Source organism: Astatotilapia calliptera, chromosome 16, assembly GCF_964374335.1.
Source record: "Astatotilapia calliptera chromosome 16, fAstCal68.1, whole genome shotgun sequence".
NCBI classification, from domain to species: domain Eukaryota; kingdom Metazoa; phylum Chordata; class Actinopteri; order Cichliformes; family Cichlidae; genus Astatotilapia; species Astatotilapia calliptera.
In genome coordinates this window covers 11,146,714-11,276,100 of record NC_137437.1, presented here as the reverse complement: position 1 = coordinate 11,276,100, position 129,387 = coordinate 11,146,714, and the positions used below count along the sequence as shown (strand labels likewise).

The following is a 129,387-nucleotide window of genomic DNA, read 5'->3' as shown; positions in this document are numbered from 1 at the left end:
CATCACCGTGAAGGTTGGTTTCAGAGATTTCCTCCTGCTGGAGAAAACCTCATTTACTCGTCCAATGAACATTTACTGTCTGATTTTTGAGGACAGCTTGTAAATGTTTGGTTCAATTTGCCAGGATGGGAAGACTCTGCATGATGAGCTGGAGATCATTGAGGGTATGAAGTTTGACCGTGGGTACATCTCCCCTTACTTCATCAACACTGCCAAAGGTAAGGCTGCTGAACAGGTTTCAGCTGTGCATTACTACTCGCTAAAAGTTTTAACTGATAAACCGGTGCTGTGCACTCATTATAAAATGACCAGTTAGTGTGAAAGGCTTGTAAGAGTCCCACTGTCCTCCTACAGGAGCACAACAAACAAACCGTATCTAAACTATTTATCCTCTTTAGTTGTTGCCATTTATCTCTTTGTAGCTGCCTGACTAGAATGTCCAGCATAACATGTTAGTTTCTTAAATTTTTATTTTATAGGTTTTGTCTGAATCTGTGTTAGACACTTTGTAAATGTGTTATTTCATGTAATATTGGTTTGCACCACCAGGTGGGGCAGTGAGCCCAGACAAGGCATTTGTATTCAGTGGTGACTTGGAAAATAGGCAAAGTCCATTGAGGTAATGGGGTCTAAAGTTCAACAGCAGTGTGCTTCCAAAAACATCTCAACACACTGACTTGTTAAGTGCTGCCCCCTGCTGGAGAAAGTGTATGCTTTGCAGAAGGTATTTGGAAATAACGCATTGATAATCAGGGAAACCCCAGAAGATCATCTGACAGTGTTTTAAACACAAGTCATTATCTGTGACTAGGGATGGGTATCGTTTAGGTTTTATCTGATACCGGTGCCAAACCGGTACTTTTGAAACGGTGCCAGTGCTTAACCGGTGCTTAAAGAATGGAGAACACAAAATTGGTCCAAAAACCTCTCATGTTCAGCTGTTTGTTTGTTTTTTTTTTTTGTAAAAAGATAACAATGTTAGCCTTTTCTGCAGCTATGGGGCATATATGGTATCACTCTTGGCTGGAAGCAGTGCTTAAACAATGGAAAAAAAACACAAACTTTGTCCAAAAACCTCTCATGTTTAACTGTTTTCCACAAGAAGACAGCATCATGTAGCTATGATGATGTTTGCTAGTTCACCTTACATGCATTCATGTAATAACGTGGTTAGCCTACTCAACGTAAACTGCACACGAACAACATTAAGCTACTCACGCAGAGAAGAACGGCTGCTGCTGCATCATCATCCGTCATCATTTCTGCTACACTGGCAGGGCTAGGGGCCAGGACTCTCCTCTTCGTGTTTTTGGGGGATGTTGCTAACTCCGGGTCCGATAACTGGCAACCCACCCGCAGTAGATGCGCTCGGTGTGAGGTCTCACAGCAAGCTATCAAATACGGCGCATTTTTTCGGCTTTTAAAAAAAACCGCTATGCGTTGCCAGGTGTTTCATCGGATTCTTGGTGTTACCTCCTTTGACAGTATCAGCTTAAAGCACTTGTTGCAGGCTGCTGAGTTTGCATATTTTGCTGTGAAGTACAGCCAGACTTCTGACCGCTTCAGCTTGGGCATTTTTAATCTGTAGCTCTGCTCTAAAAGAACGTACGTACCTGGCCCCGCCTACTATCCTCGGAAACGTAAAATGATTGGCTAGAATCTAAAGTGTATCACAGCTCAGGAAAATAAAGCACCGAAATGTGCGCTGCTTTTCGGTCTGGTTACTACCGTTTATGTCAGAACGGTACCCATCCCTATCTGTGACAGTGTTGAAACGGTTTGCTTTATTGAATTGTTAGTGTTTTCACTTGCATCAAAATATAATCTTTACAGACAAATTTGAAGTGTAAAAAAAAAAAAAAAAAAAAAGACAGAAGCATGCTTTCAAACTTATCCGTCTAACATCGATACTGTGTGCTGACTGGATTTAACAGTAAAACATGCAGGTTTTGTAACCATTAAACTGTGAATGGTTTTCATGTGCCAAGTCTTGTTTCTTCCTGTTTCTACCAGGCCAGAAGTGTGAGTTCCAGGATGCCTACCTGCTGCTGAGTGAGAAGAAGATCTCCAGTGTCCAGAGCATTGTGCCAGCTCTGGAAATTGCCAACCAGCACCGTAAACCTCTGGTTATCGTGGCAGAGGACGTGGATGGAGAAGCTCTGAGCACCTTGGTTCTCAACAGGTACATTGTTGTTGTGAAGTCGGGGACTGAGATGCATGTTAACTGCTTAAGGAAAAAAGAGAAAACTACACTGAGGGAACTTTGAATGTGTAGTAGCTATTTATTTATTTATTTATTTTCAGGCTGAAGGTTGGGCTTCAGGTGGTAGCAGTTAAAGCCCCAGGCTTTGGCGACAACAGGAAGAACCAGTTGAAGGATATGGCCATCGCCACCGGGGGGACTGTAGGTTCTCATCAGTCTTAAGTGTGGCAACTCTTTATAAATCTGAACTGCCATCTGATGGTATATCGTTCTTTGTGTATCTGTAGGTGTTTGGGGATGAGGCTCTGGGCCTGGCTCTTGAGGACATCCAGGCTCATGACTTCGGCAAGGTCGGCGAGGTGCAGATCACTAAAGACGACACCCTGCTGCTGAGGGGAGGAGGCAGCTCGGCTGAGATTGAGAAACGGGCGGCAGAGATCGCCGAGCAGCTGGAAAGCACCACCAGTGACTACGAGAAGGAGAAGCTCAACGAGAGGCTGGCAAAGCTTTCGGATGGAGTCGCCGTGCTCAAGGTTGGATTCGGCACCATTTGTGGATGAGTGGTTTTTCCTGTGGAGAGGCAAAGCTGTGACACCTTTGCTCTATTTCAGGTGGGAGGAACAAGTGATGTGGAGGTGAATGAGAAGAAGGACCGCGTGACAGATGCTCTGAATGCCACCAGGGCAGCTGTTGAGGAGGGCATTGTTCCTGGAGGAGGTTGTGCCCTGCTGCGCTGCATCCCCGCCCTCGACGCCCTCAAAACTGCCAACTCTGACCAGAAGATCGGTAAGATTGTGCTTTAGCCTCTTCTCGGTAACACCCATACTCCTAGGGTTACATACGAGCTTCGGTTTTAACCAGCGCCTCGATCTAAACAGGTGTGGACATCATCAGACGGGCGCTTCGTATTCCTGCCATGACCATTGCCAAAAACGCAGGCGTGGAGGGTTCACTCGTTGTGGAAAAGATCCTGCTGGGATCCCCTGGGACGGGCTACGATGCCATGCAGGGAGAGTACGTCAATATGGTGGAGAAGGGCATCATTGACCCCACAAAGGTACAGCTCAGCCAATCACATTCACTCGCAAGATGGATGCTATATAGCTTTTTGTTTTGGGTTTTTTTTCATGGCAGATTATGGAGGAGCTTTAACTTTTTATTTCCTCCTCTTACAGGTGGTGAGGACAGCACTGATGGATGCTGCAGGAGTAGCATCTCTGCTCTCCACTGCTGAGGCTGTCGTCACAGAGCTCCCCAAGGAGGAGAAGGAAATGCCAGGGGGCATGGGAGGCATGGGCGGCATGGGCGGTATGGGGGGTGGAATGGGTTTCTGAACCACTCCTCCTGATCTTTGTGTACAGACTCAATCAGGAGCTTAGTGGAGCTGGAGAACTGCCCCCACTGAGCTCTGCCCACAGTGATGGACGGACTGACGACGAATATGTCAGAGATGCAAATGTTTGGTAAATGCTCAAAAGACTTGAGCCCACGAGTCCACCTGCTACACTAGAGTCCTCCTCAAACCTTTTCCATTAGCACTTAACTCCTCGTCAAATGCTCAACAGACTTAAACTAATACCAGTGAAGAAGGAAATTCAGCAGTGTTCATATTTGAGGATGGTTCCAGTTTATTTCTACCTGATGTATTTCCCGTGTGGGTCTTTAGATCATAAACTTTGTACTCACTACATCTGTTGTAGGGAAACAAGGAGTAAAACTTCTAAACTCCAGAACATCTGGGTCTCCGTCCTCTTGTGTCTCTTCATCGGCTGTCTCTGAGTGAGAGCGGCCTTCTTCACGCCTTTGCTTTCCAGTGACCCAGCTGTACTCAGAAGCACAGCTCTCACCTGCTCATCGGGAGGCTGTGTTTCAGGTTTCATGTTGGGTTCACGTGGGATTGCTTTCCATAAATGGAGGGTATGGGTTTTGCACAAGTCCAATGTTCTTTGAAAGGTAGACGGCCTGAATTTTTGCCCAGATTTAGTTTAGTGTTGCAACTCCTTGTTACCCTGAACCTCTACAACACAATCCAAAATGAGTTTGACAATGAGCTACAAAAGGGAAATAAGCAGGGTGGAATAAACTGTAACTATCCTTAAATGGACCACAGAGCCTCAGCATCTGTCCTTCACTCTTGTCTTTTTTCTTTTCTTTTTTTTTTAATTATTTGTATGTGTTGTCTGTGATTGACTTGAATTCATCTGTGATTGAATTAAAGCAGTTTTCGTACATACACGGAGCCTTTCTCCATCTTGTCTTGTTACAACTGGACAAAGAGTGCCTAAGTGACCAGAAGTGGAGCGTCGTCAGGAGCCCGTGTAGTCTGAATGTTTACCGAGTCGCGTTTCTGCATCGGAGTGTACAGCTGATTGTATGTGAGGGGCTCGGGATCCTTTGCTATGGAGTAGATGTGAAATCCTCGTTTCCTCCATCGTGGCACAGCACTCACAGAAAGCAACCGGAGAGTGATCTTTGTCTTGCTACTTTATTCCAAACAGCAGTGATGGTTCCACTACTCTTTCGTGTAGATGTTAATTGTGGTTTCTTTTTTTAATTTTCATTAATAAACTCTTATTCTGATGTGCAGATTCATGTTTGTTTCTGCTATGTAGTCTCCACAAATCAGTCTGCTTCCTTTAGTAAAGCAGGTTGGGGTTAAGTTTGTCTTCTCAACCAAAGCTCACCTTTTGTTCAACCATCCAGGCAGAAGCTGAAGATGTCTTGCTAGTACAACCATGAAAACGATACAGATGAAACTTGTGCATAAACATTAGCAGATGGAGGATTAAGTACAGATTTCTGCATATACACAGTTTGTCCAGTCGCTCCCACCTGTTTCTAAACCATTCAGGCCTTATTGTTGCAGAGAGGTCACTGTACCCAGAGTGTTTTGCTACAGTAGTTCCTGTCAAAGTTGGCTTTAATGTTTAACCTCAGTAAACGGCTAATAATCGTCACACTAAATCAGGAATGGCTCTATAACTTTGGGACCAAAGTGAGCACACTTTGCCTCTATGAAGCTGTTAGGACCATTTAGAAACCCAGTATGTCCCCATCACCAGGCCAGAGGACCTCAGAATACACTACAGGGCTTTTTTTTTTTTTTTTTTTTTGGTCAGCTACTTATGCTTTGGCAAAATGACTCCGACCCACCGATGGCATTATGTACAGCAGGGGTGGGGAACTCCAGGCCTCGAGGGCCGGTGTCCTGCAGGTCTTAGATGTGTCCTTGATCCAACACAGCTGATTTAGATGGCTAAATGACCTCCTCAACATGTCTTGAAGTTCTCCAGAGGCCTGGTAATGAACTAATCATTTGATTCAGGTTTGTTGACCCAGGGTGAGATCTAAAACCTGCAGGACACCGGCCCTCGAGGCCTGGAATTGCCCACCCCTGAGGCACAGCTAGACTGGAGCTGTGTCACCCACATGTGATTAAAAGGTGTACTAGTTCAGCGGTCCCCGGGCCTCGGACCGGTACCGGGGCGCGAGAGTTGAGGCTCGGGTGTGAAATGTATGGTTTTCAGGGTTTTTATCGGTTTTCAGAGTTATTTTGTTATCGTTTTTATCGTTAACTCTGTTTTCCTGGGTCTTTTCACGTGTGTTATGAATAAATCTTATTTTTTTCAGTACCGGTACTAGTTTTATTTTGTTGTATTTACCCGCGACACCTTAAAGGTCGGTCCGTGAAAATATTGTCGGGCATAAACCGGTCCGTGGCGCAAAAAAAGTTGGAGACTGCTGTCCTAGTTTATGGCTGAACCATTTATTGTGTTAAAAACTCAGTTCATTGAATGTATAAGGATGAATATTCTTCCACGCCTATTATTCCTATTTCAGCACCTACTCATTTTGATCCCACAGTCTGCATTCAAATTATTAGAACGCATTACATCCAAATTTATCTGGCAGAATAAACGACCAAGGGTCAGACTCAAAATGTTAATGTCTGGAAAGGAAAAAAACTTCAGAATGTACTACTGGGCAGCTCAATTAAAATCAATGGCTGCCTGGATTATTCATGATTCAGAAATGCAGTGGGTATCTATGGAAGAGTATTCCTTACCAGGTATCTCCCTTCGGAGTCTCCCATTTCTCAACCCCCAATCACGGAAAAAGATTAAAATAACTAACCCATGGGTCAAGCACACTGTAAATATTTGGAACCAAGTGTTAAAAATGCTAAAAGGGAATTTGACCATGTCTCGAGCTGTTCCCATAAATGGAAATGTTGAGTTCCTTCCATCGTTGTCAGATCGGAGTTTTGAAAGGTGAGTGGAGAAAGGATTGATTACAGTCAATCAGCTGTTTGAAAAGAATACTCTTAAAAGTTTTGCCCAGCTAAGGGCTAAATATGCTTTATCCCCAGGGACCACTATAGATACTTACAGTTAAGGGACTACATTACAAAGCATAAGAATTGGGACAATATTAGAAGAGAACCAATCGGGTTGGAAAACCATTTTATAAAACTGCTTGAAAAGACGGGTACATTGAAAAACCAAGTGTCTTTGATTTACCAGAAGCTGCTGATTGACATGTCTGATAATACCTATCATATAAAACAACAATAGGAAATGGAGCTCAATATAATGTTGGATGATGTCACATGGGAGAGTGTCTGTTGTGGCTGCCATAGAGGGGTGGGTAGTCAGATGTGGAAGGAATTTGACTGGAAGGTTAAATTAAGATTTTTTAGAACTCCACTGAAAACCTTTCTATCTAAAAGTAGTGTCAGTGATAAGTGTTGGAGAGGGTGTGGGTTTGTGGGGGACCAGACGCATATTTTTTGGGACTCTGTTTACATACAACAGTACTGGATGTATGTCAAGAACATTATACAAAACATATTGTCAGTCAACCTCCCAATGGATCCCCTGATCTTTTTGTTGGATATCTTTCGTGATGGTTTCTCCTATGAGCAGCACTTTCTCCTGCATCTCCTCCTTATGACTGCAAGAAAAATGATAACAATTCACTGGCTCAAACCAGAAACACCCACGGTTGCCCAGTGGCTTCTGAAAACTAGACATGTCTATACGATGGAACAGATAACAGCTCAACTACAACTAAAAGTGCCAACCTTTGAGAAAAAATGGAGACTAATTATAAAATATCTTGAAAGGACACTCAAGCCTTAACATTGTTAAATCTGTGCTTAGGTATTGGTATGTATGTATATGTATATGTGTATATATGTTTTTTCTTTTAAGTTTTTGAATAACCCCCACCATTATATGCAGCAGATTTGGTCTCAGGTCATGTTGTTGATGTGAATTGCCTTGTTATTTTTGGCAATAAAAGTAAAAAACAAAACAAAAACAAAACTCAGTTCAATTCAAGCTTTTCTTTATATAACATTTGTATAGCACCAAATCACAACAACAGTTGCCTCAATGTGCTTTATATTGTAAGGTAAAGACCCTACAATAATACAGAGATATTTCCCAACAATTGGATGACTTCCTATGAGTAAGCACATGGCGACAGAGGGAAAGAAAAACTCACATTTAACAGGAAGAAACGTTTGTCAGAACCAGGCTCAGGGAGGGACGTCCGTCTGCCGTGATGGCTGAGAAGACACAAGTTAGGCTTTAAACAATTGTTATGTTTCAATTTAGCATTTTTTGCCTTTAAAACAAAACTACAAACCTAAAGCTATATTACCATCACTTTATTAAGCGAATGAGATGTTTTATTTTTTTTAGAATCTCATCATAGTACAACACTTTGCAAAAGTTTTGAGTTACCCCTCATTTCAGTGATTTACTCGAGTGTGCAAACCTACATGGAAATGCAGTTTCTAAGGCAACAACAATCCTAAAAAGACCATCTCGGTATGGCCACCTTTATTTAGGAATAATCCTCTGGGTTTCTTTCAGGGCCTTCCAAAGTTCTGTAGATGCTGGCTACACACTATTTCAGAAATGGTCTAAGCGAAGCTCTCAATTTACCGGTCAGTCTACGTCCCTACCCTCACCTGTGGTCATGAGCTGTGGGTAGTGACTGAAAGAATGAGATCGCGGATACAAGCAGCAGAAATGGGCTTCCTCCTCCGAGTGGCTGGCCTCTCGCTTAGAGATAGGATAAGATCAGCCATCTGAGAGGGGCTCAGAGTAGAGCCGCTGCCCCTCCACATCGAAAGGAACCAGTTGAAGTGGTTTGGGCATCTGACAAGGATGCATCCTGGGTGAGTCTGGGCATGTCCCACCACTAGAGGAGGCCCCGGGGCAGACCCAGGACATGGGCCTGGGAACACCTTTGTGTTCCCCCAGACAAGTTGGCCGAGGTGGCTGGGGACAGGGAGGTCTGGGCTTATCTGCTTAGATTTAGGCTGCTGCCCCCGCGGCCCTGGATGGGTGGATGGATGGAATGGACTGGTAATTATATAGCACCTGTCTGCTAAAGTTGAGCACTCAAAACACTTCCTCCTACAAGTTCACCCAAACACACACTGAGACTTATTTATTATTCAGTTAATTTATTATTCATTTATTCAGTATCTAAGGATACTTTGACGTGCAGACTGGAGGAGCCACAGATCAGTTCACCAACCTTCCAACTGGTAGATGAGCATGATGTCACGAGAGGGGGCGTGGCCAGGATTTCTGGTTGAGGCGCCATCTTCCTGGGCCAAACTAAGCTCAAGTGAAAGCACCCACATCAGCCATGGTTTGTACTTGCTGTGCGGTCGGTTGTAATGTTAGATCGCACAACAGGTGTTGTGCCAAAAAGTGATTGTCTGCCAAAAACTGATTGTTCGTATTTAAACTGCTATAAGTAAGTTTTGTCCTATAATATGTGAAACATATGTCAAATGCATCCCTTATGGATGACATAAAGTCATCTTGAGCCACAAACAACATTTGTGTAACAAGGTAGAAGCCGCAATCAGTTTTTGGCAGAATTGGTGATTGAGTACCAGTGAGTGCTGGTACTCAATCACCTGCCTGACAGCCAACGGTTTGGGGCAAACCAATGTGACAGGTTAGGGGAGTTTCATCAAAGTACTTCTAGTCCAAATGATTAATGAATTATTTCTAGGAAATTGTATGTAAATATTTATTCTGTAGCTATGTCACAGATACTCACCTGGGTCAGACTGTAGTGCATGAAAGGAGCTCCTTTCACTGACATGTGCTTTAATAGGAGTCTTAGTCCAAATAGATGACACGGTGATACAGACGGGGGTCTCTCACTCTGAATGTCCCTGTTGGACATTCAGAGTGAGAGACTTCATTTCTAAAAGCACTACTTGTACTATTGTATTACTTTTTGTTAAAGTTCCTGCACTATAAACTGTAGACTCATTAAAAGCCCTCTATCACTTCCCTAGACAGAAAACATTTCATTTCTTAATAATGCTTCTATTATGAAACATCTGCAGGAGCTAGAGCTGGGCGATAGAACGATAACGATATGTATCGCGATATAACTTTTACTCGATAGAGAAATTAAACTATCGCGATAGACTTCGCTGCTCTTGTCCTCTTAATAAAAAAAAAAAAAAAAAAAAAAAGGTCAGCCAATCCAAATTAAGTAGCGCAGAGCCGAACCAATCACAGCCGCAGCGTCACGTCACGTGACTTGTTACGTACAGCACAAGTGCCAAGCCGCACGTGTGTTTGTTTGGGAAGCAGCCAGCGCGTAATGGAGGAAATGAGTGTGCCGACTAGAAAAATCAACCGAGCGTGACCAAAGAGAAAACAGATGATGGTTCCAATGCCGGAGAGATTGTCGAACGGAAGAGCCATAGAAGTTCCGTAGTGTGAAGGTATTTCGGCTATTTCAAGTCTGACAAAAAACAGAGTAGCGTGCACTGTAAATTGTGCCGAAAGCAAGTCTGGAAATACAATAAACTGGAGCATGCGTCACACTGTGCACCACGTTATTGTTTCGGTGAAATGAATTTCTACAATACTGTTAATTCTACTCTCTGCAGTGTTTAAATGCTTACATATACACACAGTTACTGTCCCTCCACACATACGACTCTGTTCTGCTTCTATTCCCCAGCTTAGTTTACTTTTTCCCACCGAGGCTTCTAGACTTCTGATTGGCCAACATTTCTGCACGGTTAGGAATCTAGCGCCACCTGCTGCTTTGGCATGTTCATAGCAGCGTTTTCCTTCATTTCTGCCTTTATGTGTGGACGGGATTATTTTTTAAAACGAAAACGGAAAATCTCCGTTTTCAAAAATACCCGTGTACGTGTGGACGTAGCCTCAGTCTCTGACTGGAAGCGCTAATTCGTCATTCGGCTTTTGTCAGACTAAAGTAACTGTTAAAACTGTTTGAAAAGCTCAGCTATACAACAAGGAGAGATTGAGAATTTCCTTTTAGTTCTCAGTTTATTTGATATTGACAAAAGTTAGTCAGTTTTGTCTGTTCTTCTGTAAAACAAACTAAGATTTATTTTTAGAATTAATATTTTGTTTCTAAGTGGAATTGACAATTTAGTCTGTTTCGTTTGTTCTATTTTGAAACTTAAACGCTTTAGCGGCTGCCTTTTGTGTAGTTTGCAATATTTGCCTTTATCTGAAAAAGTCTCATGTTCCTTAAGTACATCTACCCTGTTGAACTTATTATGGGAAATAAATATTTAAATAAAAACAAGCTGCTGATTATTTCACATTTTACTTGTGAGCAACGGCACATTTAAATCTTACAAATATAGTTATTTGGCTTATATCGTGATAGATATCGTTATCGCCTGAAATGAAAAAAACATATCGTGATATGAAAAAATCTCATATCGCCCAGCTCTAGCAGGAGCTTATTGTTTATTAGCCAAATAGGGTTTTGTTTTGTTTACCAATTATGCAAAGCAGGAAACAAACACCTTTGGGTGGATCTCTCCTCTTACTGGTTACAAAATCATTATGTAACACAATTAGGGAGACGAAGATGAGGCTGTCCATAACCCTGATGTAACATTTGATTATGTACTCAGTTGCAGCCGGTATTGCAAGTAATCTTGTAACGTTGCACAGCCTTCCACTAAAGCTACAACGCTACTGAGCATGGCTGTGTGGGCATATATGGTGTCCTCAGCACCTATACGTGGCAGAGGCCTCAGCGCATCACTGATTAGCTGCTGCCTGTGACAAAGTGGGTGAGCAGTTAGAAATCTTTAATACTCACCACTTGTCTAAAATATTAACTTTTTACACCAAAGCAGTTTATTCTCTACATGTGCTGTTTTGCCCGTGAATCTCTTCGGGTCAGCTTCTGTTGGTTAAATGTGCTTTAGGCTATAAATAAGACGTGACACACTACACATGAAAAGGTTCAGATATTTTTCACAGTGCATGTTTGAGCTGTTTTGCAAAAAAATAATAATTTTACACAATTCAGTGAGCTACATGCTGAACTTAGGAGATGTGAGCTGTGTGGGGTGTTTTTACGAGTTAATCTGGGGAGTTTTTGGTTTCAGTTTCACATGTCACAGTCATCATTGTGAATGAACTACACACGCTGTCCCCAGTTTTCAAATCTCTGGCTTTTGTTCACGAGGAGCCACCTTTTAAAATGTCCTGTAACTGTACGAGTAGGTCAACTACCAATCAAGTGATGTCACAGTAATAATTGTGAGTCTGCTTTCAGATGTTCCCAGTGATCCGTGTTAGCTTTGAAAGGGCAGAGGGAAATTTCAGATTCTACTTTGGCCTTTGCCTGCAGTGACATTTCCAAAGCTCATGACAGACTGTTCAGACGCTTCACTTGCAGCAGGTCTATTCTCAATGCTCACATGATGACCCTATTTCTGTCTGGTCCCAGCCCAGAGGGAGGAAACACACCAGAGAACCCAGGTTTGTTTTTTAGAAAAAATACTTTATAAATCATGCAGTCGGTCCATGTTTTTCAACACAAACAAAACGTCCTTTCCACATTGCATGAAACAAGCTGACACAAATCCATAATCATACTCTTTAACAGCAGTGTGTAGCTCTAATGTGATCTTAAAACTAGTATTCACACACTTACACTTCACATGAAGCCACCTTAGTTAGCATTCACAAGCAGTAGAGCGGTTATAGTAAGCAGAGAAAAGGCAAATGCAGAGCAGTGTATAAACATGACGATACTGATACAGCAACACTGATGGAGGAGTTCCCCCAGTGCTGTAAAACGACATTGTATTAGGAATACTGCTTCTAAATGCTAACATTGGCTCCCAGAGTGAAGTGCTTGCATTTACACCTAAACTAAGTAATAAATATGATAAAATGAGTCTATTGTTCCTTTACAAATGAAGATAAATATGTTGCCAGCAGGTCTGGAGGCACTCTGTGGGTGCTGTGTGTCGGACAGGTGGAAGGTTTCAGGTCAGCGGACTCATCACGGAAACATCCTGATCTGAGCCCCATTTTATCAAACCGCTACAGGTAACATGCTGGTTGTGTGATGGTAAAAGCCATTTCTGACTGAACAATGAGCTGTTTGCTAATAATAATGATCACAGTGCACTCTCTGAATCAATGTGTTGCATTTAAACATTCAATTTCTCTTCCTTAGGTTAGCATTTATCAGGGTTAGTATCATTTTCTCACGGTTTTGTTTCATGATCAACAGAAAGTCTTGCCGCACAGTTGTATTCCCTTGCAGCCAATTCCCTTTTTATTGATTTGTATTTGCCTACAAAACATATCACCGCTAATTCAGCACAAACTAAGTTACCTTTAAATAATCCTTACATGCACACAAACACGTGATCCTGCAGAACCAGACACCACTGAATAAACTATTAAGAAGTCAAGGCTTCGCTTTTCCAATTGGCTGGTGGGACGCGGTTGACATTCATAATTAACTGAAAGGTGCCAGTGTGAAGCAAAGCAACAGTAGGGGTGACTGAGCCAGCATGTGCAGGGCTACGCCCCTTTACATTCTCCATAGAGCTCGCTTAGCTCTTAGTTTATTTTTACTGGGCTGTGAGGGGTCAACACTGAAGGAGAACCACTCTGACATCAGTCAGAGGTCAAACATGAAGCACATTTATGACCATATATGGAGGCTGCTAATAACATGGTGGGAGATGATGAATGAAGCCAAAGCTGAATTGCCTAACAGTGCATTTTCTGTAGTGGCCACTTAAAGCTGGCCCCAGAAGTGAGCCAATCCTCGTGGACTTCCATGTTAAAAATGCTAAAAACAAACTTTACAGCAGGACAAAAATATGTTTACAGCCTGGTACAAAAAAAGAGACACACTTTAAATGAGTGTATGACTTGTTCACTTAGAGAGTGGCTACTTTGAAAGAAGTTGTGGTCAGTCAGGGTCCACTACATCTCATTGAAAGGGACTTCCTCTTACCAAAACATCAGAGTAGTTTTGATTAGTCACAGAGTGTTACTGAGCACTAATGTAGCTTGCTCACTAAACCAGCTCTTCCTCAAACATGGTAACATCTTGCTCCAAAAACAAATAAACAGAACTGTGACTGAAGATGGAGCCACTTCAGCACGTAATGTAAAGCTTTTCTTTAAATCTAAAAAAAATCCCCAGTTTCAAACTAGCTAATCTGCATACAGCAGGAGTTAAATCAAAAACAACACTACAACCAAAAATAATTCTCATTAGTTTGATAAAATGAGCTCCTGCCTAGCAGCTGCTTTGGGCCCTGACATCAGCAGTGGGTTTTACATGCTTGCTCGGCTGCATTCAGCATGACTACAACACACCGCTGCTATTGCACACTTAAGCCCAAATATCTCCACCCACTGCTGTTGAAATTGAAAAACCATTTAAGTAATGATAGAAGTCCAGTGTCCATCCACACTGAAAATAAAGCAGCTAAATAACAGGAGCTTAGTCTGTCAGCAGTTAGACATCCAGCGAGTGTCTAATCTGCTGGCCATGATACAACATGTTGGTTTGTTTTCAGAATTTCTGTTAAAACAGGGGATTCATAACAGTCTCTGTGCCCCAACATGGGCACATGGCAGGACTCTGCTCTACCTTTGGTACAAAGATATGGGATTTCAGTGGTGTTGGTTCTGACTTCCATCACTCATTATGGAGTTTGCCACAAAAGAAAAAAGATTTAATATAAATGCCAAAATACCAGGATGTTCTACAGTATCCAGAGGGGGTACGGAGTATGTGTGTGCGCTTTTCTGGCCATTCTGACCTACAATCCCATGCCAGATACAGCGAGAGGGTCAGAGTTCAATGGCACAGTATGTCCCAGCTGTGTGCACACTACGTGCAACACTATGTACTTCAGTAAAGTGCATTTTGGAAGGCAGGAAAGCGTTCCGGCATTTGGGCATTATTAGTAACTTTGTGCTTCCCTGAAACTGCGTCACTTTGTTTTGGCGTCACTACATCCTGTATTGTCTCTCACTGGGACCTTTTTTCTTCTTTCTTTGTCTTTCATTTTTTAAATTTTATACTTTACATGTCACGTTGCTGTACATTCAGTGAATTTCTTCTGCTTTTATTGTGATGTTGGTCTAATGCTCTTTGCCTCTGTGTTTGGAATATAAATTAAGCTGCCTTTCCATTTCCATTGCACGGGGTGAGAAATGTTCAAGTGGTGCTCATCAGCAGACTAGGCTAGCCACAATAAATGTTTGCTTTCACAATCCTCAATTTCTGTCAGTAAATACTGAGAAAAGCCCTGCGTGTTTTGACACAGTGCACTGCAATGTCTTCAAATGTGCGACCAACAGTCCAAGACCAAAAAAATCTTCAGTTTCACAATCATTTTGACAAAACACAACACAACACACACTCAAGCAGCTGGAGCCTGTGTTTTTTTTTTCTTTCTAAAGCTGCTTTTCCATTCAGTGTCCAGAGTTCCAGGAACTAAACTGTTCCTTCATACAGATTAGCAGCAAATTAGTCCATTTATAAATAGGTGACAGCTGGTTTAGCATTAGACTGTACACAAAAAAAAGTCCAGTAGTTGGTGGTAATTCAGTACTCCAGAGTACGCCACCAATCACACGCCACACTCCCCTCTGACGTTCCTGTACTTTTGAGAAGTGTAAGCAGAAACGTTTTCCTCTGGAACTTAACCTACACTCTGGTCCATCTGATGGAAACACAGCTTACTTAAAAAAAAAGGTTTAAATTATTCAGCAGCTTCCAGAATAATTTCAGTCATTGTCTGGCTCCAGCTGAACTCTTTGCTTTCCTGTGTCATGTGTGAAACTGAATATCTTCATGTCTTAGGCTGTTAGGTGCAGGTAAATGTAACGTTAGAGAATCTGTGTGCAAAAGTAAATATCTAAAATATCTGAATAAACTCTGCATGTTGCAGCTCATCATTGCTTTGTCTCCGTTTTCAGTTGTGTGCCTGCAGCCCTATAGCTAATGTGTACAGAAGTGATGACGCACTGGCCTGACGCACCGTGGGGCCTCCATTTGACCTGCGGGCTCAGTTTCACCACCAGATCAAGGTCTGATACAGGAACCTGCATTAGCACCAAGGTGAAAATCAGCTGGAGGATCCACACCAGCTTTAAAATCTGACACAGGAAATGGTTTCATTGTTGTGAGAAAGGCACTTTCAGTTGGAACACAGTCTCTTTTCGGGCTCTCTGACGTTGTTGTTTGTGGGTTCGTGTTTGTGCAGCAGAGGGAGGTTGTCGCTACGTGTGGTGGACCTCGTGGAACATGAGCTCGCGCGGGATGGGCGTCTCGGCTCCGTAAACACTGGAGGCACGCCGCTCGAACGCAGAAACCATCTGCTTCACCACCTCATCGAAGAACACGTGAGCGAGCTGGGAGTGGATGAGGGAGCGAAATTCAAAGGAGATCTGAGGAGGAGGAGACGGTAAAGTTAGCAGCTGAGTCTCTAACTTTGTGACTGTATGAAACACATGATCACAGAGCACATTCTCACATAGTGGACATTTTCCAGTATGTTGCCCTGCAACAAGCCGTTTGTACTTACAGCAAAATCCACAGTGCAGGTCCGGGGGTACCCAGGGAGGCCAGGGCTGAAACGCCACATCGTCTCCAAGTGGTTGAACAGTTTACCCTCTGAGCACGATGCCTGAAAAGCAACATGTACAGGTTTTCTGCGGTCAGTCAGCAACAGGAGAGACATTGCATTTGTGAATTGCTTAGAGCAACAACTGTAACTTTACAGCCTCAGAAAACACTGCAAACACCCTCTGAGCAGCCAAACAAAGGAAAAAGAATTTCCAGCTGAACTTTGCACCTAATCCCAGCTTCAAAGACGGCCTGTTTTGACTAGGGTGATATTTACAGTTTACACTCTCATACCCAAAATGTGTGGAGTGCTTCTCACTCCAGCCTGAATGATTTTCAGTCAGTGTGATAGTTCACCAATCAGGGCAGTCTGTTCTATTTACATTTTACAGACATTGAATTTAAGGCTGATAACCCTGCCTTGATCTGCCTGAAAAGAGCAGATAGTGTTGCAAACGTCTCTCGCACCTTTCACACCTCAGAGAGGTGCCGTCTGAGTGTTATCTTCTAATGATATTCACACTCACCTCAGCCTTTGTTTGTTCAGCTTTGCTGAGGTGAGACAGGGGCAGGTATTGTCTCCTCTTTTTTCAATTGTTATTCAGCTATTTGTGCCAGCCTTCACGTCTCTGTGACAGCCAGCTTTTTACACCCCCTTCTTGTGTGGCCAACTTTCCATCACATGTTGTGTAATGACAACAGGGATAAATAACGAACGAGAGAAAAATATACAACGTTGCAGGAAGACGTTAATCAGGACTTAACACAGACAGCCCTTTTCCACTAGTACCCACTTGTCTCGAAACGACAGGGTTTTTAGGATTCTCCATTAGGTGATAGTACCTGGTACAGGGCAGTTTAAGTATCAACTTGGTTGGGCTTTCAAGCAATCTGAGGCGATCCAAAAAGGTGACAATGACTGACTGTGTGCCACGCATTGGCCAGTCAATGGCGTCATTCACTGAATCATTAGAGCACTTCTTTCACAAAAATCAATACCACCATTAATGAGGAAAAACAGCTGCAAAAAAACAAAGCAACACAGTGGTCCCCGAGTCTGACAAAAAGCAATAGATCAAATCAAATTAAATCAAATCACTTTTATTGTCACATCACATGTGCAGGTACATTGGTGCAGCACATGTGAGTGAAATTCTTGTGTGCGAGCTTCACAAGCAACAGAGTTGTGCAAAATACAAGAATGGCTACATCTGAAACTAATAAATATATGTACAATATATAATAGTATATGCATTTCTGGATGTGTATACTAAATATTTTTCTACGTGTGTGTGTGTGTGTGTGTGATCAACCATCATCCTGTGATGTCAGACTTTCTGCCATGTTTCTATAATGCTCCCATACACATTAGGTGGTACTCCACTGAAATGGAAAACGACGGTAACCTAGTAGAGTCCAGCTGAATAGGCACCAAGAGTGTCTCCCCAGCACAGACCGCGGGCCTGTGTTGACTAGCTGCAGACCTTTTTCTTTTTCTTAACACTTTAAAGCCTGAACCATGAAATAACTGCCAGAAAACTCAAAATATTGTAAAATGGAGTGTTTATTGAATAGGCTGACGACTTCATACAGCTACTATGAAGGTTACTAAATGGGAGCTCATGCTTTGTCGTGCCAATCTTCATTCAAAAACCGTATCCTGACTTTGACTTGAAACCAGCTTAATCTGTGACGTCCATCTAAATGAATTTTTCATTCTTACCGTTTTAGTCTGTTTCTTTTAGATTGAGTGTTTTCCTTTACCTACTCTGTGTTTTCCTAATAATGTCACAGTACTAACATCAACAGTGGATGTTTTTTAACCATGAGCTTGAAGCAGTATCTTACCTTGACCAGGTGAGGGCGTACTGTAGTGACGAGGGAGGTGTAGTTCTCCACTACAGGGGGGAAGCCCACGGTTAATTTGGCCTTGCAGAAGCCGGATCTCTTGAAGACCACCTCAGACTTCTTGCACCAGGGAACAAAGAGGCGGTAGTTTTCCACCTCAGCCACCACTTCATAGATCTCCTGCATGGAATACCTGCAGGGACACGGAAACAGAGAGAGCGAATATGTTAACGCAAGGCTGCACATCACCAAGGAGATGAAGGTCAGCAACTGTGTGACAAGACACCAACCATAATACAACAGCGTTGACCCAGAAAAGGCTCAAATAGGTCAGTAGGGGGATGTTGGAATAAGGGAAAAAGAAGAGCAGTAAAGCACACAAAACAAAAGTCGGAGGTGTTGAATGACAGACACGTACAGACACTGTGTTACATAACTCCAGACGTCCAGCTGAGGGAAAATAGCTGCCAGTGCCCATGTCTATTTATACAAGCAGATTTAGTGATTATGACCTCTCTGAGGAGCACAGGAGGACATTTAGTGCGTCACACACACACGTAAGGTACAGATACAGAGACCAGACTCCCAACACTCACTGGTACACAGGGCATTTCAGAGCAGCTGAGCGCACCGCATGTTGCTAATACTGGAGATCACTGACATTGGTGCATTATATCATATTTTGGACCTTCAATTTCAGCCCTTGTAGCCGTGTGGTTTGGTTACATTTCATCTCTTCTGCAATGGACATAAAAGCTCAGCAGCAGGACAACCCAGACGTAAAGTCTGATTAGATATCACAGAAAGACACCGAGAAGTAATTATGGATATTGATTAAGATTTTCTCTTTGTTGGTGGCATTATTGATTGTGCTCATAGGTCCAGTTCTTTATCCGTGCCATTACTGATTTCTGATCATTTTGCTGTGTGTGTGTGTAAACATGTTTTTCAGCTGTTTTTTTATCTGTGAGTCAGAGGACAGGATAGAAATAGAAGTCAAAGGGCTTGCGTGTGACTCAGGCATTCTACAAATCATGACGTCATTGTTTAACAATGTGCTACCGCCAAAAACCGATGCCAGTTATGAGAGGAATTAGAAAGCTTGGAGCCATTCTGATGGATGAATGTTTTTCCATCCTTTTTCAAAAGCTGCCTGTGAAACTATTTTTAAGTTTTCAGGAGGGTCAGAGTATTTCAGTCAAACAAACACAAACAGGAGCTAAAGATATATTTTAAGGACTTTAAGTGGTTAAATACAAGCTGGGGAAAAAAAACACTCGCAGGAGAGAGCTGAAAAAACTGTTTCTATACAAAATACAAGTTTTTGCCCGCAGACACTGTCTCCTCCTGAGATAAAAATCCTGTCCAAACGTGTCTTGAGGCAAAAAATAAATTAATTTAAAAATAAAAATGACAAAAACACTGTAAGTGGATCCAGACTAACCCAATGATGCGTCTCTCTGAGTACTCCTTCTTCTTGGAGAAGGAATCTGCGAGGTTGAAGAAGCTGCGTGAAGGCAGTGTAATGGGGCGCCCTGGCACGGCTGCACTCAGCAGTGGGTGCGCACGCATCATCAGGATCCCGCATGATGAAAGGTATCTGATGACCAAACAAAAAACAACAAGTCACCAACAACGCAATAAGCTCTCAGAAAGCAGAGGAGACCAGGGCGCATCGATCTGTTGTTCTCAGTTTGGAAAGTTTGTGTGATTTGACCCCAGTCTAACAGCAGAGATCAGAGAATGGCCAGCACAAGCAAGTTTTGACACAACATTGACATTTCATTATTCTTTAAATTCCTTTTGACACAACAAACAGGGTGTGACTGTGTTTGGTCTGTGCTTCCTGCAGTGGGAAATACTGGACTGTTAAGTACCCACAGCTCATGCCTCTCACTGTGGGTTCTTCTTCATCTTTACTCTTGCTCAGGCTAAAGCACACAGTGAAGCACATGTCATGCTCCTGCACCAGACTGTGGCCTCCCTCGTAAAACGATATAAAGAATGTTAGGCACCCAGAAACATTAAGAAAAACCTTTCTTTAATTCCCCTCCTGGCCTCAAAAGCCAGACTGAGAGACAACTGTTTCCTCCTCTCCATTTTGTACTGTGAAAATGTTCCAGTAGCTGCTATTATGACATCAAGAATGTTTTTAACTCCTTTCTGGATCAACATTCTGCCAGCTACTCAAAAAACTGCAGTTTCTCATCCAAAAAGGTCTAGTTTTTACCCAAACAATCTGAGGCCACAGAAAGCTGCTTAATGACAGCGAGTAGCCTCTGAGTTTTATAAAACACCCCAAATTCTCTTTTTCTGTCAACACCCAGGAAACAGCCATTCTGTTTAAATAACTCAACTGTCAGGGGATAAAGACTGCAGGAACTCGGTGCTTCCATTCTCATGATGGCCAGTTGACTGACCCGTGCAGTGTCCGAGGTTCTAGTTGAAAGAGAGCTCATTTAAACAGGGAGGGTAGTATATAACTATCACACTGTCTGCAATACAAAAGCTTCCAGGTGGAACTCGCATCCTGGAGTTTCTGTTCCTGGAGGCTTCAGCATAAATAGATCTCTGACAGGAACTGTCTGGGTCACAGGAAGGAGTCAGTTGAAAAGCCGTTTTAATGTTTGTGCCTCCACTCTTGAATGTGTTTTGTCCTCAGGGTGCACAGCTGTAATATTTTTCATAATCAAGCTAAGCGGGACAGGAAGTCCTGATCTATACCAGCATATAACCAGCTGATTATCCTGCAGTACCTGTAAACATAGCCCAGCCCCAGCCTGGGGAGAGGAAACTCGCCACGCCTGCCAAGCATTTGTCACTCAAATAAAACAAGTCACACAAATACAGATGGCAGTAACGTAACAAGGTCAAGGACACTGATTTTACTTTAAGCTTTGGAGGGGAGGGTCTGTGCAGACACCTTTGTGACCAACTATCCATGTAACCCAGGTGGGAGACGGCAAGCAGACTTCAAAGAGATAGAACAGGAATGACTACTCAGCCATTCGATCTCCAGGTCTCTGTGTCTGCATCTTACAATAATCAAGATCTTAGATTAGAATATTTTCTCACTCGTTCAAGATTTCCTCACTGTGAAAGTTAATCTACAACTATTTGAATGAGTGATCTTTAAAGTCTCTTTTGAGACCTAAAAAATTTCTTTGTTTGATTTTTCTGTGGTGGTTTTTTTTTGGTTTGTTTTAGCAGTAAATTAAACATGATTAGCAGTTCTAGGCAGCTGATCACACAAAAAAAAAAAAATCATTAACTAGTAAAATCAGTTAAGTCTTTACATACACTTCCCTCCTTTTCTCATTTCTCAACATTTTTTTCCAGGCTATTTTCTTAGACTGTTAAGACTGTCTTACACCTCACTGACAGAAAGGCTCGACTTGTTCCAACTTGTCATAAATATCTGTGAAACAATTCATGATGTTAACTGAGGAAAAATAAAAAGGGTTGCTATATGGTGATAAGAAAAAAATGTGATAATTAGTTCATACTTAAAGTGGACCTACATTTTCAGCTTCAATTTTTTGTTCTTAAACAACTGAATAGATCACAATTATCCCTGTACATCTTTCACAGGTACAGTTACACATGTAGTTCATCCTCTGTCTCACACAAGCCTTTTAGTTGAGTTGGTTTAGTTTAGCTCTTTTCTTATGATTGGTTGCACCCTCATAAATATTTTAACAGTAAATGTTTTAGAGTGGTCTCTTTTTGTTAAGAGTGAGCACCTGTAAATTAATGACCATATTTAAGATAGATACATAAGATGGAAAATAAAGAAGAAAAAAATGCTATGTACCCTTTAAAATAATCGCCCTACATTGTTCGGTGATTCATTACTTGTACGCTATAAAGCTCTTAACATCACATCAGCATTTGTTTCCAGCTTCTACAATGTGATGATTAGGTTATATTTATAATGTTATATTGATATAAGTAAAATATATGTGGACTGTGGACAACCACAATCCACATATATTTTCTACTTTAATCAACTCTACAATTAATCAAGTATGTGATCCTTCCTCAAGGCAACATGTAGCAGTAGCTCCAGAGAAGGTTGGATCAGGTGAAAAGCCCTGCCCCAGCTCTCCCATGACACCATGAATGGGACAACTTAAACTGGCTCATAACCTTCACCACAGCAACTTAACTAGAGATCCTGTTACTCAGGCATAAGCAGCCTGTAGGTGCATTTTCATTGGCCACTCCTTAGGAGTGTGTCTAAGAGGGGTTTTTTTGTCCATTGTGGCTGACTGTAGCTCTGTGTTCCAGAGTACCCCTGCCACAGCATGACGGGAAGCAATTCAATAACACATCGATAATTACAATAAATTTAATGCTTTTTCAAACATTTTGGTGTGACAATATAACAAGTTAAATATGTGACAGCAACAGGCTGTGAAATAAGAAGCATAAAGGCCTGTTTGTGGCACAGGTGTGCAACAAGACTGACTCACAACTGTCAGAAAAAAATATGCCAGCAATTATAAGCATTCAGTGAGCTTAGAGGAATATAATTCCCACAGGTATGGAGTTTTGTAACCTGTTCCCAAATGAATCAGGTTTTCCATTCCCATAGTAACTCATCCCCCACTGCATCAAATTCCAATGTACCCACTGCCCTTAAACAGGAGCCTATTCACTCCTGTTTTACTACCTGAAATATGATACACCTGACCTCTAAACGTATCCTGGGTACAGGCTGAGAATGGCCCAGAGCAAAAGGTGAATGAGACACCTCAAACTCCACAAAGGTGCAAAGCAGAATTAAACCCAAACAACAGACGAGCTGGACAATGAGTTCATGGAAGTATACAAATACACTGAGAAACTAATTAAAGTAGCACACTTTGGATTTGTTTAACACTTCTTTAGGAAAATGTAGATAAAAGCATTATCTTGTTTAATTTTAAGGGAGCAGATAATGTGCTCTTGTTTAGGCTAAGGTAACAAGTAATGTTACCTTGTGATGAGTAAATATATAGACCACATACAGTAGCAGATGCTCATACTAAAAATGACCGAATTTTCAAATAATGAGGTCGGTGTATGTATAAGTACACCGTGTGACCGAAAACCTAAGACTTCAGACTGCTCTAAACTTAGAATTTCATATAGCCTTACTATGGTCATCTCAGGCACACAGCTCTGGCTGTGAGCAGAGACACCCCACCCACCCGCTGTTCAATCAGAGGAAAGATGACTTAAGGGAGGGGGGTGGGAGATAAAATGGCTGAGAGAATGGACTGGGGACTGGATTAAGACCAATATAAGAGATAACTAGCTGAAATAGAAAAAGGAACCTAGACTAATCATCTGAAACACTGTCTGCTTAGTGACAATACGGAGTATTAAACATATCTGCATGGTTTATAATATACTCTTTCGCAGTCAGCTTTTGATGTTAAAGAGAGGCTGTTGTATAAACAGATAATGACTGACAAACAGTAAACTTAATATAATATATGCATCACATGTGAGACAATAATTGGTGAAAAGCTGCTACAGGTTCTGGTGATGGTTTCATTTACCAAATGGGACTTAACGGTTTTAGGAATATTTTCAGACTGTACCTGCATGTCGTTTTTACTACACTGTTTTGCAAATCACAGATAATCGATGCTAATCGTTACGATGCTTCTAAATTTTTTATCGTGGGGATTTAAATATGTAAAGTCTTCAACTTGGCTGTGCTATCAGCAGTGGTGGGACGTAAAAGAAAAAAAAACCCACTACGCAGACATAGTAATAATTAATGAGCCTGGTTTATAATCAATACATAAATTATCGCGCATTTCTGTAGTTTACGCTAAGACTGCTGCTCCCCACAGGAGAATGCATATAGTCCAGTAAAAGAAACTGAAATCAGCTTTACTTTTCTATGCGTGAAAGTGAAAGAGCGACAATTTAATGTTTCAGTGAATATAAATTATTATGTAATGTGCTATGCGGCTTATCACTGCAACATCGTGGCTGTACTACATTTGCTATAAGATAGACCAATACTGCTTTTACTCGACCCTCATTTCACTACTTTCTATCATCTACAGAGATGTAGTTAACTAATTCAACGAGATTCTTGACTCAAATAGGGCCGTGAATCGTACACCGCGGCAGTGTTTAGCTACCCCGTACCAGAAGTTTAACTTTGGTATAAATGCTCGTTTTAGAGCTATGTCTTCATATTTTACACCGTCTCGTTTCAGACAACAACTTGAAAAAGTCAAACACTTTACCTAACGTTGCTTCTGTTCTGGATATCCCGGTTGGCTGTGGACGGTAACTGTTTTATGCACTCAGCTACTTTCCTCAAGTTCCGACCGCATCTCGCCATCTTCTCTTCTTCTTTAACGGCTTTGTTCACTCCCTCGCTATCAACCAGTTGACAAGGAGCTCAACGCGCAGTTTGGCCCGACCCTCAACTGGCCTAACCCGCTTGCCATTGGACGACCTGAGGCCACCGAATGTTTTTATTGGGCGGTCCCGCCGTTTGTCACGGCAACGTATTCAGGTCCGTGTGCACGAGCTCGCACGCGCATAGAGTCACGAGTTGTTGGCTCGGGTTGCACTACTGAGAAAACCGGGTGAAACCTGTTTGTCTTTGTATATCAAAACTATCAATAGGTCAACGTATTGACCTGTCGGCTACACTACACCTTCTTTGATGTCATTTATTCCTGCTCTGTTGGGCAAATTTGTTAGAATACAGTTTCTACTATTTTTGAATAACAAAGTGAAAGAAATATTTAAATTTATTTGCAGTAAGGAAGACATTGAAAGTGAAAGTGAACAGGTTTCTGTCTGTGTGCTTTTTTAAAAATCTTTTTAAAAATGAAAGGGGAGCTGTTTACTTATACATCAATTCAGGGGTAAATTATGAAAGTTTCTTTGCTTATCGTGATACATTATATTTGTTTTACTAACATGTAAGGTGCATTTATTATATATATGAATAAATATTGAAGGAAATGATATATCCTTATCAGCACTGGTGTTCTTATCCAAAATATATGTTATAACATACACTTTAGTAAAGTTCATGAAAGTTTAAAAAAAAAAAAAAGGTTCAGTGTGGTTTCAGGTTAAACACAGAAACTGTCAATTGTATAAACATTTCTCCCCAGTCAGGGTTGTTTGTGGACACTTTGGCGGCATCATTATTATCCAAACTTTGCCTTCTGTGTCAAGTACCTCACAGCTGGTGGTACAAGTTTTTCCTGCAAGGACATGCATCTTCTGGCATCTTTCTGCTGAGCCACCAGGTAAAACTCAACTGTTTTCAATCTAATCAGTCACTTTCCCCACAGCTATATTCCTCATCCTTCTGTCATGTAGCTTCCTTTTCTAATAACCAAAATGCACGGCTAGTTCCTTAAATTTAATTTTCTGTGAAAAGGAAAAAGCTTCACAATTAGCTCCACAAGTATTGTCTGTAGTAGATGGATATAGCTTTTCTACTCTGCTGGAGCACTCAAACTCAAAGCACTTTATACAGCATGTGCCATTCATACAAGCACTTTTTTCTGTTTTCCAACATTCACACAGATTCATACTCCTATGCATCTGAGAGAAACTCTGTATTCAGTATTTTGCCCAAGGATATTTCATGTAGCCAGGGATCTAGCCACCAGCCTTTGTGGATGACCTGCTATACCTTGTGAGCTACAGCCTCCCATGCAGTGTTTCAGATATAGGTCCTCTAGCCAATAGGGGCACAAGAAAATCTAAGAAATAACACCTGGGCATTTATGAGAAAAGGACATAAACTATAATCACAGGTGTTTTGTGCAGACATTTGGGGAAGAAACTTTACCAACCATACATCTCTTTCAAAGAAGCTAGTTTCACGTGAAATACTAGGTAAACACAGATGTTAGTAATGCGAGAGGTTAAATGCCTTAAGTTGAAGTTACAATTCTGAACCAGGTGTTAGAAAAGTCTTATGTTTACCTACTGCTGCATGCCAGAATAGCCCCTGTGAAAAACAAGTCTTCTAATCAACCAAACCTGTCTTATTATCCCTTTCACTTCTGTGGCATACACAGTGAAATTACAGGCTTTTTGGTATACGTTTTTACAAAGTAGACCAATTATTTAATGTAGGCTACTCCAGGAGACAAAGAAGGAGCTGTGCAAGGAGATATTACTCAGGTGATTTCTGTCAGCAGACATTCTCCATTTCAGTTGATAAACGTCTGTCCTTAAAGGATCAGAGTGCTGCTTCTAGCAGTCTTAAAAAACACCTGGGAAATCTGAATAAAATGAGGAAGGACAATTGGAGGGCTGCGTCAATTAAGACTTTTTAATGGGGTTTTAAAAAAAATTAGGCTAGTGGACATTACACATCAAACATGGACGGAAAGTTACATACTAATTGCTTCAATGTATCTACAACTTTTATAAGTATGTCAATATACTACGTCTAATACTTATGCTACTACTAGCAATATAACTACTGAGCGATTGGAAACTGGTCTGAGAACAGCTGGAAAGACACGGAACTCTGAATTAAGTCACATCCGCTTTCAGTCTCGAACAACCGCCACCAAAATGGCGAAGATCGCCAAAACGCACGAAGGTAAATTACTGCTAAAACCTCCATAAATATGTTCTGTTTTACCATGTATTTTACTTTATGGTGTCAGTAAATATTGCGGTGAATTTTCTGGTATTTCTGTTGACGGTAATGCTCCTGTTTATTTGCGAAAAAGGCGATAAGCACCAGGCCTTATACGACGCAACGCGGAGCTTTAGATAATGGCGCTGGTGGTTAGTGCTTAGCTTTCTTGTTAGCTGGAGTGGACTATTTTTCTCAGCTTATTGCACAGTTGCATGCAATAGTAGGCGCCATTTGGGCTTTTTGTCTTGGTCAGATACGCCTTTAAGCTAGTATTACTTGTTGTTGTTACTGTGTAATCCAAGGGATGGTAATTCTTTAACGTCTCAGTGATTCTCGTGGCTAACCGAGTTAGCATTAGCAACCTCTAACAAGCGTTTACCATGCCTACAGCAATTGGTGTTCGGCAGCAGACCCTGATATTAGCTTCAAAGTCGGTGTTCTGTAGCAAGTATTGGTAATAGTTAACCCTTTTCTGTAAAATATTCTAATGCACTTTTTGGACATGACTTGACTGAGAGTTACATGACCCAGTTTTTGTTTGTGAAAGCAGAAATTATGTCAGTAACGTTTATTTTTAAAGCGCTGTTCACAGGCGTGCATTCATAAAGCCCTGTACTGCAAAATAGAATAAAATAAATGCATAAGATTAAAGCAACCTCACAGTAAAGTAAATAAACAGAGTGAGCCAAACTTAATTGTAGTGCGGGACTGTTCCAATGTCTTGGAACAGATCATGGTTACATCAAAAACTACAGTCATATACGGTGATATTAACAGGCAGAGTGTAAGGAAGTATTTGAGCTTGATTTAAGGTGTGAAAGTGCAAATAAAGGCCCGTTTGCTAGTCTTTGCCAATCAGTCCAATTCTCTGTGTGGGGTTAAAGCATTTTTTAACGACTAAATCTCTTTGAGAGCATCGTTTGCAAGTACAATACCCCATCTGTTTTTTCTCTTTGCTAAGAAACACTGGAGATCCTTCTAATTAAATGTACAAAAATTCCACGATGAAGAGCTAAAGGCTTTTTTTCTTTTTTCCTTTTATGAAGCATTCCTTTGTTTCCCTGTGCCAAGGGATGAACTAAATTTAAAAAAAAATATATGGGCATGTTATCAAATTTTACAGTACGCTCTATCACACTGGTTTTACATCCTTATCCAGCACAAACTGAAGTCATGCCTCAGATAAATTTCAGTAAATATAATATTTATAGATTCCATTCACCACTGCTGATATCGGGGTGTATGTCAGTCATCCATGCTTACCTATACAGGTAGTTTTTCACCATGTTTCCTTGTGCCCCTACAGATATCGAGGCCCAGATCCTGGAGATCCAGGGGATGAAGGCCTCCCTGCTGGAGGATGGAGAGCAGGGAGTGGGCCTGATCTCCACTGGCGTTTTTGACCCAGAGATCTATGAAGGCAGCGACAGTCGCTTTGCAGGATACGTTACTTCCATTGCTGCCAATGAGCAAGAGGAGGCAAGTATTTGGTTTTTTGTTTTTTTTTTTTCCTTTTCCAAATCAAACAAAGTAGCTTCTTCCAAGAATGCTGTTTTGTGAGCCACAGGTTGTCCTTTGTCAGTTTTGTAAGGAGCTTGACTGCTCCCCTCTGCTTGCTTTGGGGATTTGAGGAGAACCTTGCCAGTTTGGCAAAATTTGAATAGACTCATTTATTCTCTTTCTTACCTCAGGACGATGAAGATGATACGTCAACAAGCTTGTTGGGACAAAAGAAGCCAGGGTACCACGCGCCAGTGGCAATACTTAATGCCATTCCACAGTCAGATGAACAGGTATGTTCATTCACTGTTTGGGCTAAATTCCAGTTAAAATGGGATCTAATTTTTTAAATGAAAAAACAGGCTTGTACAAAATCCTATTTTACTAATCATCGCATGTTTTGTGCTTAATCTTTGCAGTACGACCCATTTGCAGAGCATCGTCCACAGAAGATTGCAGAGCGGGAGGATGAATACAAGGCTCGGCGCAGACAGATGATCATCTCTCCTGAGCGTCTCGACCCCTTTGCAGATGGTAAATTTTGTTCTTTTGTGACCTTTTTACATCTTCCCAAGTTCCTTGCCTCCTCCCCCTTTTTTCTTTTTCTTTTTTTTCTGTTTTTTGCACCAATAGTTTTTACTGTTCAACCCTTCGACCACAATGCAATAGCTTGCCTCCCAGACTCAATGCCTTCCCTGTGGTCAATCCTTTCCTCATGTACATTTTGTGTCGCTGTTTTTCTCCCACTATAAATTTCCAACTGTTTCCAACAAATGTCAGTGTGGGCTCACAATTCATTTCCATAATTGCAGTTTGGGACAGTGTTGTTGGGATTTTAATTTGGTGCATGCATTAAAGGTATTATAGGGTTACCATGCTTTTCAGGGGGAGAGGTGGTTAGGTGTTTATTGCCTAACAAACATGGGTTGCAGATGGGTTGTGTGTGGGTCGAAGGGTTAACAACCCAATGTGATTTATGATGGGAAAGTGCAGTGTCCGCTTGTCACAGAAGTTGAGGATGAAGGTTAGCTCATTTAGCTGCCCACGTCCTGTGCTTTACCACACTGGGCACAGCTTTATAGGTGAATATAAAATATATAAGGGGAATATCATTAATATGCTCTGGTGGTAGTTGAACCAGAAGCATAATTTTATTTTCTTTAAGAGTTAACAGAGAAACTTGAGAGACTTGTCAAACTGCAAATTGTCTTGGGCCTCAGCGTAAAGCGCTGCCTAACAAGTAGGGCTGTCCCGAATATCATATTTTTGAGCTACAGCAATTCAGAGTTGATCAAACTTTGTGTTTTTCAGATTTTATGAGTGTTAAACATAATCGGTCAGAAATTTGAGTGAAGCGTAGTACAGCAAGAACGTTCATATTCATCCTCCTAAGACACAAACTCTTCCATGGCATGCATTTTTAATTTCTCTTTGCTGTTTGGGCTGATTGGGACCTGACGAATGTAAAAACAAACAATTACATGGATTTTTTATTTATTTATTTATTTATTTTTACCTGATTTTTGTTTCTGAAAAAAATTAGATCCATATATGAGCACATTGGCTTTAAATTTTGATAGAACAGTGGCAGTATACTGTCCTCGTAAGTGGATATCAGGCCCTTGTAGAGCAAAATTTAGTATTTTGGTCTAGACAACCCAAAATGTGATGTCCACATATGTGGACGCCAGGAGGCTAAAAATGTTAAATGGTATGAATTTGAAATGGTTAAGTAAGCTAAGCAAGATCATCACTGCTGTGAGTGAGAGGGATGTCGGGTAGATGAGCTGAGATGGTACAGTTCTCCCCACATAATAAACATCCAGTGATTGTCTTGAGGAAGGAAGCATGGAGAATCGGCTTATTGTACCCTTCTGCTGCAAAAGACTCATGGGGTATTGTTGTCACCCTACAGGGTGGGTGGGCGGGCAGCGTGGGAACCACGAAGTTTCTGATTGCAATAACCTGAGAATGCAAACATGGGATTTGTACATTTATACCAAAGGTGCATCTACTAGGTGGATGAGAGGTAGCACTGGAAGCTGCCAGTATTTTTATTACTGTGGCAAAGTCAGACAAAATCACCACACGCATGTAAGGATAATGGCTGTGCTGGGATTGTGGTAGTATGTAAAAGGGTCATTGTAATTAAGTCAGAAGTTTAGGCTCCGTGGGTGCAGCTACCACAGGACAGCAAGGTGCTTTGCCATAGAGCAGTACTGTCCATTGACTTTCTGCATGTTGTGGCAGTTGCTTATTTATAACAGTGAGGTGAGATGATCATTGTTGCAGTGTAGATTATTGTCACATTCGTATAAATCCATGTTGGTAAACTGAATACACACACAGTTCATACATTTCCAAATAGTGGAATATTCGGGTACAGCCCTAATGACAAGTTATTCTTTCCAATGTGGCCAGCTTTCCTTCACATTTTTCTCATCTTTTAGGCTGAGCCTGTGTAGCTTATCATGACGACTAGTGCTCGGACTGAAAACCAGAAACTGTAGCTGTGAGCCAGCTATCTTACCTCTTTCCATATTTATTGCATCTTCACTTCCCCTGACACTGTGAGCTTAAATGGCCTGAATGTCTCAGGTTTGGTCTAGGTATATTCAACCTGCATGTAGAGAGGGCTCTTTGTACAAAGTTGTTGTTTCAGTAGAGTTTTATTTTACAACTCTCTCTGTAAAATAGAAATATGTTATCAAGAAAATTGTGTACCAAAATACCACAGGCCCATACTAACTGTCCTTAATTTCTCTCCTACAGCAGTACTGCTTTGCCAGTCCTGTACTGCACTCTGTTAAGGGTGCAGCAACTCATCCTGTGTAGGTTATGGGGAACACTGAGAACGGTGCACTTGTCAGTTTGGTCAGGGTCCATTGGCTGCTTGTTTTGGTGGGAGGCTGTGAGGGGAATCAGATGCAACCCAGCTACAACAAACCTCAGCTCTCCCAGCAGCCTCTTTTGAATTTGGCTTATCGGATTCCAACAAGTTGACATAAAATATTCCCGTAATGGAAGCAGACTGCCCAAATATTTGATTACATAAATTTATCTCTGTCCCAAAAAGGAAGTCAAGATCTTGATGTATGATGTTTAAATAATGAGTCCATGTGACTCTGGTATTATCAATATTTTTTTTCTAGTTTTGAATGCAAACACTCACATTTGATTTTATTGTGCTAATGTCCTTCTTAGGCATAGCCTCAAAGTCTTGACTTCATATTTATCTGCTACTGTAAATACCTGGGAAACTGGACCAAAATATCATGGGATTTTTTTCTAGATTGTGCTAATACCCCAAGAAGATGCTTTATTTTTTTTTGCCTTAAATCAATGCATCACAATGGTATACTGTTGTGTGTGAGTTCAAACCCTTTTCCAAAGTGTTACTAATGGTAAAGAGAAATTTTCTAGGCTTCTTTTCTGCCGGTTGAAGTCTGACTGCAGATGGACCCTTGGCACTGAAAGTGTACGTATTCTGAAGAGCACAGCCCAGGACCCCTGCATCAGTGATGGCTATACTTCTTAATCCACTTAAAGAAAACACCACAACCTCAGCTCTTCTTTCTATGTATCTTCTTGTTTTTCATTAGAATGCTATGACTGTATGTAAGAAAGCCAAATGTACATTTGTATGTAATTTATTAGGACTGTCAGTCAGCTGTTTATCAGAGCAGGAACATAAGTTAAACTGTTGGTAACAAGAGTCAGGGCTAGCTGGCTGTGTTTGTGCTTGCTGTGTTTGGAATAACTCGGGGTTGTGGAGCGTACGCTGATGAGTATCCTATGTTCTTGTTCATGCTCTTTCGCGCAGGGGGCAAAACACCGGATCCCAAGCTGCAGGTTAGGTCGTATGTGGACGTCATGTTGGAGCAGAACCTGTCCAAAGAGGAGGTAAGATGCTGTTTATCTACACATTATTATCATCAGATATCAGAAACGGTCAGATGACAGTCCTTTAAGTCTAATTTAAACCTAAATGAGAAACCGCAAACCAAAACTGAACCTGGAAAAATAAACACTCCTTGTAAATCCTTCTTTCCTGCTTGATGTGTTTATATGGTTGGCAAACCAACACAGTGTCTGTAGAAATATCAGATCACTGCCACAAAGATGATCTGGTATAGTGAAGACTCATCTCCACTGTTGTAAACTGCACTTGCAGTGGTCCCCTTTCTTCTCTTGAAGCGCTTCTTCCATTAATACCTACTCTGATCTGATCGGCTCGACTTGTTTTTCAGTATAATCGAGTACCGCATAATGTGTGTGGGGTTGTTATAGCAACGTGGCTGTACGTCCCATGATGTTATTTGTATGCGAAATGAACACCACAACAAAAGTGAACGTCAAGACGACGGCATACCTGCTGCTCGGTCTGTGGCTTTCCATCAGACTCATCATCAGGGACCGCGGTGTTGTTTCTGTGCAGCCGATTCCCTCGTTCCTGGATTTCAAAAATGGCAGGAGACACTCATGACTCATCGAGTGATGCCACTGCAGTGTGACGGCGCCACATTTTAGTACCCGCTCCGATCACTTGGACACCCTGCCAAGCAGGTACTAAAAAATGGTACAGGCACTAAGGTTTAATTGAAAACTGTGGCAAACTGTGACGAGTCGATCCGAGTAGGAACTAATGGAAAAGGGGCTATAACTGCAACCTGCAACAGATGGAGGACTTCATTTACTGCTACCCTCAAACTCAGTACGGCTGCAGAACAAGGACTACTGTTACCAGCTGAAGTTCAGTGAATCCAAAGTTAATCCACAGAATGTGAGACTCCCTGTTGGAGAAGGTGCTTATGTCGCCAAGTTATTAGTCATAAAGTAATTGACAAAAAAATATTTTCAGCTGAGAAAAATTTAAATTAAATTATTTCATCATTAATTTTAACAAAGTGTGTGCCATTCATATCCACACACATGTGCACATGCAAACAACACCGCAGCACAAATCAAATTAAGCTTTTTGAGACTTGCTGTCATCTGTATGAAATGATCCATAGGTGTTCAGTAGAGTTGAGCTCTTGGGTGTGAGGCTGTAACAGGATTCATAGAAATTTCATCATTTTCAAATGAGTTCTTTAAGCCTTTATGCCCTTGGCTGAACTGTCGACCCGTCTCTGTTTAGATAAAATGAACAGACACAGTCACCAGATATCTTTATAGTCTTTCATATCCATGAACTCTGTATTTATCCTGACATTTGTGCATCTGTTCATGTAGAGAGAGATTCGTCAGCAGCTGGCAGAGAAGGCCAAATCAGGGGACCTGAAAGCTGTTAATGGGTCTGCTGCTGCCCAAGCTGTCCCTAAACGTAAGCGTCGCTGGGACCAGACAGCTGACCAAACCCCCTCCAATGCTACACCCAAAAAGATGTCCAGCTGGGACCAAGCTGATGCCAGTGCTGAAGTAAGCTTAAAGAATATCACCCAGTAATAAAACATAAATCTGTCTTGCATATCAGTTTTCTCACTGATGTTTCTGGTCCCTTGCAGACTCCTGGACATACCCCTGCACACACACCTTCAAACAGCCGATGGGATGAAACCCCCGGCCGCCCTAAAGGCAGTGAAACCCCAGGGGCCACTCCCAGTTCCCGAATGTGGGACCCGACTCCTAGCCACACGCCTGCCGGTGCTGCCACACCAGGGAGAGACACGCCTGGCCATGCCACACCTGGTCACGGGGGAGCCACAGGAAGCGTTCGCAAAAATCGCTGGGACGAGACTCCAAAGACTGAGAGGGAGACCCCAGGACATGGGAGCGGCTGGGCTGAGACCCCAAGAACAGATAGAGGAGAAGAGTCAGTGGGCGAAACTCCGACTCCAGGAGCCAGTAAGAGGAAGTCTCGGTGGGATGAAACCCCTGCCAGTCAGATGGGCTCCTCAACACCACTTTTTACCCCAGGAAAAACTCCCATAGGCACACCAGCTATGGAATTGCAAACCCCAACTACAGGTAAACAGCCTTACTCTTTGTTTTTATTATTATTAGTCTTTCTTCTACTTGATTATAAACAATTAATCTTCTGTTTTCTTCAGCACACATGACTCCAGAGCAGCTGCAGGCATGGAGGTGGGAGAGAGAAATTGATGAGAGGAACCGACCTCTAACAGACGAGGAGCTGGATGCCATGTTCCCAGAGGGCTACAAGGTCCACGTCTATTTGATGCATTTCATTTTCCAGCAACAAGCATTAGTGAAGGTCATTTATTAGACTGCAGTGCTGACAGGTGTTTTTCTTCACAGGTGTTGCCGCCTCCTGCAGGCTACGTGCCTATCCGTACCCCGGCCCGTAAGCTGGCAGCCACGCCCACACCTATTGGAGGCATGACGGGCTTCCATATGCAGGCAGAGGATCGCACCACAAAACAGATGAACGACCAGCCCTCAGGAAATCTCCCTTTCCTCAAACCTGATGACATCCAGTACTTTGACAAACTGCTGGTGAGCATCAGCAGGGATAAAATAATGGCACAGTCAGTGTGAGCCAGGTGTTTGTTGTGTCTGAGGTTCATGGTTTTTGTCTTGGTGCTAGGTGGAGGTGGATGAGTCCACTCTGAGCCCCGAGGAGCAGAAAGAAAGGAAGATTATGAAGCTGCTGCTGAAGATTAAAAATGGAACTCCTCCCATGAGAAAGGTTGGGTTTTAATACTTTGATTAATCATTCTTGCTTGTGGCCAAACTTGAGCTTTGGAACAGCATTAAAGTTTCCAGTTACAAGATCAACACCCAGCACCGAGGTTTTGTGGCTACAGGGTGAATATTTGCTCGCTACACAACGTTCTCTCTGAGGAGCTGCTGCTTACAGCAGAGGTCACAGTGTAGACCTTCATGCTCTGCTGTGAGCTGCACACAGAAACCACCCGGTCTCATCTTATCATGACAAGTACCAGGTTCCTCTAGAGTTTTAATCACTGTTCACAGCGGAATAAAACCCCAGCTTCAAATCTGACTTTTAAAAAGGTTTTGCTGATTTTGCCCCAAAATAAGATTTTAAAAAGCTTTTCCTGTCTGCAAGTCTGTCACCATCTTTGTAGAGTTCTCATACAGGTTTTGTTTCAGGTTTCTTTGAGTATGAAGTCTCTCCTGTGTTGTTTAGTAACAGATTTGCCAAATATACTTCAGAATTTGACCATTATCGGACTGGCTGACCTTCTCTTTCCTCTTAGGCTGCTCTGCGTCAGATCACAGATAAAGCTCGCGAATTCGGAGCAGGTCCCCTGTTCAACCAGATCCTGCCCCTGCTCATGTCCCCCACCCTGGAGGATCAGGAGCGCCATCTTTTGGTTAAAGTCATTGACCGCATTCTCTACAAACTGGATGACCTGGTCCGACCATATGTTCACAAGGTGGGCTCAATGTGAACGATCATCTGTGACAGCTCAGTTTAAATGTTCAGTGGTTTCTCAGTGTCTTTGACAATCTAAATGTCCTTTTTCTGCATGCAGATCCTGGTGGTTATTGAGCCGCTGCTCATCGATGAAGACTATTATGCCAGAGTGGAAGGCAGAGAGATCATCTCTAACTTGGCAAAGGTAACATGGAGCACCTTATTCTTTTTGTCTTTTTATCCCATAAACTATATGGACTGTGGTTTGTGCGAACCATTCTCGCCTGTTCAGCCAGTCCGTGGTCAGATCAGGGCTAGTCGTTCGCTAGATTAATACCAGCATGAGAGCTAGCAGACGGGACGTTTATGCCTCGTCTGTTCTCAACCTGCACCCGCTGGTTACAATCCGCCATCATTAGCTGTTTATGTTCTGTCACCATGTCTGCTCAGCATATCTCTGATCTGTAGCAGCATTTAAACTTGGCTCGAGACATGTTTGTGAGGTTAAATGATTGAAAGCTTGGTGTCTTTCCTCTGTGTGTCTCAGGCTGCTGGTTTAGCTACTATGATCTCCACGATGCGACCTGATATTGACAACATGGACGAGTATGTCAGAAACACCACCGCCCGAGCCTTTGCTGTTGTAGCCTCCGCCCTCGGGATCCCCTCTCTCCTCCCTTTCCTGAAAGCTGTGTGTAAAAGCAAGAAGTCCTGGCAAGCTCGGCACACAGGCATCAAGATTGTGCAGCAAATCGCCATCCTCATGGGCTGCGCCATTCTGCCTCACCTTCGCAGTTTGGTCGAGATTATTGAACATGGTAAGTGAACTTAAACTGTTCGTAGCGTTAAATAGTACAGAGTTCAAAGCACTGGCATCCACAGGCTTATTATGTGGATGAGTACGTTCTCAGTTTGTGAATTTGAGCAGAATGCAGGTGTACACCTTTAACTATTCTAACTAGTAAATGCGTAACTGCTAATTTGCCCAATTTTTCATTCACATGACGTGTTTTGTTTTGAGTATACGTGGTTTGCTGTTGTTGTTAAAATGCATTGGAGCTCTGACCATCGACTATTCGACTCTGCAGGGCTTGTGGATGAGCAGCAGAAGGTGAGGACCATCAGTGCCCTGGCTATAGCTGCCCTGGCTGAAGCTGCCACACCATACGGTATCGAGTCCTTTGACTCTGTGCTGAAGCCACTGTGGAAAGGCATCAGGCAACACAGAGGAAAGGTGAGCAGGAAATTTGGAAAAAGCATTCACAGCATTGAGCGCAAGATCAGCACCCAGCACTAAGCCTGCCTGTGGCTGCAGTGTGAATACTTGCTTGCTATAGAGTCTCCTCAAAGGAGCTGCTGCTGTCAGCAGAGGTCTAATGAGAGACCATTAATATGCTGCTGGAAGCGTCGGACATTACCAGTTATTGTAAAGGGAAAATATGTGAAACATGTCTGCGATTGTGTCTTATGTTATCCCCTTTGGTCACCAGGGTCTGGCTGCTTTCCTCAAAGCTATTGGTTACCTCATCCCACTGATGGATGCTGAGTATGCAAACTACTACACCAGAGAGGTGATGCTGATCCTCATCAGAGAGTTTCAGTCCCCTGACGAGGAGATGAAAAAGATTGTGCTCAAGGTAAGGAGACTGTCTGTGAGGAAGCACCTCCAAACTGTCAACTAACTTCCTGTAACTCGTTCTCACCTCTTCAGCCACATAGGTGATGAACATTGTTTGCTACATGAGCACCAGGATTGCCAGAGCAGCTGCTAGCATGTCCCCTCTGCTGTCTTTCTGCACCCATTGGTTACATTAAGGTATCTTTCTGGATGTCACAAGAAACTCATCAGTTTCCCTTCTGTCTTGCCTCATAGGTAGTGAAGCAGTGCTGTGGCACAGATGGTGTCGAGGCCAACTACATCAAGACTGAAATCCTGCCCCCCTTCTTCAAGCATTTCTGGCAGCACAGGATGGCTCTGGACAGACGCAACTACAGACAGGTTCGCGAAACATATTCTTTAGCTTAAAATATATTTGAAAATCTAATATTGTCAAAATAGCTTAGAAAAGGAAATGTGTGGTTGGCTCTTTTTCCTAAAACTGCTGATCTTAGCCCGTTTGTGGGTTTTTTGTGTTTTTGATGTATGAGATTAGGGCTGCCACAAACTATCATTTTGATAGTCGCCTAGTCACTGATTATTTTTGCGTTTAGTCGACTAATCAGATCATGTCCATTGGACGTAAAACGTACAGCTTATTGCACCAGCATGCATCTGCTCTTATATAACTATCATTAGCTTACAGCTAGAAGTGTTTAAGGTATGTGCTAACTAAAAATAAAGACAAGATGATAGTTTATTAAAATTTTAATGAAATTTGCAGATTGTTTCGGTGGAGTTTAATAAACTCAGCCGTCTGCTCCTTGCTATCTAAAATATAACAGGACCGGAGTATATTGAGCATCTCACACTTCTGATAATCAGTTGTCTGCTTGATGTTTATTCAGCTGTGTAAAAACTATAACTTTAATCTCAGCCAAACCGATTTACTCAGAAACAAATAAAATACTGAAAAAAGCCAAACAATAACATTTTTAAGTTATCTAAGTCAGCGGTCTCAGACCTTTTTTGCGCCACGGACCGGTTTGTGCCCGACAATATTTTCACGGACCGGCCTTTAAGGTGTCGCGGATAAATACAACAAAATAAAACTAGTACCGGTACCGAAAAAAAGATTTATTCATAACACACGTGAAAAGACCCAGGAAAACCGAGTTAACGGTACAAACGATAACAAAATAACTCTGAAAACCGATTTAAAAACCCTGAAAACCATACATTTCACACCTGAGCTTCAACTCTCGCGGCCTGGTACCAAACGACTCACGGATCTGTACCGGTCCGAGGCCCGGGGGTTGGGACCGCTGATCTAAGTGACTTATGTATCATGTTAACCTGAGTAGGGAAAGACGGCGTTGGGTTTGAAAACGATTTGCTGGGAGTCCGGTGTTCTCACAGGCTCTAGTGAGCCTTGCCCCCAGCTGGTGGGTAACAGATGTCTCCGAAAACGTCAGAGCACTTTTGAAAATATGCGGTGTCTTGATAAACCGAGCAGATATTTGAGGTTTACACAGCTACATTCCCGCCTGAAAATATGTTAAACGTTTATTTTGTGCCCAGAAAGAATAATAAGAGTTATATTAAAACTAACTAGCTGTCGCCATTGTTGGAAACTGAGCAGGTATACACCCGACCCGTCCTTCAAATCTGGGGAAATGAAGGGCGCATTTGTCGGAGTCTTCGAATTTGGGCGGTCTTCGTCGTGTCGCTGTAACGTAATCGGCCTACAAATGCGGGTACTGGAGGATGCGGTTCCTGAATTTGGACACAGCTACGATACCGGGCACAGCTTCTTCTTCGGGGTTTCCTGTATTTGCTTCAATCGACTCTGTCGTCTGCCTGTCATGTGACTCTACTAGTGGAAAATAATGGTGTGCACAAAATAGACCAACAGATCTGATCACACAACTCAAATAGACATTTAGATTATAATCTAGTCGGCAGTTAAACACACCGTGTCCTTAGAGTTGTCTGAAGCTTTGCACACTCGTCTCAAGTTATTATCTCTTTGTCCAGCTGGTGGACACCACAGTGGAGTTGGCTAACAAAGTGGGAGCAGCAGAGATCATCTCACGTATCGTTGATGACCTGAAAGACGAGGCAGAACAGTACAGGAAGATGGTGATGGAGACCATTGAAAAAATCATGGGCAACTTGGGCGCAGCTGACATCGACCACAAGCTGGAGGAGCAGCTGATCGACGGTATTCTGTATGCCTTTCAGGAGCAGACGACAGAGGTGAGAGGGAGTTATAGAGAAGTGGGGGTTTTTTCACAATATTTTGTTTCTTGTTTTGTTTCATACTCCATGCTCTTTGGTCTGCAGGATTCTGTCATGCTGAATGGTTTCGGTACAGTGGTGAATGCTCTTGGGAAGCGCGTGAAACCCTACCTGCCACAGATCTGTGGTACGGTACTGTGGCGTCTCAACAACAAGTCGGCCAAGGTCCGTCAGCAAGCTGCTGACCTGATCTCCCGCACGGCCGTGGTCATGAAGACGTGCCAGGAGGTACATTCAGCCTATACAGCATCCGAGACAAATATGTAACAGAGTCCACACACTGACCTCTTCTGCTTGTCCCTGTCCCTGCAGGAGAAGCTGATGGGTCATTTGGGAGTCGTGCTGTACGAGTATCTGGGAGAGGAGTACCCTGAGGTGCTGGGCAGCATCCTTGGAGCGCTGAAGGCCATTGTGAACGTCATTGGTATGTAACCTTCACCGATCACAGGTGTATTTTATTGATAGGATGTAAATAAACGTCTTCACATTTGGTTTCATCTTGGTTCCTGAACTTCGCAGTTGTTAGTTTTGACTGCTTCCGTCTTCCTTTTGGAGCCAAAAGTGATCATGGTTACACAAGAGGGTGGAGTGCTAAGCTATCAGCTAACACTAGCAAGCAGCATTCATAAAGTGGACAGCGGTCTCACACAGATGCACATACCTGCTAATTTGTATTAGAACACTCACCACAACTGAAACAGAGCTGAAGGCCTAGCAAGCAGTTACAGCCGCGACCCTCCTAATTCTTGTATCTCGGTGGATGAGTTATAAAAAAATAATTTGTAGAGCCCCTAGGCTCTGTACTAGGCTTTGGTACAGAGTTTGACTGTCATTGAAGCTCGATAGCAATCAGTGCACCTTTGAGAGTTTGATAATAAAAATGTAGCAACAGCTACAGTAACATCTTCCCACCTCTTGTTCTGTTCTAAGTAACAAAGTTTACCTGCACCTCAGTCCCATCTCAGGGTGTGGAAAAGGACCCGTGCTGATATCTGACCTCATTTTTAGGCATGCACAAGATGACCCCACCAATCAAAGACCTGCTTCCTCGTTTGACTCCCATCCTGAAGAACAGACATGAGAAAGTCCAGGAGAACTGCATCGACCTGGTGGGCAGGATCGCTGACAGGTCAGTGGTGACAAGCCTCAACCTCAAGGTTTGTGGATATGATTGTGTCCTTTTCTAACTTTTATGTGTATTTTTAGGGGTGCTGAGTACGTGTCTGCCAGGGAGTGGATGAGGATCTGTTTCGAGTTGCTAGAGTTGCTCAAGGCACACAAAAAGGCAATCCGCAGAGCCACCGTCAACACGTTTGGTTATATCGCCAAAGCCATCGGGTGAGTACCTTCTGTCACGTACACACCTTTTACATGTAAGGTTTCATCTTCGTTTTGTCTCGGCTGTACGCATTAAAGTGGATCTAAAATGTTTTTCTCTCTGACCTTCCTCCCTGCAGTCCTCACGATGTCTTGGCCACTCTGCTCAATAACCTTAAAGTCCAGGAGCGACAGAACAGGGTCTGCACGACCGTAGCCATCGCCATCGTTGCTGAGACCTGTTCACCCTTCACGGTGCTGCCGGCCCTAATGAACGAATACCGCGTGCCTGAGCTCAACGTGCAAAACGGTGTACTGAAGTCCCTCTCCTTCCTGTTCGAGTACATTGGAGAGATGGGCAAAGACTACATCTATGCCGTCACGCCGCTGCTGGAGGATGCTCTCATGGACAGGTATCAGCATGGTTTGATTTGACTGATTAGTTTTGATAAAAACTGTGGCAGGGGAAGTATTCATATCTTTTCAAACTCTTTACCCACACGTGAGGGTTAAAGACATCAGTGAATCCTGCACCTTATGTGTTTCTGTGTTCTGCCCCCCCCCCCCCCCTGCAGAGACCTGGTCCATAGACAGACAGCCAGCGCTGTGGTTCAGCACATGTCCCTCGGTGTCTACGGTTTTGGCTGCGAGGACTCCCTCAACCACTTGTTGAACTACGTGTGGCCCAACGTATTTGAGACGTCACCTCACGTCATCCAGGCTGTGATGGGCGCTTTGGAGGGGCTGAGGGTCGCTCTCGGGCCCTGCCGCATGCTGCAGTACTGCTTACAGGTCAGGACCAGAAATTGGAATTATGAAAAAAAAAAAAAAAGATGTGTGTCAGGATTTTTGTCTGCACACTAGTGCTGTCAGCTAAAAGATTATTCATACAGAAAAGTCACACAGATTCAAACATGCACATGCTACAACCACAAGAGAGCAGACCGGGACAAGAAATGGAGTTACTCGTACAGCTGCATTTTAATATAAACACGTCTCTTAAGAGCTACACAGTAAAGTTATAGAGGGAGGATATTTGATAGAGCTCTGCTGTGGAAACATGGAGAAGTGTTCTTCTTTTACTCAGCACTATCAGGAGTCAAACATCACAAAGCTTAGCTCCATAAAGACCTTTTCATGAACCTATTCAGCTTTCATACAGCAGTAACACTTCCACATATTTCTACAAACTAACAAAATGCAAGTATTTTCCAATGTTGACAGAAGGTTCGAACCTTCTGTCAACATTGTAGATGCTGTTTACCTCGACCTCTTAATCTGAATTCACACTTTGTGTGTTACTACATGTGGCTAAATCATTTACTGGTTATACTCTACTCATCACCTGCAGTATAGAGTGTGTGAAGTGTAAAGCAATGAGAGCTGCATCTTGTATGCATGACAGAAGATTAGAGCTTCTTTATGCCCTCAGCAGTGCTGGGATTTACAGCTGTTCCAGTGGAAATCCAGCTTTGCTCTCTGTGCTGCTTTTCACGAGTGAATATTTAATTCTTTCTTTAGAGAGAGATAAACAGAGACAAAGAGTCAGAAGCAGTTTTGACTAAGTTCTGGTCACCTGGGGGTTAAAATGGGCCTAACTTTAAAAGTTTGAATCATTGTGTTTGTATAAAGCGTAAACTCAAAAACTGTCTGGCGTTCTGCAGGGTCTGTTCCATCCAGCCAGGAAAGTGAGGGACGTCTACTGGAAGATCTACAACTCCATCTACATCGGCTCTCAGGACGCCCTGATTGCTCACTACCCACAGGTCTACAACGACGACAAAAATGTCTACGTCCGCTACGAGCTCGAATACACCTTGTAAATAAAAATTTAAAAAAATTCTCTCCCCCCCCAAAAAAAGAATACAAAAAAAAAATCACACACTCATACACATACATACTTTTCTCCATCATTTATTTAGCAGCTGTGTTTGTCACATTCAGCTTCTCCTGTTCACTCTGAACTGGACATGAAAAGTAATCTTGTAGAGTCTGTATGTGTGGGGTTTTTGTTGTTGTGTGTCCCCCCCCCCCCTTTCGTTTCTTTCTTCTTTTTTTTAGTGTGCTGTAAGAAACAGCTGAAGTCAGACAAGCTATGTTTTTTTTTTTTTTTTAAAATGCAGAGCAGTCTTTACAATGTTTTAAATCTGGGTTTGTTTCTCTTTGTGTCTTGATAATTGATAGGACTCAGTACCAGCCACACTTTTTCCATGTTTCACACCACCTCTGTTCTTATTAGATCCATGCTTTATTTAACTGAATAAAATGTTTGTGTATAAAAATCAGTTTCTGCCTTTCAGTGAGATTTTTTCATTTATATAATTTAAATGCAGAATATGGAGATTAATACAGACATGGTCAGCGATAAGCAGCGGTGGTAGTCTGACCATGTTTGACAGCATAACTGAGGTTTCCGGGTCCTGACCTGTAAGCAGTACTGCAGCATGAGTCTCCAGCTCATCGGCTCTCCATATCAATTAGAAGTCTCCCAGCACCTGACGACCTGTCCCATCTTCCTTGCCTCTCTATTATATATCATTAATAAAATCCATTAAAAATAAAAGAGTTGAAAACGTAACCTCCCTGCACACATGCATGAACACTCAGCCTCTCAATTTAAAACACCTCCCCCTCCTTGTAGGTACTCTATTCACTCACTGCTGCTACTCATCCAGACTGTTTGACCCAGATTCCTCCACAAAGAGTGAAGCTCTGCTGAGCTGAGGAGGATGTACTGAGTTCTTATCTGTTCACTGGAATTCATCTATTCTGCTTTAGTTTGAATTTTATAATGTATCAAAAGCAAAACATATTTTTTATAAGCAGCATCGTATAAGACATCTGCTCCCGTATCATAAATGTGGTGCTTTAAAAGTCGAGTACTTGAGGAAATGTACTGGTATGTATGTATGTATGTGTGTGTATATATATATATATATATATATATATATATATAAAAAACAAATGCAATGCTCACATTAAAGGTGTTTGAAATAATGAGGCCAGTGTAAATACAAGTAATCCTTGTGAGACAAATTAAAGGCTTCAGACTGCTTTAAACACTGTTTCAGCCAGTGGTTTTCTGCTCTTGCCTCTAGATCAGGGGTAGGTAACTCCAGGCCTCGATTGCTGGTGTCCTGCAGGTTTTAGATGTGTCCTTGATCCAACACAGCCGATTCAAATGGCTAAATTACCTCCTCAACATGTCTTGAAGTTCTCCAGAGGCCTGGGAATGAACTAATGATTTGATTCAGATGTGTTGACACAGGGTGAGATCTAAAACCTGCAGGACACCGGCCCTCGAGGCCTGGAGTTCCCTAACCCTGCTCTAGATGATGCCACTAAGTGTGGATGTCCCTCTTGTGGTAAATAGCCACACACCATCCCACATGTCATCAAAACCAGGGGCTACAGCACCCAATCGGAACAGCTGTGTCAAGACCCAGGGTAAGATAAAAATTATTTTTATCTGTGGATGAAAAGCAACGCTACTGCAGAGCAGAGTAAATCAAGCAAAACTTCTGTTTGTTTTTAAGGAAAACATTGACGAGGTATAGTAAGTGCCAACATGCTGGTAGCATTGCTTGAGTGAAAAGGAGCATCTTAGAGAGGCATCGTTTCTCAGAAGTAACAGTGGACAGATCTTCCCCAATCTGCAAAACACTGCCTATTAATTATGGAACAGTTTCACAGTGATGCTCCTCCTCCTCATGTACAGTACAAAAGAGTCAGAGAATCTGGAGAAATCTCACAACGGTCAAGCCATAAAATCAATATTGGATGCCCATGACCTCCAAGCACTCAGACGGCATGATTATGTTAAGGTAATCACTGCATGGACTCAGGAATCAGGAATCCCGAAACACCTGGGTGAAAGCTTATTGAAAATCCACTAAGGTAAAGCGGAACACTCTTCTGTGTTCAGATAAATGGTAAAAAATGGTAAATGGCCTGTATTTGTATAGCACTTTACTTAGTCCCTAAGGACCCCAAAGCACTTTACACTACATTCAGTCATCCACCCATTCACACACTGGTGATGGCAAGCTACATTGTAGCCACAGCCACCCTGGGGCGCACTGACAGAGGCGAGGCTGCCGGACACTGGCGCCACCGGGCCCTCTGACCACCATCAGTAGGCAACGGGTGAAGTGTCTTGCCCAAGGACACAACGACCGAGACTGTCGGAGCCGGGGCTCGAACCGGCAACTTTACAATTACAAGACGAACTGCCAACTCGAGCCACGATCGCCCCACGATAAACTGAACTTTGAAATTCGTTTCTGGAAATCATGAACCGGGCATCCTCCAGACTAAAGAATAGACTGACCACCTGGCTTGTTATCATTGCTCAGTTCCATCTGGAAACTTAGGGGATGTCTGTAATGCTAAAAGGTATATACTGGTTTTAGAGAAAGATATAATCCCATCCATATCACATACTTTTCATTGAAGGCCTCACATATTTCAGAAAGACAATGCTAAACTGCATACTTCAGCTTTTCCAATGACTTTATAGCAGAAGAGTCAGGACTGTTGAGCAGCCACAATCTAATATGAGACAAGAATCGGACTGCTGTTAAACAAAGAGGGGTTGCTACACAGTGATCCCCCCCCGCCCCCCCTCCAATTAAACATCCAACATATCTTCTCTGTTCTTTTGTGAAAAAATATGGTTTTATGAGATTTGCAAATCATTGCTGCATGTATGTAAACTTACATGTTATATTCTACCTAAAAAAATATTACATTTGGCTAAAATTAGAATAATATAGGCTTGATTTTTGTGTTGTCTCATGCAACAGTTATGGAAGTGACTGGTATGATCACATATTTTGCTGTATCAGCTTCTGAATGTCAGGATTTGCTAACACATTTGTTCATAAATTAAAGGTCTCAGTTTGGCTAAATTTTTCATTGGACTACAAAAAGACTTGTGTCGTTATTATTTACCCTACGAGAACCATCCAGAGTCTATTGAGACATTTCTCTGTGAGTAAAAGTTCAAGAGACAGCACAGCACCGTACTTCCTTCAGTTTCCTTCCGTTATAACCTTTAGAACGCACAACTAACAGAAATGCATGAAAACCACACAGACTGTGTACTTGTACTGTGGCTTCTTAACTTCCTTACTGGGACAAAAAAGTCAGTCCCCAAAAGGTAGATGGTTATATTTTAGGGGGAATATTTACCTTAAGTTTAGGTTTGGAAATATTCAGGATAACAATGTAAGTCATAAGTTAAGTATTGCCCTCTAAAACTTCCTTGTAGGGACAAAAAAAAATCTACATGAGTTAAATCACAATGTTTTAGGGTAAAGATGTGGTCTAAAGTTTAGTCTAACCCAGCCATGGCTGGGCCACAAGCCAGTGTACTCACTGTTCATAAACTATGTTTGTTGCAGACAATGGAAGAAGAAGAAAGGGGAAAGGCATCTTCAGAGACGAGAGAGAAGGAAAGGCAGGAGTTTGGGGTTGAGAGTTGGGTCTTTAAATGTAGGGACTGTGATCGGCAAAGGAAGAGAGCTGGATAACACGATGGAAAGAAGGAAAGATAGATATATGACTTGCACAGACCAGGTGTAAGAGAAGCAAAGCCAGGAGCAGTGGGGGTCAGTGCACTAAAGGTTGGGTTTCAGGTAGAAAAGAAAGGAAATCTGGAGTAAGTTGGATGATCTATAAGAAAGTAGGAAGGTGCACACAGGTGGAGTACTTCTACTACAGAAAGTGCAATCCGAAAAACATATGAGACTGCAAGGTGGTGTCGGGGGAGAATGTAGGCAGGAAGTGAGATGAGTTAGTTACTTAGGGATGCAGACTTGAGACTGGAGCAGCCAGGATCGGACCACCAAGGTCCCTGTACACCAGGAGTGTGTAAAATGTTCACCACAACTGTAGAGCAGAAGAGAGGTGATGAACAGTGAGCAGCAGAATGGCTTTGTGCTAAGAAAGTGCACTACAGATGTGATGTTTGCTTTGAGGGTGTTAATAGAGAAGTGTAGAGGTCGGGAGTTGCACTGTGACTGTCAATTCTTTGTGGATCTTGAGAAAGAGGAACTGTAGAAATGCACGAGGAAGTCAGGACAGCAAGACAGTGGTGAGATGTCTGGAAGGAGTGCCGGAGGTGTTCAAAGTGGGGGTGGGATTACATCAGGGATTGGCTCTGAGCCCCTTCTTGTTCACAGCGGCAATGGACAGGTTGATGATGATGGCAGCCAGGATGTTTGCAGAGTAGGAAGCAGGTGGAGGAGAGTATGGAGAGGTGGAGGTATGCACTGGAGAGAAAAGGAATGAAAGTTAGTAAAAGCAAGACAGAACACATATGTGTGAATGAGAGATAGACCAGTGAAAAGATGAACATGCAAGGACTACAGAGAGTGAAGGTAAATGAGTTTAAATACCCGGTTTCAACCATCAGAAGCACAAAGCACAAAGATCTGGGTCAGGGCAGATAGCTGCCGCTCCCTGTGCCTGGTTCTGCCGGAGCTTTCTTCCTGTTAAAAACTTTTCCTTCCCACTGTCGCCAAGTGCTTCTCAAAGGAGGAATTTGATTGCTGGGGTTTTCTCAGTATTATTGTAGGGTCTTTGCCTTAAAGACCACAGCTTTTTGAGGTGGCTTCTGTTGCGATTTTGGTGCTCTACAAATAAAAGTGAAATGAAGTGTATAGAAGAGAGTGCAAACAAAGTGGAGTGGGTGAAGATGAATGTGAAAGGGAAGGTTTACAAGATGGTAGTGAGACCTGCTGCCATGTAGTGTGTTTTGGAGACTGTAGCACTAACAAAAAGATGGGAAGTCAAGCTGGACGTGGCAGAGCTGAAGACGTTAAAGTTTTCATCTCAGTATGACCAGGATTAGAAATTAGTACATCGGAGGGACAGTTTAGATTGAGCATTTTGGAGACAGCGTTAGAGGCAAGCCTGAGATGGTATGAACATGTGCAGAGGATGGATAGCAGATGTGGAATATGGAGCTCCCAGGCAGGATGGATGGATTAAACTGGTTTTAGTCCACAAAGAACAATCTGCTCTGTCTACATGGTGCTTGATGTCTGCCCATCTTATCAGAAATTACATTTGTCACTTGAAGTGGGACTAATTCATGAACAAATATCTGGAATGAAAATTACACTACGTCTTTATATAACCTACATCACTGCAGTCATCACAGCCATCTCTCTTTACACGCATTCATTTTTCATGCTTTGTGTTACTTATTTTTGGATCGTGTAACTGCGTTTCGGCCTCTCTCTGTATCCAGTGGATGGCAGCAGCGAGGGGTATTCTGCTTGTTGTTGATGCTGAGGAAGCTTCTCCTCCACTTCTGCATCTAAAGAGACAAGCACGAACTTCCTGTGTGATCTCCGTTCAGCTGACTTCACCCTGGCTGCCTCTCTGGGAGGCTTACAGGCTGTGCAGTCTGGGGGATAGAGAGCCTTCTGTGGGCGGTGTACAGCTCGCAGAGACGCTTGGAATATTCTTGCAGAAGCATCAACAGAAGATCAGCAGCAGCAGCCATAAATGTGGATTGTTTACACCGGTCGGTCGAGCCGTTCCTGCTTCCCCGCCTCCCAGCGACTCCGAGCGGCCGACTGTGCTCAGCAGCGTAGCCGCAGATAGCGTCAGTGGAACGGGGCTGATGGCCCTGGTGCTCGGCCCGGCCTCCATCACCCTCAGCGTCTGCCCGTGAGACTCCTAGAGAGCTACAAAGCCACACCGCTACACCTAGTCGCCTCAAGTCCCGTGGGAAGAGCGGAGAAAGGAGAGGCGGAGCGGGGCTCAGCATCGCACCGTGCATGGTGCTGCGGTGTCGGAGGGAGTGGATGTGCAGCCAGAGCTGACCCAGAGATGGCTGTTCTCAAACTGGCCGACCAGGTAGGACCAGCTAGCCAGTTAGCTTAGCTTCCAGACCTGCAGAAGCACAGTATTTCTCCTCCTGTGTGGTAGGAAAGTGTTTCAGTAGCACATGTTGTGCTATTTAGTTTTATACAGCCTAGAAAATAATAAAATAGATTCCTTCCCTACAGATTGGGCACAGGACTCTATCAATAAATTAGCACAACACTAAAAAAAGAAAATGGCCTTATTATTTGTTGTAAATGTCGTTAAAATGGTGACAGCTCATCTGTCTCACATTTCCTGTTCTGTTTCCTCCTGTAAGCTGTTAATGTCTTCAGTAACTACTGTGTTGAAGTCAAAGTACCCGAGTATGTCCCAGGGAAGGCCCCTAAGTTTGAAAACAATACTTTCAAGCTTTGTATTCTTGGACTTTGCTAAAATAGACTCGCACAGTTCACAGTTGTAAGTATGGATCACTGACTCTTTATGCATCCTCTCAGTGCAACCTGTCTGAATCAGGCTGCTTCCTCTTTAAGGTCCCCTCCCTAAAAGTCCGCCTTCAAACCCATTGGCCAGTTTCTGAAAGCCTGCAGAGTAGTAACACTCAGCCCATGTAAATTGTATTGCTTCTACTTCTGGGCCATCTTTTGCCCATGAGATGATTTATCATCATTTCATTTAAAATCTTTTAAAAACACTCATATAAAATGTGCATTTTGGTGCACACAGTATAGTGTAATTAATCTGTAACTGACTTATTAAACTTGCTTCTTGGTAAAAATGAACAAAAGCCAAGTATGTCTTTTGTTCTTATAGATCCTGCTTTTCTTCTTATATAGTGCTTTTCTAATCTGTTCAGTGGTAAACTGTGAATTAATGAACTAGCTGATAATCAGAAGCTATTGTGCTCTGTAATTAAACCGCAAAATTTAAAGTTGTCTTTGAAAAAGCTAAAATCTTCGTTCAGTGGGTATTGTTTTAAAATTTTTCTTAAAGAAATTCTTTTTCTGTTTATTGACTGATTGTTTCACCTTGAACATGTCGAAGAGGAGCTTAGAGAATATTTTACTTTGAAGGCGATTTAATCAGACAATTTTTATGTAGAATTCTGGCTGAAATATTTACTTGATGAATTATTCAGTATAATATTAAAATGATTTTAACCTGTCCATTTTTTTGAAACTCAATTTTTCAACCACAGTGTTTCTTTTTTTTTCTTTTTTCTTTGAATTTAAAGTACACAGACTAAATTTGAGGTTTGAATTATTAGTTGAAGTCATTCACAGCTATCAGTTTGGCTCTTGTTAATTTCAAGATATCAACAAATCGAGCAAATTCTTTTAGTCTTAAATTAAACAAACAACATATGAAACAAAAATAAAGCAAAACAAAACAAACATACATAAATCAAAAACAAGAAATAAGCAAACCCCACCACAGTATAGTTTCTTTCATATGAAAAATACAGAATGTGTAACTTTGCAGATTCACAAGTTATGGAAAAACAAACAAACAAACAAAAAAACCCCAAAAAGAACTGAAACAGCATTTCCAGCAACATTACCGTCCTGGGTTAACCCCGTTTTCCTCATTCTTATACTTATTTAAAATTAGGTTTTTATATTTTAATTTAAACTGTTTTATGTTTTTACTTTCTTTTCTGTTAGACTGTTCCATAATTTAACTCCTGCAATTGAGATAGATGTAGTTTTTAAAGTTGTTCTAGCACTTTGTATTTTTAAATTCCATTTCCCTCTTAAGTTATACCCACTTTCTCTTTCTATGAACAATTTACAGATTTCTTTTGGAAGCAATTTATTTCTTACTTTATACATTATTTGCACTGTTTTAAGCTGCACCAAGCCTTGGAATTTAATAGCTTGCATTTTGACAAAGAGTGCATTTGTATGGTCCCTGTACCTGTGCCCCACAATGAAAATGTTAGAAATGCTTACTGGCTGTATGTCAGCAGTGCTGTAATGTTTCAGATTCCTTGTGAAGGACCTCCAAAATGACCTCCAACTCCAAAAATTTAAATTGTCCCAAGGAGACATACTTGACATGATGTGTACAGTACTCTTCAGCAGAGGTTGAAAAATAAGAATTTTTATTTAAACAAGTCATAAACAAGCAGCCCTAAAGGTGTTCAGAGAAATATAAATTTGAACATTTACATTTAAAACTCGGGCACAGTCTGCGACTGTTATGTTACTTTACAGTCACACACTGGTTAAAAAGTACAATTAGACAAACTGCTACAAAAAGAATCACAAACGTGACAAAGAAACATTTAAAGGCTACAAAGAAACTTGTAACAGCTACAGGACACAATATTGCTACAAAGAGACACTTACTGGCTACAAAGAGATAGTTGTTGATAACAAAGACACACAACAGCTACAAATAGACAAATGATGGCTGCACATAGACAACCAGCTACATATGGGCAGAAAATGAAGAGATACACAGTGACTACAAAGATCTCTCTGTGGGCAGCAGCACAGATACACACCTCTCTGAGCAGATGTGAGCATGGAAGTGTAAAAGTACGTGATTTTGTAAATAAAAATTCAAAAGCAACACCACCTATTAAAACAGGACTTTGAGAATCACGACCCTCAGAGGTCCTTCATAATCTCACATTAAGATTTTTTTTCAACGTTAACTGACTCAGCATCTCTCTGCAGAGCTCTCATGTGGCCATGTGAGATATGTCTTGAGGGAAGCAAGAGCTGCTGTCAGAGTGTGTGTGTGTGTGTGTGTGTGTGTGTCTGTGTGTATGACCTAGAAGTGTAGCACTTCCTGTTATTTTCAGATATGCTGATGATGCCTGATAACTGGATGCCTCAAACTTTTTTCTTTTCATCCCGGGCTTATCAACAGCGGGTACCATAACAATCCCACTGCTGTAACGTCTCTTTTAACTTGTCATCTGCTGAATTGATTCCGAGGTTGACGTCATGTCTAAAATTCCTCGGATGTGTTTGTGAATAAACATCAACTTTTTTTCTCTCTCGTTTTTTGTGCGTGCGTGGAAATGAAAGACTCTGTGGGGTAAAAAAAAACCTCATCGCAGAACACAAAGGAAGTACAGGAAGTCGTTGACTTCTGACTTTGTGCCAAAGCACAGTAATGTGTCTGTTGTAGATGTGCACACGATTTGAAGCAGGTGAAACATTGAGACCTCTTTAAAAATGACTGCAAACAGAAGTAAATGGGAACGATTTTGTCCTTTTCAAATACGTAATTGTTCGTGTTAAACTCAACTTTCAAAACGTTCTCAACTTTCTTTATAATTAGCCCCAAACCATAGGATTGTCTTTACAAAGCTGAATAGTGGATCGTGTTCAGGAAATTACAAGGAACGTTTCCAGGTAATTACAAGGACAAAACGAAACTTCTTACGCTTTCACTGTTTGAGGAAGTCTGAAGTGTGCCACTGAGCCTGAGGAGAAGAGACTGAGCCAGTATGAGGCCTGTTACCTCAGGCATCAGCGGAAATTAAGGCATTGTTGCAGAGCACATATATTTCAGATTAGCCTGCTAGTGTGTTTGGAGGATGCCAGTGGAATGAAAACATTGGTAATCAGATGCAGGATGTTTGTGCAGTATAAGGTGGAGAGAGGATTGTCCTGCACCGGCCCAGAACCTCAGGTTCTAATAGCTGGTTCCACTCGGTTCTTGTTCACGATTAGTAAAATCAGTGTTCAGAAATTCCCCCAAAAAACACATGTACTGAATGCTAATGACCCAGCTTGCTTTTAGAAGCAGCACTCCATTAGCTTAAACAGGATAGCACAAGCCAAAACATGTTAATGGTAGCTGATTGATGAATCTAAACTGGACAACATTAGTCGTCTTGCAACCACGTCTTTGGCCTTCACGTGGAATTTAGGTTTAAGGAACTTTCATCTTGGCTTCATTTTTGCACCAACAAATAAAGCTCAGTGAATTTCCACGTCTTCTGCTGTTTGTGGCCCAAACAGGGTTCTATTAATTACTGATTTAGACCAAAGAAAAATAAGGTCAGGTGCTTTCATAAATGTTAAGCTAACATTAGCCTTTGGAAGCATTGCTACTCCACAAACAACAATGGCTCCTGACTAGTAACTAGTGTTAAAAACATCTCCCGCATCCCTATAACCTGTTGTTAAATCCAGGCTTTGTAGAGGATTACACCAGGTGTAGATGTCATAAAACAGTAACATTTAAAGAGATCAACATTGTCTTTTGTTTTTAATTTTAGTGAATGGAGAACCTTTAAAGTATTTATTACAGAGTCATATGTGTTCTGCAGTCTCATTGGTTGCACACCTCAAAGTTGAGATAGGTGGGACATGCCTACTTCAAGGCACTAGTAGTTTTGTTTTTTTGCCAGTAGTCACTTGAAACTGCTGAACGTCACTGACTTTCTTTGGTCTGTAGTCACCACCAAAAAAGTAGTAAAAATATTCATCAGCTTTCAGAGTTACTGCAAAAATTTTCTTCTAGTAGCTCTTGTGTGAGCACGTGTTCGATTTCTCTGATTTATAGAGTTTGGGCCTTTTAAACAGTTGACATACTTGAACTTGAGAATAGAAGAAGTGTGACTTTTTATTTAAAATATATAATTATTAGATCCTTAACACAAAAAGGCATATGTTATGGCCAAATATGTTTGGCTGTTACCGGCAGGCTGACACTGCACGTTGAAGAGCATTTTCTCATTGTTATTGGTTACTAACGGGATGTTGGTCACATTGGTTCTGCCTTAAGGCTAATGGGAAGTGTGTGTGTGTGTGTGTTTGTGTTTGCGTGCGTGTATGTGTGCAAGCTGCAATAATGAGCTCCTGTGTTTGAAATAGCCTGTGGGGATGATATACCAGGAAGACTAGTGCAGAAAGCCAAGTCCTGATGTCATTTCCTGTCTAAACCTGTCTTCCTCAAGCTTCACTGCATTTCTCACTTAGCATTTCTCTGAGTTATTGGATTTATTTACTAGAGTTCCCAACAGAGGACACTAGCTTTTCTACTAAGGTATTCCCCTGACACATCCTATGAATCGTTGCCTTCTTGTGGCAGTACCAGCCAACTCCTGAGAGATGCCAGCTGAGTGTTTTTGTTACAGCCACTAAGCATCGAGCTAAATATGCCTATAATCCTGACTCCATCACTGCAACTTTGTGAGTGTGGGAACGAGCATAGATGAGCTCATTTGCATTATTGTGTGACTCTGTCAGTGTTACACATTAGATCTGATCTGAACTAGCAGCTTTAAACATTAGTGTGGTAGAAAAGCAACTCCTGTGTACTGCAAGTAAAAGTAACAGCTACAGTCCTGCGACATGCTGTGCACACGTGTCTGCCTTCACTCTCAGCAGTGAGTGAGATGATGGATGCTGCAGCAAAATTACATTCAGGGGAATGAAACAGTCAGATGAGGAAGAAGTGTTGTGGCGTGCTGTATTTTTTAAAGCAGAAGTGAAAAACTTCTCTGTGGTTGGTTCCTCTCTCAGGTTTCTGAGAAGGAGAGACTGTGTAACAGGAAGTGAGGCAGGAGTAGCAGAAACGCACAGGAAGTGAAGTGAGGCCTCCCTCTGCTCAGCCTGGTTCATAAATAACACAATGAGCACAATCTACACATCATCTACATTTCGGTTTCAATCTTGCAAAATTTTAAATTGAGACATTTTGACTATATTTGTAATTGTGTTTTTAGTATTTTTTTAAGTAAAGGAGCTATATCTGTTTGTTTTTCACGTTTTCAAATGGGAGCATTTGCTGTTGTCTTTAAAAAAATCATTTTCTAAAAACTGGTAGTCCTTAGCATCCTGTTACTCTTGTTCCCCAATACAAATTTGCCGCCTTCAGAATATTAATAATTTATAAAAATAACAATAAAGAAACATATTTAGATATTAATGCTTAAAATTTTTTGTAATGATATTAACCTGCTACTGATGTTGCTATGACAATGATATCATAGCAACATAACATACTAGCCTAAAAAAAAGAATAGTTAGCTCCTTTGCTAGCCTGAACAAGCTAACATCACCTGCTATTTTAGCCCAAATAGTATAACACCAGTGATAATGACTTTATTTTGTTTAGGTTATTGTACATTAGATACAATAACCTAAACAAAATAAAGCTAGCTGATAATTTAATAGATTAAGCAGAATGAGATAAACTGAACCTAAACTGGGTACATTACCTGCAATCCTCATAGGCTAAAGTAGAAAAAAGAGGTACAGTTTTAAAAAGTCATGAGTTTATATAATGTCAGTGCATAGATCATGATTGTGTTTCAGAATTTAATCCATGCTTGTTTCAAAACAGGTTAATCGTTAACAGAAATGTAATCAGGAAAAATGATATTCCCATACTTTGCTTCCAAAGAACCAGAACTTGTTCTAATTTGTCAGAATCTTCCTTTTCAGGGTTTGCCTTTGGACATTGGCTGCTGTTTCACTCGTGACAATTTTGATTGTTAAATTTATTTATTTATTTAATACAAACATTTAAAGAACATATTTGGCTTTAATACTGTTTAGCAAAACCTGCATGAACCTGAACCTAAAAACTGGCCTTTAAGTCCGCCACACGTTGTCCCAGTTTTCTGTGTTTTTGCATTCCTCAAAAGCCTCTGATATCTGCTGTTTGGGCCTGTATTTACCTCACCTCTCTCATCCTGAAAAGAATAATAGGGGCATCGGAGACACTGAGCCCTTTTTTATTTTTGTGATGTGTATCTACCAAAAATTTTCCACAGTAGTTTCTCTGTCTCACAGAGAAACGGGAGATATAAGAAGTAAGGGAAGGCTTGCATTTCTTTTGTGTACAGTCTGCAGTTTTTGTACACGCTGCAGCTTTAAGTACTGCACACATAGGCAGCACTTCATACCGTGGGAAGGATCATAGCCTTTTGTAACGGCCGTAGTGGTCACGTGACTGTTCTTTCTCGTCCCCACAGCCTCCTCTCATCCAGGCAATCTTCAGTGGAGATTCTGAAGAGATCCGTATGCTCATATACAAGTCTGAAGACATCAACGCTCTGGTATGGTCACATGTACACCAAACAGGCATTCTGTCTCTGTGCATGTGAAACACTCACCTATTCATATTTTCCACAGAGCAGATGGTTTGTATTCACAAATAAACTGTATGCAGGTATTTACCTCACTGGCTGCTGCTGTGAAGTGGAGGAAGAGTGAGCTCTTTTTTTTTTAGCTCTTGGTTTCTACATTTATAAACATGACAGATGTGTATAAGTGACACATGATAAAAAGTTCACCCTGCATGTGCTGAATTTATAAAGAATATCAATCTAATTTAAGTGGTTTCACCATAACTCTGTTCATCCAGGACACAAATATTCACACAAAGCACTTGTGTTCTCGCCATCGTCTGTAAGCGTGCATGTTTTAGTGCAGAAAAAGTTTCCTTTGCCCAAAGTCAGCTTTTAGGGAAATAAAACTGGACTCGGTGGCAACCACCTTTTTCTTCGTTCCAACCCCCACTTCCTGTTTTAGAATGAGGGAATTAGGGCTCCGAGTTAAGAATCAGTAAAACCAGAGTTCAGGGTGAGTGTTTATTTACACATCTGCTCATATGGGTATAAATACACAACACATGTCGGGGCTGTCCTCTCTGCTTATGTCAGCCCACTCAGCCAGTGTGATGGGCATTTATTCAATGAGATGCTCTGAGCACGAGGTCACTGATCCTCTACTCATCTGTGACCTCATACCAGCTGCATGAATGGAAATAGCACTGGATTTAAATACTTATAGATTTCGTTATCAGATCCATCTGTTGATGGTACGCTGTATGTTTGGTAAATGTAAACAGAGGCTTTTGTGTTTACAGGAAAACTCCACAGAGCGCTCTAAATGTTGCTGTGCAGACTGGCTTTGCCTTCGAGAAAAATGCAGAACAACTGCAAGCATGTACAAAAGAGCCACACATAGACAAAAAACACCCCCAAAGAAACATAAAGACACATATAACTGCCACACAGAGACACAGAAACGACCACAAAGGGGCAAACCCCCCCACGACAACAACCACAGAGACTCGATCAAACAGCCGCAAAGTCATACAAGCAGATAACAGAAACCATCACAGAGGGAAAATTGCCAGAAGACAATTAGGACTGTAACTGTGTGACATGTGCTCATATGTGGGAGGGTCACTTGTCTCATAACGCACCACTGTTCCTCCATCAGGATGCAGAGAAGCGCACTCCGCTGCATGCAGCAGCCTTCCTGGGCGATGGCGAGATCACCGAACTCCTCATCCTCTCGGGTAAAACACGCCACGTCTTTCTTGCAGATTTCAGCTGTTTTTGTTGTTGTTTTTTATTGAATGAGTGTAGATGTGGAGCTTTATGACATTTAAAGCATCCCAGATAAAATACAGTTAGCTCGTGTCCAATTTAAAAACAAACACACAAACAAACCCCTACATTGTTTTGATAATATTAAATTGGCTAAAACTTTACGTAGCCCGGCCACTAGCGTCCTGACTGTCGCCCTCAATATGCTTCATCATTTTCTGGTGAAAGTAATCACCGTATGGATGCATCTAAGGCTCATGTTAGTTGATGGAAGTGGAAGGCTGGTGTTTCCTGGAGCTGTGAGGAAATTTCCAGAGTGCTTTGTAAACGTGAAGTTACATCTTTTCCGTGTTTGCCATGCTGTGTTTCTGCTCTGCAGGGGCACGTGTCAACGCCAAAGATAACATGTGGCTGACCCCTCTCCATCGCGCTGTTGCATCTCGGAGTGAGGTGAAAACACACACACACACACAGGCAGTGCAGTCAGGGAACCTCGGTGTGTTTTACATGAAAGCAGACAGATGACTTTTCTTTTCAGGTCTCAACCAGAACTCACGCTGTTCTCCATCTTAAGGAATCTGGGTTACAGCAGTTCATTGGCTGCATAACTCCCAGTATCCATACTGGTAATTCATCATAGCAGGACTAGCTGAAGGATCCACTGGCTGTGTGCCCATTTATAGATACCAAGTATCATGGGTTTATATGTACACGTTAAGAGTGGTTAGAGTTTTAGCAAGCTCTTGCTTATTAGACTGTATGTATTTATGTGACAGATTAACTTTATTTTCAAATTCTGATCACTGTCTTTACATTTAAGTGCAAGATATTCCAACTGTTCAGAAGTCTTGATCCACCCCTCATTTCTTTGCCAGGGAAATGGGAAGTTGAAACATGACCAAACAACCAGGGAAATATAGTTTGTAAGGATAAAGCAGAGTTTGTACAATTCTTACAAGGCTGAAAGTCAATGTCTGGAATGAACATCCTAATTCACCAACATAGCCTGAGCTCTCTTTGGCAAGCTTCTGGGGTTGGCTGTAGCTCAGGTGGTAGAGCAGGTCAGGGGTTCGATCTCAGTCTGCTCCAGTCTGCATGCCAAATATCCCTGAGCAAGATGCTAACGCCGATGCATCCATGGGAGTATGAATGCATATGAATGTTAGATAGTAAGCACAGGAATGACAATGACGAGGGCCGGTATCCTGAAGTGTTTCCATGTGTCCCTGCTGCAACACACCTGACACCTAACCCTACTCAAGTATATTTAAATAAAAGTGCAAGTTTTAAAGAAAAAATGTATTTCTAAAAGTACTTTTATTGCACCTTATTCATTCACTCAGGAGCTGCTGTGACATGAATCAAATGGCTGAATTGCCACCTGCAGTCCAGTTCTATACAGTCTTTCTAATGACCAACTAATATTATTTAGCTGTGTTGCAGCAGGGACACATGGAAAAGTTACAGGACGCCGGCCCTCGAGGAGTTCGACACCAAAAGTACTCAAGTGAATGTACAAGTTGTGTAAAGTGCTTTGAGTACTCAGAGTAGAATAGAATAATCCTTTAATTGTCCCACAAGGGGAAATTTGGTTGTAACAGCAGCCAGAAAGACACATATACAAACAAACAGTACACAGGACACAGAACAGAAACATACGCAATTTTTCTTACATATTTAGATTAAGGATAATGGTTACTATAAACAGAGTACTGTACTATTATTAAGTGAAATAAAAATAACTACAGATAAGAGGCAAAGCAGGTTGTAGTGCGAATTGGTTGATTAAATTATTGCAGTTACAGCGCAGATGTAAACATCTGTTTGTTGGGAGCAGTTCTGATTGTACAGTCTGACAGCTGCAGGGAGGAAGGACCTGCGGAAACGCTCCTTCATGCATCGAGGATGCAGCGGTCTGTCACTGAAGGAGCTCTGCAGTTCAGCAACATTTACATGCATGGGGTGGGAGACTCTGTCCATCAGAGATGTTATTTTGGCCAGAGTCCTTCTGTCTCCCACCACCTGCACTGGGTCCAGGGTGCATCCCAGAACAGAGCTGGCCTTCCTGATGAGTTTATCCAACCTCTTCCTCTCAGCTGCCGATAAACTGCTGCTCCAACATACAACACTGTAAAAAATGACAGATGCCACCACAGAGTCATAGAAGGTCTTTAAAAGCGCTCCCTGGACTCCAAATGACCTCAGCCGCCTCAGCAGGTGGAGTCTGCTCTGACCCTTCCTGTAAAGAGCATCAGTGTTGTGGCTCCAGTCCAGTTTATTATTCAGGTGAACACCCAGGTACCTATAAGAGTCCACTATCTCAATGTCCACTCCCTGGATGTTCACCGGTGTCAGTGTGGTGGGTCTGCGTCTCCAGTAGTCCACCACCAACTCCTTGGTTTTCCCAGCGTTGATCAGCAGGTGGTTCTGCTGACACCAGTCCACAAAGTCCAGAGTCCACTGTCTGTACTCTGAGTCGTCCTCACCTGTGATGAGGCCGACTATGGCAGAGTCATCAGAGAACTTCTGTAGGTGGCAGCGTGGGGAGTTGATGGAGAAGTCTGCAGTGTACAGGGTGAAGAGGAACGGTGCCAGCACAGTTCCCTGTGGGGCCCCCGTACTGCAGACCAATAGAGTAGAAAAGCGCTATGTAAGAATCGGTCCATTTATCATGTACTTTCTTCTAATTCGATTAAGTAGTCCAAGTCTGGTTCCCTGAAAGCAAAATATAAGGAAATAAGTTGTGGTTCAAGACTTTTGCACAGCTGTATATACAGAAAATATGTTGCTCAGTTAATGTTAAACAGTCCTAGGACGTGTTACAGGTTTAACTGTGTTCTCACTGATGTGCTGATTACTGAGAATAAATACTGTTATAGGAACAACAGCATGAAGTATGAGGAAATCCCTAAATGAGGTGAATATACTAAAAAGATTAGAATAAATAATATCTGATAATTTTAATATTAATTAGAACATTAAGGCTAATTGTAAAATCATTGATGCCTATGCGGAGCTTCATGTGACATCTCAGTGGGAGTGTCTTCCGTTAAAAAACCTATAAACTCACATCATTACAAGAAAACTCTTTATTTATTTGTTTCAAAGCCACTTTAAAAAAATTCCTCCCATTTCAAAGATTAGCACCACTTAGATAGCGCTAGCTAAAGAAAAGAGCTGAAGTAAAAACTGTCTCAGTACGTTAGTCAGGAGGGGATTTACAAAGAGGAAGCTTACCCTGTTTTAATGGCATTACTTTCATTAGTTAAATAATGTTCTGAGATATCAGTTGACTGATCAGTTTATCTGCAGGCTTGGACTGCATTTATTCAGGTGTCACATGATTCAGGTATGTGCAAAATTCCAAATTCTTCCTCAGGAGGCTGTTCGAGTCTTGATCCGCCACTCTGCTGACGTGAACGCGCGGGACAAGAACTGGCAGACGCCGCTGCATGTCGCAGCAGCGAATAACGCGCTGCGATGCGCTGAGATCATCATCCCACTGCTGAGCAGCGTCAACGTGTCAGATCGTGGTGGACGCACTGCTCTCCACCACGCTGCCCTCAACGGCCACACTGAGGTAAAGCAGCCTGGAGCCGTCTTTTTAAGCACTGGAAGTAAATGATCAGCACGTAAGCTGCAGAGTGGGGCCGCATTCGGTTGCACTTCACACTGCAGTTCACAAATAAACAGGCTGTGACGTAACCGTCCTTTGTGCTGTTCTGGTTGAATAGCTTGGTTGAAGGAAACAGGTGGGCGAGTGCAGCTGTGTCACTGGGATTATTAAGTGGGCTGTGCATTTTGAAGCACTCCTCATCATAGACAGAATCATTCACCAGCGTGCCAGATCTAAAATTAACAATGAGAGGCGGCAGATTTGTGGAGCGGAGCTGAATGGACGGTGCCTTCATTTCTGCTCGATAGGCCCTCCGGTGTGTTTATGCGGCGACTGGGCTGAGAGATGAGATGGATTTACAATGCTGTTATAAAAAGACCCGCCCGCTCACACATCCTGTTGCGCACACCTCCCTCTAATATTTCCTTCTCATGTCCTTTCTGTTTATTTGTTAGATGGTAAACCTTCTCCTCACTAAAGGAGCCAACATCAATGCCTTTGATAAAAAGGATGGCCGAGCTCTGCACTGGGCAGCTTTCATGGGTAAGAGACAGAAGTGAAGGTTGTTAAGCACATGTCACAGAGATAAAGGAAATGGAAAACCAGTCCAAACATAACAAAAACCTACCAACAAAAACATAACAACAACCTCTAAGGTCTACAAAGACATCAGCGGTTCATCGGAGCAGTGCTTCGGTGAAAAGGACGACCAATCAGCTGAGTGTCAGTGTTTCTTATAATCCCCCTTCAGGTCACTTGGATGTGGTGTGCCTGCTGGTAAACAAAGGCGCAGAGATCAGCTGCAAAGACAAACGAGGATACACTCCGCTTCACACGGCAGCCTCCAGTGGACAGATTGCCGTCGTCAAACACCTGCTCAACCTGTCTGTTGAGGTCAGGACACATACACCCACGTAAACACACGCTTTTGTCCCTAATTTTCAAACAGTCCACATTGCAAACAAAAATACATTCAGAAGTTTACTTTCACTCCGAGTGCTTCGAGTGATCCCTCACAGTAGAGAGGATGTTGTGGAGAGTAGTTAGATCCCACTCCAGCTTTTCAAAATGCCATCACTGTACCTCTGCTGTTTCAATGTGAAAACTACCACTAACTAAATAAAAGAGGGAAAAAAAGGATACATAGAGTCAGATTTTCCTTGAATCTAAAAAGAAATCCTCAAAACATTCCTTCTGCGTGTCACTCATACGCCTGCTTGTTTACTTCAGAATGCCCTACAGAGATAGACAGACAGTCCCTTCTTGAGTGAACAGACCAATCCTAACATGACCAGCATTCATTGCATCGTTCACAAGTTAGAGCCAGCTCATTCTTATATACCTCAGAAATATGCTGCTGACCTCAGTAAGTGAACCATTTCGTTCACTTCTTTTAGCTAGCATATAGCATAAGCATACAGTCTATTACTTTTATCTAAACATAAACTATTATCTAACCCAAATATGCCCTAAATATTTTTACTAGCTTTATTGCTTTTTAATGGAGTTATAACTGATTTGACAAGTACTAGTCACGTTGAGCTGATTGTGCCGTTTTCCCTTTGCACCTTGAAAGAGTTTACCTAGTCTTTATATGTTTCTGTTTTCTCTGACCACAGATAGATGAGCCCAATGCATTTGGAAACACGCCTCTCCACGTGGCCTGTTTCAATGGTCAGGACGCTGTTGTCAGTGAGCTGATTGATTATGGGGCCAATGTCAGCCAGGCCAACAACAAAGGCTTCACCCCGCTGCACTTTGCTGCTGCCTCCACACACGGAGCGCTCTGCCTGGAGTTCCTGGTCAACAATGGGGCCGAAGTCAATGTACAGGTACAGAGAAATATAGTTACTGGCAAGACTGGAGCCCAGCTATTATTGTATATCGAGGGTAATGGTGATGTTTATTTTTATTTTTATGGAACAAAAAAATACAGACTTAAGTTTAGACACATTAAGAGGTGTTTTAGTATTCTGTGGTAAACGAGTGCTGCTGCAATTGAACCTGAAGTGTCTGTGTCGACAGTTCGAGTAGTTCAGCTCAGTTCAATTTCATTTTATCTATACAGCGCCAAATCACAGCGACAGTCGCCTCAAGGCGCTTTATATTGTAAGGTAGACCCTACAATAATACGTACAGAGAAAAACCCAACAATCATATGACCCCCTGTGAGCAAGCACTTTGGCGAAAGTGGGAAGGAAAAACTCCCTTTTAACAGGAAGAAACCTCCGGCAGAACCAGGCTCAGGGAGGGGCGGGGCCATCTGCTGCAACCGGTTGGGGTGAGAGCAGGAAGACAGGATAAAGACATGCTGTGGACATGCTAGTTGGTACAACATGCTAAATGCTAAAGCTAAAAACTTTTTTAGTCAATATTTTGGGCTTTCTTGAAAATGATTTTAAAGTGTTTAAATAAATGAACTGTGGCTATTTGCTGATTAATTAAATTTTGCAAAGTAAAGCAGAGACAGGAGAAATACCCTTCAGTTATCTTATGAGTGCTGATGTTGCATAATTTGTCCACCAAAGGCAACAGGGAAGTTGCAGAATGTTAAATGATAAATATTACCAGGATTCTAGAATGTTGAATGAGAGGATTACGAAATGTAAAAATATTCTAGAAAATACTGAATGTGACCCAAAGAACACCGTCCCCAGAGTCGAGCACAGAAGTGGCAACATTACGCTTTGGGGGTGTTCTTCTGCTAAGGGTGCTCATTAAAAACACTGAAGTCTGAAGTCCGTGTTTCATTCGAAAGCTTTTTTTCTTCTCTGTCCACGTTAGAGTCGGGATGGAAAGAGTCCTCTCCACATGACTGCGGTTCACGGACGGTTCACTCGCTCCCAGACCCTCATCCAGAACGGTGAGACTTCTTTATGCTTGTGTTTGTCTCGCGGTGTCTTAAAGCTGCCTTAACTCCACTGGGTCATTATTTTTTTCGCGTTTTGTTTCAGGCGGAGAGATCGACAGTGTGGACAAGGATGGCAACACTCCCCTTCACATTGCTGCTCGCTATGGCCACGAGCTCCTCATCAACACGCTTATCACCAGCGGAGCCGACTGCACCAGGTTTGTTTGTTTATTTGTTGACTTGTTGAGAATTTTATTGGTTACAATGACGTGTTATGCAGATAAAGAGATACCCATGTCTTTCTCCAAAGGCGAGGAGTCCACGGGATGTTTCCTCTTCACCTGGCTGCCTTGAATGCGCACTCTGACTGCTGCCGGAAGCTGCTGTCGTCAGGTAGCTAACTGGGAAATGGTGCATGATGGATTTAGTTAAACTTAGCTTTGCCTTATTTTCTGCCCTGTGGTGCTACAGTTTCAAAGTTAGTCAAAGCTTGAAATAAAGTAAATGTTTGTAAATGCGAAAAGTTGAGAATGAGGCAATGTAGAAGCTCAAATTGATACCATAAGTGTGTCTAATAATAATCTCGGACGAGTTTGACCTCAATGTCAGAGGTCATGTTTTCTGAACATTTTCTGAATGCAATAACACAAGAAGGAAGTCAGCTAGTATTCTGAAATTGATACCTGAGTGGTGACCTTGGTGATTGCCAGTATTTTCTAACATTAGTAACAAAATTAGCTGATTTAAAATTCAAAATTCAGATATATTGTCCTATGATGTTTCCCGTCTTATTGAGACGTACAAAACATAAAAAGATCTCTCTAATATTTGTCTGCCTGACCTGATACGATCAGCTGGCTGTTGTGTTTGTGGGACTTCAAACAGGTGTGGGCAACATGTGGCACATCCTCTGGTGGACAAACTATCCAACTTCAACACTCATAAGTTCCCTGAAGAAGGTTTCTCCCATCTCTTATTTATTAAAAAAAATAAATGCAGACATTGATAGACTGGCATATAGATAACATCAGCTGATACATTGGTTGGTCTTTAGCCTGCACTACATGGTCCTTTTTTTCCTGGTGTCACAGGAAGCATTCTTTATATGTACTCGTCAGCTACATCACAGCGTGTCCACAGAGAACAGGAAGTCGAGTTCACGAGCACAGAGTGTAGCTGCCTAACAAGCGCCTACAGAGCAGAGGAGGGTGAACTGGTTGTTTCTGAAAAAAAAAAAAAAACTAGCTAGCAACAGCTGATGAAAAATGCATGAACGGATGCTATTTTCATTAACAGCATTTTGAGTCAATCAAACACAAACAGTGTTTTATGTGCTTTTGTCTAAAAAAGTGAAATTATTTGCTATTGTTTGTTGTTCCAAGAACGCCGAGTCAGCATTTCTACGTATGTGCACGTTGCCCTCAGTGTGCTGACTGAGGACTTCTGTTGTCTTAATTTCATCTTGGAGTGTAACTTCAGTGAGCGTTGAGTCCAGCTGTTGTTCTGCACAGGCACGTTCAGCTCCAGCCAAATTCAGGTCACAATGCTCCTGAAAAGACAAGGCCTCAGTCTCATTACTCATTTTCCCTCCGGACACAGTGCATCCCTGTGAATTCTCCTCTATCAGCAGTTATCTTGTTTACATCAGAAAGTTTCCGTGTTGCTTTATATCTATATGTCTATAGATGAACAATCAGAGTAATCTGCTGGTTGTGCTGTAAAATAATTTTCTTCTCATATCATCTGCTAAACTTTTATTTCTGAAAACAGACGAAGAAACTTTGCATTAAACAAAAGTTGAGAAAAGACCCGACTTCTTCGTGCTTCCAGTTAACTTGATGATTTAACAAGGCGCCAGCGCTTGTGTGTGGATGAAACTGGGCTCCTCACATGGCTCTGCTGAGCTGCTGCAGCGAACAACAAAGAAGTCATTTACATGTGTTTGTGTGTTGTGCAGCTGCAGTACTGGGTTTGGTCAGGAATGCTGTGTTTGCTGCACCCACAGCTAAATCTTGGATTTCAAAATCCTTCATAACGTGGATCTCAAGAGTGATTTCCTGTCAGCTATGCAATTGTAGGTCTAACTCTGATAATCATGTGGATGTGAAAGAAAGCGTACACGTGTACGTGCAGCCTGTGCCAATCTGAGCCTGGACTCGGTAAGACTTATAATTCAGTGCTATAGAAACAGCCCGTTACAAGTTTCAAATATTCTTTAAAGGCCTTTTTGTTCATTTCCACAATTTCTTTCAAATTATGACTTTGCATGGCTTGTTTTGTCTAAAGAATAACATTAAAATGAGCAGTTCGGAGGAGAAACTGAAAATGATCATATTTAAGAAGCTAAACTGAGTAAATGTTTCAGGATGGAAAGAAATGTGCACGACTTTAGCACGAGTCCACCAGTTTTAGAGAAAATGCCTTCTCGGAAATGCATCCAAAAATTTACTAGTAATTTCTCCTCCAGGAATAATAACTAGGTTACTCCAAAAAACGTAGTTGTGAGCAGTTTCATGGTGGACGCCATCTTTACTGGGTGACTTTGGTGTTTTCATGGTGCCGTGGTGACTTTAGCACGGGGTGGTGTGCCAAAAGAAATCCCAGTTCCTACATGAAACTACTAAGTAATCACAATGTTTCAAAAAAGAAATGACTGTTGAGTTTTGTTCAGTTTTTGTGGTGCTTACTTCATTCCATTATATTTAATGCAAAGGCAGAATATGTCTATAGATGAACAATCAGAGTAATCTGCTGGATTATTAGCAGACAAAAGGTGAACCCTATAAATGTAAACGAGCTTTACCTCTAAATAAATGTACGTTTCCTCTGATTAAAACGTCCCATGTAAACATTGCAGAACCATAATAATGGATTAATTTGATGATGACTTTATTTATCTGCGTATCTGTAAAAATCCTAATCACCCTACAGTGTCAAACGTCCATTTAATTCAAGCTGTGTTGCGTTGCGCCGTTTGTCTTGTTGCACTTTATCCTGTGAGGCTGTCTGAATGTGTCTCTGACCTGAAGATAAGATGTGTGGCTCTCTCTGTGTGTAACCTGTCCTTGTATTTTCCTCTATGTGCATGATCGTCTGTGTAACCCTCGTTTCCCCACCTGTCACACTAACCCCTGTCTCCCTCTCCGCCTCCTTCTCTTCCTCTCTCTCTGTGATTGCTGCTGCTGTCTTGTCTGGCCCTCCTTCGTTTCCCTGCGCTGCTCCCATCAGGTCGGAGGTTTAGCATAATGTGTAACGACTCGGTCCTGTCTGCAGGCTTTCAGATAGACACTCCAGATACGCTGGGGAGGACCTGCCTCCACGCTGCTGCTGCCGGAGGGTGAGTCCATTACTTTCCAGATATGAGAATATAGTCAGTGCAGCAAAGGTCTGAGGAGAAATTGCCAGGTGGAACAAATATGATAAAATCTTCCAGAAATGGAAAATCATTTGTGTTCTGACATCAGCCAGGACATGATAACATTAGCTGCTGTGGTAACGGAATAAAACCAGTGCCTGTGTTAGCCTCGGCATGATGGTCTAAATATGAGAACAAGTCATGGTGTTAATGGCATTAATTTGATTATGTTTTATTTATTGATTATGTTAAGACCTTACAACAATCACATGGCCCCCTATGGGCAGGAGCCTCTGCCAGAACCTGGCTCAGCAGTTCAGTGTTATGCTGCATGTTTTTCAGTAACCAAACATTTTCCTTTTGCCTAAGGATCATAAATCCTTCACCTGTAAGCGTCATTTTGAGTAATAACTGCCGTCTCTGTGTTTTTGTGCAGTAATGTGGATTGTGTCAAGTTGCTCCTGAGCAGTGGAGGAGACCACAACAGGAGAGATAAGTGTGGCAGGTACTTCATGTTGCTGTGTGGAGAACAGCTTTCTAAACTTTTTAAGAAACGTCAAAATAAAAAGGAAAGAAAAAAAGCAGGTCTTCAAATTCTTGTGTATGGTATATTTTGTTCTATTTTATTCTACTGTATATAGTATTTTATTCTATTCTGTACAGTTGTGTACTTTATTTATTCTGATTATATTCTAATTTTTGATACATAACTTTTGCACTGTCCACTTCCTGCTGTGACAAAACAAATTTCCCACGTGTGGGACTAATAAAGGTTATCTTATCTTATCTTATCTTATCTTATCTTATCTTATCTTATCTTATCTTATCTTATCTTATCTTATCTTATCTGTTTCCCTTTGATTGCATTTTGAATGAAGTTACTTTTGTTGTCTTCATTTGAATTTCTCTCACTTCCAGGACTCCTCTTCACTATGCGGCTGCCAGCCGTCACTATCAGTGTCTGGAGACTCTGTTGGCATGTGGCACTGCCATAAATGCCACAGACCAGTGGGGGCGCTCCGCCCTGCACTATGCTGCTGCCTCAGATCTGGATAGAAGGTGAGCAAGCATTCAAAAACTTTACATAAAGCTGCAGTCACTTCTTTCTTTTTTCTTCTTATATGCTGAACTTGGTCAAGTTGTTGGCATTTTCAATCCAAAGTTATCTAATTATATTTATATTCATATTATTTTTTTATTTCGGTTTGATTTTGAGTTTAAGTCTAAAATGCTGTGTTGTAGACAGTTCCTTGGGGGACTATGTGACTCTCTTGTTGCTTCACTCTGTTTATTAGCTGCTCTGATCTTTGTACTGAGCACACTGTGGCTTTTAAAACAGCAGAATGCTCCTTTGAGAGCCTGAGTTTGCAGCTGGATGTACTGCTAAAATAAAGCTTCAGGCAATGATCCTTTTTTCACATTGTATTCACACATTTCTTTAAAGTATTGCATTGACATTAAACCATCTTCACTACATCTGGTTTAAAAGTTAATTTAACATTTAAAGGAGAAGGCCAACTAGTTTAAAATGAGCACATTGGCTAATACTGTCACGGTAACGCTGAAGAAATAAATGCACCAATACAAGCATTCAAAGACGCTGCATGCATTTGTGTAGAAACAGTATACGTCTGGTTACTATATTACAATGATAAATACTAATGCTGATCAGTGTATAAGCAGCATTTCACTGTTGGGTTTCCACAAGGTGGAAGAAGTTATCAGTGCATCTCAGTAGATGTGTTGAGCAGAGTCCTCCACGTTTACCTCAGTCACAAAAATGAGTGGAGACAGACGTTAACAGGTTATCCAGCGCCTGGCTGGGAGCTGAGCTGAGCTCTTCACACCCCCTCCATGGTGCATCACAAATCTGGCTAGCTGTCCTATGTTACCACATAAAGAAACCTGCTGAGCCATACCTACTGTTTCCATGGTAACCAGAGGTGATGCTGTCACTGAGTCATGCATGGTCTGCAGGTTTACGTTCAGTATTAGTTCAGTTAGCGTGTTAGCACATAGTTAGGCTGTTTTGTTTTTGTTTTGTTAATGCGTGTTGTATGTATGTAGTATATTGATACTTCATGTCATCCTATCTCTGCGCCCATCTGATTTTTACCCTGATCCTCTGTTTGTCTCCTCCCTCATAGACGTCGTGTTGCTCTGGAGCCAGAGAGTGAAGGCGTTCAGGCAGAAAGGGAGAAGGAGGCAGCACTGTGAGTGGGAACAAAATCTACTGAAATTTGACCAAAGCTATGCACAAATCTACAATACATGCCAAAAACTGAAAGGTAGAACCGCATCTGTTTAAATGAAATTGTAAACAACAAAAACGACATTTTTGAGACATCTCCAAAAAGAGATGAAATAGACTGAATACTTAGATTAAAAAAAAAACTGATTCACTGAAGGTAATGAATAAATGATTAGCATATAGTAGTATAGAAAATTAATAAATTCTATTACTATGTAGCCAAATGTGATTAGCTTAAAGAAATAAATCTATCAAAATATATCAAAGTAAATAGTAATGTTAAAAAATGGAACAGGAAATATAACAGGTGATTTTCACAGTTTTCTCAAAGTTTATTAATGAAAAAAAGAAACAAAAAAGTAAAAAAAAGAAAACAAAATTGGATAAATAAAAAGAACAAATGGCGATAAAAGACTATCATTAAACACAAAATCTATAGCATACATGTGTGATGTGTAACTGACATTTAGCTCCAGTCAAGACTCACCACTATACATTTAAAACACATAAAACATTTAAAACGGTGTTATCTTGATGTCATAAGCTTGTGTGCTTTAAGCATGTTCTCTGTGGTTCGAGCTGCCTTCTGAAATGACATGTTTGTGTTGCAGATGTTTGGAGTTCCTGCTTCAGAGCGGTGCTACGGCCTCACTGAAAGACAAACAGGGTTACAACCCTGTCCACTACGCCGCAGCCTATGGACACAGGCACTGTCTAGAACTGGTCAGTTTACACAAACGTGTGACACATAGCACACCTTAGCCCCTTACCCCAGTGTGCCCCAACCAGGGCTATTAATGGGGAAAGAGTAGCATCAGCTAGGGATAGACCGGTGGTCACCGTAGCCTCTGAGAGTCACTGAAAATTTGCTTTATATTGTCCCCGCTCTCTGCCCCCCTTTCCTAGCTCTCTCAGTCAGTCAAATCTAATAAAAACCAAAGAGCCCCGAAACAAATCTGACATAGTATTAGCTAGCTGACAGTAACAGGTAAGCTAACAGCTAGCTAAATGTAAGTTAGCTTGTTACAATTTGCCAACAAACTAATTGTCTTTGAAAAAGTAGCAGGCTAAAAACAACAAATTTACTGATTAGTTAATATAATTTGCTAAAAACAGCTGACTAAAAACAATGGTTTAAATGGGTAGCAAAAGTATAAAAAGGTAATGGTCAGTAATGAAGTCATTTCGATTGGACCCTATTTCTGAACCCTGACTGAATCAAACTGCCTTCACTCTGCACAAACAGGATGTCTCCAGACTAAAGTCCTCACACAGATGCTCACACTCCTGTCACATGTTGTTGAATATGGTTGAAGCCTTACTGAGGAAATGCTTGTACTGTTGGGGAGTGTCTGGAGGGAGTTTCTTTCTCTGCTGGCCTATCATGGCCTATCACTTTTTCACCACATGCCAGAAATCTGGGTGTTTTAAGTTAGAGCATCAAGTCTTTTATGTAACAAACAAACAAAAAAGAGCTCTGAGTAAATCCCTGAAAAACAGAGCTACTTAAATTTGATAAAGCACATGAACAGACTGTGACTGTGTTCACGTTGTTTTTGTTTTGACCTCCAGCTGCTGGACAGAGATGGCGGTCACCAAGATGACTCTGAATCTCCACATGCCAGGAGCCCGCTGCACCTCGCTGTCAGTATTAAACGGATAAAAGGATTTGTAGTAGGTTATCCTATTTTATTTTTTTAATTTACATTTTTAAACAGTAATTTCTCTCTTCAGGCGTACCATGGCCATGCTCAGGCCCTGGAGGTGCTGCTGCAGGGGGAGAGAGAGGTAGACCAAGGGGACGAGATGGGGAGGACAGCTCTGGCGCTGGCTGCTCTCCGTGGTCACTCTGACTGCGTTCACACCCTCCTCAGCCAGGGAGCATCGCCACGCACTACTGATAAGCAGTATGGACGCACCCCGGTGCACCTTGCAGGTGAGCTTAGAAACATGGAAGCATGCAATTTGGCAATTTGTAGAAAAACAGGAATAGAAATAAGATAGCTGGTCTGGGAGACTGAATTTTCAAAACAAGAGCAAGGATGTTGTTATTTTGTTCCAAAAGATAAAAAAATGAATCAAAAATATAATTTCTATATGTGAAAATTTGTAGTGAAATCAGCATATGGTCGGTGTATATAACACTTTAATCCCTCTGCCAAAGCTTTTTTAAACACATGTGGACTGTGAAACTACAAACAGCTGATTACCAAACCCTGGGATGGTTGTTTATTTAGATGGAAATCCAAGTATAAGATGTGTTATTTATGTGGAAAAGCTTTATTGGGTCTCTTATGTCTGAAATTGCTTTGGCCTCTTCCTCCAGCCTTAACTCATTACTTCAGAATCATAGGAAACACTTGTTTTTCGTGCACCTCTGGGCAGGATTCTTTAGTGTATCAAAGGTCATCTTAGTTATTGTGTCCTCTTATTCCAGCAATGTGAGCATCATTTGAACATACTTGAGATGCCTAACCTTTGGACTGAATGTAGCTCTCTGTAGCTTCAGATATCTGCAGTCTTAGAATGGAAGAGTCCTTATTGTTCATTTGAAGCACATGTATGTGCCGCTCACGAGCCTGGGTTGCCTATAACTACAGTTCAGATGAACTAAATTTAGAGTTTGTTCCCCATGTGGCTGAAAAAACAGGTGGTTAAATACTTTTTTTTCTACTGTGGTGACAGAAGTCATCACAACCTTTGTGTCACAGAGCTGATTTGTACGTTTGTGACACCTTGTGTTTTGTTCTCTTTGCAGTGATGAATGGTCATACTACGTGTGTGCGCCTCCTGCTGGATGAATCGGATAATTCAGACCTCGTGGATGTTGCTGACTCTCAGGGACAGTGAGTGACCCTCGCTCCCGCCCCCACACATCCTGTTTGCTTCGTGCGATTTGTCCCTTTCCGTTTTCCCTCTTAAATATGTTGTCCTCGTCTGCAGGACTCCTCTAATGCTCGCGGTGGCCGGAGGTCACGTCGACGCCGTGTCACTGCTGCTGGAAAGGGAAGCCAATGTCAATGTGGCCGATAACCACGGCCTCACAGCGCTGCACCTTGGGGTGAGCGCGGAACTTGTGTTTGTGTGGATTTAGTGCAGTCTCTATTTATAATTTCTTTCATTTGTGACAAGAAAGAAGCAATAAGTTTTATATTAGGGCCTATTAGACTCCCATTAACATTTTTAGGAGGGACCTTCTTGGAAATGTGCTTTATTCATTAGAAGACTTGTAAAAAGAGACAAACAGGAAATGTTCTTTCAGATTTGTATTATAGATTCTTATATAGCTTCTGCTCTGTTGTCTCAGCTGCTGTGTGGTCAGGAGGAGTGCATCCAGTGTCTGCTGGAGCAGGAGGCTTCGGTTTTGCTCGGCGACTCGCGCGGTCGTACAGCCATCCACTTGGCCTCTGCCCGAGGCCACGCTTCCTGGCTGAGTGAGCTGTTGAGCATCGCCTGCTCTGAGGCGCCATCCTTGCCCCCGCTGAGAGACCACAGCGGGTACACACCGCTGCACTGGGCCTGTTATTATGGTTAGTGGCACCTGCAGACACGTTTTTAAATTAAAAAAAAAAAAGTAAATTCAGTTCAAAACAGACAATCCTTTGTGAGCAGCACTTGGTGATAGTGGGGAGGAAGAACTCCCATTTAACAGGACGAGACCTCCAGTTAGGAAACTTTTCCCTAAAGTGTGTGTTTGTGTGTAGGTCATGAAGGGTGTGTGGAGGTCCTGCTAGAACAGAAAGGCTGCCGCTGTATTGATGGGAACCCCTTCACCCCTCTGCACTGCGCTGTGTAAGTCACACTGATATCCCGGAGTCGTCTTTTTTGCTACTGGAATAGTGTTTTTCCTGCTTTTCAGAGGCCGATTTCAGTCGCTGAACTCCTGTTTGTGTTTTGTCTTTCAGAACCAATGATCACGAGCCATGTGCATCGCTGTTGCTGGAGGCGATGGGTTCAGACATTGCTGGCTGCTGCGATGCTAAGAGCAGGTAAGAAGCGAGTGTGGACATGTCCTCCCACGCTGCCGAGCACCATATGTTCTCATTCCATCCTCTCTCTTTCAGGACTCCTCTTCATGCTGCAGCATTTGCCGGTCATGTCGATTGTGTCCAGTTGCTCCTTTCCCACGATGCACCTGTGGACGTCGCAGAACAGTCGGGTCGCACTGCGCTGATGATGGCGGCTCAGAGGGGCAGGGTCGGGGCTCTTGGTACGGGGTTGTTTTACATGTGTTTATGTTCACAAAATGAGCAGTGATTTTGTTTTTTATACGTGCTCTGTATTCTGTCTCGTACAGAGGTGCTGTTGACCAGCGCCAGTGCCAACCTCAGTCTGACTGACAAGGACGGCAACACCGCCCTGCACCTGGCTTGCAGTAATGTACGTCTACAAGGGGGCACCACGCTCCAGCATTAGTGTTTGGCCCAGTTTTGTGGGACCTTTGTTTACCTGTTTTACTGAAAGGAAGGCTCACAGATGAGACCTCAGTGCTGTTTACTTATGCAGAACTCTGGAGGACTTTTTAACTTGAGTCCTTCTTCTTCCAGGGGAAGGAAGACTGTGTGTTGCTGATCCTCGAGAAGCTGTCTGACACTGCGCTCATTAATGCCACGAATGCAGCGCTGCAAACGTGAGTGTGAAAATACTTTGGCCCTCATGTCTGTACATATAGGAAACACATGTGTCACTGTAAACAAGAGCTTTTGAAATGATGTATGTAAAGATTTGGTCCAGGATCAGTCCAAGTAAAATAAATAAAATTAGTTTTTCAGATACTGTGAACATTTTATTAAACAAATTTGAAAACCTGTTTCACTAGAGGTGATGTAGTTCAGTTAAACAAGAGTACTTGTGTAACCATGAGTGACATTATGTGTAACTTTCTGTCAGTCCTCTGCACCTGGCGGCTCGTAGCGGTCTTAAGCAGGTGGTCCAGGAGCTGCTGTCCAGAGGAGCCAACGTTCAGACGGTGGATGAGAACGGTACGGTAAACTCAGTACTTATCAGGGCCTGACTGCACACCTGCATGAATGTCTTCCTTCTCTCAGCATGGACTCAGCTTGTCTACTGAAAAGCTTTAATGCTGTTTTCCACGTTTGCTGCAGACAAAACAGTTTTTAAAAGGGTTACCACTCGTTGTAGAGTTAGGTGAGTTTTATAGAGTGCAGGAAGGGTTTTCAAGTGAATTTGGGGTTTGTTACATAGCAACAGACAGACAGGATGGGTATAGAAAGCAGGCCTGTTACTGTTCGAGGTCGGCACAATAACTAGTCCACCCATATCTAGGAAAACGTAATGATCAAAGTAAATCTTTGATGGAGTGATATTTTTTGGCTTTTATTTGATGGCAGGAAATGAAAGAAGAGCATGAATTGACATAAGATTTAGAAATTGATACTTCAGGTGTATCTACTAAAAATCACAAGTTCAAATCTGAGCTCTACGGGAAGGTCAGAGGCCAGGAAAATCATGTGAATGCGATACATAGGACTGTGATACCACAGGTGTTTGATACCAGGCGACTGGGGGCCAGTAGTTTTTATATGAAGCTGTGGAAACCCGGATTAAAGCTGTTCATGTGTTTTTTGTGAGCTTTCTTTGTTCTTTGTTCTTTGTTTTGTTGGCTATAGATCAATTTAAACCTGAAAGTCCATAATTGATTAGCTTAGATCAGCAATACTGGATGAAGTACTTTTGTATATATTCAGTTACTGGAGTTTTAGATTAAGTTGTAACCCCATTTCTTTTCACTACTATGGCCTAAGGATTTGTTTTATTAAGGGTAATTGTAAGAACAAAAATAGTTAAGCTATAAAAACAAAAGATTCATTTTCACTGAATATAATAATACACGCTGTTCGTAGAGCTACACGTGGACAGCTTTTTGCTAATGTCACTGAAAAAATAGTGTCTCCATACCCTGAATGAATAAAATTGTATTTATATTAGGGCTGTGCGATATGACTAAAATCTCATATCCCAATATGAGACATCTATCGTCCCGATAACGATATAAATCACAAAATTGAACATTTTCTGTAAATTCTGTGAATCTCGGGCAGCTCGACTTGCGTGAAGTGTTTCCAGCTGGGCGTCGCGTACCTGGAGTCGAGTGTTTTAACCGATGCATGAAACGATACATTTTTAGACATAAGTTGAAATGGCCGCCATTTTCTTTGTATTTATTACACGGCGTGCTGCGGGGAAAAGCCTGTTCTAACGTTTGAGTCTAAGGTTTATTTTTTAGCACCTGACGGCTCTTTTTTGCTTCTCATCCGTAAATACTCTGCATACTCTTTCACGTGATTCAGTTTATTTTGAAAAGTCTCAACAGGATCTTGAGCTTTATTGTGAAAGGTTTATGTGGAAAATAAACAATGGTTTTACCATCGTTGTTGCTAATGACAACGCATAAAAACAGGCGCTTGTCCGTCCGTAGTGTGGTTATATAAAATATAAGAGAAAGAGAGAACTTTAACAAATTAATATAGCCACTACAGTGACCATCAAAACCATGAAAAATATTGCCGTAGACAGTTTATTTTGCGACACCACAAAACGAACGATAGTGTAAAATGAAATGACAGATGTTTTTATATCGTCATCCGATATATATCGTTATATCGAACAGCCCTAATTTATATGACACCAAATCATATGTTTAAAATGTTTAAAAACTCTTTAATATCAGAGAGAAACCCCGACAATCAGCTGACCCCCTATAAACAAGCACTTTGCGACAGTGGGAAGGAAGAACACTCTTTTAACAGGAAGAAACCTGTGGGAAAACAAGGCTCGGATGAGATTGGTAAAGTTGTAATGAAACTTAAACTTTAAAATATAAAAACACAGAATACAAACCTCCTGTACAGTTCCTTCTGCTCATCCCCAACCAATCACAGCAGGTGGATGCGCTCTCTGCCAGAGGTTACTTCCTGTTAAAAGGGAGTTTTTCCTCTCCACTGTTGCCAAGTGCTTGTTCATAAGGTTTTGTCTAATTATCGGGGTTTTCTTTCTGTCATGGTGGAGTCTTTACCTCACAATATAAAATGCCTTGAGGTGACTGTTGTGATTTGGTGCTGTATAAATACAATGGAAATGAAAAACCAACATCTTTTCCTGCAAGTAAACACATCATTTTTTGATATAAAGTCATATTTTTAATATGGGAGTCTGTTTTGCAGCTAGATGAGATGAGGTCTCCAGTTTTTATTTTATTTTGTGACTATACTGCGCTTTGTTTATTTATTGTCCACTTTGGTGTCGGGCTGCTGTTGTTGTCGCTGTCCCCTTCTGTCTGCTCACACTGTCAACTGGCTGAACTCTAACGGGATGCTGCTCCGATGCTGCTTTGCCTTCCTCCGCTTCCTCCTTGTCCACGTCTCGCTCTGTTCCTCCTTTTTGTCCGTTTTTGTCGTCCTCCCTCCCTCTGTCTCCGTTCTTTCTCTCTGTCGCTCTACCTCAGGTCTGACGCCTGCTCTGGCTTGTGCTCCTAGTAGAGAGGTGGCTGACTGTTTGGCTCTCATTCTGGCTACCATGATGCCTTTCTGCTCACCTTGCAGCTCTGGAGCTCCTTCCCCAGGGTCCTTGTTGAGGCATATACCCCACCAGGGGGGTAAAGGCCTATCCACTGGCGCTCGGGCGACACGCAGCCCCAGGAACCCCTCGGGACCATCCAGCGAGGGAACCACAGAGAACGACTCAGAGGATTCCGAAACTTTCTGACCCCTCTAAACCGACTCTCTAGCTTCCTACCTCCAAGAGTGCACGTGAACGTCTTACCTCTCTCCTCGGCGAGGAATGATGCAGTGTTTGAGTGCACAACTGAGGGAGAAGGATAGAGACTTGGTCATTCATAGAGCCCATAAAAGTTCAATATTAAATAAATAACTTGTGGACAATAATTAATCGTAAGATGAGTTGGAATATTTTCTAATAGATGGTTAAATAATATTCATATTTCTCATGTCTTCTGTTTGTTTAATATTGAACCTTTGGTGCTCCACATGCAGTGTCTATATCTTCTGTTCCCCATGTTGGGAACATGAACACGAACTGAATCGCTCTGCTTTGACGCCAGGCTGGAGACCCTGCAGCTTCTTTTTTTGTAATGCTCTTTTTTTAAAAGAAAAACCAAGATGGGAGCAGCTGCACTGCCCAGGACTGACTGACTGGAGCCCAACGAGTCGCTCCGTGAACAAGAACTCGATCTGGACCAGTTTGGGTCTGCATGCTTGTGTTAATTTACACCACGGTTCATTCTTTCTACTCACGGGTGCTTAAATCCAAACGACCTCGGTACTTAGTCTCTGCACGGCACAGCAGCTCGCTGCGGAGACTCGTGTTGTCTTTTTAAAAAAAGCCATTTTTAACTGTTTGTACAAAACGAAGGAGACTATTAAGAAATCAGAGTGTAATTTTAAACTTTTTATGATTTTAGGCTTGTTGTACCAAATATTTGACTTCCACGAGTAAATAATGAACATGTGACAAAAGGTCACATAAACAGGTACATAGAGCTTGTTTTTAACTGTTTAACAGCTGAAGCACAAATTTGTAGGTTTTTGTTTGGTTTGGATGACGTTTGGATAGAATGGGAATTGTGTGGCCTCTCCGAAAGACGTTCCTAGTTCAACTGTGGACCAGAATAGAGGATACGAAACACTAGGTACATCTCAATGACCTTTACATCGAGAAATCCAGATGACACAGCCCTGACGAAAGATTCCTCAAGCCTGATTTAGAGTTCTGTGGTAAATCATGGTAGAGCTTACCATGTGTAACCCACGTAAGTGGCCGTCAGCATTTATGCTTGTGCTGGTTCATTACATGTTAATTACCAAGTGGGTATGTCCACTGATGTTTCCAGCTGATGGAAACATCCTGGGTAAACATATTTGTCCCTGAAGTTTTTCCACTTCTTTCCACATTCCCTCACGTCAATTAATAAATAAATATCCCAAGTTCGTTTCAGTTCCACAGTCACGTGTGTTTCAGCATAAATTTAAATGCTAATGCAAACACTGAGGCACAAAGCTGTGTTCAGAAGAGCTGAACAGTAATAATGATAGTCTGTTAATGTTAAATAAGTTAACGTTAGCCTCAAGAGGACATAGATACATGCTACGTTAGCATAATCCTGACAAATCTTTTGCTATGTTAGCCATTTCATGTTTCATGTTGAAGGATGCATTTATATCTGATTTAATTTTATATTAATCAAAGCGTGGTACATTTTATGGTAGTATAGTAGCTACACAGATAAGTCAAAATCCTAGTTCAATTAAAAAAAGGATTGCATTAGCAGTGCTGTTAGCCTAAAGAAAATAGCTGCTACATTAGCACAAAGTGTTTTTACTATATTAGATCAAAGCTAGTGGTATCTAATGTTGTTGTTCGGGACATTTTTGAAAACATTCAGTATTGTCAGTATGTGGTGTAAAGTCAAGAACTAATGTATCACAGGTGGAGTTGTAGATATCAACCATGGGGGTTAGCATTGCTGCTATGCTAAAACCAGCCTGGGGGTTCTTCCAGTTTAAAACCAGACTGAAGAGATAAAGACGCTTGTGTCCACCACTTGAATGACTTCCTGTGGCCATGAAACAAAGGCTGTTCTCTTGATTCTTTGAAGCACCATCTGTACTTTTAATGGAGTGATGTGATAAGGTAATGGGGATGTACCTAGTGATGAATATAAGGTCTGTGGAGATCAGATTGAAAGATGAGATTATGACTAAGATTTATGCATTTTGTCCTCTGGCCTTGAATGGCCATCTGCACTGTTTTCACTCCATTTGCATCCCTACCTGTTGTGTTGTGCATGCTTGCACACTTCCAGGCAAAGCTTCTTTTTTTGTACTTTAATGTTTAATCGTAAATGCCCAGATTCTCAACAAAGACCAAATTTCTGAGGCAATGAAAAGCTCTGTTTAGCTCTGTTGTGCTATATATGATCCATTACACGATGGTACAAACAATGCCAGCACTTAAATGTAAATTAACACAGGGCTTTGACCACTTTCCTCACATTCCTCCCCACTGTTTGTCGCTCTGCCAGCTATGTGCCATTGTTTCGAATGTGTCCAGTGCCTTGATGAGTCTTTTTTTCTTTTATGACATATCCTGTGCTAGTAGTTGGAAAGGATGAGTTCACTATTATTGCAAAATAGGAAAAGTGTTGGTGGTACAGTGGTGCAGATTTTAGCCATGCTTTGAGAGATTTACCTCAGACCTCTACCGTTTTATTGTTTGTGTAGGTTTTTCGCCTTTTGTACACACCAGACACTTTTAAAAGTGAGAAGAAAGTTCCAAACCAGCCGTCAGTTATGAGGAGCTGCTAAATGGATTTGAAGGTCAAACTTGTAAAACCAGACTTGATGTGCTGCTGTGGTCATATGATGTGACTGAAAGCACAGTTACTGAATGGACCTATAAATATAAATCTCACTGCAAGAAGAAAGAAGGAATACTTGATTCATCGTTTAAGTTGGGAAATGACTGAAACCGTGAAAACAGCGATCTCTTTCTCCTCTCTGTGGAGGTGCAAATCTTAAAACCTGGACAAACGAAAACTAGGCGTGGCTGAGCACCACCAGGTACCACCAGTTTTTTTGGAATTGTGTGAAATTATTCTTTAATGCGTTGAGCTAAATATGAGTGGTTATGTTGTATTGAATGACAGTGTTTGACACAGTTTTGGTTGTTTTGTCACCTTAAACCTCTGAGGTCTAAGTCATCATTTTGCTTTTGAGTTTTTGCAAAAAATGTGAATTGTTTTTCGTGTTGTCAGTTGAACTGATTTTTTCTTTGGCCCCTGATTGCCAAGATTTTGGAGAACAAAGTAATAAAAAGGAAAAAATGATGTTTGCTTGCCTAGGGTAGGGTCGGGGTCACCACCTGTGACAACTTAGACCCGAGAGAGTTAAAGGCTGGAGATTTAATCCCCCTAATTTTATTGTCAACAAATCCACTGCTCCATAAATCCTTTTGTTCCTCATGCAATAAATTAAGGAGGTTTTACCGTCAGACCTCATACTCTTCCTGCTAGATGATTAACTCGTAATACTCACCCAGTTGAGTGAGTATTTGGAAGCCTTTGATTTCCAACGTATTCCGAGTGGAAAGCCTTTTAGTCTTCTGTTATTGTTACACGAGTGAGTCTTACTACAGCAAGATCGATTTCAACTTTGCAACAACAGTCGAGGCCTGCGGCTCAGAGCAAGGACTTAGTTATCAGTCATTTGTTGACAATAAGAAAAAAAGACAATATCTCCAGCCGTGTGTGTGTGTGCGCACTAGCTTAGGTACTGATATGAAATCCACCTGTTTTTTACATTATGTACTGTAAGGGAAAGCTTTGTATGAAGAAATCTCCATCCCAGATGGTTTTGTTTGACTTTGGATTTAAAATGTAATGAGTTGTGAATCCTGTTAGCTGCCAGATAAGCACACATATTGTTAGCAAGCACAGTCTTTACTGCCTCCGCTGTCCCTGAGAGACAGAGCCTGTCCGCCAGTATTCAACCAGAAAATGAGCTTCAGCAGGCCTGACAATCGTCGTGTGATTTTCATAGCAGTTCCTGATGCAGTACGGCATGCTGAGGGCTGTTTGTCACCTCCACTTTGTTTTATATTAACTGTACAACAATAAAAATCTGTTTGGAGTTAAAAACATGCCAATTCTTTTCTTTTTCCATCAATCTGTGAGGAGACTCATTACACCAGAGATGTCAGACTCATCTTACATTGTGGGTCACATACAACCTGTTTTGATCTGGCCAGACCAGTGAAAACCCAGTTTCTGTCAGTGTAAAGAAACCTAACTACTCATGTAATCAATGATTAGTTTAAGACAGAGAAGAGTAATTTCAACAATATGTCTCTACATGATAAAGAAATGCTGCTGTAGTAAATGAAAGAAAGCACAAGTTGTGCTTACAGATTTTAAATGTGTAAAATTACAGATGTGTGTAACTGAATTACTTCAGTATACTGTAAGTGACCGTGGGGTCTTTATCAGTAGGAAAAGCTGAAAATACAGTTAAAAGTCTGACATTTCTGTCCTTCACATTTTCCAGAGCTCCCTAGCGGGCCTGATTGGAGGTTAATGGTTCTTTATTCGTCACATGCATAGTTATACAAGTATAACACAGAGTGAAATGTAACCTGACACACTCCTTGACCAGGATGTGATGTTCTGTGTGAGGATGCTCTCCACAGCACCTGCATAGAAAGTCCTGAGGATCTCTGGAGACACCCTGACCTTCCTCAGTTGTCGTAGGTGATACAGGCGCTGCCTGGCCTTTTTGGTCTGGACCTGAATGTGGGCAGACCATGTCAGGTCTGAGGAGATGTGGACACCGAGATACTTGAAGGACTGCACCCTCTCCACTGGAGCTCCATTGATGATAATGGGCTTGTAGTCTCTGTGCTGACTCCTTCTGAAGTCCACCACCAGCTCCGTGGTCTTGCTGACGTTCAGCTGGAGGTGGTTGTCCTGGCACCATGATGCCAGATTCTTCACTTCATCCATGTAGGCCGCCTCATCATTGTTGGAGATGGTGCCCAACACCACTGTGTCGTCACCAAACTTCACAATGGTGTTGTAGCCGTGGGTGGCCACACAGTCTGAAGTGTAGAGGGAGTAGAGCAGTGGCGAGAGGACACACCCCACTGTGGTGCTCCTGTGTTCATGGTGATGCTGTCGGAGACACATCTACCCACCCTCACCACCTGAGTTCTGCCAGTGGGGAAGTCCAACACCCATGCACACAGACGGCTGTTGAGTCCCAGATCCCTCAGCTTTGTGAACAGTCTGCAGGGCACTATTGTGTTAAACGCTGAACTGTAATCAACAAACAGCATTCGCACATAGTTACCCTGTTTCTTGTCCACGTGGCTGAGGGTGGTGTGCAGGTCGTGGGCGATGGCGTCTGGGATGGAGGAGGAGATGATGTTCTTCAGCAGCCTCTCGAACACCTTCATTACTACCGAGGTCAGTGCAACTGGCCGGTAATCGTTCAGGGATGAGGGTTTGCTGTTCTTGGGCACAGGGATGATGGTGGATCTTTTGAAGCATGTGGGGACCACAGACTTCGCCAGGGACTCATTGACGATGGAAGAGAACACACCTGCTAGCTGGTCAGCGCAGCAGACAGCCGGTGATGCCGTCTGCCTCAATTCTCCTCAATGCTGCTCGGATGTCGTGCTCCTCATTGGTCTGATTGTTGGGCTGATTCTGGTCCCTGGGCTTTAGGTTTGACACCTGCGTTACACTGTCCGTGTTCATGTTTCTCAGAGCATATGCTTTATATGGTCAATGCTACAGGCACAGCACACCCATGAAGTACAGACAGGTTGCAATGCTTGCTACCTCTCACTAGGCTCCCAGATGTTAGCCAATCACAAGTAAAGGGGCATTAAGAGGATTAATGTATGGACTATTTAAAAACAACACAAAAACACTTGTTTCTCATTTCCCACAGAAGAAAACAGAAATGTCTGACAGTGTGCTTATTGTCAGATTTAATTATTAGAAACAGGTCAATTAATGTGATGAAGTGGTTTGGGAAAGCCTGAAAACCCCAAAACAAGCTGAAAGACACGAAAAAGTTCCACAGTGCTGAGAAGAACTGGGTGAGGACTCTCAAGTAAAGTACTTTAACGGTCCCATTCATTCATCACTCATCCTTTAACAGCATCCAGTGTAACTGAAACTCTCATGATTGGTTAAACCCTGTTTTCGATCCTGTGAAATGAATGAAATAATATTAAAAACAGAAAATGATCCCCAGCAAGAAGCCGGAAGTATTTTTGATTGTCTTTCAGTTCTCTGTCTGATAAAGAGTGCAGTTAAGACGAGCCATTGCAACATAGATGTATGTTGAGGGCTGAGGTGACAACATGTATATACAAACTTGCTTATGTTTATAGGACCACCTTGTGTCTTCCTTTTATTTTTCATTTTTCCCTTGCTGTAAGAGCTCTGTAACTCCGACATTTCTCATCTGTGGGATAATAAAGGTTTATTCTATTCTATATTCGTGCATCTATCTTCATTAACACCAGTGGAAACAGAAGATATTGATAAGAACCTTTTAATAGTTACATAATCTCTTTACATTTACAAATTTTAAATTACATGAATGAGTCTTTTTAACAAACTAAAACTGCCACGGCGACTACCGTCAGTGGCTCCACTCATGGCACTAATTATAAAATAAGAGGAATCCAGAGGGTTAGTCATTAGAACCTGATTATACTGGGATAAAACTGAATGTTCTAGACTGTTTTCATAATGCCACGGATGCAGAGTGCTGGCTCTGCTGGAATGACGCTGCTGTCTGTTAGGATTTAGCCTGCACCATTCTTAAAGATTTACAAGGTCCAGTGTGCTTCTAGCTCTCAGCCAGGCGTTTACAGGAAAGTCTGCTTTGTGCACAGCGGCTGTGTTTCTGTTGATCAGTACTCAGTCTCAGCAGTTAGTTCCCAGACCAGTCCAGTGGTCAGGGACCATCAGGAAGTATTTGTCCATGGCTTCGCAGAAGCGAGCTCTGTACAGCTCCGGAGAAACCACAGTGGGCATCTTCCCTGGAAACAAAGCATAGCAACACGTCAGAGGAGGAGGAGGATTGTAATTCAGCTGGAAGTACACCGATGAAGAAGAAAAACAAAAGCATTCTGTCATATATACACATATACATTTATATTCAACTCTACCTAAGCACTCAAAGTGTTTTATAAAACTGGCTGAAGTTTAAATTATTGAAGCCAACACATGAACCTCCTGTGAGCTAAAAGCTCAGGCTTCATATGTTGGAGAGTAACTCCACTATTGCCACTTTCTCTCTGTTGTTCTCATTGGCTTTGTGTTAAAGTTTATTTATCTTAGGTTTCACGTCTATGTGCTCAGATTTGACACCGAGCTTTAACACTAAGGGTGACTTGACGTTTCACAGCCCCTACACGAGCTGGACACAAATATCTAAGGCTACGTTCACACTGCAGGTCTTAATGCTCAATTCCGATTTTTTGATCAAATCCGATTTTTTTTGTCTGCGTGTTCACACTACAATTAAAATGTGACAGCAGACGCGCTCTAGTGTGAACCCTCAAAGCGGCCCGCATGTGCAAAAGAAGACGTCACACACAACGCGCTCTGTTTAGACCCAGAGCAAACAGTATTTGCCTTAAAATTTGAAGGTTGCCGGTTCGAGCCCCGGCTTGGACAGTCTCGGTCGTTGTGTCCTTGGGTGAGACACTTCATCCGTTGCCTACTGGTGGTGGTCAGAGGGCCCGGTGGCGCCAGTGTCCGGCAGCCTCGCCCCTGTCAGTGCACCCCAGGGTGGCTGTGGCTACAATGTAGCTTGCCATCACCAGTGTGTGAATGTGTGTGTGCATGGGTGGATGACTGGTTGTGTAAAGCGCTTTGGGATCCTTAGGGACTAGCAAAGCGCTACACAAATACAGGCCATTTACCATTTACCGTTTCCCAATTTAGCTTCAAGTTGTAAAGTTATTTTGTTATTTACAAATGGCCTAATAATGATCCTTATTGCTGTTTTAGAGGAGCGGTGCTTCAAAGGATAGTTGCAGATTTCTGTCAGAATCTGCAGATTATACAGTACAAATAAAATGTTCACGTTTCTCCAACGTTGTCTTCCCAACAGTTTCACTGACATCTACACTGGATGGCCAGGAAGCGTTCACGATGTCTTCTCGGGCGCTGATAATTGGCGTCCGTCTTGTGTCAGTGACGTAAAAGACGGATTTAATGCGACTTGACCGTTCAAACAGCAGTCGCTTTCTAAAACATCAGATATGTATCGCATTCAGTACCACATACGAAAGTGACCCAGATCGGATTTGAAAATATTGGATTTGTGCCGTTCACACTGTCATAGCATGATGGGATATGGGTCGCACAGGGTCAGAAAAGTCAGATTTGATGTGCTTTCGCCTGCAGTGTGAACGTAGCCTAAGTAATCCATCCCTCCATATGCAGCCATACTTTCTGTGGGCTTTATGACATTTACCTTGGCCTCCGAGGATTCCAGTGGATTTAACAACCATTTCCAGTCTCTTGTCCCAGGTGAACGTCCTGATGTAATCTGCAGAAACGAGAGAGGGGAACAAATTAAAACAAAACCCCAACAAAAGTCTCCAAAAAACACTTCTCCTCCTCCTCTCACCTATAATCCCAACGACCAGCTGCTCGGTGGCGTCGTCCCGCCCAACCAGCAGGGAGTAGTCGATGATGAGGTGGCTAGACAGGAAGTAGGCGTCGCTGTGAATGGCAGCTCGTAAGATGGACTTGCAGTGGGAGCGGATGTAGAGCGGGTTGTCGTGGATCAGCTTTAGCAAGTTCTCGTCCAGTAGGACCACCTCGCAGCTTTCCTTGCCCGATTCTGTCTTCACATTGCGGTTTCTCAGCGAGCCTTTGAGGTCGAATACCTGCAGGGACGGCACAGCATCAACAGAGGTCAAAAGGTCCTCATGATCCGAACAGCCACTACTGAGGAAACTGTGATGGATCTAAGATTTGTGTTAGACCTGTAAACACGTTTGTTCACACTTTGATGAATTATGGACAAACATGTTACAAGTATTGTCCTTTCCATGTTCTACATCAAGAATAAACAGTGTGTCCTGTCCTATCTGCACTGAGAGGCAGAGTGACACCACATCTCTGACCTGAGCCATCTTGCGTCCATAAAACAGGTTTTCCATAACAAGGAGGTCCAGCTTCTTCTCCGTGTTGTTCTGAGAGTTCTTGTAGCCAATCCTGTACACACCCAGGATCTTCGCCAACGCCGTCGGCCGCTGTGGTGCAAACACGCTCGTTACTCATTTGCAATAAGATGGTTAGAAACGGTGCGAGTGTATATGATGCATACTTTCTGCTGCACAGCTCCTGTGATGTAGGTAAAGTAGTGGGGTGCAAAGTCCAGGAAGGACTGGACCTCCAGTCTGGGCATCTGCTTCAGGATGAAGCGGTCGTCTGACAAGACACACAGCAGGACTTACATCAGAGGAAAGAACAAAACATGCATCCTGAAGTGTCTGAAGCTAGCAGAGGTTTGGCGTTTTATTATTATTTGCCATATTCACAAGTGTCACGATGTTTTGCATCCATTTTGTACTTACTATTTTATTTAGAAAAGCACAAGCACGCTTCCTTTTACACATGTGCACATACATACTTGTGCAAGCTCATGTGCCCCTTTTATATCTATGTTGTATCTGTGAGGATATCAGCCCCAACCTTCTGTTGCGTAGAACACAGCTCCAGATTTCCCCCCACGAGCCTGCCAGTTAACGCAGTGGGACAGCGAGCGGACGAAATCCTCCTCACTGCTCTCCATGATCTCCTCTCGCATCTTGTGAAACTCCTTGGCGTAGTAGACCCGACAGTAGAACTTGGCGTTGGCATCGGAGAACTCTGAAAATAAGAAGGCAGTCAGGAACAGCAGGCTTAGACACATTTATCAGAGGGATAGCATTCAGCTTGAACCAAAGAGTGTGCAACACAGTAATGCAGTGGTTAGCATTGTGTCCTAACCAACAAGGTTTGGTTTGACGTCTGCACGTTCTGCCACAGTAAGCGTGAAGCCGTGAGGTGACCTGTCCAGTGTGCACCACTCTCAGCCCCCGACTGGAAAAGCAGTTAAGAAAACAGTAATAATAAAACACTCACGCAGCTCAACGTGTGGATTTAGGGCCTGTTTCTTCTGCTTATCTGCTGAGTCGGCCTCTTCTGCACAAAACAGAGACAGAATTGAAACATTGCACCTCCAGGTACGCCTCTACAGCCTTTGCTCTTTCACTGACTTTGTGTTGTATGTGAACACTTACTGAGAGAATCTGTGTCTGTGCTGCTGCGACTCTGCTGTGATGCTGTCGTCTCGGTGGGCCTGGCAGGGCTGCTCTTAACCCGGCTCTCTCCACCACTGAGGACCAGACAGTAGAAAACTCGACTCACATTTGAATTCATTTGTTTAAAATTTGAACCATTTGAGTTTTAGAGTACGTTTTGCTCTTACACTGCTGGGCTTTTCAAACCATTACTATCCTCTAACACAACACAACTCTGGTGTGGCTGGTTTGGCCACTTGGGGGCAGCAGAAACAAGTCCTGAAGAGTCATGTTAATGACTTCAGTTGATATGCTTGGCTTATCGTCATCACTTTATTATCCAACATTCACTTAGAGTCCAGTATCAATTTTGGTCTCCCCCATCTCCCGAGGGTCTAAAGGTGCTAAATGCTCCTATTTAACCACAATCAATACATATATAAAAATAACTATTTTAAAAATGTAGATTGTGAGAAATTGGCACTTGGGCTGTTGGCTGGAAGAAGAGAGCCAACAGCCAGATTATTCTCTTTTGATTTGTGTGATGATGCCACTTCGTCACAAACGAAAATAATGGGATTGGAAAGCTGCGAGAGATGCTCCGTAATTAAACTGGGGTTAAAGAGGATATATGAAATTAAAGTACCTTAGCATTTTAAATGATTGTTAACAATAAGGACGTTACCTTTAATTCTTCACCATATTCTGATGTATTGTGTTCATTAATTAAGTGCAAACATAATTAATAGATAACAGAAATAAGCTAACAGCTGCACAGTGGATCTTGAGGCACAGAGTTGAAGCTCCGGTGGGAATGCAGCGTACCTGCTGGGCTGTGAAGTCTCCTCTCCTCCTGCGTTCGACACCTTAGACAGATCATCCAGTGCTGTTTTGTACTCCTTGCAGCTGAATGGTGACAATCGTATATTTTAGCATATTTTTCCAAACGTGACATCAATAGTGCCAATTTAAAAACAGAGAGGAGGGAAGCAGGTGGTCACCTGAGGGCGAAGGCGATGATGGAGCTTGGCTCTCTCTCGCACACTGCGATGGGAACCCGCTCATGTTCGTACATGAGGTAGTGCTTATCTGGATCACTGTAAACATGTGACACAGCAGTCAGAAACAACGCCTGCTGAATGTGAGGTGGTCCATGCCTCTTTGGGGTTTTATTTTGGATGGCTAAAGCAAAGTTGGGAATTATTTTAACTGGCTTCAACAATCACATTTTCTTCATTTATAATAACACCCCACCCTTTATAGCAATAGCTTCCTAGCCTTAGATGATAATCTAGCGCTCCACCCTCTCATCTAAACTGGATCACTTCTGGATCAAAAAGCAACATAGTGGAAGCTAAAATGCTAACGCTGAGTCTAGTCCAAACACAAATGGCTTATGTCATAGTGGCCTTCTCCATCTTTTAAGTACAGTACACTATTTTTCCTAATGGTATTGTTTACTATACAAGTATCTAATTCTCTATTTAGTATCAAATATATCTACCACTTCAGCCAATATGTGATCAGTGACTAAGTGAACGGCCCGCAGACCTAGAGCACAGTACTTACAATGGGAAAGGGATGGGATTGTAGCTGTTTCCTGGGAGGAAGTTGGCGAGGATTGCTTTCATGGTGGATTTTTCCTTCACCTGGCTGTCAGTGGAGCCCAGCAGGTGTCCGTCAAAGACGTCTGAAAGTGAGCACGCACACGGCATGTAGAGCAGGGGTAACGGTGCACGAAATACGATAAAGATTAGAGGAGGAGTGCGAACCTTCTGACATGCTGACAGAGTCCTGCTCGATAAAGGAGGGGACAGGTGTGACCGGCTCGGCTCCAGGATCTCCTGGTGATGGCAGCAAGGAGGAAACAGTGGAGGAGGACAGCGTACTGAGGTGACGGTCCTCTGCCAGACAAGAGAGGGGAAGAAAAAACAAAGTGTCGCAAACAGCTTCATTGAGTAAGGTTTAACATGGAGGGATATTACTGATTGAGCAGATCTCACCCTAACCTGGAAATTGTAGAAAAAATTATTTATGCTTTTATCTTCTGAAATCTCAAAGCTCCCCGCTTTCTGACATGAATAAAAACAGTTGCTGTCTCTTGAAGTTCTTTTCGGAACTGAGCGTTTTTCATATTCTAGGCTCGTCTACATAACGCGATGGCTGCTTTGCATCAGAAGTTAGTGAGGGTGGTCTCTGCCTACGCAGTTACCCTTGGGGGGGGAAAAAAAAAAACGCAAAAAATATTCTAATGGTCGCCAAAGCACATCTTTATTGATATGTACCGTGGTGTCAAACTCCGTCATTACAACGAGATCGTCAAATGTCGTCTTTATGGGGCGAAGAGTTAAAATGAAACAGAGCTTTTACCACGATGATCCCTGACTTTTATATTTACATGCTTTTTTCTTTACTGTTGTTTTAACTCTTTATCTCAACTCTACTTCAAACGAGACCTATTATTATTTCCAGCTTCATGTTTATCTTAAAGCTTTACAAGAGCAGCTTTTCACGACTGACAATTTAAAAACATTCCTACTGTGCCCTGGCTTCTTTGTCACTTTCCACTCCCTTTCTAGTAGATCTATTTTGATTGGCTGCTCTGGTATAAACCTAACCTTCCAAGTCTAGCGAGGGAGGGACCTCTTTTTAATGGAGAAGATGACTCTGTCGCTGAGAAAGGAAATAACTTTTTACAAAAGTGGAAGAAATGGATTGCCTACACCTCCCCTCAAGAGGACACTGCCTTTTCATCTTGATGCAGGCTCAATCATCCAGGTAAGTAAAGGGTTAGTTCATCTGGACGTAGCACTTTCAGTGGGAGAAACGCTCAGCTGAGATAGAAAAAGTCACTCGGATGAGTGACGAAACGTTTCTCCCAATGAAAACGCTGCGTCCAGAGGAACAGAATCAACCTTTTGGGATACTACCTTCTTATAACGTAAATGCTTGGGACTCCTGGGACAATATGCACCAAGTATCCCACTGGTTCTTTTTTTTAAATAAAATTGTCAAATCTAAACAAACACACAAAAATCTGAAATCCAAACAATTGAATTCAATTCTGTTTTATTTTTATAGCGCCAAAACACAACAACAGTCACCTCGAGGTGATTTACATTGTAAAGTGAAGACTTCACATTAATACTTTAAATGAGAAGTCACAAAAGCACACTCAGTAAAGCAGTAACTCACCTTTCTCACCATTTTGTACCACCGGTGATGGGTTACGAGGGGAGGACTCCACAGCACTCTATTAAAACACAAAAAGATTATTGTTATATCGCATGTACAGGGACCATGAAGCTACAATCTAAGCTTTGTTCAAACCCACAAACAAAACAGAAAGAACGTCTCAAATTCTTTCTAATTGGTTTGTTGTCAAGTTACACAGTGAGGAAGAAGATGTGGAGAAGAATTCCCTTTAGGAGCCTTCAATAGAAACCGGATCATTAACATTAACCTTCATGAACGTCCCTTTCACGCGTCCCTCACACCTTGAAAACCTTTGTTCTGTGAAAAGTGATGTAAACTCAGATTTTTAGGTTGAGTTTTGGATGCACCACCCATCCACAGTGTCCCAATACTGATGCTGACTCCTGTCACTATAGTCAATAATATTACATCATAGTTATAAAACATTATGTCGTAAGGACAAGACTACATGGTTAAGAAACACAAACAGCCCAGGTCTCTGACTACACAGCGTGTAAAGCAAACGGGTGACTGAGTGAAGTGCATGCAAACATTCACTGAATGATGCTACAGACCTTGCTGTCGTCAGTGGTGTTTGGCCTGTGTCTGCCTGGGCTGGGGGGTACAGACAAGCGCTTCTTGCCTTTCTCCTGCTGGAACAAATCCTGAAGTCTGAAAGTATGAAATCAGGATTAAAACCAAGTGTTGGTGTTGCTATGGTGACATGACATTTATATTGCATGGATGATGTAATAAAGCACGTGTCAGATATTCTCCGACTCTCACCTGCTGTTCCAGGACTGCAGCATCTCGCACAGACTCTGTTTCTTCACCACCAGCGACTCGAGAACAGCCTGCAGCTGCTGAGGAGAATCTGAGCCGCACACCTGCAGTCGAACCTGAAGCTTTTCGATCCAGCTCCGCAGCTCTGCCTCTTCCATCTGCACATAAATACCAACATGAGCCCAAGACACCCCCTGCAACAAGAGACGCTGATGTGGGGAGAACCTACATCTTTCTGAGCGAAAATGTCCTCCATCTTTTCTTCACGTGTCTTACTGAAGGTTTCAGTTTTCAGGGATGTGAGGCGGTCATCGATGGCCAAGTACACCTGTGTGACTCTAGGGGGGGGGATATTTGCAGGTTACTGTAAACATGCTACTACACCCCTACCTCATGCACTGAGACCTTGTTCCGGTGTTTAAGTAAGTAAAAACCGTAACAATCTAAAGGGTACCCTCCATAATAGTCATATCAATTATCTGAAGTTGAGGTATATCAGATCTCATATCTGCAATTCTCTTAACATTACAGCTGTTACATAGGATGTAGTGGTAGAAATACACTAATTTCTTGAGCTGAAGCTAGGTCAGTGGTATTTACTTCTGAGTGAAGTCCTTCAGGTCCTGCTGCAGGTTGGTTTTGGATGGTCCCAGGTTCCTGATGAAGATCTTGGGCCGAGGAAGACAAATCTCCAACAACTTTATAGACGTGTAGCTGAAGAAACAGGAAAAAACAGAGTCCCATATTTGAAACTGTTGTCATTAAAAGTGCTTTAAGACAAGTATTGTTGTGAACCATTTATACAAATACACTTTAACTTAAATGAATAGCCATGTGTAAATAATTACTACATTAAGGCCAAACTCCTGGTTATTATCATAGATATTATCAATAAATAGTTATGATGGAATTTGGTAATTATAAGGTAAGGATATGTACAGTTTCTGGTGCTATTTATGTATTATGTGTTTATCAGAATTACTATTGCTACAAAGAAGTAATCAAATCATGCAAACAAACATTTATTGGGCCATGGAGTATAGAAGGTGGATAACACAATTAACCTGTAAACTGGATTTAAAAGGGAGTGAACAACAAATTACTGAAATGTGTGTTTTTGTGTGTCTGTGTACTTTAGTAGCTGTACTGTCTATCATGAGATGTGGTGTAATGTATATTATTGTCAAATGTGTGTGTTTCGTCATTGTTTTATTAAGAGAATCAATACTGGATGCCTGTGATCTTCAGGTCCTCAGAGGCCCTGCGTTAAAAACAGGCATGATTCTGTCACTGCACGTCTGTGAACTCACCATGCCATCCACAAACGCAACTCTATCATGCAATGAAGAAGCTAAACAGAAGCCAGAGCTCAAAGCTTGTTTCAAAATGACTCGGGAGAAAATGAAAACTGTTCTGGAGTCAGACAAATCCAAAAGGTAACCTGGAATTGGCAGCTTTCACATTGGGAAGGGTATATACAAGTTTTAGAGAGCAGGTCTTCTGCAGGGAATTGCTGGCATATTGCAGCGAGACAATAGTGAACTGCATACTGCATGTATTACAACAGTATAGTTTTGTAGTAAAGAGTCCGGGTGCTGAACTTGCCTGCAGTCCAGAACCTTCACATACTGAAAACATTTGGCTCATCATGAAATGAAAAATAGGCAAAAGAAGGCTGCTGAGCAACTGTTCGCCTCAGTTACCAAACATTTAAGAACTGTTAAAACAAGAGTGGATGTCAAACATGGCCCTGTCCCCACTTTTTTCAGACTTGTTGCTGACATCAAATTTAAAATGCAACATTTTCCCGGTGTAAACGTCATGTAAACTGTGAATAAAATACAGGTTTTATGAGATTCATGAGATCATTGCATTCTGTTCTCTGACCCATTTGTTGTTTGACACTATAATGGCTATAATGCAGTAGTGTGAATGACTACCTGAAGGAAGCCACCATCTGGTTATATGAGAAGTACTGGTGGTAGTCTTTGTGGATGGAGTGCCCGCAGGGCTCTGCATTAGCCCGTCTGGAGTACTGGTGACCATAGAAGCGAAGTTCCAGGTATTTGGCAAAAGACATACACCACGAGTCATTGGAGAGAGGAACCACCGGTGTCACCTACAGACAGAGAGAAGAGAAGCATGGTGAGAAGACCGGGTCACCACTTTCATTCATTCATTCATACAAATAGTGGAATTTTCAGCGGCATCACATTTGGCAGAGTACACCTAAGATACAAACACAGCAGAGGACACTTTAAGCTGCTTTTGACTGATTAATTGCTCGACCATAGAAAACGAACACACACACCATACAGTAAGGCCCCAGATGGTCTATCTGAACTGTTACTGACCTGCTTGCAGATTCGGCACCAGGAGTAGTTGAGAATTGTGTGCTGATAACCAGGCACAGGGGAGTCCAACTCCTTCAACACAATCTGCACACAGCCGTTGCCGTGCACAAACCGACGGACGTGATGCACCATGGGAGTCTCACAGAACATGCTGGGGCACTGGTAGGATGGCCTGCAGGTGAACATCCACACAAACACATTACAACATGTTCCAAGAATCCAACTTTTTAAATCTCATCTCATTAATCTAAGGCACGTCTTTGTTGTCGTACCTGAAACAATATCGTTCCAGGAAAACACCCAGAGAGAGGTCGTTCTTGCCATAAAACTCCATCGTGACAATCCTGTTGACAAACACAGGGCAGTGACTCCAGGTTCTCTCTTTTATTTCGGATCATATTTACAGGTTATCTCTGTATGACCGGTTTACCATGGGCTGACACAGGGGTTGGGTGCATTGTTGGACTGAATAGATGAACTACTGAAAAGCACACACAACCTCTGATGGTTGATGGGATTCAGGCAGTCCAGCTGAGGATGAGAAAAGTAAAGAATAAGTTCAAACACCTCGATACACTTCTTAAATCAAAGCTGAGGAGTCCTGGCTCAGCAGTGCAACTAGGATGCAAAGGCACTTTCTACTAAAAGGTTCTCTTGAATGTGCTTTTGCACATTAGTTCAGCCGTTTTTAATACCCCTACAGACAGGCAGCTAAACACACGAACCAGTGACAGCATCAAGCATAATGCTGAGCAATTTGTACTACAAATATACTATACGGTCAAAAGTACTGGGACACCTACACGTGACGTCTACAGATGCTGCTCAGCCATGAAAACCCATGACATGAAGCGGTTTTGTGCTGATGTTAATGTCGGAAGCGGTTTGAAACACAGCTTTTACTTTTACTATGATGTCAGCGCTCAGTGACAACATCTGTATCTTTATAGAGTCTGCCACTTCATGGCAGCGTTGCTTTGGTTCCTACATGCATCCAGTCTGCAATACCACTCAAAGCATTGATTGTAAAATATCTAGAAAAAAAAAGGCATTTCACAAACTGACCTGTGGCAACAGAAGCATCCTGTTACAGTATCGCACTCTAATTCAGTGAACTCTTTAGAATCACCCATTCTTTATTAATGCTTGTAATGACAGACACTGTTGCCAGCTGCTTGATTTTAAATACCTAAATTGAACTGCAAAAACCTGAATTCAAAGGTCTCGCCCAGTACTTTTGAGTAGGGCTGTTCCACATAAAGATATATATCGGATGACGATATGAAAACATCTATCGTTTCATATTACGCTATCGTTTGTTTACGGTAATATGTTTTCATGGTTTTGATGGGTCACTGTAGAATTTCTTAAGTTTCTCTCTTTCTCTTATATTTAATATAACCACACTACGGACAGACAAGCGACTGTTTTCATGCCTTGTCATTAACAACAACGACGGTAAAACCATTGAGTGGCTCCGCCGTCCGCTTGCTTATTTTCCACATAAAGCTGTAGATCCTGTTGAGATTTTTCAAAATAAACCGAATCACGCGAAATACTATGCAGTGTTTACAGAGAAGCTAAAAAGAGCCGTCAGGTGCTAAAAAATAAACCTTAGAACAGGCTTTTCCCCGCAGCACGCTGTGTAATAAATACAAAGAAAACTGCGGCTGTTTCAACTTATGTAACGCTCGACTCCAGGTACACGAGCCCAGCTCAAAACACTTCACACAGTCGAGTTGCCTGAGATTCACAGAATTTACACAAAATGTAAAATTTTGTAATAGATATCGTTGTCGAGACGGTAAATGTCTTATAGCGGGATATGAGAATTTGGTCATATCGCACAGCCCGACTTTTGAGCACATAGTGTGTGTTTGCATTACTGCAGTTCATTTAAACCTCCAACAGTCAATTCACTAAAATTTCACAAAGAAAGATATTCCCAAATATGGCAAATACAGAATCTTGTGCACTAAACCCACCTTTTCCTCTGCATTTCCTCTGATTGAAATTTGGTGTGTGGTGAGAAAATATTTTAAATGATAAGAGCATTTGTATCAATATAGCTCCATATATGGACATGTTTTTGCCCTAAATAGACCCTAGTAGGCTGCGTCCTTCAAACTGTTGTTTTTAAATATCTACAAGTAAATACTCTTTTTGAAGATTTAAACCTAGTTCACCTCAACAAACCTCTGAGAAATAATGACAATGAAATAAACAAACAATAGACAACTTCACAAAGGAACAACATCAGACTTTTAGTATCTGTTTAGATTCTGTTCCTCAGCTGAATTCACCAGATAACGATTGAGAAACTGAAACCTCAAGGCTGGAACTCATGTTCAGGCAGTAAATACACATCACACAAGCATACATCATTTATCAGAAGTTACAAATATATGGAGGCTAAACAAATAGTGTCTCACTGTGCTTGGCAGTGTCAGATTAAAACATTTTGATGGTTTGAAATTCTGTTCTGGTGAAGAATGATCGGCCTTACGTTGCTCACCTTGGGGGCCCAGTTCATCTCGCTCTGTTTGCTCGGCCTCTCCTCTTCTCCTTCGCTCTTCACTGATGGTTTGCCTGGTATATCAGCCCCCCGGCTCTGGCTACTGGCAGCAGCTGCGGCAGAGTTGAAGGGGTCATGGGTTTCTTTCTGCCGGATGCGACCCCCCTTTGCTCTGTAGTCCGCCAACATCTCGGCCAAATTCTGACTATTGCTCAGCTGCTCTACAATGCGGGTGCTGGTCAGACTGTGGCAAGGCAGGAACTCAATGGGCCTCGGTTGCACAACGCCGTTGGTCTGTCCTCCAACCAGTGAGGAGGGGGCTGAGTCTTTAAGGAGCTGCCGTTTTCTGCGCACGTCCAGTTCCTTCAGGTCCTTGTTGAGGAGAGGAGAAAGGTAGACCTACAAGGCGTGGAAAAACTCAAATTAGTGGTCTGTGAATCAGGGAAAAATTCGGAAACAGCGCCAAAGTGCAGGCAGGAAACTAAGTAAACTAAGGTACCTGCTCAGGAAAGTAGTCCCTGCTGGGGCAGTGCATGCCAGCTGGTGTGAGAAGGAATGGTTCTTTAAATGTGATGAAGGGGGAAATGCACAGGATGACGTCCTTGAGCTCCTGCTTGAACACTGCAGAGATGGACTTCAGGCGGTCATCAGATGAAGCCACCTGCTCTGCGAAAAACATCCCCGTGTCATCCTGCAGGGGGTCTCTGAACAACTTAGGAGTTGGTGTCTCTGATCCATCACCATCCTCTAAACCTAACGACTCCTGCTTCAGCAGCGTTGCCTCTCCCCCCATATCCCCATCAGATGCTGCGATCAGCGTGTCGGAGCCTGTCATCTCTTGGTCTTCTTCCATGAGGAATGGAGGGGACACAGAAAAGGGCGGTGCAGGAGGGTTGGAAAATGGAGAGGAGGTCCTCGTCTCTGCAGGAGCCTCATCCTTTCGGACAGATGGGGTAGGTGATTTTGGGTTCAATTTGTCTTGGAGAGCTTCTAGGTCTCCATTTTTAGATGAAGAGTCTAAGAGAAGCCCTTCATCCTCAGTCTGTGCTGCAGATGCAGAATCTTCACTTCCTGCAGTTTTCCCTGGGCTCTCTTCATTGTTCTCGCTCCTTGGACTCTCTCCATCTTCCTCTTCCTCTGAAGCAGCGGCGCCTTCCAGCAGACAGGGGAACGAAGTGCTTTGTGCCAAGCTGGGCGGCATGGCGAACTCATCCATGAGGAATGAGATCTCCAGCTGGGAGTGGTAGGCCACGCATACCATCAGCATGATGATCTCCTTCACCCTGGCCAGCTCGTACTCTGAAGCACCACGCAGTTTTATGGAGCATCCAAGATGAGGAGGGCAGCCCTCAAAGAACATCAATGTCTTCACCTCACCTGGAAGGACAAAGAGAGAGAATGACAGCAATGACCTATCATTGCAGCAGGGTCCACTGAGAGGAGTGTGTGCTTCTTACTGTTTGCCAGTATAAAGGGCTGCATGTAGAACTTGTGGCAGGTCCCCAGACGAGGTTTGGTGAGGAGCTGGTCCATGGACATTACCAGGTCTCCCTGAGTCATATGACTCACTCTGTCCAAAACTTGCTAAAAAGGAGGGGAAAAAAATGAACACTTGAGCAAAGACATCTCCTCAAAGACATTTCTAGCAGGTCCATTAGATGATGATGATGTTCCAGACCAAGCTTTGTTTCTTTAAAATGTATGAATCAGAGTAAAAGAGCATACACACAAGAAAAGTCAAGAAGCAATGAGGTGACCACGTACATTATACACTAGCAATTGTTTCATCTCACAGCACAGACTTTTTACTAAAGATGGAGAAAAATGAGTCTCAAAAGTTAAGAAAAAGACAGTAGAGGGTAATTTCTCTGGTTGCGAAGAGAAATCTGGTTATACCGACGTCTATGAGAAAATGACCCTTCGGCTCCTTTGATCCATGACCTCGGTAAACACTTTCCGCTTAGAGTACATGGCATTCTTTGGGGCTGTCCCACCTTGTGATCGACAAGTTATGTGTTACACTGCCAACGTTTACATGGTCACAGGCATCTCCCTCTCAGATCCAGTGTCGCCAAGTGCTGGATCACAGAGGTCATGTGATTAATGGGGTTTTGCGTCATCGTAGGGTCTTTACCTTACAATATAAAGCAGCTCAAGGCGACTGTTGTTGTGATTTGGTCAGTCGTCATGACTACATCCATTTTTTACATGCAGATTACATCTCAAAGTTGACAAATTTAACTTAGTGCCCACCTAAGTGCATCACAGTGATTTATTTATTTCAGACCTGCATGTCCAGCACCTTTCCACAACATTTATCAAGGCAGGATGTGATGCCTCTACCAATCTGCTGTGATTTTGGCTGCACTCAAAACCCAAAACTGTGATAAAAATGAGCAGGTGACAGAAATTTTATAATCTTACCAACTGAAATAATTTTATTTCTCGGTGTATTAAATGTGCATACAACATGTTATATGAATACTTTTTTCTCAGTTCACCATTAATGCCACTGTGACAGTGGCATTAATGGTGAAACTGTTGTTGGTAAAGGTAAAACTAGAGAAAGTAAACTATATATTTCGAGTGGAACACTGACGTTAAACTGACCGGTTTGACGTTGATGACCAGTGTGATGCCATGCTCTAACAGCATGTCTTGAGCAATACGAGAAACCGTCTTCTCCACCAACACCAGGTTTGGACGGACATCCACGATGCGCTGCACATAGTTCTTCAAAAACTCTCGCTCCTGAGGTAGAGACAAAGAAAGCTTCTTTCAGAAAAGCACAGAAAAGGCTCGTTTCCTCTGCTGTTTCACTGCTGGAGTGACTCACTTGTAGGACGATGGGGTCAATGGAGGTAAACTTGGTCTCCTCTCTGTACAGGTACTCTATGGAACACTTGAGCATCAGGATCCTGGGGTTCTTGATGTAGGGGTTCATCTGGTTGCAGGTCAGACGGATTAGTTTACTATCAGCTATTCTTCACATATTTCATTCAACAACTGGTACATTCCTTTACTGTATTTCTTGATATAACTGCAGATTCATATGATCACAATAGTTGACCCTACCTTCTTGTGGGCGATGTTTTTTGTGCACACAAAGCCATTTACGACCATTGAGTCAAACTTCTTGCCTCCAGGAATCTGAACCACAAATAAAGATTCAGTTATAACTGTATGTAACTCAGCTACTCATAGAGCTGACTATACTGTTTATTTAGTTAATTAGACAAAATATGAATACAGTGGTTGCGGCTAAAGTTTGGCTTCAACCTTCTTGATGTGGACCAGCTGCCGGATGTCCATGTCGTCATCGCAGTTGCGAACGTCGGGCCGCACCGTCTGCACGACCTGCCGGACCACGGGTACGATGATATCCCGCCAGGACAGAGATAGCGACTCACTATAGAGCAGCTGCTGCAGCAGCGCCATCATGTGGCTGTGGTTGGCTGAACTAAACAGACAGGCAGGTGGTTAGAAACCTTCTACCATGTAGAAATGCCAGCAGCTTACCTTCTAAGTTACTGTCATCTTCAAACCATTTTTTGGAGCTTTTTACCTTATTTTTACCGAATTCTTCTCTGGAATCCATCACCCACCTGAAAGTCTGACTTATTGCCGACTACTGTGATCCCCGAACAGTTGGAACACTTCCCCCTCCTTAAACATGGGAACCACCACCCCAGTCTCTGCCAATCCAGAGGTACCGCCCCTGATGTCCACACAACATTGTAGAGGCATATAAACCAAGACAGCCCTACTATATCCAGAGCCTTCAGGAACTCAGGGCGAACCTCATCCACGCCAGGGGCCCTGCCATAAAAGGAGTTGTTTAACTGCCTCAGTGACCTCGTCCCCAGAGATAGACGAGTTCTCCTCATTGTCCCCAGACTATGGAAGACGTGCCAGTGGAGGTCCTCGAAGCTTTCCTTCCACCGCCCAACAATGTTCTCAGTCTAAGTCAGCAGCAGTTCTCCTCGTGAGTCACCTAACGGTTTGCCAGAATCTCATCAAGGCAGTCCGAAAGTCTTTTTCCATGGCCTCCCCGAACTCCTCCCACGCCCGAGTTTTGGATTCAGTCACTGCCTGAGCTGCGTTCTGTTTGGCTGTCTACAGTCCCGCAGGCTAACTAAGCCCGATAGGACTCCTTCTTCAGCTTGGTGGCTCCCTTCACCTCTGGTGTCCACCATTTAGTTCGGGGAATACCACCACGACAGGCACCAACCACCTTACGACCCAAGCTCTGTGCAGGGGCTTCGACGATGGAGGTGCAGAACATGGCCTATTGGGGCTCAATGTCCCCAGTCTCCCTCGGAAAGCTGTTGAAGCTCTGCCGAAAGTGCGTATCGAAGATCTCTCGGACCGGGGCCTCTGCCAGGCATTCCCAGCGCACTCTCACTATACGTTTAGCATCCACCTGATCCAACTCACCACCAGGTGGCAATCAGTTGACAGCTCAGCCCCTCTCTTTATCAGCACATATGGCCGCAGGTCTGGTCATCGACAAAATCGATCATCGACCTGCAGCCTAGGGTGTCCTGGTGCCATGTCCACTTATGGACACCCTTAGGTTTGAACATGGTGTCCTAAATTACATCTGATTTAATTTGATACACTTGTGTTTTTGTTTATATTTATTTATCTATTTGTACCTCTTCTTGTGAGTTAATGTTATATGTCTATATCTATTACATGCCAATATCAAATCACTATTCTATAGCAAGTAAATAGTGAATGCAAACTGGTAGTTTGTGGTTTGCAGCCCTAGTTTTGACACTATTGCTCTATAATCACAGTGGTGCCATATCCACTCACAGCAGCCTCTCCATGGCCTTCTTCTCCCCGTTTTCCTCTCTGAGCTGATCCAAAGAGCTGTGGTGCCAACCCAGTGGGGTGAACATCATCTCTTTAGCCTTTTCCTCCACACGACGGTTGAACAGAGACTCTGTGGCAAGAATAATAAGTTTGCCTAGTCAGATATGCCAGTGAGTTACTAATTAAATCAGTGAGGATCTGCAGAGTTCGTACCTTTGATGAATGCATCAGTTATGACAATGTTCTGCACTCCATCCTCGGACAAAAGAAATTCTGTTTAAAAAAACAAAAAGAAAGTGTTATTTTTAAACACTCCCAAACAACTATTAGATTTTCACTCAGGCATTTCCTTTTGTTAAAAAATCTAAAAAACAGGAAATGAAATCCATCAGCACAAAAAACTGAGACAGCACGTGGAATTACCTGCATGTTATCTGCACTTCTGTGGAAGAAAATAGGCCCTGCTTCTACCACAGACCCAGCATAAATACTTTGCTTCACAAAACAATTTCATTGCAGAGACTGTCGCAGGGCTAACACAAAGAGACAGACAACCATTCACACTCATATTCACACCTATGGCCAATTTACAAACTCCTAATGACAGACGATGTCACTGTGGCCAAGGATCCTCACGTACAGGTCATATCGCAGCAGGGAATATTTACCTTTCTGCTCAGCAGCAGGAGGCACGTGTGGATATTTGGACTGCTTCTTAACATGAAAGTTGACATTGTTTTGCTCCATGTTAAGGTTTATAGAGGCGGCGGAGTCACTATCCACCACAGAATGGGAACTGCTAACTGACGTCCTCTTGCTGGGGCTGGCAGAGTCTAGATGCATGCATACACACACACACACACAGATTGGAATGCAGAGAAACGATATGAAGGTAAATACGGTGTAAAATGTGAGAGCTTGTAGATGACATGTGTCAATTAAAAAATTAGTAGAAATACAAAAATCTCCCACAGTTTGCAACATATTTACATTCATTAAAACCAAACCCCATGCAAAGAGGCTTCAGTTGCAAAGATAAAACACTGAATAAAGTGTCACACAGATACGTACTGGGCATGGCGTACTCAGTCTCATCTGCAAGCTGCTCTGTGTCGCTGTCATCAAACTTGATGTCTTTAAACCAAGATGGCTCTGAATGTCCCTCCAGTGAGTTGACACTATCGCTGTCTGGAGATGGGGTTTCTGAGAACTCTGTGCTCTAAAGATCAAACAGCGTGACGTCAAAGTCTGCACATTAACCTTCACTGAAATAATCAGTGGTATGACCCCCTTGAGCAATCAAGCCCACCCCATTGAATCAATATCACTGCTGCAATGAGTCAATGCGGATTACAGCAAATGTAAAACAACTTAGACGGTATCCTAAAATATTTCTGTAATTCGGCTTTCCCTCACTATCTGCAGGCTTTGCGTATCAGCAGGAAGCAGCTCTCACCTGAAGAGGTCGGTAGAGTGCATACTCGTCCCTGAACAGCTGGTCGTGGTGTGTGACGCAGTCGATCCAGCGACCGTCTACTAATGCCTGGCCTATTGCAATAGCCTGTGCCCTGCAACATGGAAAAACCGGAGTAAAACATGAGAGAGAGCAGCTTTTAACATGTTAATATATTTTTATCAAAATGAGCAGGGGAAGTCAGTCAACCGTTCATGCATGTACACATAAAAAGTAATTTACCAAACTATTAGAAACTTTTAGAAGAATTCCTAATCATGTGCATGCAGATGCAGATGCCAAAGACCTGTCCAACGATGTTTATGAAACACACACCTTTAACGCACTAGAAGAAAATAAGCATTGTTGTTTCTCCAGGGCAGGGGTGTCCAACTCCAGGCCTCGAGGGCCGGTGTCCTGCAGGTTTTAGATGTGTCCTTGATCCAACACAGCTGATTTAGATGGCTAAATGACCTCCTCAACATGTCTTGAAGTTCTCCAGAGGCCTGGTAATGAACTAATCATTTGATTAAGGTGTGTCTACCCAGGGTGAGATCTAAAACCTGCAGGACACTGGCCCTCGAGGCCTGGAGTTCCTCAGCCCTGCTCCAATGCAATCGTACCTGGTGGAGATGGTTCCATTTCTCAGCAGCCAGTTGACAAGCTCCTTTCCCACAATGCAGTTTGGGTAAGTCCTGAGCCAGTATCTGTGGTCCTGAAACTCCATTCCTGTGCTATTGTGGCAGATTTTCTTCCACAGATCCTTCAGCTGAGAGGAATCCTACAAGACATGTTGTACTGGTTGGCATCACTCAGATGGTGTTACAACAACGAGGAACCGTGAACCATGAAATCAGAAGAAGAGAAAGGAAAAATCAGCTACCAGCAGGATCTTTCGCTCCTCCTCACTGTGGTCCAGCTTGGTGCCGCTCTTGGTCCCCGACATGGATCGACTGGTTGGCGGGCTGACTGAGCTGTCGTAGGAAGGCACCATAGAGGATACAGAGCGATCCAGCGTCATGGTGGTCACACTGGCAGATCTGAGAGAAACGGGAACCACTCACATTCATGGCTTCTAGCTATTTAAACTGTACAGATGTTTTTACCCAAGGTTGTTCTGGACTGAGACACAAATAAGCTGAAAAACTGAGCTCAATAATCTTTTTTTTATAAACTTCTACTGCTAAGAACAGAAGATACAATTAACTGTGTTGCCTCTGGAAAATTACTTCTCTGGTCATGATCTCAATATTTCATGTTGCAGTGAGTGGAAACACTCTCAGACAAACTGGTGACAGTTATCAAAAATAATTCCTGTCTTATTTAGAAACACTGACTCTCTGAAATCACTCTGAGTCAGTCTGCACCGACGAGCCCAACTTCAGTCGCAACAAACGACTCAGTTCAACTGCTTGCATTCTAGTAATACTCGTATAGGTTGCTGAGCATGTGTGTGTTTTTGCAGTTCAGCTGCTGTCCTGCAGCAACGTCACTATTGGTGGAGAAAATTTGATTTCAAATCTCGGAGGTTCTGGCAGGACTCGTGTGGATTTATGTTTAGTGTGAATTTATGTGCATGTACGTGGCAACAGATTTGCAATAGACAGAAATACTACTATGCTTTTCACCAGTGTATTACAATTGTTACCACAAACAGATGCGTGGAATTACCAAATTAACTCAATTCAATCTCAAACTGACAGCAGTCTGACTCAGACTTATTGATATTTTATTGTCCTCTTGATGCACCAAAGTTTCTTTGAAGACAGCAACTGTCTCAGAGTGGTCGCAGCCCTGACCCTTGGCTTCAAAGCAACCATTTAAAATGCAACAAGATCACAAGCTCTTCGCACTCAGTCACAGCAATTCTGTTTGTGCCACAGTCTACAATAACCGTTTCCCCCAGTGTGACTGCAGCTTTGGAAAATCCAGTCCTAGAACTCAATTTCCATTAGATGACCTTACTAAATGAAGACTGAACGATAATAACAAAAATAACAGTAACAAATGGAGACAGAGAAATGTAGGAATGAAGTAGGAAACAGAATTATTCGATGTGGCAATGATCTGGATAGCTTGTTGTTTTTGGATAAAGATTGAGGTGATCTAAAAAAAACAAACAAAAAACTTCAGACCCTGCTGGCATGAAGAAAACACGGAGAAAACCAAAATTCTTCTTTACCTGTGCGGAACGAGGCTGGAACACACTGTGCATAATGTAATTTGTACAAGCAAACAAAAAGCAGCGACTGACCTCTTCCTCACAGGTGATTTTCCTACGTCTTCCTGCAGTGTGGTCAGCCTTGAAGTGAGGCCGCTGTTCTGAGGCTCCTGGTGAATCATACTAACAACACACAAACTTGGATTTAGACTCTTCCTGCAGTCCTTGCATTTCCTTTCTGTTCTCCGCCCACATTTATGATCAGTAGATTTCAGAATGCAGAAGACTATTTTCTTTACAGAGCTAGAAAGCATTAGCCTCTGCTAACTGACCGCTAAAGCTGAGACACATGTGGAAAAAAAGAAGAAACGAAAAGAAAAAGAATGAAACAAACAGCAAGACTCACGTCTTTCTCATCCCAATAGGAGTTTTTCTATGCCAGAAGAGAGAGAGAGAGGAAACAGATTTTCTTTGAAGGAAGTTGACAGAGAAAAAGCAGGGGAGCACACAGGCTTAAAACTGCAACCAAACAAGCACAAGTTGTAAAATGCACATATGCTTGGAGAAAGTTTGAAACAGATAAGTCTTTGAAGACTCATTTAACAATTTGTCTGGTCTGTTCTGTGCACGCTAAAGATATCTTTTAAAAAAAATAAAAAAAAAGATCGTCAACCATTTTTCAAAAGGAAAGTTGAGATTAGTTATGCTTTAAGCAGATTCTTAAATAATTAGAATCACATGTTAAAGGCATGTGCAATATGATTCAGCTTGATGGGTCTTAACCAAGCACATAGTACAGAATCTACAAACTTCACATTGAAGCAGAAAATCCAGCAAGGAAAAGATGAGCAGACATCAAACAGCATGATTCCACTAAGAGACGGACCCTTCATGACAGGCTTTAGTGAACAGGAAGAAGTATGACGGCTGGAGGTGCAGCGTGGAGGCAGGAGGAACTGGGCTACAGTCAAACAGTGTCCGATTGCCATTGTAGGGTCTTTACTTGACAATATAAAGTGTCTTGAGGCGACTGTTGTTGTGATTTGGTGCTATATAAATAAAACTGAATTGGATTGAAGCATCTCCTCTGACAGGGCCTTGTCGGTGAGCTGGGGGAGCTGCGCCCTCAATAGATACATCTGTTGCTGCAGGTGGTTAAGCATCATCTCTCTCAGCCACACTGCTCTCTTCTAACCAGGGTTGGGTCATTATGTCCATACTGACCACTATTATTCCCCTGAATCTCCTGCTTTGACAGCAGGTTTCTTCTAATGAGCTACCAGGTACTTCATAGTCATTACAGACTTGTTCTCATTCATAGTTACTACATGTGCCAGCCAAGTCTCTGAGTTGTCTGGCATAGTAGCATTCCAACACTTCCATGTTCCCATGTCTATGTAAAGCCTTGTTCCAGTAGCCCTCATCAGAGCAGCATTAAAAACAAGTGTCACATGACTGCCCAGTCTGATTCTCTGAGCAGTGCGTGTCTCTTCTTTTATGTCCCTGTGAGTACTCAAACTTTACAACATGAAGTATTTTTATAAGAGTGGTCAGGAAAAGACAGGAGGACACTTTTTTGACTCTTTGACTGTAACCATCAGTTCAGAGCTGATAGTGAAGGAATCATGCAGAAAGCCTGTATTCTACCTGCGTTTGTTCAAACTCAACTGGAAATCATTCAAACATAAGTGCCAGAAATCAGGTTTTACATACAGTATATTACAAGCTCAATTCCATCTGGGTATGTAAATTAAAATTTCTCAGATATAACTTGCCACCAAGTGTGCATTTGTGTCACCTCTGCCAGGTCAGGTCCTCCTCAAGGAAGATGTTCCTGCTGGACTTGCGCCCACCCAATGGCGTCCGTGGTTCACTGGGCTCCAGCACACACACAGAGGAGGGAGAGTCAGACAAGGCGCTCAGATCCTCGCCGATGGAGCCCGAGTCAGCTGAGTGAGCGTAGTTTAATGCTAATTTACGGCAGTATGTACACGCCCGCAGGTCTCCTGGCAACACAGAGAGGCCGACCAAGACAGGAAGAGGCGTAAAGAAGGAAAGAGTGACAGATAATAGAAATGGGAGGAATTATTCTCACAAAAGTGTCACGAGTGCTTAGATAGAGGAACGTTTCCACCAAGGTTAACATTAATGTAGGATGATGTAAAATGACAATGCAAGATATTCTGGTGGATTACAAACAGTTTTCTGATACATTCGTAACCAAGTAATATCTGGACCCTACCTGTGTAGCCCATGAACTTTCCGGGAATTTCCTGGTTGCAGCAGCGGCTGCAGAAGATCTGCCCACACAGCCTGCAGTGATGTCTGCGGCGAAAGGTGGTAAACTTCTCGTTGCAGTCATAGCACTCCTTACACTGGCTATCTGGCATCCAGTACTGCTTCAGATCGCTGTCCTGAAGGGGGACAACATCACAGCATGCTGCTTTCATCCACAGAGACGTATGGGTGATATGACCTTAAGATGACATCACGATAGTCCAAGGAAATTTGCAAGAACCATATTTTTGATAATATAGGGAAAAATTGAGTTCCTAATTCACTTCCTAATTCTCTTAAAAAAAAAAAAAAAAAAAAGGTCCCAGCAGCATTCTCATTCAATAAAAGAACTAGATGTTACAATCCCAGATAGTACATTGCTTCAAAGGAGAAAGTCTTGAGGGATAGCAGCCCAGAAGCTTTACCACCTTTGTATTTAAGTAAAAATGCAGCAGCATTATGCAGCAGTAAAAGTACAAAATTACTACTGAACACTGTAGTTCAATAATAACTAAAATAAGCTAACCCTGTCTTCAGGAGTTGTGCAAGATTGTGACATAATGTCATATCTTGGGCCCTGCTTTCCCACCATGTAACTGCAGTCATTTCCATCCAGTGTTTGGTCATACTACCAAGTGCTTCAGTGACATCATTTGTAGTAGTGTGCTCTGTTTTATGTACACCAGGGTTATCTTATTGTTGTGCACAATGGGGAAGATAAATGCATGGCATCGCTACAACAAAAACTTTGCAATATGCTGTTTTTGCATCGGGTAAAGATGCTTACTGTATTATCGAGGATGATATGGCACAGCCCTAGAGAGGTATTGCATGGCTTGGGCCATATTTATGACATTGTTGATTAAAAACAGACAAACTCAGTTCACTTTTAGCGCTCAAAACCTTTGAACTGGACTGAACATTCTAACTTTTCCTAGAAAAGGCATATTATAATGAAATACCAAAGGTAAACAAATGTTTCCAAATATAGAGGAGTTTGTTTTACCTGGCTCTTTCCCTCCATGATCTCCTTCAGCCGCTTCAGTGCAGTGCGAAGTTGCACAGCAGTACGAGGGTCATGATTACTTAGAGATGCAACAGATTTCCCGCTTCCCTCTAAAAATCATCCATGCAAACAAATGAAGAAACAGAACAAGTGAGCACAATAAATAAGTCTATAAATAAGTCCTGCCGCATTGTCAAATATTCCTCTTTTAAAAAAGAAAATACATATATATATATTTAATCTGAATAAATGCTACATTGGCTTCTCTTAGGTAATGTAATTACACAGCTAAATGAGAAACATTTGACAATGAACAACTACCTTTAAAGTTGCAAATGTGACATGACACAATCCAAGTTAATAAAAAAATAAAAAAACAAAAAATAAATAACTTGGCAAAAAAGCATGATGACTAGAAATGTTAGCTTAAAAATCAATCATAACAAATTACATTCCAATTATTAGTACCTGAGAGGCAAACCAAACACTAAAAGGAAGCGCTTTGTTTTAAAAGGCAAATCTCACACACACACACACACACACACACACACACACACACACACACACACACACACACACACACACACACACACACACACACACACAGGCTATTTTTTCAGACTGAGCAGCTACAGTCCAGACAAAATAGCTTTAGTAAAACCACACAGTGCAGAAGAGCCCTCACCTGGCCAATCCACTGCAATCAGAAAAGACACGAGAATGGATGTTACAGCGCTCATGTGCATCATTTTTTTGTTTTCTCTTTCCAACATAACAATGGCTGTGTCCCAAATCACTCACTTCCATTAGATATTTTGTATTGCCGTCTGATCGTACAGTAAGTGTAAATACGGTGCTCTGAAAGCTCTTCTGAGCAGGTCACTATCCAGGGATTGTATACCATCACGCACTGTGAGGAAGAAGGAACTTGTTGATGCTGATTTGTCACAACTTCACTGCATGACAGTGACATGATTCAAAGTGACTCGACAAGTTTCCAAAAGTGTTTGTGTCATTTTGCCAATGAGTTCATATCTCGTCTGCTACACAGAACCCCTGACACAAGCAGCAGGGAATGATTTCAAACACAACCAGTTACACAAACACCAAAAAGTTGATTCTGTTCTTCTGGATGTAACGTTTTCAGTGGGAGAAACGTTTGGTCACTCATCCAAGTGACTTCTTCAGTCCTTGGATGAAGAAGTCACTTCGTCTGAAAACACTACGTCCAGATGAACAGAATCAACTTTTTGGCACTTACTTACCTGGATGATTGAGCATGCATCAAGACAGTTACACAAACGCTCACAGAATTGTTTCTGGGATCAACTCACATTCAAATCTGCAGGTTTTCGTTCAAAAAAAAGAAACACAGAAGCTGGTGCTTCATTAACAAAAACATTTCTAGTCAGACACCTGTTTCTCTACTGAGTTAACACTAATAAAGGTTTACACAGAACATGTTTTTTGCCTCTGAAACTGTAATTAGGGGAGTTTGGTGGTGTCGTCAGGCAGAAGACATTTTAACTTAATCACAAAAAACAACAAGACAGACACTTTTTTCCTGCCATGAGCTTTATTTTTGCTCCACTTTCCTGACCACTTCTATGAATTCTTTATAAATTTCCTTTGTTTGAATCAGTGTTTTGTTGTCATTTAAGTGTCATTGTTGGCATGTACAAAACTAACAGTGTTTAAGGAGTGTGCAGTGTTTCTTCACAGATGACAGCCAAGCAGTCTTACCAGAACAGACCACACAATAATATTTACTCAGCATTTTAGTTGAGAAGACAAAAACCTTATCAGTTGTACTGATCATCACAACCACAACACGTGCAGACACTATAGCCCGTGACAGGCAAATGACTTGTTTGTATTCTTATGTTATAATATGCAATATGGTTGTTGCTTCTGTTGCTTTATTGGATGAGACGACTCTTATTATTCTTCCCCATCAAAAACTGGAACCAAATGCAGGATGCAGTTCAATTCAATATTGTGAAATGCATTTTATGATCTTGTGACAATAAAACATGTTTTATTGGTTTTGCACAAGATCAAAATGTTTAAGAGGTTTGCAGCACTGGAAATGATCCTGTTCTTCTCGTCTCACAGCTATCTGTTCATTTTCAACAGAGTGTGGAGCTGAATTTGAAAGCTTTCAAAGAGTTTGACTAATTTGTAAGCATAAAAAAACCAAACCTGTCTCGAATATCAGGAAGTGTCCAGTGTGTGACTTTTACCTGAGGCTGTTGAGGTGCGTCTGTAGTGGTCGGGATGTTGCTTTCGATGCGTCCTCGAGTGAGAGGGACTGGTGGACCAGCTTCTCCGCTCTGATTGAGGAGAAGGGGCTGGAATGTCTGGCTTCTCTGAGGCTGTTGAAGGAGGGCGTCCCTCATCTGAACACACAGAGAATGTGCTGAATAATTAAGTCCAGTAGTTTGCAGTTAAATCAAAGCCAATTGTAAAAAGTCATCAATTTCAAGATAAGAAATCTGACAGTAAAGGACTGTTGTTCAGTCTAAAGATCCGGATATTAGAAAATTAAATGCATTAAATGCAACCACAAAAAGGTTTCTCTCTAATGTGAGTGAATCCAACCTCTTTTACTACAGACTCATGTGACTCCAAAATCTGCATATTTTGTTGAGCAATAGAGGCGCCTTCACAGATGGGCCGGGTGCAATAAGGCACTCTATCGGATTCACTCTTTAACTGTGTGCTGATAACAAACAGAATGATGCAAAAAAAACAAACAACAACAACAACAACAACAACAACAACAAAAAACGGATTTCAACTGGTCAGATGACAGGGTAGTTTAATAGCTCCATTTTAACTAAACCATGCAAAAAGTTTTTAACTAAACTCTTTGCATGGTAAAATCTTAACATGAGACATTTGCATATGCAGTGCTGAAGTTCTTTTACTGACAGCGGTTTAGAGGAGTACCCCTGAGTCTGTGCTGTGATTTCTACAACAGTCACACAGATCACAGCCGTCACGGGACTTTCACTGTCCCTTATGTATAAAAACTCTTCTTTGTGTGGAAATTTCTGAATCTGTAATCAAATTATGTACCGGTTAACAAGAGTAGTGAACGCATCAGCTTTTCTGAAATGCAATATTACTGATGTGTTCAATATTACACAACTTCTCCAGTTTGTTGCCCCTTGTTTTGTTATATATGTTGCTGGCAGCCAATTCAAAATGATCAAATATACGTTTGAAAACAGCGGTTTTCAGATGAAAACACTCCACGTCCACACTATCGTTTTCAGTTGTTTTCACAGAGTTGCGCGTCCACATTGAAACAGCCGAAAACGCTTACGTTCCAGTACTGCGCATGCGTGAGACGCAAGACGATTCGACTGCCGTTTATTTACTTTCCGGCTCTTTGAAACGTCGCGGCAAAATGTCGAGGAAAAGCACCGAGTTTTTTAAATGGACTACCGTAACAATGAGGTGGAGTTGTTGCTGTGAGTAACAAAAAAAAAAAAAGTACAAAGTTGCAAAAGTGAGTGAGAATTAAAGAATTTGAAGAAAAGCTATCTGGAGCATGTACACACTCATATTAATCTTTAATAGGGCTGTCAAAACTCAGAGCAAACAAAACAACTGGTCACATGACTGCATCACATGACTAAAATTAGGGGACCAGACTTATTGGAGAATTTTAATTCATGACTTGTGCAGCTAACTGGGTCCTGGCTCCGGTTCAGATAAACATCTTCTATAAAATATTGTGTCGAGTCAAAAATACTGTAAGATGTAATTTCCACTACAGATTTATCACACTGTGTTTACAGTGGTAGGCAAAATATCTATATGTAATCTCTGTTAATCAGTGAGCGGTCTCACTTTTCTCTAACTTTCAAACATTAAAGAAATAAAAATCAATACAGAGTGTAGCTTTTGGACTAACTCAAGTGAAATTCTTGGGCTTCTATTTGATTATATTGTGCATTTCCTCACCTTTGTTGTTAAACCGAAACAGGTTGACAAAGGAGCTGTATGCAGAGCGGAGGGGAGGTTCATCCTGCTCTGGAGTCAGTGGCTTGAAGTGAGTCAGGTGGGAGGGGCTGGTGGGTGAGATGCCAGCTGGCTCCACGCTCCAGTCCGTTGAGGATGAGGACGAGGACTTGTCATCTGTAGCCATGTCACTGTTCCTCCTGCCATAGAGGGAAAAAGGTATGCACTGAAGAATGCACATGTAAGCAAGAACACATTTAGCTTATTCAGTCTTTAGTCAGTTCCTAGAAACTTACCTGCAAAAATATCAGTAACTGCTGACTATTTTAATTCCAAGATTCTTGCACCTACCCTGCCTAAAAACAATCAAATTGCAGGCTCTGTCATCTAATACACATTACACATTTCAAGGACTACACTGTTTTTCTACGAGAGCAGTTTTGCATGATTCAAAGTTCAAAATAATCCTTATATATCTTACAGTTTGTCCACTTTCTGAAACAAGCTGTTTAAGCTCCTCTCAGTTTACAATTAACATCTTCGGACTGGTTGAAAGGGTCTAACTGTCCGAGGGCTTCTGACAGTTTAAACTTAGACACAGCTGGGTGTTCCAACAGGAAAATGATCCAAAACATACATCAAAGCTGATTTTACCATGGACAAAGGAGGTTAATATTGAGCTGCTGGAATTGCCTTCTCAAAGTCCTATACTTAAAACTATGCTTAAAAGCCAGTTCTGTGGCAGGAAGCCAACAAATTTAAATGAATTCTGTCAAGAAGAGTGGTTAAATATTCAGCCAGAATTATACCAGAAGCTTGCTGATGGCTATCAAAAGTTAAAACTTGGTATGAGATATTTAACCACATATTAGTGGATGCTAACAGGGATAAGCTACCCAGGAAAAAGGAAAAAATGATGACCATGGTAATAAAAGTATTTTAGCCATTTGTTTTTGCTTTTCATTTCCTCAAGCATAACATATATGTTTATTTATTGAATGACAAGAAATAGCAGGAATATGCCAAGTGGCAAACTCCAGGCTGAAAATGAAGCCAAGACAGACCTGCCAGAATGGTAGTTCCTCACGTAGCTACTCACCATAAGCAAGTCAAATCCAAAGACTCCAATGTCAAAATGCCCAACTTTAGGGCATTAAAAACTACAATTACAGCCTGACATTGAAAACAAGATGAAAACTGTTGAGCTTTATGCTTTTGTGTCTCCTTCTATTCATTTTCTGACTTTTCCATCCTTAGTGGTGACTTTAAATCCTTGTGTTATTGTGCAACCAAAGTCTTTGCTTAGGGAGGGTATGTGCAGTGTATACAATTTGCATGACCTGGTAGCTGAGTCTGTACTGAGTCTGTGTTATAGGATAATCTGTCCATGCTGGGTCCCCTCAGATTGTACCCAGTAAACCTGTTGAAATAGGCTCAGCGTGACCAACAATTTTAATAGTGGTGACAGGAAGTCTGTATGCCCAACACCATCACCACCAATGTTGAAACTGATGACACACAACCTTGTGACTGCAAACTTCAAAACAAGAGCTCAAATCCTCACTCTGTGGTGTAACCACTCAACTCCAGCAACCATTTTAGGGCAACCTGTTTAATTTCTTTCAAATAGTATATTTGGAAAAAGAGTCTGCTAATAAAGAAGAAATTATCAGGTTTTTTACTTTGATTTTTTTTTCCATCAACGGGAACAACATCTTTGTATCTCCTTTCACACACTGCTGTTGCAACCTAAAGCTGACATATCTAACATTTGATCGCTGACGGTCCCACACATGAACTCGACCTCGTGACAAGAAAGACTCTCGGCTGGTCCGCATCCGCTTCTTAAAATTCTCCGTGATCAAAGCTTAAAAGCCGATACCAATCTCTTTTTTACTTACCTACTCAAGAAGGCCACGGACTTTGAGTTTGCAATACAAGCCATTTTAGATACTAGTAGTGAAAGCAGAAGTAGCAGAGGCACCACATCCACCACCTTATCATGTGATCAAAATAGGCCGAAGCGTCACTACAGTGTCCTGACACGACCAAGCCCTCAGCCCCATCAAAGAGCTAAAGATTGCTGTCGTTTGGATACGCTCATAGACTGCACAGATATCCATCACCATTTTCCACATTTTTTTTCACTAGTCGTCAAAGTTAGCCACTAGCTCGCTATTAACTACCTAAACTAATACCTTTTACGTATCTTATATCACCAGATTTTAATTGTAGCATATTGACTTTATAATTACAAGTATCTTGAAATGTCTTTTAACGAATTAGTTGTTTTTTGTAGGCGGAAACTATGACTCAACTCAAGCCGTGCTGATCAACTAGCTTGACGAACAGTACAGAAGCAGCTACAACTGTTTTTAGCCAAGCTAGTTAGTACTAGCTTCGTATGCTAACTAGCCGGTAGGCTCTACTGGTCGTAAAATCTGGGTAACTGCCGTGACAGCAAAAACTATGAATTACCCGTTCACTATAGGAGACTGACATCACTGTATGGAGCACCTCCGCTTTCAAGGCAGCTGTAAAACACCTGGAGGAAACCCCGACTCCTTTGAAACACCAGACAGACCTATCCAATCGACTCCCACCACTGGTTGTGACCAGCCAGGCGCAAAAGCCGAACATAGAGACGGCGATGGAGGCGTTCATTAGAGGATGGCAGCCAGGCGGCAGTCTCCTACTTTAGCGGTGACTAAAAGCAATGTTGTTTGAACAGGGATGTCTCAAGTGCAGCTAAACACATTCAGCCATTACCTTACTTCTATTACATTTTTATGGCTATTTGATTCTCCATACAAATAAACAGTAACAGATACACAGGGTAGCAGACTGAGTCACATAGCTATATGAAAGACAGTAAGCAAAATAATTACAATTAAGAGATGTATATAAACACACATACAAATAGGGGAAAGAAAAAAAGTCTACAACAGTCTAAACCACAACAGCAGTCAAGCTGATAAGGTAAAACGCTTCTCGCTAAAGTCAGTACAACCAAATAAGAGGTTTTTGTAGAAAACTACAAAGTCTGACCAACTTTTACTAAAAATGTTGTGGTATTTATGTTGTTAAAAAATGCCGCTGTACTTATTCTTATTGTTCTTCATGTAATTTCTTCTTTTGTTTTTCCTTTTGTAAATGGATAACTCATACAATGTAAAATTGCATTTTTTGAGTGAAAAGGGGAACATTTTGTGGATTATTTCTATTTTTATTTATTTAATGTCACAAAAGTGTCTCTTCTGTGAGCTAAAACTTTCAATTTTATCATTTTTGTCTTTTCCTACATTCAGCTTTGTCAGACAAACTTTGTGTAGCCAAACTGTTCAAAGACTAAACCTCTGAATTTAGTCTTTTATATGAAATAAGTTGTTATCGGTTTATTTTTAATATTAGTTCACTCTTAGCTTAAGTTTGTCAGTAAAGTTAAACATCTGCGCTAAAACCTGGTGACTTTTAGCTTTGAGCTGCCTGACAAAACAAGTTCGGGGAACAGCATACATCGTTTCTGATTGGTTTTCAGATTGTTGGACACGCCCTGTAACGCTTGCGTGGAAGCCCGGCTGACTTTTTGTTTATGTTTAAAATACAATCAGCAGCGTAACATTTTTATTCAGTAAAGTCACGATTAGCCTTGTTTGAATCGATTTGAACGTCAGTTTACGTGGCTATGAAGGGTAGTTACTAAGATTTTCCAGAGGCAAGTCTTACCAGTGGCTGAAGTTACCGTAAGTTTTGACCAAATTGCAAGAATACGCCGGTTACACGAACGTGCTAGCAGATTTAGCCTAAGTAAGCTAAGCTAATGTTAACAGAAGCGCAGTGCAGACAAATTATAAAAAACTTCCGGATTGTGAGCTAAGGTAATCACATATCTTATGATTGTTTTATTTAAAAACTATTACTTAATCACAGTGGGTTACATGGGTATTTTTTTATTGTTGAAAGCAGGTACAAGACGAGTTATGTAAGAAAAAAGATATCCAGACAGTTTAAGGAAAACATGAATCCTTGACAACGTACAATGAAAGAATGTGTCGGTTTAGTTATGCTACTGCATGATTTGGGTCGACGTGTCTTGTAATAGAGAAGAGTCACTGCAAATCTTCACCCATTGAGAGGTACATATTGAATAAGTTATATACTATAACTTATATGATAACTTCGCTTATGGGAAGTTTGACAGTGATGGGATGAAAGATCTAATGACAGAATACATTTTGGAAGAATTGTTTCATCCTTCAAGCAGAGGGAGGGGACACTACAAGCTGCTGTGGTGGCATGCGGTGGGCTACATCTTTATAAGATTCGCCTCGTTTTTCCTTTATATTGTGACCCGTTTGTTTGTGATGGTTAATGTAGTAGATACAGAGTATTAATAAGTTATTCTTATGAAAAGAAACCCCAAACTGTTAATGACAAGCACTTTTCAAATTTTATAGTCATTGTGCCAATAAACCTCGTCCACATTGTCATGCATGATTTTTAAGATAACGTTTGGTTGTTAGTGGCTATACCATCCTCTGGTTGCCTAGGTAACCATCTGGCATATGCACTCCCTCACATACCAGTCAACAGTACCTTTTACCCTCATTGCTGCCTGCCTCAGTGGGTCGTTTTAAAGCTGAGAAAAGTTTAACTCGTGATTTGCCCCCATTATTAAGTCACCATCATTTCTCTATACTTTATACGGCAGCGGTGGGTAATTAATTTTCCCAAAGGACCACATAAAAATTTGGCACTGTTGTGGTAGACTGCAGCAATAAGCCTATAAAGAGATAAAATCAATTTTGAGCAGAACCGAGTTAATCTTATTGCTGTGGGCCTCCAAAACAGTCCCAGTCTGTCATGTGTCCCCTTTGGATAATTCATTGCCCACACCTATTTAGATGGCCACAAATAGTCTGCCCCAGAGCAGCTGTGGCTACAACTGTAGCTTGCCTCCACCAGTGTGTGAATGTGAGAGTGAATGAATAGTGGTATTGTAAAGCGCTTTGAGGGCCCGACAAGCACTATATAAATGCAATCCATTATTATTATTATTATTATTATTATTATTATTATTATTATTATTATTATTATTATTATTTCAATAAAATTCGAATCACCTTTTCCTGTGTGGATGTCCCTTATGATATGACTTAACTGGTGATATCCAGTTAGCAAGTCAGAAACCTGCATGTTTTTTCTATTAGCCATCAAAAGGTGACCACTATTTTTGTAAAAAAAAAAAAAAAGAAGTCTGGTTTCAGAGAAATTGACTTGAAGACAGCAGAGCCTGACTGATATAGGATTTTTAAAGATCAATACTGATATTAATGTTTGATGATTTAAAAAGCTTTCTTTCATTCAGACACACAAAATATAAACAAGTTTCCCTAATATTCCTTATGAATCCTTACTAAGATAATATAATAGTGCATTTTAAAAATAGTTTTGTTTACTGTCACAACTAGCTGTGAATTATGCGTCTGCATTCTGTCCGACTCTGCTTGGATCAGCTGGTTGTTGTCTTTGTGGTGTTCTACACATTGTACAACGTCAACACTCTTAACAGTTTAATTTCATAGCTGTTATAAATGCTGTTATAAGAGCTAAGTTAGACTAATATTTAATATATTGGTCGGATTCTAGAATTTCACTGATTTATGACATCTATAAACATTTTTTGTTGAGTTTATTGTCTCAGTCACTAGTTTTACGTCATATTAAATACAGTATGTTTTTCATTTTCTACTATTTTTGTCCCATTTGAGTCAGAAGAGAAGATAAAACAGAGTGAAGCAACTTTTAGCCAATAACCTATCAAAACCAATGTTAGTTTCTCAGAGCAATATTGTGTGAAATTAGTCTCAAAAGGTTGACAAATGTATGTGATATGATTGGCAAGCATGCATTAAGTTACAAATGTCTGTAAAGATTTGGTTGTAATTCTGAATACTCACAAAAAATGGTCCAATCCACACACAAATGTAGGGCAGTGTGAACACACAGAAAACTATTTTACAAATGCAAAACCTGAGTGATATTTACGCACACATATTTAAGTTTAGCTCCACAAATCTAATCATTTTCTCTTTCGGAAAACTCCCTGCATGTAAAATGCCTAAAGTTATTTGCTTTGGGATTTTTGCTCACAAAAATATGAATGCACATATTGCATGATACACATAGAACATCACTTTGCATGTGAAATTCTGAGGATCTTCATACTGCCAGCTTCCCACAGATCCACAAATATAAACTGCATTTAAGTGCTGCTGAAAAACTGGGACCTGTGGGTTCCCTGTGTTTAATAAATAAATAAATAAAATGGGTGTTTATTTCTAAACAAACAGAGGAGTTCATCACTTCTTTACTACAAATGATACATTTATCAATTAAATATGCCATGCAGTAGTATATAATAAGCTGTCACACCTTAGTGAATAATCTTCCGATGGGAAATCATTCTGACAAAATGGTGATAGTTTAGGAACAGCAGACATACTCTTCAAACTGTATTGCTGATACAGCTGATTTGATAACAATGATCGACTGTTTATTACGCATTCAGATAATGTTAACATTAATCTGCTGTTATTGAGGAATGATTGGATGAATATGAAAGTGTTATCTCACATCACTGGGATCATTTCTATATTCAAAATATACAACAGCTTAGCTAGCACATATTCACTTCAGAGGATGAGCCACAGGAATGTTCAACCAGGGTGCTCTCCCATCTTCAGCTGTGCTCTGACCCTTTTCCCAGCAGAAGATCGTCCACTAAGTGGCGATAGGTTAGTTAAGACATATGCCACACATGCTAACGTATGGCACATTTAACTGGTAAATTGGTAAAGTGGATGAGGGGTAATGAACTGTTTTGCTTATTTAGAAATAAATATGTGTTTTATTTGAAACAACAAGAATCCGCTGGAAGCCCAGATGTCCCAGTTTTCCAATAGCACTTGAATCCAGCTTTCACTTTTGGATGTGCAAGCTGGCAGTGTGAAATGTGTCTCAAAACTCCACATGCACATGCAGCGTGACTTGTACACATCAGGTGTTTCTTGCACGTGTATTTAGCGATCTGTAAGCAAAGGAAATGAACATTGCAAATATTTGTAGTAAACAAAATCAGTTTTGATAAGTTGAACTTGAAAATGTGTGCATAAATGGTCACTGTTTATTAAGGGTTTGATACATGCGTTTGTACAATAGTTTTGTGCGTTCAAATTGCTCTGTATTTGTGTGTGGGATTTGTGGGTACTCAAAGTTACACACAAATCTGTGTTTATGCTTGTGGATCATATCTTACATGGCTGTAACACTTTTGAGACTAAGGCTATGTTCACACTGCAGGCGAAAGCGCATCAATTCTGACTTTTTTGACCCTGTGCGACCCATATCCGATCATGGTTTGACAGTGTGAACAGCACAAATCCGATATTTTCAAATCCGACCTGGGTCACTTTCGTATGTGGTGCTGAGTCCGATACATATCTGATGTTTTAGAAAGCGACTGCTGTTTGAACGGTCATGTCGCATTAAATCCGTCTTTTACGTCACTGACACAAGACAGACGCCAATTATCAGCGCCCTCGCGAACGCTTCCTGGCCAACCAGTGAAACTGTTGGGAAGACAACGTTGGAGAAATGTGAACATTTTATTTATACTGTATAATCTGCAGATTCTGACAGAAATCTGCATCCTTTGAAGCACCGCTCCTCTAAAACAGCAATAAGGATCATTATTAGGTTATTTACATTATTATGTAAATAACAAAATAACTTTACAACTTAAAGCTAAATTGGGAAACGTAAAGTCTGAAACACGTCTTTATATTAAGGTCCATCAGTCAAACAATCCTGTTTGGTCTGGGTCTAAACAGAGCGCGTTGTGTGTGACGTCTTCTTTTGTGCATGCGGGCTGCTTTGAGCGTTCACACTACAGCGCGTTTGCTGTCACATTTTATTTGTAGTGTGAACAAGCAGACAAAAAAATCAGATTTGATCAAAAAATCGGAATTGAGCATTAAGACCTGCAGTGTGAACGTAGCCTAATTTCCCTCCATAGATCCACTGTCATGTCCGATTTGAAAATGCCAAGATGATCAGGCTGATGCTTCACATCAGGACTTGACTAAGCAGTGGATGATGCCAGCATGCCTATGTCTATCTTTTAAATACAGTTTCTGGTGACTTGACAGCATCACAGGAAAGACAAACACATGCATGCTGCTGGGTGTTCTTAATTACTGTGTACAATGACTAACGTGTGTATCTTTTTCAGGTTTTTGATCGAGTCTTCCTGTTCATCTGATAATGTTTTCTTTGAAGACTATGATGGCCTCGAAGGCTACCAAGCAGACTTCAACTGCAGCATCCAAGATAAAAAATAAGCTTCTCAGTGAGTCTGTTTGCTTTTTTTGGATCTCAGAAATTTGCTGAAAGAAGAGTTCATGTAAATGCCAAACACAAATACTGTCGTGTTTCCGCACCAGATACCTCGTCCTTCTTCAAGGTCTCTTTGAAGACCAACAACAAAGCCTTAGCTCTGGCCTTGCAAGCTCAGAGGAGGAGAAGCAGCCAGCTGGAGATGGAGGTCATGTACCTGCAGAAACAAGTGGACGCTCTCTGCTTTGAATTAGCCACCAAGAAATACAAGCACAGAAAACTGGTGCGTTTGTCGTTTGCTTGTGTTCTTCTACAGCACTAAAATTCTGAGTAGACAGTTACTGGTCATGATGCAAAGAAGAGTGCAGCGATGCTCCGCTGGATTGATTGCATTGACTGCAGAGCGTCTTGTTTTCCTCTTGCAGCTCCTTATCTTGAACAACTTCCGTAGTAATGCTTTGCAGCACCTGGACATGGTGGCAGACCTGTTCTCTGACAGCGTAAGGATTTCATTCAATACATATTTACAGTTTCTGCGGCATATTGACATATTTGTGACATTTTGGTGAGCGCTGCTGAAAAATTTACTTAAAACTGGCACAATGCAGGGTTTCCTACTGATGCACATAACTTCAGAACTGTTCAAGGCTGACAAACTCTTAACTTCTACAACTCTACAACTTATCTTTAATCTTTACAACTTGTCAGCTGACAGATGATTTTTTTTTTTAGAGCCTCACCAATACAGGATTTGAAAGACATGTAATGATACTGATATTTGATTATTTAAAAATCCATATTTGTTTTTTAATTTCAGGCACAGAAAACAAATTTCCCTAAACTGATCCTTTGTAGCTAATTATGAGTCCTTATGACGATAGTATGCACAACAAGTCGTGGATTACTTGTTTGAGTTCTGCCTGACCGCTGACGGACAAACTATTCAGTGTCACTACTATAACTGGTTGAACGGTTATTATACATTTTAATTTATCAGCAGATAAATGAAAATGATTATCAACAGATTGCTAATATTGGCTGATATATCGGTCGGGCTCTAAAAGTTTCCCATAGCTACTTCAGATGTGTAAGAAGCTGCGCATGATGTGTGCTGGCTTGCAGTGATTGTAATGAAATATTGGCTGCACTTCTGCAATTTAGCATCACACACACTCTGTAATGTAGCGCTGGCAGTCAAACATTCATCCTCTGAGGGGTTAATGATGCACCAAGGAAAAGATTAGCAGTGACTTGGCAACTGGAGACCATAGACAGTCAGTGACATTCAGAAACAGCATGAAATAACTGCTGCTGGTGTGCAGTGTTTGGGTCCCAACTTGAACTATACTTAATTTCACAGTGAGACTTTAAGATTGATTGGTAATTGCATTGGAGGATTATCTGGACAACTAAGCCTGGAATGTCAACGAGTGACCAACTGTCAGCTATGAAATGATGCGGTACAAGTGAATCGCTTCCTGTGTGAACATTTCTTGGATCCTAGGAAAAGTTTAGACGGAAAGCCACTTAAGTTTGAACAAAAGTAGAAGAAAATGCATTGCAATATCAAACCATACTAACATTTGCTTCTCACAGGATTCTCAGAGCCTTTCAGGAGATTCCCGGATCTCGTCTGGTGACATCAGAATGGAAAATCTTGCAGCTGGAAGGTCAGAAATGAACTGAGTTCACAGTGATCGGCTCTTTGCAATGAGAACCACTGATTTAGCTTAGGCATCTCTGAATGGCATTGACATTTCTTTTACACTTTTCAGACTTGCACTCCTTTTTTATTAAGGTCACTTCAGTGACGCCACCTAAGTGTGTCAGAATGTGTAGCCTGGTCATGTTTCCATAAAAGTCAGTGACAGACTTAGTAACATTTATCACTTTTAAAAACAGCACATTATTGAATAGACACGGACAAGAATACAATGTTTATATCTTACTGACAGCTTCAGTTGCTTTTCTTACACAGTGCTGTGAGAACGTATTTGCCCCTCCCTGTTTTTTGCATATTTGCAAAAATAAAAAACCAAAAAAACATTTTTCAGGTCATCAAACAAATTTTAATGTTGGGCAAAGTAAATAAAAAATGCAGTTTCTAAATGATGATTTATTCAGGGAAACTATCCAAACCCACCCAGATTTATGTGGAAAAAGTATCAGCCTCAACCCACCCGTTAAATCGAGATTAAGTGTTGGGAGAATGGCCTTAAGGGGAAAAACCAGGGTTTTATTTTTCACACTTTAAGACCCATTTTAGTGTTATACACTACCTCATTTAATGGTTTGTCTTTATTTTTACTACTTTTTGTAGTAAAAATAATATTGTAGATAAAAACTGAAGACATCAAATATACCAAGCAAGATATGTGGAATTATTTAGCAAAAAATCTTAAAAAAACATCTAAATATGTCTTATTTTTTAGATTCCTCAAAGTATACACTCTTTGTTTTGTTGACAGCGCTGCAAACCCTTGGCCTTCTCTCAGTGCGCTTCATTATGTAGTCACCTGAAATGGTTTCACCTCACAGGTGTGCCTGTCAGAGTTGATTCTTAATGAGGTTGGGACCATCAGTTGTGTTGTGCAGAAGTTGTGTTGAACCTTGGATTAGAGCCCAGATAGATGCCACACAGAGTTGCAGTAGAAGACACATCTCTACATCAGCTGTTCAGAGGAGACTGTGTGAATCAGGTCTTTATGGTCAAACAGCTGCTAAGAAACCACAACTAAGGAAAAGCAACAAGCAGAACAGATTTGTTTGGGCCAAGAAACACAAGGAATGGACATTAGACCAGTGGATATCTGTGCTTTGGTCTGATGAGTCCAAATGTGAGATCTTTGGTTCCACCTGTGTCTTTGTGCAGAAAAGATGAATGGATGTTCTTTACATTCATGGTTCCCACTGTGAAGCATAGAGGAGGAGGTGTGATGGTGCTTTGCTGGTGACACTGTTAGGGATTCATTCAAAACTGAAGCCAAACTGAAACAGCATGGCTACCACAGCATCCTGCAGCGTCATGCCATTGAGTTTGCGTTTAGATCAAACGTGTGAGCTATGTGCTACCTTCATTTTGCTTGAGGAATATGGAGCATTTAACTTTTCAACTCCAAAAAGGAAACACAGCATTTGGTGATGTCTGCCAGTTCTAGACTTTAGGCGGTCATTAACTAAAAAGGATTTTCAACAAATTTGAGTATTAAAAGCAATCTTATAATTGGTAGCTTGTCAAATTACTTTTGAGCCTGTGCAAAGTGTGTCATTGTCCAAATACTTTAGGACTTGACTGTAAAATTCTGTTTTCAGTGACAGAAATGTTTGCGCATGCACACGGCCTAACAGTGGTCAATTTAGCATTTACTTAAAATACCTTAGCCTCGACATAGAGCGAGATCTTGCTCTATAACAACAAGTGACAAGTGGATTATCACACGTTCTGTTTATGCTAACCTACTGTATACTGTAGGTTACGGTAATATTTGTCAAGTTTGGGAGACATTCTTATAGTTGCATAGGGTCCCCCAAAATATAGCTGCAAGACATCTCAATATATGTTACCTGATGCACTGTGAAAAGTTGCTCTACTACTTCCATTAACAGTGTGGAGAGAAGCTGTGAGAAATGATGATAATAATAATAAAAATAACAGTGTCAGACTGCTGTCACTAAACCAGAGTGTGAAAATTTTTTTTACCTCTCAGCTGCAAAAGAGCTGATGGAGTGTTGTCATCGCCCTGTCAGGTGGACCCAAGCTTGTGAATGCAATGTAGGATTTCACAGTTGATTCCACAGATGCATCTCCTAAAAATCTCAGACAAGTTTGAGTCTACCAGGAGGCTGAAAGGGTGGCACCTGCATTCACTAGTGAGTTGAAAGAAAAAAAAATTATATATATTTTTTAATATCTTGCCTTTTTGTCCCATTTTAGTCAGTTACCGCTGCAGACAGATGTTTCAAGGAATTTGTGGTGTACCAGCAAAATCACAACATCTGCCCTGCTTGAAAAAACCATCAACGAGGACGTCTCCACTTTTCCGAATACATGTGAAAAGTCGACTGATGTTTGCAACGGTAGGCGTGATTTAAGCATTGAAAGTTTTAGTGTTAACTGTAAAATGTTGATGATGTGAAATGCTGATGTACTCTGCTTTTTGTGCAGATAACACAGAAGCTGAAAAAAGGCTGTCCACCCAGTGTGCACAGGCTGCCCACATAGAAGCGTCTGGCATGGCCAATACTCCGAGGGAAGATGTGGAGAATCCCTCTCAGTCCCAGGCTGATATTCATTCCGTCGTCTCTGTTCAGAACAGTCAGACTTGTGAAAAATCCACACCATCCCTTTCTGGAGATCAGAATCTTCCCAGTGTCTCCACCATGGAAAGTGAAACACAGCTTGGCAAAAATCAAGAGAAAACTGTTTTGCTCAATGCAACCATGGAGATGACCTTAAGTGAAGCCACTGAGATAGTCACTGTGGAAACCAAAGCGAAAAAAAAAGTCAGCTCTGGCAGAAAGGACAAGGAGCAAAGCTGCAGCTCAAGTATAGAAGTGCAGAAGTCTGCATCTTTGTTACAAGCACATAAAAAGCCGCTGAAGGATCAAAGTACTGCCACTGTCACTCGCATTCCTAAACTGGGCAAGCATCAGAAAGTATCAAAGGATAAAGTCAAATCTTCTGACCGCACTAACATCTCAAATGTAGACCAAATGGATGTGGAAGATTACTTCTCTGATCCTAAAATGAGGTTTTCAAGCACCAGCAGAAGTGTGGCTGAAGAAACAAGTTCCAAAATAACATGCAGGAAGTCCAGAGCTAAAGGAAAGTGGGCCTCTTCAGTAACCAGGAAAAGTTTTTTCACTGTGCCGTCTGGTGAAAGTGAGGGCAGCCAATCCCACCAGGAGAAAGTCCAAAAACCTAAAGCGGGAGACGAAAGCTTACAGTCTCAAGTCTCTGAGGACGCTCTGCTTTGTGCACAACCAGAGTCAGAGCATGCGGAGCGTCTGTCCTTTAGCAAAACTAATACTGTGACTAATTCTAGGGGAGGTCACAAATCAAGATGCAGGGAGACATTTGTTATCTCAATAACCGGCGACAGTGACTCACCAGAGCATGATGTGGCGCCTCCTACAGGATCCAGTTTTCAGGCAGAAGAAGCAGTCATGAGGAAAAGCGTTGTTGGACGTTTAGAATCAAGCAATCGTTCAAAGACTCGGCGCTCTGGGAAGCGATCCTGGGTGGCCACTCAGGACTCTGGGAACTGTCAAGAAGACTCAAGTAGCGGTGACAGTGGTGAAGCACTGCCACTAGACTGGCAGGCGGCTTTAGGATCACAGTTTCAAAAACCTAAAAAATCCAGGAGAGACAAAACAGGGCAGCCCAGCAGGAACAAAGTGGTGCAGCGAGAAGAGGGTGATGACTTGTTAGATGACAAGACGAAGAAAAAAGACAACAAAGACTTAAGATCTGAGAGTGAAACATGTTATCTTCCTGACCCTAGAGACGCCTCCGCTCTCTGCCTTGATTCTGAAATTGCTAAAGATCAATTACATGATTTACAAATGCTCGACTCACAGTCTGTCATCAGCGAAAAGCATGAAATCTTTGAACATCTGAATGATTCGCAGTCCAGGAGGGATTCGAGTCCCACATCATCTAGAAATGTATTCATGCTGAACACAGCCACGGAAACCAGATATCCCAGGAAGACTTTTGTTGTCTACAGACGAAAAACTAAGAACAGAAGTGGATGTAGTTCTGAAAACATCACCAGGATGTCGAATGCATCGGACACCTGCAGTCACACGGTGGACACCAGCGACCAGGCAGTTCATCAGAATGTGGGCGACCTGCTGATGGATGAGCTGCCGCCGTGGCTGGACGTGGATAACAGCACAGCTCACTTCGATGTGGACTCTCTACCCGCCACTCCAAGCAGGGAAACACCAGGCAGGCTCGCGACAATTGGAACGGCTGAAGCCTCTCCAGGTGTGGAACAGTCTTTATTTACAGCAGTGCAGTCTAATGCAAGCACAGCTCTGTCATCAGCTCTTATGTTACTAAGTTTGTACATTTTTAGCTTTCATTTGTGACAGATGGGTAATAATTGTACTTTGTTTATCACTGAGGTCATAGCAGACAAAGGTCAAAGGTTCAATACCCTGTCACTTTAAGACATTAATGTTTGTGGCAAATGTCCCCAAAACATTTATCTGAACAGAAAAGTATATACATAAGGACAGATTGTGAATTTGGCTATCATAATGAAGTATAGGGCTGTGCGATATGATCAAAATCTCATATCCTCATATCCATCTATCGTCCCAATAACGATATAAATCACAAAAATGTAACATTTTCTGTAAATTCTGTGAATTTCGGGCAGCTCGGCTTGCGTGAAGTGTTTCCAGCTGGGCGTCGCGTACCTGGAGTCGAGTGTTTTAACCAATGTATGAAACGATACATTTTTAGACATAAGTTGTAACGGCCGCCATTTTCTTTGTGAGCATTTATTACACGGCGTGCTGCGGGGAAAAGCCTGTTCTAACGTTTGAGTCTAAGGTTTATTTTTTAGCACCTGACGGCTCTTTTTTGCTTCTCATCCGTAAACACTCTGCATACTCTTTCACGTGATCCAGTTTATTTTGAAAAGTCTCAACAGGATCTTGAGCTTTATTGTGAAAGGTTTATGTGGAAAATAAACAAGCGGACACGCGATGGTTTTACCGTCGTTGTTGCTAATGACAACGCATAAAAACAGGCTCTTGTCCGTCCGTAGTGTGGTTATATAAAATATAAGAGAAAGAGAGAACTTTAACAAATTAATATAGCCACTACAGTGACCATCAAATCCATGAAAAAATATTGCCGTAAACAGTTTATTTTGCGACACCACGAAACAAACGATAGTGTAAAATGAAATGACAGATGTTTTTATATCGTCATCCGATATATATCGTTATATCGAACAGCCCTAATGCAGTATGAGTAAATGTAGAGGGTAGCTGAGAAGCAAAGCACAGAGTAATATGCATGCAGCATGCTATGATGCTGTGCTTAGCAGTACCTGTTTGTCCCCGCAGGCAGAGTCTTATCGACAGTAACCAACACTTTGACAACACCAGACTGTGAAAATGGAGAGAGAAGCAGGAGACGGAGACCTGGGAAGGGTGCCGTGAGTTACAAGGAGCCGCCTCTCAACAGGTGAGGATGTTTCTGTCTAAAATCTGTGGCCCTGCGAAAACCCAGAACAGCACAGTATTAACCTCATTTATGTTTTCTATCAGCAAAATAAGGCGTGGAGATAAATTCACTGACACCACATTCCTGAGTTCTCCTGTGTTTAAGGATGGCCGGAAGAAGAAGAAGACGACGACGACTGCCAAATGATAATTTGTCTTTTTTCCATTTTACTGTTTTTAAAAGTGATTTTAAGCTGTTTTCTTATTAAAGTTGTTTGCTAAAATCATTTTTCTACAGATTCGACCAGAAAGTATTGTGTGTCTTTAAGTGCTTTACATTTCACATTAAAGTAGAAATTTGAAGTATTTGTTCTTGAGTCTTTTCTTCAAGCTGTGTTCTGCTGACACTCAACAAGACAAAGTGTCACTAAAAAACTATTATAGTCATTATTGTTAACTTCTGTAAAGAGAATTTCCCAAATCTGGTTTAAAATGTATATCTTATCTTTAATGCTAGCACAGCTCAGTTGATGGACTTTTAGGGATTTGGGTTTTTTGTTTATGCACATATATCACATGTATAGCATTTAGTAAAATTTGTGTAATTTTTAGTAATGTCAAACTGGCATCAAAAAGGAAAAAATATATACCTCAGGGACATTGTCATATTGTTAAATGTTCAAATAATTAGAACCTGTTACTGTAATCGACAGTCAAAGTCATAATAAAGTAATCTGATATTTAGAATCGCCATGTATCATTGCTGTATGTTGGTAATACAAACAACAGCAGTAAGAAACATTGTTTTGATAAATAGCTCTGCGCTATCGTTGACATTCAGAACAGTCGAGTGACCTTGAAGGAGAGGTCGGGGATCAAATATGAAATAATAGTTTGAATCCTTTTACAGTACTTGTGTTGAGAATGTTTAACACAAGTACAAAGTTACAAGGCTTTGTTTATGACAACAGCTGAGTCATTAAGTTGACAGATTTTAATGGATTGTTAACATGATCTACACTCCTATAAAGTTTTATTAGAATTCATTCAAAACTTCTTGATCTATCATGTTTACAGACAGAATGATGACATGCACGCATAACCTACTTGGCAGAGACAATAAGGTTTACCTCAATCACTACATTGCTAAAATGCTGCGGTTTCAAATCAAATCACTTTTATTGTCACATCACATGTGCAGGTACATTGGTACAGCACATGTGAGTGAAGTTCTTGTGTGCGAGCTTCACAAGCAACAGAGTTGTGCAAAATACAATAATGTAAACAAGCAAAATACAAGAATGGCTACATCTGAAACTAATAAATATATATACAATATATAGGTTTCCTTAACCTCCTAAGACCTGAACTCTTCCACAGCATGCATTTTTAATTTCTCTTTGCTATTTGGGCTGATTGGGACCTGATGAATGTAGAAACAAATAATTACCAGATTTTTTTAAACCAGATTTTTGGTTCTGAGAAAAATGAGATCCACATATGAGGACATTCAGTACTGGTTTGTAGTATTCTGATATTTTCCTCCTTATACATACATACATTTGTGTAAGTACTAATTTAGCCTTGTACCAAAGTTACAATATGCTATTATGTTGTTTTTCTCCCCTTGCTCCTATATTGATTGCAATAGGCACATTTATGCACGTCACTGCTCTCTGTGTTTCTACCTACCCTGCTTCACTTGTTTCCTTGGGATGTCTGGTTTGGTAATGATCAGACTGACAGGTCTGTAAATTATTCAGGCTATGCTGTTCATCTGAGAAGTCTGCTGGACGTTGATGTTAAAAGCTTGTGTCCCACCTAGAAAGGTTAAAGCATTCAGTGTCGCATGACTGCAGTCGTCTATGTTTAGGATTTTGTATGATCGTGTCAGGTGAAGTACTGTAATCTCCTTTTGACCAGTTGAGTGAGTATCTTTCTTGAAAACACGTGCATGTGTTTAATGTGTTGCTGTTTGTTCTTTGTCTTTATCTAAAATGTGCTACACGGGGAAAAGGAATTCTAGTTAGGATTCGGAAATCATTGATTAGAGAGGAAGTGAGCCCAGTAAGGGTGTCAGGTTGTCTGTGAGATCATCAGTTAATCAATCCTGTATTTTAAGTGAACTGCCTGATGCAAGCTCATTGCCACCCTGATAGATTAAGACAGCGGTCTCCACCACCCGGGCCACGGACCGGTACCGGTCCATGAGTCGTTTGGTACTGGGCCGCGAGAGTTGAGGCTGTGATATTTATGGTTTTCGTGGTTTTTTTTATCGTTAGCTTGGTTTCCCTGGTTCTTTACCCGTGTAGTTGTGTGTATTATTCTGAAAGAAATGTTTACACGTTACCATAGCGACTAGAGACCATTATGGGGCAGAGAGGAAATGCTCCTCCTGAAATGCGCCAACAACATTGAGAGTTGGCGCATCTCAGGGGGAAGCTGATAATAAAGTGACACAGTGAACTCGCGTTTATCATTATATTTACAAAA

The 129,387-nt window shown here is 41.8% G+C and overlaps 6 protein-coding genes across 17 annotated transcripts in view; 4 read left to right on the top strand and 2 right to left on the bottom strand.

Moving 5' to 3' along the window:
- hspd1 (heat shock 60 protein 1) overlaps nucleotides 1-4,789 on the top strand; it is a 10,230-nt gene extending 5,441 nt beyond the window's left edge. The window contains exons 4-11 of the mRNA XM_026143687.2: nucleotides 1-13; nucleotides 125-218; nucleotides 2,014-2,182; nucleotides 2,305-2,404; nucleotides 2,491-2,736; nucleotides 2,815-2,989; nucleotides 3,082-3,260; nucleotides 3,379-4,789. The exon at nucleotides 1-13 is cut by the window's left edge and continues 83 nt beyond it. Coding sequence (XP_025999472.1) covers nucleotides 1-13; nucleotides 125-218; nucleotides 2,014-2,182; nucleotides 2,305-2,404; nucleotides 2,491-2,736; nucleotides 2,815-2,989; nucleotides 3,082-3,260; nucleotides 3,379-3,537 — 1,135 coding nt within the window. The 3' untranslated portion in view covers nucleotides 3,538-4,789. The remainder of the gene's footprint in view (nucleotides 14-124; nucleotides 219-2,013; nucleotides 2,183-2,304; nucleotides 2,405-2,490; nucleotides 2,737-2,814; nucleotides 2,990-3,081; nucleotides 3,261-3,378) is intronic.
- A 9,673-nt stretch (nucleotides 4,790-14,462) lies between these two features.
- On the bottom strand, nucleotides 14,463-24,534 carry coq10b (coenzyme Q10B). The gene is made up of 5 exons (XM_026144150.2): nucleotides 24,250-24,534; nucleotides 19,440-19,595; nucleotides 17,996-18,188; nucleotides 16,107-16,208; nucleotides 14,463-15,969 (listed from the first exon to the last, which is right to left on the bottom strand). Exons 1-5 carry the CDS (start codon nucleotides 24,345-24,347, stop codon nucleotides 15,802-15,804), a joined length of 717 nt encoding a protein of 238 aa, XP_025999935.1. The 5' UTR covers nucleotides 24,348-24,534; the 3' UTR covers nucleotides 14,463-15,801.
- A 1,902-nt stretch (nucleotides 24,535-26,436) lies between these two features.
- On the top strand, nucleotides 26,437-42,978 carry sf3b1 (splicing factor 3b, subunit 1). 3 transcript variants are annotated; one of them, XM_026143984.2, is made up of 24 exons: nucleotides 26,437-26,591; nucleotides 27,940-28,112; nucleotides 28,325-28,426; nucleotides 28,553-28,667; nucleotides 31,957-32,036; nucleotides 33,369-33,554; nucleotides 33,641-34,103; nucleotides 34,187-34,299; nucleotides 34,395-34,592; nucleotides 34,684-34,785; nucleotides 35,318-35,497; nucleotides 35,597-35,683; nucleotides 36,026-36,296; nucleotides 36,567-36,712; nucleotides 36,969-37,115; nucleotides 37,352-37,477; nucleotides 39,113-39,334; nucleotides 39,422-39,604; nucleotides 39,689-39,800; nucleotides 40,385-40,505; nucleotides 40,583-40,714; nucleotides 40,834-41,106; nucleotides 41,269-41,485; nucleotides 42,358-42,978. In XM_026143984.2, the coding sequence occupies exons 1-24, from the start codon at nucleotides 26,564-26,566 to the stop codon at nucleotides 42,514-42,516; spliced, it is 3,936 nt and encodes a 1,311-aa protein (XP_025999769.1). In that variant the 5' UTR covers nucleotides 26,437-26,563; the 3' UTR covers nucleotides 42,517-42,978. The 3 variants fall into 3 exon arrangements, with proteins under 3 accessions (XP_025999769.1, XP_080146421.1, XP_025999770.1); XM_080290295.1 differs by lacking the exons at nucleotides 26,437-26,591; nucleotides 27,940-28,112; nucleotides 28,325-28,426; nucleotides 28,553-28,667 and adding exons at nucleotides 30,931-30,964; nucleotides 31,557-31,611; XM_026143985.2 differs by lacking the exons at nucleotides 26,437-26,591; nucleotides 27,940-28,112; nucleotides 28,325-28,426; nucleotides 28,553-28,667 and adding an exon at nucleotides 31,543-31,611.
- A 5,064-nt stretch (nucleotides 42,979-48,042) lies between these two features.
- On the top strand, nucleotides 48,043-76,833 carry ankrd44 (ankyrin repeat domain 44). Of its 3 annotated transcripts, none has more exons than XM_026144544.2 (28): nucleotides 48,043-48,565; nucleotides 55,482-55,565; nucleotides 56,737-56,815; nucleotides 57,226-57,296; nucleotides 60,226-60,426; nucleotides 60,918-61,005; nucleotides 61,214-61,356; nucleotides 62,082-62,294; nucleotides 63,247-63,325; nucleotides 63,417-63,531; nucleotides 63,624-63,706; nucleotides 66,587-66,650; nucleotides 67,105-67,173; nucleotides 67,587-67,727; nucleotides 68,816-68,881; nucleotides 69,531-69,642; nucleotides 70,492-70,563; nucleotides 70,654-70,855; nucleotides 71,678-71,765; nucleotides 71,863-71,980; nucleotides 72,227-72,449; nucleotides 72,624-72,711; nucleotides 72,825-72,908; nucleotides 72,984-73,129; nucleotides 73,217-73,299; nucleotides 73,467-73,549; nucleotides 73,810-73,901; nucleotides 76,385-76,833. In XM_026144544.2, the coding sequence occupies exons 1-28, from the start codon at nucleotides 48,539-48,541 to the stop codon at nucleotides 76,642-76,644; spliced, it is 3,174 nt and encodes a 1,057-aa protein (XP_026000329.2). In that variant the 5' UTR covers nucleotides 48,043-48,538; the 3' UTR covers nucleotides 76,645-76,833. The 3 variants fall into 3 exon arrangements, with proteins under 3 accessions (XP_026000329.2, XP_080146422.1, XP_080146423.1); XM_080290296.1 differs by having other exon boundaries at nucleotides 66,542-66,650; XM_080290297.1 differs by having other exon boundaries at nucleotides 66,542-66,650; nucleotides 76,482-76,651.
- Nucleotides 76,834-83,002: 6,169 nt separating this feature from the next.
- pikfyve (phosphoinositide kinase, FYVE finger containing) lies at nucleotides 83,003-113,926 on the bottom strand. Of its 7 annotated transcripts, none has more exons than XM_026143836.2 (43): nucleotides 113,791-113,926; nucleotides 111,316-111,512; nucleotides 109,584-109,739; nucleotides 107,341-107,450; nucleotides 106,300-106,471; nucleotides 105,856-106,063; nucleotides 104,464-104,490; nucleotides 104,151-104,240; nucleotides 102,780-102,936; nucleotides 102,520-102,677; nucleotides 101,900-102,011; nucleotides 101,515-101,662; nucleotides 101,112-101,276; nucleotides 100,657-100,716; nucleotides 100,444-100,573; nucleotides 98,902-99,082; nucleotides 98,698-98,772; nucleotides 98,459-98,566; nucleotides 98,233-98,373; nucleotides 97,080-97,206; nucleotides 96,122-96,999; nucleotides 95,614-96,021; nucleotides 93,538-93,638; nucleotides 93,380-93,451; nucleotides 93,108-93,279; nucleotides 92,694-92,872; nucleotides 91,354-91,467; nucleotides 90,983-91,091; nucleotides 90,757-90,911; nucleotides 90,546-90,642; nucleotides 89,971-90,028; nucleotides 88,548-88,679; nucleotides 88,345-88,465; nucleotides 87,777-87,872; nucleotides 87,601-87,681; nucleotides 86,776-86,870; nucleotides 86,618-86,677; nucleotides 86,186-86,362; nucleotides 85,818-85,921; nucleotides 85,615-85,743; nucleotides 85,113-85,374; nucleotides 84,957-85,031; nucleotides 83,003-83,511 (listed from the first exon to the last, which is right to left on the bottom strand). In XM_026143836.2, the coding sequence occupies exons 2-43, from the start codon at nucleotides 111,497-111,499 to the stop codon at nucleotides 83,396-83,398; spliced, it is 6,300 nt and encodes a 2,099-aa protein (XP_025999621.2). In that variant the 5' UTR covers nucleotides 111,500-111,512; nucleotides 113,791-113,926; the 3' UTR covers nucleotides 83,003-83,395. The 7 variants fall into 7 exon arrangements, with proteins under 7 accessions (XP_025999621.2, XP_025999616.2, XP_025999618.2 ...); XM_026143831.2 differs by lacking the exon at nucleotides 113,791-113,926 and adding an exon at nucleotides 113,214-113,353; XM_026143833.2 differs by lacking the exon at nucleotides 113,791-113,926 and adding an exon at nucleotides 113,214-113,353 and having other exon boundaries at nucleotides 95,623-96,021.
- A 950-nt stretch (nucleotides 113,927-114,876) lies between these two features.
- sgo2 (shugoshin 2) lies at nucleotides 114,877-127,257 on the top strand. Of its 2 annotated transcripts, none has more exons than XM_026143839.2 (9): nucleotides 114,877-115,055; nucleotides 119,606-119,722; nucleotides 119,817-119,992; nucleotides 120,135-120,209; nucleotides 121,306-121,379; nucleotides 123,644-123,786; nucleotides 123,875-125,701; nucleotides 126,796-126,916; nucleotides 127,000-127,257. In XM_026143839.2, the coding sequence occupies exons 2-9, from the start codon at nucleotides 119,638-119,640 to the stop codon at nucleotides 127,100-127,102; spliced, it is 2,604 nt and encodes an 867-aa protein (XP_025999624.2). In that variant the 5' UTR covers nucleotides 114,877-115,055; nucleotides 119,606-119,637; the 3' UTR covers nucleotides 127,103-127,257. The 2 variants fall into 2 exon arrangements, with proteins under 2 accessions (XP_025999624.2, XP_025999625.2); XM_026143840.2 differs by having other exon boundaries at nucleotides 114,892-115,190.
- Nucleotides 127,258-129,387: the final 2,130 nt, after the last annotated feature.

Coding starts and splice junctions, on each gene's coding strand:
- coq10b (XM_026144150.2), bottom strand. CDS start 24,347: ATGGCGAGATGCGGTCGGAACTTGAGGAAAGTAGCTGAGTGCATAAAA. Junction 16,209..17,995: donor TACGCCCTCACCTGGTCAAG/GTAAGATACTGC, acceptor GTTGCTTTTCAG/GCATCGTGCTCAGAGGGTAA. Junction 15,970..16,106: donor CCTGCACTGTGGATTTTGCT/GTAAGTACAAAC, acceptor CCTCCTCCTCAG/ATCTCCTTTGAATTTCGCTC.
- sf3b1 (XM_026143984.2), top strand. CDS start 26,564: ATGGCGAAGATCGCCAAAACGCACGAAG. Junction 26,592..27,939: donor GATCGCCAAAACGCACGAAG/GTAAATTACTGC, acceptor GTGCCCCTACAG/ATATCGAGGCCCAGATCCTG. Junction 35,498..35,596: donor TCCGACCATATGTTCACAAG/GTGGGCTCAATG, acceptor TTCTGCATGCAG/ATCCTGGTGGTTATTGAGCC.
- ankrd44 (XM_080290296.1), top strand. CDS start 48,539: ATGGCTGTTCTCAAACTGGCCGACCAG. Junction 48,566..55,481: donor TTCTCAAACTGGCCGACCAG/GTAGGACCAGCT, acceptor TCGTCCCCACAG/CCTCCTCTCATCCAGGCAAT. Junction 67,728..68,815: donor GCCTCAGATCTGGATAGAAG/GTGAGCAAGCAT, acceptor CCTCCCTCATAG/ACGTCGTGTTGCTCTGGAGC.
- pikfyve (XM_026143831.2), bottom strand. CDS start 113,257: ATGGCTTGTATTGCAAACTCAAAGTCCGTGGCCTTCTTGAGTAG. Junction 97,000..97,079: donor GCCCTTTATACTGGCAAACA/GTAAGAAGCACA, acceptor TTGTCCTTCCAG/GTGAGGTGAAGACATTGATG. Junction 86,678..86,775: donor CACAGACACAGATTCTCTCA/GTAAGTGTTCAC, acceptor TGTTTTGTGCAG/AAGAGGCCGACTCAGCAGAT.
- sgo2 (XM_026143839.2), top strand. CDS start 119,638: ATGTTTTCTTTGAAGACTATGATGGCCTCGAAGGCTACCAAGCAGACT. Junction 125,702..126,795: donor AACGGCTGAAGCCTCTCCAG/GTGTGGAACAGT, acceptor TTGTCCCCGCAG/GCAGAGTCTTATCGACAGTA. Junction 126,917..126,999: donor AAGGAGCCGCCTCTCAACAG/GTGAGGATGTTT, acceptor GTTTTCTATCAG/CAAAATAAGGCGTGGAGATA.